The sequence below is a fragment of the Homalodisca vitripennis genome, chromosome 7 (assembly GCF_021130785.1).
Source record: "Homalodisca vitripennis isolate AUS2020 chromosome 7, UT_GWSS_2.1, whole genome shotgun sequence".
NCBI lineage: Eukaryota > Metazoa > Arthropoda > Insecta > Hemiptera > Cicadellidae > Homalodisca > Homalodisca vitripennis.
Genome location: NC_060213.1, coordinates 58,106,253 through 58,219,772, shown reverse-complemented (window position 1 = coordinate 58,219,772; position 113,520 = coordinate 58,106,253). Strand labels below are relative to the sequence as shown.

At 34.2% G+C, this 113,520-nt stretch overlaps 1 protein-coding gene across 2 annotated transcripts; it reads left to right on the top strand.

Moving 5' to 3' along the window:
* Nucleotides 1-17,216: 17,216 nt before the first annotated feature.
* Nucleotides 17,217-74,979, top strand: LOC124365851 (GATOR complex protein MIOS-B-like). Of its 2 annotated transcripts, none has more exons than XM_046821917.1 (15): nucleotides 17,217-17,449; nucleotides 24,577-24,707; nucleotides 30,823-31,020; nucleotides 33,233-33,514; nucleotides 34,095-34,287; nucleotides 36,507-36,694; nucleotides 39,515-39,699; nucleotides 40,396-40,532; nucleotides 42,732-42,833; nucleotides 45,375-45,604; nucleotides 46,027-46,157; nucleotides 60,916-61,196; nucleotides 63,941-64,151; nucleotides 69,870-70,084; nucleotides 74,668-74,979. In XM_046821917.1, exons 2-15 carry the CDS (start codon nucleotides 24,587-24,589, stop codon nucleotides 74,759-74,761), a joined length of 2,568 nt encoding a protein of 855 aa, XP_046677873.1. In that variant the 5' UTR covers nucleotides 17,217-17,449; nucleotides 24,577-24,586; the 3' UTR covers nucleotides 74,762-74,979. The 2 variants fall into 2 exon arrangements, with proteins under 2 accessions (XP_046677873.1, XP_046677874.1); XM_046821918.1 differs by lacking the exon at nucleotides 17,217-17,449 and adding an exon at nucleotides 21,031-22,606.
* Nucleotides 74,980-113,520: the final 38,541 nt, after the last annotated feature.

Sequence of the window (113,520 nt, the reverse complement as noted above, 5' to 3'; positions counted from 1 at the left end):
CATTGAGAAATGGATGCAATCACCTTGATGATTTTCTGTCATTGAAATTGCATTTAGTGTATTGCTTTGTGTGTGTAATTAAATTGGTTTGCCTACAGTGTTGAAGTAATAAGTGTTGTTACTTTCGTTATGATTTCACTCTATAAATGTAAACAAATTGAAAATTGTTAAAATAATTAAACATGTGGTCATGCTGTCATAATACAATGTTTACACGTAACAGTTGAATACATTTAACCGGCTCTTTGAATTCACATTACAAAACTTTAGAGACCAAGATGGGATTCTTTGCTGCCTTAAAGACCAGTAGGATATAGCCTGGAAGGATTTTCAAAATAAGATTAGGCCTATATTCAGCCCAGGAAGCCTAAGAATGCCCATGTCAAATTTTAGTGCAATTGTTTAAAATAATTTATACGTGAAAGCAAATCAAAGAAACAAAGGCTCTTTCTTTTATATTATTAGGATTTTAAGTGATATTATGTTTTGTAACAACATATTATTTTCAAAGTGCTATTTCTCATGTGAAACTGTAAAAAAAATTATTTACTGGAGTTGATATTTCTCTTTTTTTAATTTTTAAAAGTGCATTACATTTAAAAATAAGATTTGTTCTATAGTTTTTAAGAATGAAATTTATTTTTCTGTTGACAGGTAAAAAATTACGAAAATATATCAATATTTATAGTTTTAACAATTTTTCAGTAAAACACTGCAAACCAGCTGAAATAGGCGTTCAGTATTACTGGTTGGAAAATCCCTGGCTTTTTTGGAAATGACTTCATTTTTGGCCTGACACTGAAAGGGTTAACGTAATTTCCTTTTTATGCCGCATAAAATATACTAAATTATATTCTAATAACTGTGGAAAATATTTATTCTTACAATTATATTACTCTAATAATAATGTGCCTAAAATACTGTTTTAAAACATTTGTTGTCTTTGATTTATGAGGTATATAACAAAATTGTGAATACTTTTATACGATCACTTTATGCATGTGTGGAGTTAAAGAATTGAGTAAACATACCTTTGGTGGCTCATCCATGAAGGCTCTGGCAGAACCCTCCCCAGTAATACTAATAAAATAAACACTGTAAATAATATTATTTATATTATAAGTTAACTATGTGAAATTTTAAAAGTGTTTACAAAAATCATTTAAAAAAATGTTACTAGATTCTTGTACTAATGTGTGTGTATATATATATATATATTTATTTATTTATAGATTCAAACCTGCTATATTTTTATTTTTCAACCTCCCACTGTCCAAGAAAGGTGAAATTTGACACACGTCCTTGGGCTCAAATTAGACAAAGTAACAGGCCAAAGTAGATATGTATGTATATATTTTCTTTATCAAGGTAACAGAGCAAATGCTACTATAGGAAATAATTTAGACCAAACATAGATTACAGTGGCTGGAAACATAAGCTTTTTGACCAAAGTAGACTATTCAGACCTACATAAGTATATATTTTCTGGATCGGAGCAACAAGACAAATGGTACTAAGGCACCGAAAATAACTTTAACTGAAAGTAGGTTACAAGGACTGATTGTAGGCGAGTTTTTACTCAAGTTGAGTTTTCAGACACAATTTGTATACATATTTTTGATAGTTGCAACAATAAAAACTACTATTGCGTGAGAAATATAATTTATTTCAACCAGAAATGCTTTTCATGTTCTAAACCAAAAATAAAAGACAGTGGCAATGTTGTTTGACTTTTGAATCTCTTAACAATCACTGGCCTGAAATAGTTTGTGTTACTGAAATTGTTGACGCTATTCTATAAAATGCTAAGGAATGTTGCAGTGAAACTGTGGGTGAATGCTTGTACTGTGTATAGTTTAGTTTATAACTTTATTAGAAAAATCAATTCTTTGTGATTATTTTGGTATAGCGCAAATGTAAGTCTTTGTTTTATATTTTAAAACAATTAATTTGTCAACGTATTTTTAAACAATTAATTTGTGTGTGTGTGTGTGTATATATATACACACACACATATACAAGAGCGTCCACTTACCTTCATACGATTCCAAGTCCATTTATATAGACATTGACAAATTAATTGTTTTAAAATATAAAACATATGTGTATACATATACACAGACACACACACACATGTTGGGATTGGGTTAAGAAGAAGGATGCAAAGTTCACTTCTTTTCCTCTACATATGCTATGTGAAGAAGCTATTCATTGCATCATAAACAGGAATTGTTATTTGACCTATAAAAGTTATTGAATGTAAGTTTATATACTTGTACGTGGTACTTATATAAATTGTATACAAGGTAAAAATTGCATGTTCATAGGTGTTGTGGGAAGAAGAGTATTAGTTAATATTTATATAAAAGATGAACAATTTTATTTATTTAACATATAGAATGCCCATTTATTTTGTGATATATTTTTCATGTTATAAAAAAAGTAACGACAATTTTGTAACAAACTAAAGCATATCTAGCTGAATTTCAAGCAACATTTCCATTTTGTGTGTTATGTTTAATTCAATGTGCATACATGTTGACTGTGATGATTGATATTATGTATGTTGTAATTGTTATCTAATAAATAAATCAAGATTTATTTGAAATCCTGATTATTGTTGGTTTATTAACTAGTTATAACACCACTAATCATGTTATATTTTAATATTTTAAGTGGCACATGAATTTTAATTTGTGTTATTAAAAATTCAGTAACAGACACAGTTTGCCATTGTTTTATTCCGATAAATGTGAATAGGGAACATGAAACTGCTGTCCAGCTGCATGGATGTCGAATTGTGAGAGAGGTTACGATTGGGACATGTTATCTATTACTCAAATTTCATAAATCATTATATTTTTGCACTAACCTCTGGATGAGTCTTCAAAAAAAAAAAAAAAAAAAAAAAAAAACAAATAGAAAGGTAGTCTCGTAAGACTGGCCAACCAAAGTGACTACTTTTAGCGCTTACTTTTTCCGATTCAATTATTTTATTTTGTATTTGGCCATATCCGTCACATATGCGTTTAAATAAGCAAACTAACATATGATCGGAAGACCAAATACCTGTCAAACGACTTTTATTTACATTAAATTGTATAAATGGCAATAGCCTTATTTAATTTCAATAAACATTGAATCACAAAAAGTACTTGCTCCGCCGGGAGTCGAACCCGGATCTCTCACTTGTCGGGTGAATGTGCTACCATTACACCACAGAGCTTACTTTTTCCGATTCAATTAATTTGTATTTGACCGTATCTGTCACATATACATTTAAATAAGCAAACTAACATATGATCGGAAGACCAAATACCTGTCAAACGACTTTTATTTACATTAAATTGTATAAATGGCAATAGCCTTATTTAATTTCAATAAACATTGAATCACAAAAAGTACTTGCTCTGCCGGGAGTCGAACCCGGATCTCTCACTTGCCGGGTGAATGTGCTACCATTACACCACAGAGCGCTTACTTTTTCCGATTCAATTATTTTGTATTTGGCCGTATCTGTCACATATACGTTTCAATAAGCAAACTAAAATATGATCGGAAGACCAAATACCTGTCAAACGACTTTTATTTACATTAAATTGTATAAATGGCAGTAGCCTAATTTAATTTCAATAAACATTGAATCACAAAAAGTACTTGCTCCGCCGGGAGTCGAACCCGGATCTCTCACTTGCCGGGTGAATGTGCTACCATTACACCTCAGAGCGCTTACTTTTTCCGATTCAATTATTTTGTATTTGGCCGTATCTGTCACATATATATATATTATATTACAATAATCACTGACTTCTAAATATTAAAGTAATAAATATGTATACATTTTCATTATGATCGTTTTTATTAGTTTCTATAATTTGGTCAGTATTATTACAACTACAATTTTATATGTCCAAAATAATTACTTCATTTCCATTGTCATTATATTCTAAAAATGAAATTATGGGTTTATAATAAGAGAAATAAGAAATAAAAATTCTTCTTGCTAAATATATTGTTGTTCCATATCTCATTGTACTTGTGTTTTATCTTTTGACATTGTTAAATTTAATTTGTTTAAAAAATCAATGAATGGATCTGCCGTATCTTCAGCAAAATTTGTATTAAAATCTGTTTTACGTAATATAGTTTTTATGTGAATGTAAAGCAAGGCCAAATGTAAATGAGTAAAGGTTATAAATCAACAGATTGACTAATTTTCTTCCAGTATTAAATTACACTACGGCTTTGTTAAGAAGAGCTAGAAGAGATCTATCTAATCAATTTATTTTTGAACTTTTTTTAAATCTCATCAGGATGAAACTAGTAGTTAACTGGAATAGGAATTAATATTAACCGTGCTAAAATTCAATTTAGAATCCGATGTGCTTTAAAATAGCAGTAAGTTAATCAATTTTACGTTGGATTCATTAATATATAAATTATTAGTTTGTAGATTTATTCAAACCAGTATTTTACAATATATTTTAGTCTGTGTTTTATTTTATTCATAGCCCGTTATAAGTAGTCAATTCTGTTAGTCAGTGCCGTTACTGCCTTTCCATTCCCCCCCCCCACGTACAAAACATACATCCTTAGCCCGCCAAAAGAAGTAGTTACTTTAACAAGGAGCGACAGTAATCTCTCACTAACACACCTGGATAACTAACACACTGAACTAAATGGAGAAACGCCCTGACATTAAAATGGCCTCAAGAGTCCCATCTCTAGCGGTTACAGTTGTAGCTATAAGAATTCTGGGAAGTCTTCAATACAGGGAAACATGCAGGGATTCCTTCAAACAACTTAGAATACTAACTGTTGTAAATTTATACATCCTAGAAGCTGTGATGCATGTTCACATCAAAGCACCAGAGGCAGCAAGGACCTATGCACAAATGCATCAATATAATAAAAGACATGCATCTGATTACTGCCTGCCTCGCCATAGGCTCACAGCAACTGAAAAGAGTCCAAGCTATGCTGGCGCCAAGATGTGGAACACACTTCCTGAAGACTTTAAAAAGATAGACCGGAAACACTTCAGACAAACCCTCAAGAACTGGCTACTGGATCGACCATTTTACTCTCTAAACGAATTCTACGGAAGGAGGACCTAAGACCAACAAGGCAACCTAGACCTAAACCTTTATTTGTTAACACAATTAATTACTAAACTTAAAGTTTATGTAAATAAAGATGATTTGACTTTGACTTTGTTACAGACCTAACAAGCGTGACCTATTCCATGACACGAAACAAACGTTTTTCCCCATGCAAAACATACATCCATAGCCCGTCAAAAGAATCCATGACTTCAAAAAAACAGTCATGTGACCTTTCGGTGGTAAAAGATAGAATTAGACACTTAAAACTGGATAAAAACCATCGATATATCCCAAGGTGCGTTTGTTAAAATATTAAGATGGAATATCCATACTAGTTATTTACCCTATATGAAGATGAAATTAAGCTTGTCAATAGAGTAGTATGTAGTAATAACCCAGTTTACCAATTTATTCTTTTATTAATTCCGCCTGTGGTAAACATACCTTTCCTACTTCCCTAACAAGAATGTTGAGATTGTACTATAAAGTGTTACAACTGTTTTAAGTAAGTTTTGTAATTATCAGGTAAAGATGACTTCAGCTTTATAATCCATATAAAAATAATTTATTTTGGCAATAAGGTTTTTGGCAACATTGTTACTATAACTAGTAAATTCTTAAAATTAAATCATATGTCAATTGTTCTTGAAAAGCTCCCATCCCAGCCATGCCCAGAGGTCAAAGAAGAGCTTCACTGGGAGTATAAGCAGCAGTAGCAGCAAGTAGAACTCAACTACGGATACTTCATCCATACATCATCTGAAAAAGTTATGAAATATATGTACCTATGGTTAAAGTGCTATTCCTCAAGACACCTAAACATTACCTAGACCAAAAATTAAAAGTCTGGTACCTCTTGTGTAATTAAAATTATTTATTGACTATAACATGTTAATTTCATTATACTATGCTTTCATTCAAATTCATTTATGTCATGGTGCCAGATTATGCAGTACCTGAGCATCAGCTAAAAAAATATGGTACATTTAGCCAAAAATCACAATTGGATTAATTGCAATGTTATGAGAACAAAATCATGTAGACCAAACTTTTGTAAAGTGTTCAATAAATTGTTAAATTAATTGTAGTTTTATTAAACTAGAAAAAGTTGTGTTTTTATTAACATATAGTAATGTTAAATTAATGTTACCAAAATGCAGCCATGGTAAACCAACAAATTCTTTGTTATCAATCTTCTATAAGTAAAACCATGATGCATGGGTGGAATCATCCTTTTAACAGTTGGAGCAATTCCATTCATAATGAGGACTATAATTAGCTATGTTATCATTGTCATCACTATTAAACAAAAGATACAATGTTCCTGGATTTGAGTGCAGTAAGGAAAATGAGCTACAGTATAATAAGCGGCCACCAACACAATCGGATGATAACTATCGATACTATTGAATGCAACATTTTACCAATAGATATTCATAATTAATCATTGCCAGCTTTTTTTATTTAGATGTCATTACCATCTGTTGTTATTATGTTTATGTAAGAGAAGGCTAGTGACAACGACAAGAACAATAATGTGACGATTATGCAAATATTGGCTCAAAATGCTTTTATAAACACTCAGCAATGTTTTAAGTTTGTTTGTTTGTGAGGAAATGAAAACTATAATTAAAGGTGGAAATCAAATAGTGTTTCACTACAAGAAAAGTAAGAACAACTAGACGTTGCAAATAAAGCACTTAAAAAGACTTATTTGAACATTAAAAATTTGGTATTATGAATATACCAAAAATCGTGTGTTATTTTCATTGAAATAAAAAAAACTATGACATTTTAATTAATGAATGTAGTTTTGATGGCATCTGTACCTGAAGAAATACCATTTAAGATTGGCTAAAGTAATCTTAAGTACTGCACTGCTCAAACAGACTAAAAAAAGTTTAGTTATTTTTTTAAATCTGAAACAAATACATTTCTTTTACATATAAGAGTATAGCTTCTTTACATTATTTTAAAAGCCTAAAACGTAATTCAGCTCAAATCATCATTCAAATTTTATTTAAAGTAAAAACTAGTTTGGAAATAAATCCAAAATTTAAATCATGTGTTTTGTTATTGACTAATGGCGGCAAGAACAGTGACGTTCTTTGTTTCACAAGCAGTCACGTTTATCCTTGAAAATACATAATGTAAGTAAATGTTATTGTTTTGTTGTAATTATATTAATTATATATTTTATTTTAATTTGTAAATTATATTAATATTTATAAATTAATTTCTTAGATTGAAAATTAGCAAAACCATATTGCTCTTTGAAACATCTATTACGTTATTTGGTCTGACATTTTGCTTTTAGTCCTTCTGATGGACATGAATATCAATGATTCCATATCATTCGATTGTGTTGGTGGCCACTTATTATGCCTATACTGTAGCCGGGAAAATGCCCTATTTGACATACAAGTTTAAATAAATCTTTAAACAAGAGCAATACAACACATTGCTTCAACAAACAAGAAAACACCAGGCAAGATACCATTCAAGCCAGAACCATTAGTGACGTTGAGCTTGATGAGATGTTTGAAAATCATTGATAACAAGAAGTACAGTACACAAATATGACCACAAAATGACATTTTCATTCCAATTATTAAAAACCATACTTATTGCTTATTTCCCCCTCCTAAAAACCATCTATAGTTGTTCAGGACGAACAGAATACATTAATAACAGTGAAATTATGATTGACATATTTAGACCAAGAGAATTAATCGTTTATTCAACCAAAGTAACACACGCATTGGTCATGTCAGTTAACTTCTTACAACAGATTACAATCGTCAATAAAATAACTAAAACGACTTGAACTCACAAGATATTATAAAACTACAAGGTTATCCAAGTAGCCGTCAGTCAGGAATTTACAGACGCTGTAAAAAGATTTTTCAGAGAGAAATAACAAACATTTTTCTAAATTTTAAATTGTTTAACTCTGTTTTGAGGTGCATAAGGAGTTTGCTAAAGAGATTAATAGCATTATAACGGAGATTTTTTTGGAAGCAAGCTTTTTGATGTGTAGGGACTTGAAGATTGTTAGAAATTCTTAAATTATACTGATGGTTACGAGGAATTTTGAAATGTTCAATGTACTGAGTTAGAAAAGATAAAGTTACATAAATATAAAGACATGCAAAAGTAAAAATATTGGAAGACTTAAAATAGGTTTACAAGACACGCTTGTTAATTGAAAAAATTACTCTGATTGCTCTTTTTTGTAGGCGGAAGAGAAACAGTGTCCTTTTGTCCTCACTCCCCCATATGGGCAGAGCTTAGATGAGATGCGGGTCTGTAATATACAGAAAGAATATCAGAGTTAGGTGATTTTGCTAAGGTGCAAATGGAAAATATTCCTGAGCTGACTTTGTTGGATACATTTTGAATATGGTTATGAAATTTTAGTTTGTCGTCCAAGGTCAGTCCAAGAAATGTTATGTTGTTAATCAGGTGGATAGGAATTTCATCTGGATAGAAACTAAAATCAGGAGCGGATATTTCAGAAATGTGAAAGTTTAGAAACTGGATTTTGAATGAATTAATCGTCAAACCATTGTACTAAACCGTTGGCTTCAACAAAAGTCAGTTAGTTGTTCAAGAGTTTCCACAGTGGGGCTGGACAGCAAAAGAGATGTGTCATCGGAGTAAAGGACGGCCCTGGCCGATTCAGTACCTGCAGGAAGATCGTTGATAAAGATCAGGAAAAGAGTAGGATTGAGTATGGAGCCCTGGAGCACACCACTTCATGTAGGAAGTTCGTGTGAATTATACTGCAGCAGAAATTCACACTCATCAACTGCCGATACCCTTATATATTGCCTCCTTCCCTTCAAATAAGACTTGAACCAATCTAATGCCAAGCCTCTTGTCCCATTACTACTCATTTTTTCAAGTAGGAGATTGTGATTTACGGAATTGAACGCCTTACTCAAATAAAAAAATGGGCCTGTGGAGTAGTTTACCTCATCAATAGTGCAGACGATATCACCTATAAGAGCGAACATTGCGCTGGTTGTAGATCTATTTTTTACAAACCCATGTTGATTTTCACAAATTATTTCATGTTTTCCCAAAAATGTAGATAGACAGAGTGAAACTATTTTTTCAGAGACCTTAGAAATAGCTGTCAAAATTGAGATAGGGAGATAGTTTTTGTGGTCTTTTTGTCACCTTTCTTGTATATTGGTCTAACTATTGCAATTTTTAAGGAACTTGGAAAACATCCTGAAGCGAATGAGAAATGTATGAGGTGGCTGATAGGTTCTGCTATATCTTTTAACATTTTAACTGATATTTCATCTTTACAGGCATAGTTTTCATTTTTTAGGTTTGTAATGATATTAATTACTTCTTTACTTGATATAAGAAAAATTAAGTTTTAGGCTGTTCTGCTAAAATTGCGTTTGAAGATGAATTATTTATAAGTATTGCATTGTTTTCATTGGCATTAACAAAATAACCGTTTAATTTATTGGCAATGTGCAAAGGATCATAAGTCAGTTCACCATCAGTGTCTCTAATACACAACTCTTGGAGTCTTTTCCCTTTATTAATAGGCCTTCATTGTTTATGATTAGCCAAATCATTTTTCATTTACAATTGGACGATTCAATTTTAAGTAGCATTTCACTAGACTTTTCTCCTTTTATAGCTGCACGGTACTTGTACTTAAGCCATCTGTAGTATTCTCGTAAAAAGTGTGTAGATTCCAGATCCTTTGTTCGTTGGTAACGGTCATTCAATTCATCCTTAAGTTTTAGTGTATCTGGGCTGAGTTTGATTTTCTTAGCTTTCTTCTTTGCAGCCTTTTTGTAAATTCAAGAAAGGATAAGTTGAAATAGTATTTCACTTTGTCAATAACAAGTTATATTTTGAGTTCATATTATCAGAGTTTAAAAATCAAGCCATTTCTCTTTAGAGAGAAACATCTAAAACTCTCAAGTTAGCATCATCAAATCTTCTGCTATTCATAAATTTTAAATCAGGAATATCTTTAATGAGAAAAGTTTCAAAAATAATAGTGTTTGCATGATGATCTGATAAAGCGGTTGCTATAACAGAGCTATTTGCCTTAACATCATTGGTAAAAATGGGGTCTATTAATGTTCTGGAACACAAGACTTCTCTGGTGTAAGATTTTATAATGTTTTTCAAGTTGAAAGACGTCATCAAAGAAAGGTATTTTTGACATTTGAAAGAGTTTTTCTTGAGGTCTATATTAAAGTCTCCCATTACAACAGTCAAAGTGTTTCTATGTACATATATGTTTAAGTAATCTGAGATAGTTCAAAAAATTCTGAGAGAAGTTCAGAGTCATATGTTGGAGGTCTGTAGCCTGCAATTATCAGCAATTTGCTTTGGTTAGCCAATTCGCAAACTCCTTCCAGTACCTCACACTCCAGTGCTTGACATCTTATGTTAGGTCAACTCCAGATGCCAAATCTATCCCATCTTATATGAGACCTGCAGAAAGCAGCCCGATCCACATATTTTCTAAACAAAGAAAAAATTTTCTAAAAATTACCTAGTCATTTTCTCTCGGGAACACTAATGACCTCTAGGAACCATCCGGCTCCTCCTTAAACTCAATAAGCGCCTATTTACAAGGTTATTAGTACCTCCCATCAAAATAATAACATCATTTTTACTCATGGTGGAAGCTTTAATTTTAGCACTTTGAGTATTTCATCATACTTACCGTTAGGTTTTATCAAAGCAAATACATATACATTACCCTTAGTTCTCGTTTCTAACAAATTAGAAACAAAGCTACCATGGCCATCGCTAACTATTTTTACACTTTTTCTCTTATCGTTTACACTCTGATTTAATTGAGTACGTTCTTTGTTTATACTAGTGCATAGTGACCTTATAGAATTATTCACTTTATGTTTTTTCTTAACCCTTTTAACCACAGCCATTTTTCCATGGACTTGCCAGAAAGCCCATGGCAATAAGGGACCGTAGTGCAGAATTGAGGGAAAATACATCTAGTTTTCTTATTTTTGAAGATAATTTTTACGTTTTTGTTTTAAATTGTTCACAAATAAGTGTACTCTTAGATGTAATAGTTAAAAAGTACTTTTACAGAATGATTTTTTTTTTAGCGTATTTATACATAAAAAATTTTTTATTTTTTTAGTTTGGACATACATAAAGGGTAGAAAAAAAATTGTAGCCCCTGAAAAATGAAGCAATTTTGTTGTACACATATTTCTTACTACACACACAAAATTTGAAGAACTTTCCTTGATAAATGCAGGAGATATATCCAATTAATTGTATTGCTGCATAAGCACTTCTTCATATATTTCCACATACACGTCAGTAGAAGTATACATATATGTATTCTTGTTTTTGAACTTTTGAAATAGTAACAATTGTAAAATAACACAAACTAATTGAAATGGTTTGTAAGACTAAAACTTGTTTAATTTTTCAAAAAAGTAAAAGAAATAATATTTACAATATATACATTTTATATAAACAACTCAATTCATTGTCTTCAAAAATAGCACATTCACCACTAATAATAGGGTACTTTGGGATTATACCGACCACACCAGTATGAAGAACACAAAAATATAAATTTATAGAAACAAACATGATAGAACGAAAAAACAACTCTTTAATTACAAAATTACAAACTTACAAGCATTTCCAGGCATTGTGATCGGTATTGTTATCGCTGTTATCTTATCTTTCTCGAGAATCCCGATTACGACAGGCCACGCGGCATCACATGATTTGCACGGTACATAATTGCCTTTCCATTACAATTCAATTTATATTTCTGATCAGATCCTTCAGAATTTGATATTTTACTGATAGGTACGATCTCGAGGGATGCTTTTCTTTCGTTGACATCAGCGCGAAGGCATGGCACTCGCATTTTGGGTGGCGGAGTGTGATCAAGAATAAAAACAAGTTTTGAGTGTTTTTTCAATAAAGAGTTTAGTTTTAGTTTGATCATGTTTGTTTTTATTGAATTTTTGTGTTTGGAGAAATGTAGAGGTAAAACACGGAAGTACAACAAAGCGACGCACCAGCTGAGCGGGCAGCGAGACTCTGCAATCACGTTATCTACTAGACCGCTCGACTTTGACCTCTGTCTGAGGATGGGGAGGGGTTTGCGATAAGACAATTCCTGTTTTATATTGACGAAATATTGTTCTACGCTAATCTAGTAATCAGTAGAAGCAAAATGTCAAATAACGATTCATGTCTGGGTGTGGTCGGTATAATCCCAAAGTACCAATAATAGTGTTTATCAAAGTGTTTTCACTCACTGGTAACTTTTCTCTACGACGTTTACTCATGTTTTTTTACTAATAATATAATAAATCACACGAAAAACAACCGCTTTCAATCACGCAAACTAATTGAGGTTATAAGTCAGCATACAACAACAATGCAACTGAAGTCGTCTGACAGCTGACATCGACAAATAAACTACGCTCAACGACGACAAAATACGATGCCAATTGGAAGGTTTATTGTTTTTGCATGTAGCCCGTTTCTTCACCGACTACTATACCGAAACTGATGGCATTTGGACATATTATTAGCCAGCTACATGAAATTCTCGAGACGTCCGGTATATCGGACGTTGGGCATTTTAGCTAGACCACCTCTGTCCGATATATCGGACGCCGGGGCTAAAAGGGTTAAATCAACAGGTTTGCTACCAGGATTTGATGGAACATCTGGTGAGGACAAGGATTCTACAACTAAAAAGGTACTTTTCAAGGGTATAACAGTACATTGAGAATTTGATAAGGCTTTACTTCTCTTGCTTTTTTTACCTTTAAAGACTTCCCACTCTTTACTATTAACCTTTCTTAAATTAAGAGCTCAGAAACACTTTTTTTTTTTAATGAAAATTTGATTTTTTTTAGAAAAATCAGGAAATAGGCTAATTTTTCACTGCTAGGTTAATTTGTTTAGTTTTTGCAAGTTTACCTTACATCATTTTGATTTAACTTAAATCATTTTTAATACTAACATTAAGTTCAGAACATGAATATATGTTTACAGTTAGTTAAAATTCTATAAATTAATTAATCAGTTCCCGGTTGATCACACCAATGGGTAGAGCAATACTGTAGTTGTTAACATCGATAAAAAAAACCGAATGTTTTTACATAAATATTTTACCTTGTCTAAGTAACTTATAGGGTAGGGTACGATAAGCAGACCCGGTATTTTATATCGAAGAATGTAATCATTGATACCTAATATTCGTATCTCAAATCCTAGACCATCAATCGATATAAAAGTATAGTCCTCAATAACAATCATATGTTTTATATTAAAATATTAATTTAATATTTACAGTGATTAAACAAATTATTATAACAAAAATTAGGAAAACTGAAGACAACCATATTTGCTCCTCTCACAGTTACAGTTGTTTCTTTCCCACAAATTTCACATGGTGGGTTTTTCGGTACGAGTCCAACATGTTGAAACCATGTAAAATATGTCATCATTTTTCAAAGCAATGTCGTGTATTTTTCTAAAATTTACTGCCATTTTTATGATCAAATGTTACTTATGTAAAATTGAAATATTACCTTACGTGTATTATTTGAAAGTGTTTACAGCTGTTGATATGGATTATTTAAGTTAACTGTTCAAAATAATTAAACAGTATTGATTGATTATATCGATTGTTATGGTTAAGTAATATCGTTTCCAATTTCGATATAAAAAACCAGGTCCGCTTATCGTACCCTCTCCAACTTATGTTACATCAGATAATTTTTTTAATTTTCTTTAACTCAATAGGCCTAATGTCATTACTGTCATGGTCTGTTAATGCATTTTAGTTTAAAATGACATAGGTCTATAGTGGGGTTTATTTAGAATCCCTACAATGAGAGATTTTCACTCTTAAAGGAATCTGTCTAGTTCATTATTTAACATATACATCTCTAATAGGCCAACCTTGGTTTGTTTTACTGGGTTATATTATAACTTGTGTCTCTTCCAAGACTTAATTTGTTTATAAAGTAAAGCCTACCTGTCTAAGCCTATCAATATAAATTTATTTGGTATTAGGTGATTAATTTCTTGATGGTAACACAATTTACTACTATGGTACCCAAATTGAACAAATTCACAAAATCAAAATTAAATAAGACATAACCTTATTTTTAACCCCACATTTTTGTTAACTCGCCTCTCCAATTAATTGCCTGAGTAATGGACCAGATGTTTGTGACTATGTGTATATTTATTATGATTGTTTTTTTTTACATATTTTCAGTCCAGTTCTATAGCTAAAGTTACTATTAATACAGCCTACTGTTGCAAATTCGTTTATTTACAATATATTGTATAGTTGAACAAAAAAGTAAATAAAATGACAAATAATGGAAGAAAAGTAAACCACGAGTTGACTTGGATCAATCTACCATGTTTCAATGTACCATAATCACCAGTCTAAATTGAACTTCAACTCCATACACTTGGTAAGTGAGTGATGTAGTCATTATCGTCTTTGAGTGTACATATAATGGACAGTCAAAGCTGTTGTTCAATAAATTCACAGCCAGATAGTTAGGATGGTATTTAAGTCTTAACTGGGTGGTTAAGTTTTGGTGGTTCCTTCAGAAATGTTATTGCAGATCAAAAGAATTTGGTGTAATTAAGCAGAACGTGGTTAGACACATTCCAAGGTGCTTGAAATATGCTCCTCAGAACTTTGGACTGAAATCTCTGATTACTTTCCAGATTAAAGTTTGTTACTATTCCTAAAGTTTTAATCCGTAGGTACATATTGGCTTCAAGACTACTGTTTTTTTAGTTAAGAAGCTACACTGCATATCTATGTTTCAGGTCCAACTGAAGAAGTTTATTCCATACCGCGTTAACCAGCTGTATATACGCATCCTCAGGTATTTAACTTTGGTACCTATAAAAGTGAGATATTATTCAAAACAGACTGTGTGAAAATTTTGTTCATCGACGTACAAATAAAGTTTTTATGAAGCCTACCCAGACATGATTCATCTATTTGTAGTGCATGACATATTGTGATTAGAAGCCAAATATGTTTGAGTGATTAATTTAGTACAATTTAAAATTAATTTGCACATTTGGAATAGATGAGAGGTAAAAGTCTCCGAGATGAGCATCATAACAATTTTGTTTTGTTGAACGAAAAATTGAAAATTCTTTGGAATAATTAACTGAGCTGTTGACATACCAAAAACCTATGAGGAAAAGCTGAGGTCGAATCGAACCAAACCTATCTACTCTATGGTTATATATCTACGAATTCGGGAAACATTGGGAAAAGACTTGTAAGATATATGTAAGAATTTAGTGCAAAATAAATATCTGACTGTGCATGAGCTGGTAATGTGGGATGTCCAATATGCACTTAAAAGTCCCTTTTAACCATTAGAGTTATTACTGAAATAGAAAAGTATAAAAAAAAATCAAATACGTTTCTGAACCTTATTGTTATATTTATTTTATTAAATACAACAACGTATATTGTAGTTAGCTTTCTATATACTTAATTTAACTGAATGGTATGAGGAATTTGGACAATTGTAATCGTATAGGCAAAAAAACTCAAACATTACGGTATTCTAACATTACAATGGCAAATTAATATCCAAAATATTGTTATTTTTTTGTTAATGTGTCAATTTTCCTTCTTCTATCAATAATGATTTTTATCTTAGGAGGTCTATTTATACAAATATGATCTTGGGTTAGAATAAATGCAGATACGCCTCTCATTGGATTGAATTAAAATTAATCAAGACTTGTGCCAATGCATTGTTGGTTTTTCATATAGGTCACCCTTAACAAATCGTTGAGATAAATTTACAATACTTCTTACTGAAAACCCTTTTCACGGGTGTAATAATCGGTACTTTGGGATTATACCGACCACACCAGTATGAAGAACACAAAAATAGAAATTTATAGAAACAAACATGATAGAACGAAAAAACAACTCTTCAATTACAAAATTACAAACTTACAAGCATTTCCAGGTATTGTGATCGGTATTGTTGTCGCTGTTATCTTATCTTTCTCGAGAATCCTGATTACGGCAGGCCGCGCGGCATCACGTGATTTGCACGGTACATAATTGCCTTTCCATTTCAATTCAATTTATATTTCTGATTAGCCCCTCTAGAATTTGATATTTTACTGATAGGTACTATCTCGAGGGATGTTTTTCTTTCGTCGACATCAGCGCGGGGCAGCACCGTAGGTGCTGTCGAAGCCCGCGCTGATGGCCGGAGGCACTCGCATTTTGTGTGGCGGAATGTGATCAAGAATAAAAACAAGTTTTGAGTGTTTTTTTAATAAAGAGTTTAGTTTGGTAAATGTTTGTTTTTGTTAAATTTTTGTGTTTGGAGAAATGTAGAGGTAAAACACAACAACAAAGCGTACAACAAAGCGATGCACCAGCTGAACGGGCGGCGAGGCTCTGCAATCACGTTATCTACTAGACGCTCGACTTTGACCTCTGTCTGAGGATGGGGAGGGGTTTGCGATAAGACAATTCCTGTTTTATACTGACGAAATAGTCTTCTACGCTAATCTAGTAATCAGTAGAAGCAAAATGTTAAATAACGATTCATGTCTGGGTGTGGTCGGTATAATCCCAAAGTACCTAATAATCTTAGGAAAACTAATAGCTTTTGATTTTTTTTAAACAAATATAACAAAACAAATTCCATTGATCTGCATGAATATATTTGCATATAATAGCTATGGTTGATAAGTTATCATTCAGTCGAGTAGATAACAACACTGTAATATCTATGTTTGCACATTGTACAGTTTGTACTGTATTGCTTACATTATTGCAAATTAGAACTTAAATTTTACGTTGTATAACCAGATTGTCATATACTGTTTAATATTGCATTGAGCTGTATCCATGTTAAAATGGTAACGAATGATAACAATATTTAATTTAGACAACCACAAGAGTAAGTATATTAATATCTTAGCTATATAATTACAGCACTAGTTACGTTGAGGTTGCATACAAAGTTTAATAACCTGCCAAGTGGCAAATAAAAACAGTATAATGTGTTTGAGTCGTTTGAGAGGAGTTATTGTTATTTCACATTATTGTTATTTTGTAGGTTAGTTCCTGTCTGTATTTTGTTGTTCTCTGGATTTGTTTGTGGATGTGAAGAGTGGAATAATCAGTGTTGAACTCCAATTATAGGATTTAAATAAATGTTCGTTTAATTTTTATAAATATTTTCTAAATTAGCTCTGATTAGACTATATAGATTTGAATTACGTTTGGATGTAAATCTTCACTACTGAGGCATAGAAAGGTTAGTTTATATAACAAAAAGTTAAGTTTATCACAAAATATAATCATTCTTACAATTCAACTTAATTTTATAAAAAATGCCCCGAATCAGTAAGAAAAAAAGAATTGCTGCACTCAAAAGAAAGGCTAAAATGCAAAGTTTAAATGCAATGAAAACTTTAGTTAAAAGAGCAAAAGAAGAACAAGACTTGTTGAGGCCAATCTCCAGTCTTAAACTTTATCACTCCAACAGTACTGGCCATATCTTCAAAATTTCATGTGTTCCTTTCAAAAATTGTCCACAGGAACTGTTAGTATGGATGATGAGTTTATTGGAAGAGAATATGGCTGAATTATATAAGTCTTGTGAATGGGGATGGAATATAGAAACTAAAAGACGCGAAATGTCAGAAGAAAATGTTCGTTTTCTCATAGTAATTAATGAAAATCATAACAAACCAATTGGTTTTTCACATTTCCGGTTTGATATGGACAACGGTGTCAATGTTTTGTACTGTTACGAACTTCAGCTAGAACAATCAGCACGTAAACAAGGGGTTGCAAAACATATGATGAAGATTCTAGAAGCCTTATGTTGCCATTACAACATGGTTAAAGTTATTCTGACTGTTTTTAATCATAATTCAAATGCATTACAATTCTTTCTCTCTCAAGGATACAAAGTTGACATAACATCACCATCTGAAACATTCTACTCAATTTTAAGTAAAAATCGTGAAGAATGTTTGCCACTTAAGTGTGATTGAGCCAGGTTTAAAAGTGGAGGTATCTTGTCATACAGAAACGTAGAATAACCTGTTTAACCTAGATGTTGCCACTGATAACTAAACATAATGTAGACCACCTGATGATTAGTTTATCTCATTATATTACAATTTTTGTATAAATAATTTAGTATATTTTTTAAGATTATGCTTTCCTAAAAAGAAACAGCCAACGTTGTCGTCTACCTTCAACGTAATTGCTAGAAAGCATATAGGCCTATATTAGTCACTTTCAATAATGCATATGACACATTTCTGATGTTTCAGTCCATGACATTGGTCTCTAAATATGTAAAGTATATTTGTTCTAATCTCTATCCAAATTAGAAAAGACAAAATAATCTTATTTTATAAAGGTTCAACATATGCCTACTATAATACCCCCGGATTGTTTATTCCGTGAAAATGTATGCTTTCCAGGATACCTCTAGAGAACATGATTATCAATTTATTGTAAATATTTAGTACATTTTATCCATTATTCACTAGTTTATTTCCAAGAACATAGGTAGTACATAATTCAAGTAAGTTGTTACCACCATTTTATTCAGTATCACACTATTGTTAATATTTTTCCTTTTAAATAGATTACGTTCAGTTTTGTATTTTTGTAATCTAAGTTATCCTATGAATGGGTAGAGAACGACATGTAGACCCCAGTTTTATACGACTGACATTAGGTTTTTTAAAAATATGTTTTAAGCTTTTTATTGTATTATATTAAATTAACATGTACTTTGTTAATAATAGAGCTAATAGTTCTGTTACTTGATATATATATATATATACAGTGTATCAAATGTCAATGATTATTTAAAAAAAAAAAAAAAAAAAAAAAACTTGATCCATCTATTGTATTCTAAACTAACAAACTTGATTTGTTATAGTGTGTTTTATTAATAATTATAGTATTAATTTAAACATGAGAACATTATTTATGAAAATTGTGTTAGTTGTGTCTGCAAACCCTTGGGATATTAGTAATTTTGGCTTATTGTATTGTAATGACTATATAATTTAATGCTACTGGTAACATGTAAGTATATTAATGTTTCTCAACAACCAATATTTAAAGAATAATATTTGTTATTGTATAAATCTTACATATAGAAGAAACATATCCTACAACTCTGTGGGACAGAGTTTGGTAATGGATGCCCTTAAATAATCCATACCTAGATTCATTCAGTTAGCGGATGAATTTACATAATCAATTCTTTGACTATTAATCAATAACTTACCAAGTGTGTAATAAATATTTTACAACGTAAAGAAAATGAAACTAAATCAACAAGATGCCAATAATAATGTTGCCATCATTTTAACATTCTGGCTTCAAATCCTTGTCGATTGTTCTTATTAATTATGACATTGTAAAATTTTCTCATTAGAGATGTTCACTTGACATCTACACAGATGTTCACTTAGATGTTCTTATACATATAAATTTCAACAAGTCTTCTACTTTTCAGATTCTTTTAAATGCTCTCCAAGTACATTTCAGTGTCTTAAGTATAGTGCCTATGGTATGTTAGAGATCACATTTACAATGAGAAAACAATAAAAATATTGAACGGATTGATTGAAACGTTACATTAGCTTTCCACAGATATCTTGTATCCCTGGATTTACGTGCTTTAAGCCACATCTGCCCCTAGAGTATTGGACCATGATGACTAAAGACAATTAATACACAATACCAGGGTGTCAAATAGGTACTAGTAGGATAATTTAGGTTAAAATTAGTGGTAGGATGGAGCATCTTGTTGGTTGGACATATTAAAATCCTGATAATCTATGTTTACATTGTAAAACAAACACCTGTTTATTAATTAAAGTCATTTTCACCTGATAGCAGCTGATACTCTAATTATCGGTCAATAGCAATTTGTTAATCTCATTATTGAATTTACATTGATTATGTAAAGGCATCTGTTACCTAAGGTTGTCTCTGCATTTTAATATTTTTGATGTCTTTATTTTGACATATAAAGACCAAGAAGCCTACATTGAAATATAAGACATTCACATATTTTAGATGTAAATTTATTCTGTAATCGCTGATCTCTTTCATATACCAGTTTACATCCTCAGATCCCTTAAATTAAAACTGTTTATAATATATTTGAGCTTTCACGTCAAATGAAAGAAGAAATCAATTTGATTATTTCAGGTTATGAACAAACTATATTAATCAGAAGATTTTTTATATTAATGCCAATTAAAAAGACGGCTTTTGACTATCATCACAGTTTTCCGATTGAAACCATGTTGAAAAATTGCTATCACTGTTCAAATTTTTTAATATTTTGGTATATGAATGATTTTTAAACATATTTTAAAATCTATGCTTCAATCTAGATGGCATAACCCACAAAATATGTCATTATATATTAATTAAATATTGTACGTAAATCTTTAAAACATTATAATCTAACATAATATTAGATCTAAAAATCCTTAAAAATCTTTTATGGTGACTTATGATAAGAATTTTTATTTTTCTGTCAAAACTTGATTTTGTAACATTTTATATAAACTCTTTGTGTATGTTTATTTTTCACCCAATATCAATAAGTTTAATATTTACTTCTTTATTACATTATGATCTAACTTAATATTAGATCTAAAAGTCCCAAAAATGTTATTTTATTATTTATTTTATATTAAAGGTTATAACTTTTTTCAAGTTACAACTTTTATCACTCGGTTATTTTTTTAAGGATTTAAATTTTATTTTTATTTTCCTTTAGCAAATTTGTTGTTGATAGGGAATTATTATTAAAAAATAGTAGATAAATAAACAAGAACAAATTTTAGTTTGATTCACTAACTTTTTAGCAATAAAATACAATATATCTTTTTGAGTATACAAATTGCCATAAATACATTTCTACACCGTTTGGCTAGTTTTGATGTTGTTACAAATCTTTTTTTACTCCTTATGAGTGTTTTTCAAAAACTTTATGCCGCTTTCTTAACCTTTCAAATGATCCATAATAGTTCAAATGATTCAACCCTTACACCATTTTTCTTGATCTTGCTCGTATTTAATACCTTTATTGGAGTAATGAGTTGTTACGATGCGTGGGATATTATAGGATGAGACACATCATTGCAAGCCTGGCCATTTGGGTAGTTACCGCACCTTACTACCCCCTCCAACGTGCGGCATTGCCACATTGTCATATCAGCTGATTCTCAGTATGAGCTGATGCGACGACGGTGACTCTCAATGTTCTTGGGCGTTCGATTATTCTGCATGTTTTCATTTTATGATTACATTTTTCTTACGTTCTGTAGCATAGTGTAAACACGTGTTAATTTAAATCATGAAGATAAAGGATGCAGGAAGATAGATAAGAAGTAAAATCAAGCAGTAACGATGGCTCGATTATTGAATTCAATTGATTATCCCATTACTGGTTATTTTTTTGTTACAGCTGGCAATACCACACCACAAACCACGCTTGCATTGATATGTCTTTCCTTTGTGTTATTTAAATTAATTGTTATAAGAATATAGGTAGGGAGCATCCTCCACAGTAACTGTATTCAAACAATCTTCCAAAAACTAGAAATACCTGTATACAGTAACTATAATATGAATTTTAAACTAAAAAGCCAAAATTTGATACTTTATTGTGTGCAACAAGACCAAAAAGCGTTGGCAAAAATGCTTACAGGTTTTTAATTTTATAATTGAATTTTAACAGTCTTGAAAAATTTTAGACTATTTAGACCAGAAATTGAATTAAAATCGGAAGCAAAATAATTGTGGACAAACAACATGACTTACATAATAGACCTGATATATAGAGATATAACTACATAAGTCAATGAATTCCAAAGAATCAAATGCTCTAGAGGTTCAGAAACTAAAACGGCAAATTAACAGATGACTACTAAGGTTTTCAAAGTGGAATATTTGGTTGATTACTTGTTTGATTCAGAACTGATCTAGCATAATGGTCCAAAAAGCCCAAGAAACAAATGGTTATCCTGCAGTTGAAAAAGGAGTAAAATAAGTAATCAAATTCACAAAACCAAGAAATAATATCCCCAACGTATTGAAAGAGAATAGCATGGAAATAAAAATACAGAAGATCAATATTTTATACAGAAGTTCTACAATGATTTTAGAGTTAAGAGCCTGTTATGCTTCTAATACTGTACCTGATTCTCTCTGATTCATCTTATTTTAATAAATTAGTCTCTTAAGTATAAAAAATTTGTATCTCTCTAATAATATACAATTATTAATCTTACATGAGATTTTCAAAATATATGTCAGTATTGTGATTTAAGAACAAAAAAAATATATTAATGTGAAGTTAGTGAACTGTGGTGTTAAATCTTCAACAGTTTATAACTCAGGACACCTTAAATTAAAGGTATGTACTTTATTGTTTATTTAGTGTCTTAAAAAGTGATGTAATTAAGCCCTATCTGATTGTACCAATGCACTAGGGATGCGATTATCTGAAGCTATTTGTGTAAACTTTGTTATTGGCGATGGAAGATTTGAAAGGATAGTAGAATTTTGGACACTTGCCATCGTCATATTTTTTTTAATAGAGTAATTCGTTTTGAGGATTAAAAATACCCTCTTCAATCAAATTTCACTCAAAAGATTTTATTTCAAAACTTGTTAAAAAAGTGGTAGTTGGAGCAAGAGGTGACAGCTGTGTGAGTAATGAATGGATTGTCATTCAAAACTAGGTAGTGTACTTGGAAACATTGCTACAGCAAACAACACAGTTTGGCTTCTTGCAGCAGTCAATTATGATTTGTTTACTGCCATGAAAGACATAATATTCATGCAGTAGTAATGTATAAAACTATTAATATAGAGTTTGAGTGGATGACTTTTTGTTTTATAATGTAAACCAATAACAACTGGATTACACAAAAAGTGTAATTCGTATAATGTAGTCTGCTAACCCATAACTTCTGATAATCCTATTGCAGATAGTCACGTCTATAGTGGATAAGGATTATTAAGTCTAGTGTTGTCTTCTAATATTAGTAGTATGTAATAATATAATGAAGATTAGATTTTAAAAATATTTTGTACTAGTTTACAAAACCCACTTCAGACTTAAGGTTTTTCAAATTAAGTGCTTAATAATTGACTAGGATAGCAAAATTAATTATATAAAGGTAACGAAAGAAACTTTCTTTTGGTTAGGGTGGTAGGCTTTTAGATAAGGAAATAGGCTCTCAGTTAGGACAGTTAGTTCTTGGGTAGGGTAGCGGTAAACTCTCAGTTAAGCGGTAGGTTATGCGTAATATGGTATAACCTTGGGCAGGGTTTTAAGCTCTTATGTAGGTACTCTCTTAGGCAGGGTAGTAGACTCTCAGGTAAGAAAGTTAGCTCTAGGGTACGGTAATATATCATTGGATAGAGCTGTAGGTTCTTGGATAGGATCTTGAGTAAGCAGTACACTGTCGGGTAGGGTTGTGGGTTCTCGAGTAGAGTGGTAAGCCCTTGGGCAGAAGAGTAGACCCTCGAGTAGGGTCAGTCAAAGAATGTGCATGACAGTCAGGTAATTAGGTAAGTTTTTCTTAGTTTCTTCAATACAAAAATATTTTTTTATTGTTATGGTTAGATATGTTTCAGTAAATGTTTGTTTAAATTATTATAGATCTTTGATATAATGCATTATAATTTCCCTACATTGAGCGATTTTCTCCTTTTTTTTGGAAAATATTTATTTATTTGTTAGGTCTTTCCTTACTTTTATATTTTAATTGTTATCGCTGTCCTACTCACTTCTTAAGTACATTCATTCCATTTGAAAATCAACAAAATATGTGAAGTGGGGGACCTGTAAACACTTAAACTGGAAATTAATTAATTGAAAATATAATAATACTCAACCTAAAAGTAATTTTAAAATTCTGTATTTTAATACAAACCGTATAGATCAAAAACGTTATAATATAGAAATACTTATATAAAATACAGAAATAGACTATACCACAAAGTTACGATAGATATTTTATTTGTGATTGTATGACATTAAGTAAAAATATCTTTAAACCAATAATTAATTAAAATGTTAATACAAAATTTCATAAGGTTGTATATTGTGAGAATACGCCCAGTATAAGTACTAATTATTTCTGTAGAATGTAGCAATACATTTATTAAACCGAACTTTGTCCATGTGAATGAAAATATCTACAGATTCAAGTGTCTGTGATGATTTTTGGCTGTTCCCTCATATGTAGTGTTAAAATCCACACACAAAAAATGATGTGACCAATAATTTCAATTCTAACTATTGACCACTATATATTATTTCCACTTTACTTGTGTTTTTATTTTTACAAGTCAGTGTATACCATATGTTTCCAGTTTGGAGACGATGACAGGCGCAAGACTCGATGTTCAGTGGTCTCCAGTTCACCCCGACAAGTTCATCACCTGGGGCACAGAGATATACCTGTACGAGACACTGCCCAAGAAGGATGCACCTAAGACAGCATGTAAGTTGCCTCCAGTTCTCTGTGTCAACGTTACATAGGACCATAGTTTAAAATACAATTATAACAAGTTTACAGTCATTTGTTTGTTAACTTTCAACTTTTAACCCAGAAAATAAACTCAGAATGTTTTGAGATACAAGGGTTGTAGTATATTGTAAAAATTACACAGGTTTACAAAAAAATATTTTTTTTTTTCTGTAAAATTGATCAAAATAGGTGTTTTCTTATGTATTTTGCCTTGCTAAACACGAAAAATAACAATAAAAAGTATGTAGGACGTACGGATTTTTTGATACAAGACATCCTAAGAAACTTAAGAAAAGTATAGTTTAACAACTATGTGGAATAGGGATTTTCAATAAATTGTTGACAGAAAATGTTCCAACCAAACTTAAGTTTATTATTATATACATTAAAGTGAATGAATAAAGTGAACATTTTCACTTCAAGTTGACACTAAAGCGGCTGTTATTATTATTTTACTTCTTTCTCTTGTGGGGTGTGAAATCTTCCCGTTTCAGGAACCAACAATAGTCGCCCATCATGGAAGGATCCCAGCGGCCTTGATATCTGCTTTCATTGTTCTGATGTCCTGGTGGAACCTCTCGCCTTGTTCGTCACTTACGGGCTCCCCAGATTTTTTCCGGAAAAAAGTCCAAGTGAGAGTGGAGAAAGTGTAATTTTAAAGACATTCGACAACCATAGATTGGTACGCTTTCAAAAGATCTTGGACTAATTTTTTGTAGTTTTCCTCCTTGGTATTTCCTAGAAACCCTTTCACAACCTGGGACAAATGATTTCCCAAGCGGCCAACTCATTTTTTATTGAGTTTTGTTTCGAACTTAGGATCTTTAATCATTTTTCTGATATCTGTACCAGTAAAAACACCTTCTTTGATCTTAGCTTCGCTCAGCTGAGGAAACAAACTGGATAGGTATGGCAAAATCCTTCACCTTCTCTACTCATTGCCTTTTACAAAGTTTTTTATCAATCCAAGTTTGATGTGCAGTGGTGGTAGAATTATATTTTCAGGATCTACAAGAGGTATGTTGAGTATATTTCTATCACCAGGCGTGTAGTTAGACCTATTTTGGCCATTCTTTTTGCTGGTAGTGCCTTGTCTGACGCTCTACTATCCCATAAGCATATGAAGCAACAGTATTTTGTGTAGCCACCCTGAAGGCCCATAAGAATAGCAACTACTTTGAAATCTGCACATATTTGCCACTTGTACTCATCGTATTGAATTGCCTTTAGGATGGCTGCCATGTTGTCGTATGTTTCTTTCATTATAACAGAATAAGCAAACAGGTATCGATGGTTTCTTATTACCATTGTGTAATAGGGACAGCTTTTAGGCTATATTTGGACGAATCGATAAAAAGACGCCATTCATCCGGTGTATGATTAATGCCAAGTTCATCCATCAGCCCAGTCACATCAAAACAAACACACATTGAACCCTCAAGTTTAACCCTGGGATCACTCGCGTGTTTTAGACTAACACCGTTACTCGCGTGTTAGGTTGAATCTAACATTTTGGAAATATTGAATAAAAACTCATTTTCCATTAATCTTTTTGTTTTTATTGTACCTAATTGCATCTTAAACAGTACTTTATACATTATTATGAAACATTTTAAATGGTTTGTTATAAAAAAATATACATATTGATTATATGAGCAGTTTTGAAAAAAATGCCTCTCGAGTGCCAAAATAAAAAAAAAAACATTGTAATATTCTTAAAATGTAACATTTACATAAACATGTACAGTCTCTGATTATCACAAAGGTGTTCTTTGATCATTTACTCTGCATCTGAGGGTTTTCTGCAGGCTGCGCACTGGAAGCATGTCAGCACTTGTAGAAGAAATATGCTCTTTGCATACTGCGTGGTTACAACCACTACATCTGGCCTGTGTATACCTGTTTTTTTTCTAATAGGACAGTATACACATCGGGTTTTTTTGTCCGTCTTTTCTGGAGGTGGTGCTGGTGTGTTGCAGGTGTTCCCACAATGCTCTGATCTTTTGGCGAAGTGAAATTGATAAGTTCGTCAGTGATGACCGTCTTGTAATGTGGGGGATTGCAAGTGCTCTAGCCAACTCGGTTAAATACTTCCGTCTGGGCATTAGAATGTTTGTGTTACTCTTCAGAATTATCTGGCTGTTAATGGCTCCAATATTCAAACAAAGAACAAAATACAGTGAACGGCCATCTGTTACTAATCCTTGAAACACAATATTCTGTTTTCATTCTGTCAACCACATCTACACCTCCTTTTGTGAGGTTGTAAAATGTGATTAGTTCTGGTTTCAAAATTATCACCACTTTCTTCGTCAATCACTCCTTGTTTGTGCATGGTTGATCCGACTAAAACATTTTTATTTCTCTTTGGAATGTATGAGGCTAGCATACAGTTGTTTTGGGCTTTTGGAGAAGGCAAATATAGTACTCTTTACTGGACGTTCACGTAAATTGGTCGTGAGTTCTAAAGGCAATTGGCGCTTATTTTTTACGAACAGTTCCTACTACAGTAAGTCTGTGATTTGCATAGAGGTCATTAGCCAATGGGTCATGTCCATGAAAATAATTATCCATTGTAAACATTTCTTCCGGAGTTGTCAATGGGTTTTATCATACGTTTTACAACACTCACTAATCATTGCCTAAATCAAAACTCTCCTGGAGGCTGTTTTCCAGGATAAATCTCGAGGTTGTTTGTAAAAAAAGTCCTTGCATCAACCAGTGCGTAAATCTTTAATCCCGTATTTCGCGGGTTTGTTGGGCCAATATATTGCCTGAATTTGGCACTTGCCCCTAAACGCCTCCAAACATTTTCGTCTAGAGTTGTTAATGCACCTAGATTGTAAGTGTCTTGACATTTTTTTACAAAATGCCTCAAACACGTCCCGTATTGGTGCTAAGTTATCCTTAGTTGATCGGGCAGGTCTTGTGCTCTTCTTATCAAATCTTATGGCCTGAATGAGTGTTTGGAAACGCTTTTTAGACATCGTAGCCACAAAGAAATCAGGAGCAGTGCCATCATTTGCCCAAAGCTCATCAATATTCAAATGGTTACCTTTCTTGACACCAGCCAAATACAAAATACCAAAAAATGCGTGTAATTCGCAAAAATCTGTTTGAGGGCAGTCTTTTTCTCCTCTTGTGTACTTTTGGCTCATAACTAACAGCTGTTCATTTGTACAACGTACTATTTCATCAATTAACGTGTCGGGAAAAAAAAAAACAATTTCCACGTGTCATAAATTGTGTTAGGAATGACGTGCCATAGCCTTTACTCCAGGTATTGTTGTAATTATATTTTGCCTAGGTGTTCTTGAACTGGGAGGTTCATGTACATTCCATCCCGTGATTTGGTCTCTTCCTACATTAGTACGGTTAGTAAGTTAGAGACTAATGATAGATTAGGCCTACTTACAGTTGGTGTCGTAACACTGGGTTCACATGGACCAGCATTTTCAGTAACTTCATTAGGTTCATTCTCGAAGTCTGACTGCTCTGAGTTGGTGTCTTGATCATCAATTTCAGTTGTTGCATTCCAAATCTGACACGTCATCGTGCAACAAAATTCTCCTCTTCTTCTAAACCAACCCAAAATGTGTTCATGTTCATTTTTAAGTATCTGTTTATAAATGTCACTTAGTTCAAGCAAACAGATTAACTACACCACAATATTAAAATTAAATCAACAAAAAAACTAAAGTTGAACACAAAACAAAACACTAACGCGGTTACTCGCGTCGTTAGGTAGCACCTAACAAATGAGACAACATCGTTACTCGCGCGGGTAGGTTGGCACTAACAGCGCGCGTATGGCTACACTCCCCTCCCCACCAGTTACCCCCACCACACGGAACTTACTCTTTTCGCGCGAAAAAAACATGCTCACAGACACTTCAACGAGGAATAGACAAAAAAGACGAGAAAAAATATAGTAACTTTGACTAGTAATATTGTACTCCATTTACCAATGTTAGGTTCAACCCTAACAGCGCTGCGAGTGATCCCGGGTTAGAAAGAAGGCTGAAAACTGTACATTTACTTTTTCTAAAGCAAGACACTGTCGTGCCTTTTGCTAGAAGATTCCATTCTTGAAGTCGTGATCCTAACAGTTCTGCTTTCTGTTTAGAGAGGCCTAAATCACGAACAAGATCATTCAATTCGTTTTGTTTGATAAAATGTGGTTCATTTGACATCTGAGGCTCAAAGGTAGGATCGTTAGGGTTATCTGTTTGCTCAGTTACATCTTCATGTCCATTTGCTGGCAATCATCTTCACTAATATTGGGAATAAAAAAATTTTCCCAGTCAACTGGAGGGGTGGGAATTGGCAAATCGTCTCCATGTGGAAACTGGCTTGATTGCTGAGGGCACGTCTGGGTACTGGATTTTACATTTTTGCTTCTTTGAATATCCCTCAGGGTTTGACAAACAAAAATAACAAATCATTGAAATGGTTGCTAGGCTCACGCCAAACCATTGGAAACAGCAAAGGGCATTGACCTTCTGTTCCCTTTGGCCCATTGGATAAGGTTGACCGAACAGCTAATGCAGCAAAATATGTGGGGCCCAACTTTTTTCCTGGTCCCCCACCTTGCAGCCAAAATAAAGGAAGTATGCCTTTCTTACCTCTTCAGTTATAGGCCTTCCTTGTGATTTAATGATGTACCTTCCACACACGTAACAAAACATGTCTGGAGGATTTTTACAAAAACTCGACGTAAACTAGACATTACAAAAAAATTACTTAAGAAGTGTTGAAATTAAACTGAACACACAACCTCTCTCTTAAAATACCCTGCTCACTACTGCTGTGCTGCTGTGAGTCACCAGACACAAAGGAATGTTTTATCTTGCCCCCCACCACTGCTCTGCAGGGCTGCACAACCACTTTCAGCTTTTAAACACAAATTATGGTATATGACTATGACAGCGGTACTATAACATAAAACTGAGACGTGGTAGGCTATTTATGCTTTCAGTTTTGGATTTTGTAAACTTAAAAATAAACAAAAAAACCTTATTTAATGAATGTTACATTTTGTGTGTAAACCTGTGTTATTCATATAATGACGTTAACGAGATTTTCATTATGTCTGTAGTAGATTCAATTCACTATAATTCTTTTTGGGAATAAAAGAATTTCAAGTGTACATAAAATTCTTAACCGTACAACTGGCGGTCATTTCATCCTATAGGCTGTAGAGCTTCACACAAGGTTTTTTTTTTATTAAATATATACAGGGTGATTCACGAAGATATGCAGAAACTGTGGGAGTTCTTTCTACAAGTAAAAATAATGGAACTCAGTTGTTAGCTTTCAAAATTATATGAATTCTATAATTCAAATCATATCATTGTTGAACAGATGCTTATTGTATTGCCTAATTATAATAAAAATTTCCCATAAAACATCATTCCGTGCTTTTAAACCCAATTAAAGTACAGTATGCCAGTAGCACCTGAATGCACTGCTAAAATCAATCTACTCTATTAAATAAGTTTTGACTTAAAAAATTAAAATTACAATTTCTTATTAGGAATTTAATTTGTTTAATGGGTAATTAACAAAGTTATAGTCAGTAAAATATAAAAGGTGTGTTATACTGTTATAGATAAAACTTTCTTTAATCAAACATCTATTTTCTTTCTATGTACTTTATTTACTTAGTTTTGTTCAGAAAAAACGTTTCTATAAGTTTTATTAAAAATTATTATATGTTCCTTGGTAAAATATCAAAGTTATGAAACGATGGAAAAGATGAGAGAATAAGTTTTTCACTCTATTTGTTTGCATTTGACAGTGGTGTTCTCAAAAACTACGTAACTTACATTTCTGGAACCTGTTTCATTAAATTTATCGGGTCATAAAGAAATGATTGAATTTCCCCTTTAATTTACCTTACCAGAATTTCAGGAAGACCTCGTTTTACATCATGTGCTGAAATCCGGGCAAATCTTTTGCTAGCTGTAACTCACTAATGAAGCATTTCCGTACTCAAGTTTATATAAACTTTACATTTTTTTACATGTAGAATGAGCTCCCACAGTTTCTTGTCCTGTATTACATTCATGTATTGTCATTATCATAGGTGTGGACATAACGGAGAGCACAGTGGCGCACCTGTTGGCTATTATTGCCAACCACCATTATGTCAAATGTGTGGATATCTACCCACAGCCTGGGGCGGACGTGTTGCTTGCCGTCGGACAAGCCAACGGGAAAGTGGTTCTCACGTGTTTTGGCCCCTCCATGTATGACGGACTCGGACTCGCCGGTCTTGAGCTTGGTATGTATTTTGAAAAGATGATTGTCTTAAAAGTTTAAGTTTATCATATAATGTGCTTTTGTATCACCCAGCCATGTGTGAAAGTTAGCCAGAATGAAACAACAACGTTGCTTTCATGACTGGTATGAGTATGCCGATCGAAGTTACCAGTTAGTTGCACAAGAACATTGTCAGGAGGACATGGAGAAGGAAGAAGTGCAGTTGAAACACAGAACACACAAGCTGTGTCAAATAAACTTCTGTTTGTTTTTAATTATTAGAAATAAAATTGTATCACAACAAACAATAATATGAGTGCTTTTCATAGCTTATCATTTCATTATTTGTATATGTACAGCTTAAATGTACCACTGTTACCTATTTAATTTAAAATAACTCAACTGAGTCGAGTTGTGCCACTAACTCTTAAGCATTGGTAAAAGGCAACATGCGCAGAGAACTATAGATGAGGGGTGATCAAAAGTCCTACAGAACCTAGTGTCAGTTACAACAAATACAACTGATATTATGAGAGTGTATAATCTTAGTTTTCTGTAAGTTTTGCATGTGCACAAATCTTTTCTGAAGTGCCTCAAATGTGAAACACTATATTCTGACTTATCCTACATTTGATCTCTCAGGGAATATTGATGTGTTTTCATGAACTTAGTAATTCTCCGGATTGCTTAATCAGGAAAACTACCTACTAGGTATCAACAGGCCTTTACTTGATATGAATTCATTTCGCTGTTTTAATAATGTGAAATATTGTTTACAATGCTCCTGATGTGTAACATATACCATAAATTTGCACTTCTCCAGAAATATTGACTGACACTCCTCTCTCCAAAAGGCTTGGCAGCTAGAGTAACTCCAAGTATAGTCAGAAGAATGAGGAAGAGATACACAATGAAATCTTTTTTCATAAACTCTAGATAAGCAACTGGATGTTTTTCTGTCAACTATCTTCTAAAGCTGATTGCCCCCTTAGATAGTGATGTAGGAAATTTACTTGTGTTTACTTAATGCAAATTTCTCTTTCTAGAACACAAATTGAAGACCAACTTTTAATTCCATGGTCTATAGTGTAGCAACGTGAATGTTAGTTAAACTAGACAACCCAATTTTGATTTCTCTTTCTACTACTTGCTGTATCACAATGTACTCAAAAAGCTGTATAACCCAAGTTGATGCACTGTTTTCAACGCTGGTCGTAAAAGTTGAGATGAGTATTGCTCAATGACATATTTATCTCCATGTCTGAATTCAAAATAACATATGCAGCATCTTTCTCCTATTTCAAATGTAGTTTTTATTTGAAATGTAAAAAAATGTATCATTATTAAAATGTATCTGATGACAAGTAAAGTAGCTACTCTTACAGCAACATAATAAATCTGATGTAATTTCCTCATTACAAGTTTCCAAGGGCAACTTTTGGTATAAATAATTATTTTCCTTTATTTAGCCATGATAAGTCTATATCAGTGTGATGAAGACAAATATATGGACTTCCTTTGAACGGCAGAAGTGCTGAAAAACAAAACACATTGATAACTCTTTGTTTAAAGTTTGTTATTGACAATAGATGGTTTGAAAGGATAACAGAATTTTGGATATTTGCCATGGTTATGTGTTACAAAAGGTATAACACAACTGTTATGTGTTATGCCTTTTGTAACATATAACTTTATTGACATTTTAGCAAGAAGCTTCAACAAAGAAGATGTCTTACAACTGCAGATAAAGCTAATATTTCTTATCAGTTTAAATATAGTGGCTTTGAACTGTGCAAGTAAAGCACCCAACTCAAAACAGCTCTTCATTATATTCCTCAAAATCAACTGGAAATACATAAATTCTTGCATAGCTATCAATAACTACATTTTAATATTTTAGCTGAAATGAATGGTTTTAGTTCATAAATTATTTTTGAATGTCATTTGGCTTGTTCCATTTAATATAATGGATTTAAATTAATGTGTCTTCTTTTCCACATTTATTTAGTTATTTTTATTTTCAATTTCATTCATATAACCAGTGGCTAGTTTGTCTTTGTTTGGAAATTATTTACTACAGCTCAACCTGAGCAGCAAAGTTTAAATCATTGTGGAACAAATTTCATATTTTATATTCATTGTGTTTGGTACTATTTAATTCATATTTACATCTTATTGGGTTTGTGATGAGGATGAAAAAAGGATTAATGCTTGTGAATGCTTTGTGTCTTCAGCCCCAAAGCACGCACGCCAGTGCAACACTGTCGCTTGGAACCCGAGTCATACGAGTATGGTAGCTGCAGGGCTCGACAAGTACCGCACCGACCACTCGGTGCTGCTGTGGGACGTGCAGAAGTGTCTTGCGCGACCAACGCACAGTGGTGATGCTTACGTGCGGCCTGTTGCAGAACTGGGTCTGAGCGATACTGCCCATTCACTAGCGTGGTTGCTTCACCAGCCGCGGACTCTTGTCGTAGGCATGAATAACAAACACCTCAAGCTGGTCGACCTGCGTGGTAACATGTAGTCATTTTGTCTTTGTAGTTTTAAGAATCTGACACTGTGATAAAATAAAAACGTTAATTAGATTTAACTATATTATTTGTTCTCTTTTCTCTATTATTTTTCATTGAATAAAAAAACTATAGATATAATTTATAGAAAGTATACTTTGAGCTTTCATTATCGGCTTGTATTCTCTATTCAGTATTCTTGGATAAATTTCATGACAAAAATGAACATTACAGACATTTCCAGAAGATATTTAGAAAAGTCTGGATTAAATTTGGCTCTGGGAAATCAGTTGTTAAGGTAATTAGGGTTCTATGATTTCTTTTGACATCTGGAATCATTGTTAACAATAATTATCCTGGTTTTTGCAAACCCAAGAAGTTTGATCTTTTCAATAAATTTATCAAATTTTAATTAGGAACCTCCTTTACTAACAATATCAAGAACTTTATTACTCTTTAAATAAGGTTTTTAATGTAAGTTTTCTTTTTAAAGTATTATTTTTTAAATCTGTCTTCTTTTTAATAACAATTTCGTTTTAACAAATAATATTTATTCTTTCTGATGTTATACGTTGATGTATAGATCCAGCAAAAGCAGCTAATTCCGCTCCTACCAAGGCTGTTTATGGAGTCTGTATCCCACCCCATAATGACCATCAGTTGGCCTCATACTACGAGAATCAGATAGCTATCTGGGACCTTCGTGGCTTTGAAAAACCTGTCCTGACTCTTCCTCAGGCTAAGACTATTACCAAGATTGTCTGGTGTCCCACAAGGTACATGTTTCATCAGTTTTCTTTTGTAAACAATTAATTATTAATTGTTATTGTAATCATTTTTATTAATATTACTAACTATTGTTTTTTAGATAAAATTACATAGTTACAGTACATAAAGTAACAGTAGTTTTCTACAAGAAAATGTGCACTTCAAAGCTATAATTTAAGTGAGCTAAATGCATTTAACTGGAACAAGGCATGGAGCGTGAGATTTGTGCTAAATCCCACCAGTCTGCCAGACGAGCCGACTATACAGACAGCACCACTACTCACGGGTGGATCATGTCCACTCTCACCTAAGGGTTAAAACTCTGAAAAAATATTTATTTGCTTTACATATTTCTATTTATGTTTTAAAATTATTATAGGGTGGTATCATTTTATTGTGTTCACTAATAAATAGCTATATCTGGCCTTAAATCGTCAATAGCAACCATTTAAATCATAGGATTCGATCTAATATTGTAGAATTTTGCATAAAACTTTGAGTAGCCTGAGTAGTGCTTATAGGAATTATTTCACTCTCCAACTTTACTATCCGAATGTTTGAAAGTGGATCCAAAGATGGGAATAACTTCTAATAACCATCACTTTTCTCAGAAGTTATTGCTATGCTATTTAGAAAGGAAATGCGTGGGATACCTGTGTTATATTGCAGAGAATTTTGTGTGTGAAGCTGTGGAACCTGGTAGCATGTATAGCTTTAAAGTTTGTGATAAATATTTATTTGTAATGAAACATTGATGCCTTAACACATTCGCTGCTGAAAAATTATATCAAGTACCCTAGGTGCCAAAAAATGTTATGTTACTAAATCCTACCTTATGTGTTGAAATGTCTGGAAATGGCATTAGAATCACAAATCCGAACTCCTGATGTGCGTTCTGGCCCATCAGAGTCATCAGTCGCCAGCGGACCCCGCAGCACCTGGCGTTGTCACTCCTGTACTCCCGCGCACAAGCTGCACTGCCGAACGCGCTCAATAGCGTCAACCGCGAGCGCATTTTATCACTACGCACTTTTATTGTACATTGTATCCTAAATTTAAAAAAAATTAAACTATTTACATTATATACAATCCTCCCACTTATGTTCAAATTTATAATTTGTCGTGGAAGGTTTTGAAACAGGTCCCATTACTGAAGTTGTTATTGTCCATTGTGGAGCTGTAGTGTATATTTCGGGATCCTCATCAGCATCATTTACCGACGATGCATCATCTGATTCCTCATCCGATACGTCATCCACAGCGCGTTGAACAGGGTCATCTACGTCGACACGCGGGTAGCTTCTGAGGCGTTTCCAGACGGTCCAGGGATTGAATGATCCATTGTACTCATCGTACAACACTCGTACACACACAACAAAAACTATTGTACACACAAAAATAACAGTGAACACTCTAAAACTTAACAGACAGTAATAAAAACTAGGGGTCGCGGGCGGACCCCGTAGTGTGGCGGCGAGACGCGAACGAACCACGTTCCAAGATCGACACGAACCATTAACCAACTGCTGTAGCGTACCAACCTACTCCGGCGACTGGCTGAACCACACTGAGCCTATACACAATGCGATGCGCGGTAGTCCACCCGCGCACCCCACCGCTCCAAGGCCATGACGCGCGGGTGCCGCCTGTGGGCCAGCCGCACCGAATGGGTTACTTAATAAGTCCAAATACAGTTACTTGTGAAATAGTAATGGTAACGTTTAATTGTATAGGGTTGTATTAAAATCACAATTCCAATACTTTAACATATCACATGTACATTGTCATACACTATTCTATTTTTAATTTATCATAGAGATAACAAATTTAATACATTTATTGTAATACATTGTACAGATTTTGTAAAATATTTTCTGCATGTCTTAATGCCAGTTGATCACTTATTGCACACAGGGAATAGGGTTGTGTCTGCCAGCTGTTAGAATGTGTGGGTGTGTTTGCGGTCTATAATAGTTCAAGGACCACAGCCCCTCGGATAAAAGTATTTTTTAGGATTAATTTTTATTGAAATTGTATAAATATTATGTTTAACTATGTCATTTTTATGTTTATAGCAGAAATCAAGTGACATCATTGTATTAAAAAAGTTTAATCCATATAAAATGTGATATTCATTAATTTGAATGTTATATTGGCATTTTATTAATACCAATAAAACAAAATGACAACATGAGAACAACTTTCTATGATGTTTGTTTCCATTCAGACACAACCTGCTGGGCTCGCTGCAACGGGATAGTGCAGTGATACACCTCCATGATGTGCAACAGTCGATGGATGAGACGGAACCGTCAGTGTTGGAGCGCAGTGTACAGCCAAGGGGGGAGGAGACACTGACATCGTTCTCCTGGCACCCGACACATGACAACCGACTCATCACCACCACTCTGTCAGGTAATGACTAAATGTTTTTTCATCCAGTAGAAGTACATTAGAGGAAATGAGTATATGAGTAATGAGCTATATATCTTTGTGTTTTTTCCAGATATAACAAAGTTCTGCTATATTTTCATAACTCTCTCTACATTGTTTGAATTACAAACAAATTTCTTTATGTACTGTCTTTATGTAAATGTCTTTGTGACTCTATCGGTCTCAATAACCTCAATCACTCACAGTACTACTAATACCAATAATTCACACACACTACAAACTATTGATTTACTGAGCTGAGGCAAAGCATGCAATACTAAACAGTACTACTAATACCAATAATGCACACACACTATTAAATAATTTACTGAGGTAGTACAAATCACACAATACTACACAGTACTAATAACACCAATAATTCACACATACTATTAAATAATTCACTGAGCTGAGTTAACCCATTGCGGATCAACGACGTGAGGGTGACGCGGAGCGAGGCGTGGACCAAAAGTACAATGACGTGACCCTCACGCGGATGACGTGGTACGGATGACTCATTTGTTTTGAACGCTTATCGCTGTTATAAGCCTCGGAGATATTTATAGCCAGTTTTCCTGGACTGGCTTCCTATCTTATCTCTGATACTCGTCCACAAATACTCCCCTCGTTATCGGTCAATAACGTTATTATTTGCGACAAATTGTTTGTCTGAGGCGTACAGTCGTGGCGTTCTATTTTCCTTTGCCTCGTGTGCGTGTACTTAAATAAAATGGGTGACAATTTACGATCATCTGAATTAGATAGACTGTTATTAGAAAGTGGAAGTGATGAAAGTGATATCGATAGTGTTATTGAGGATGGAGACGGTTCTATCACGCGTATTTGTCCACGTTTTCATAATTACGCGGATACTAATGTTGACAGTGACGAGCGGGCTAGTGACCATGATTCAGATGTTCAGACTATTTCAGACATTGTTCCTGGGACACCACCGGATGTGGAAACTCTATTTCAACATCATTTCAATATCAATAAAAACGCTCAAAGTAGTGCTTCCGAGGATATTTATGAATATACTTGAATATACTTCTAGTATAATATACTTGTCTAATATGATCTATATAATGTTTATATAACATAAATAACAACATAAACAAACAAAACATGTATAATTAGCGAGCGCGCTAAGCAGGCAGGTAGGCGTGCAAACACTGCGGGTGCTGCGTTGCAATACGGATTAATTCGTACTCTAAGGCCCGCGCGCGCGCCTTTTCACGATCCGCAATGGGTTAACGCACACAATACATAAGTTACATGCTGCTGATTCACTAGTACTCTCACTTCCACTTCGTTCACTTACAGCTGTGTTGTTGCTACATTTCATGTCTCTATATCGTCCAAAATAATTATGCGTAACAGAAAAGTATAGCATTTATATTGGAAATTATGGAATCTTATCCATGGTCAACTGCTGAATAATTTACAATATAAATTAATTTTTATTTATTACACATGTTCAGGGTAACATATAGATAAGAAAGGTTGTTAGTTGGTACATAATGGGGCACAATATACAGTACACTCCTAAAATTATCACCTAGTTACTAATAAGGATGTTAAACAGTGAATATCACGTGGGAATATCAGTGGGAATATCACGTTACATAGAGTTTCTCGACAGCAAGCATTTCGCCACAGGATAATGAGACAATGAAAGCTGGCTATCCCTATATATGGCAGACTTCTATGACATTGACATATAAAAGCTTGTAGAATATTATTATAAATGTTGAAACAAAAATATAACTTTGTCGTGGTTCAACGTATTTTTGAAGTTCAGATTAGCAGCCGCATGTTGGTGTTGTCACATGTAGAAGGTCAGATGTCCGTGTTGAATTATGTCATGATGCAGAGTTTAATTATTTGCCTCACGTTGTCATATGACGTGGTTCCGGTTTTCAAAATTAGGTTATGTTAGACGCCCCATGTGGTTGCTGTGTTTGTCAAAGATCCAGTGTCGGTGAATTAAGTTAGAGTTTAGGTTAACAGCTTGTAGTTGTTTTGATTATGTATAAAAAAAATCTTAATGTGTGATAAGTGAATAACTCCACGTGGTTGTAAAGTGAGTTCAATGTAGGCCTAGCTGAGTCTGAAAAACATGACATACACACCACTTTGATGTTTTACAAGTTAATAAATTACGTATTTGAACATAAATTCCATGCACCAGCTTGATTCACTGACACATGTGCTTTATAATGATCCATGTAACGCTCTTTGTTTCAAATACAATAATTGAAATAGAATATATTTGAGTGTTAATCTCACTACACATTACATAATTTGAAATTGCCACTTCACAAATTTACTTATTAATCCAATTTAAAAAATTGCTCTCTCACAAGAGGACTACTAACACACAGCCTTTCTCTATTACCATTAAAGCCAGAAGGAGGATGGGCAATATTTTCAGCCCCTCAAATGATAGGCTTCAATAACGCTCAGCCAATTACCCCAGTATTAATGCATGTTTTTCACTTATCTACGAAAGATATTAAATTCCTAATCACATCATGATGAGTCTGTCATTACTAAAACAGTATTGAACTTTATCTTTAAAAATTAGTTAACTTATTAATATTAATAAAAGATATAACAATAAAAATTACATCACATTTTTCCTGTTCTCGAGTGGTAGGCTTCGCTAATGCTCATCCAATAAAGTATGGAAAGCAGGAGGACACTTTATTTTCACCATATGTAATGTTACTAGCACTAAAGTTTTATAGTTTGGGAATGTATGTTTTCATCCATTATAAAATACTGTGAAATTTGTTTCAGGCTCACTAGCTGACTACACCGTGTTTGAGCGGATGACTGTGAACTGGTCCCACGGCAGCCATCTGGTGTGGACGTTTGGCCGCAGGACGCTCAAACTGATCAGTGATCGAGACCCTATCTACAGTGGTCTTGAGGACATAGCCACGAAGATCAAACGCAGGGCATTGGCTGGATATGGACTCAAGGTGGGTTGTTAGTCCAGAACAGAAGGCACATAATCGTATTGTCATTTGTTAAGGGAGATGGATAGTGTTAATCTGAGATTACTTTCAAGTTAATAACAACAATAACTATTGTAGTATTATTCTAGAAACTTATCTTGTAACCATATATCAATAACTTAGTTGTAACAAAAAATGTATAAAATTAAGTAATAACTGCAAGTCAATTTAGATTAAAACTCGAATTCAGGGTGGAATTTAAATTTGGACTTTTGTTTTGTCTGGAATTTATTTATCCCCACAGAATTCCTTTATTCTTCTTTGTTCTTTCTTATTTCACCACTAGATGTTCATAAACTTAGTAGCATGTGATAGAGAAAACAAGCCTGGATAGAGACTGAACCAGTGCTTTCCTTCTTTTCTGAGCATGTCTGAAACCAAGAGTGCCTCTATATCCCCTTGTTCAATGGTGTTTCTTTCAAGTGATCTCAACAGAGGTTGCACCAATTTCCCTTTTGCCCAGCTTCAAAGTTTTGTTATTACTAAAACCATTCATAAGAAGTTTTAGGTTTGTTTGTATTAGAGCTTCTTGCCCTAAACGATAGAAATTATTTTTGATTTCTCTAGGTGCCAATAACACCCACTGCACACTACCTTAGGTCTACTTTCTCATATGTACATTAATTCTACGTAAGTCACAGTTTGTTATTGTTTTCCCAGGAAGAGATCTGGCAGAATGGGGATCTAGCAGAAGACCAAAATCTCAAGAACCTATGGCATTGGCTATACTGTAGCCGTAACCTTGTTCAGGATGGCTATATAGAAGCAAATGGTTCCACTAGGCATCCTGGAGTCAGGTAATGAATTTTTAACTGTCCAAGGGGAATTTTTCTGTAAGAAATAATGGGTTTTTTTCTTTCAAAATGTCTTTATTTTCTTGAATGGACTATGTACTTACAAATCTAAAAATATGTGTGTTAAGAGCACAACGATTTAATATAAAAAAGTTGTGCTGATCTTTTTGGACGTAATTAATAATCAATCTAATGACTGGGGGTGTGCTAATAGTGAAATTTGGATTAGAGTCAATACAAATTGCATAGTATTTCATCTAAATATTTTGAAAACTTGTAGTACGATTCATCCAAAAATAAATAATAGACTCAAAGTTCTAAAGCTGATAAGCAATAAAATATTTCAAATTACTAAAATACAATTAAACCCTGTTATATTGTTTTCCTGTCGATACAGCCCGTGCTGACTTATAAAGTGGCAAACACAGGTTATCGTAGGTGAACTCAGATTTTTAAATGTTTTTGTTCCTCAAATCTCCACTAAAGCCTATTTAGTAGTTGCGGAATACAGGAGAGTAGAGATATGTTGAAGCCAAATCTTGAATCCACTGAATCTTAAAAAAAAAATGGAATTCGAGAATCGATTGACAAGATTTGGCAATCAAATCATAAATCTACTGGGTTTTGCCTTGTCACTAATCATTTGGACACAAGTCATGTTTGTGCTCCACCACATCCAGCCCAGCAACAAAGCAGCAAGTGAAATCTTCCTTGTGCTAAATTCGTAAACAATTAATCATTTTGACAAGAAAATAGTATTGTGTCATATAAAAATATTTACAAAATGAATAAGCCATATTGAATAAAACAACAAACAGCTGATGCCTTTCAACTGATAAAATGTATGTTGCTCCCGGCTTCTACAAGAATACGTCTAATGTAATCATGCTTGCTTATGTGTAGGCAGATTTCATTGGAAGAGCACTGTTGGAATTTTTATAATTGCAAAATATTTGGTGTCTTTAAAATTTTTCTAGCTATACTGGTTTTTTATGTTATTTGACTTTAAAAAATCTCAATAGGCGCCATTTTCTTAATATTAAATCATATAACACAATTATTTTGTTGGGTTTTCCTCTAATTCATCATAACCTATGTGCAAAGTTTGGTATCTGTACCTTTACTAGTTCTAAAGATAATAATTTTTTTTTAATACAAAATGGCTGCTAGCAACTAAATAACACATTTCTCAACCTATGTTTATATGACATTTTTTGTATGAAATGATGAGTACTATCAGCTACAAAAGTTTGTGACACTTTTGTGAATAGCCTGTATATGTGAGAATAATAAAATTAGCTTTAATAAAATGAACTTAGGTTTTAAAAAAACCAATGAGTCACTTAAATTTGAGCAACCTAATCGATTTCTGGGAATGATATATCCCTAACTGCCAATGTAAAAATATTGGAGTGAAAAGCGTTGATCGATAGGTCTACTTTATTACAGAGATTGACTCTTGGAGTGGGGGAATCTCTATAATGTTAAAGGCTTTTAAAACCTAAATATGAGGGAATATTGCCTTCCCAGGTGTTTCCTTCCTGCTTTGACTGGAAGAGACTGGAACAGTTATCCTGCCCTTCCTCCAAGATGACATGACTGAGGACCCGTTATCCTTCATTAGGATCTTGACAGGAAACCCCCTACTCCCAAATAAATAACCTGTTTCTCCAGAAACTGTGCAATATCTTTTTAGGGCTAAGTGCAATGAGGGGTTTCCTTATCTTCTTGCCCCAAGCTAACAACAAAATATTTAGTAAGAAACATATTTGTAACATTTTGATCTAATAAGTAAACAGGTTTTCCTCTTTTTTTTCTAAACATGATTCCTTGTCACAAATTTCCCTCAATGACTATCTATCTCAATTTGGAGTGAAGTGGTTATCCACTTGAGAGTGTAAAATGTGCATTTTGCAGCTACAGAACATTTTTAACAATTAATTTACTATGAACCAACTGATGATTGTTACTGTAGACCAGTGTCATTGGTGCCTAAGCTCTATACTAGAATGTATCTAGAATTTTGTAATGTTTCTACTTATCTGTTTTGGAATTTTCTCTGAAAATCTCTCGTCAGTTTTTGTTTGGCATTGTTTTAGAGTGACCAATTTCGAACAAAAACTTAAGAGAGTATAACTTATAGTTTATACCATGAGTAGTTCAACAAAAAATTCATTTGTAAGTCGCAGAATTGATGTACAGATCGGTGTTGGGGATGGACATTGGCACAACGATTGCCAACAAGTCAGAGTTGGTGTTGACACCTTGGACAGAGAATTCTCAGACTTCAGTAAGACTCTATAGGTAAGTCATAATATTTTATTATATGCCTAAATTTATGAGAGATTATGGTCATGTATGGAGAAAATTAATAAATTTCAATGATTCTTGTATAATTTGTTGCAAGAGGTCACGCTATGAGCTCACATCTAACATTTTCTGTCATCTGAATGATTTTTTTGTTTCCCGTTTGTTAATCTTCTAATTGTTCTTTGGTATATTTAGCAACGTTTCTTCATAAAATGAGTGGTAAGCATGGTGATGTTGGGGGAAGTATGGCGGGTCGTAAAATGTTAGTTTGTGTCTAACATTAGACCTACCACGTGAGTGCAGTAGTAGGAGCAATCTAACGGTACCACCTACCGCGTAACTGTATGAATAATTCATGTGCGTACTTAATTTTAGTTTTTATTTGTGTTTGTGTGGGGGAATATTAAGTCTTTTAAAATAGTTTTATTCCTCAATGAACGTAAATGATGACAACATTCTTTAATGGTTGAAGGAACTTCTAGTGAAATGATTTTTTAAGCAAAGGAATGTGCTCGACACAGACGCTAATTCTGAGTTTCGTGAATAAAATATTGAGCAGTCCGATGACAAAGAACCTGTACATACTGTTCGGGAAGAAGCTATGAACAAGTACACATCCTTGGAAATTCTACAGGACGCTGACCCAATGTTGCCTGGAACTTCTCAGCAAAGGACCACATTCCAAGTACCTGTCTTATATTCTTCTCAAGACACAGGGATCAGTAGAAATATTCGTAGGCCGGTAAGAGGATCAACTGGGAAAACCCTTCCTGTTGAGAAATGGTTAACACTTCTGGGCACTGCTGTTGTACAGTCTTTCTGATATAGTCACAGGAGCTGCTCAGCCGATCTCTTCCAGCCCAGGCTCTTTGCAGATTGAGACATCTCAACAAAGGAAACGTACTTCAAATTTACGTGAAATGTCTTTTTTACGTCTAAAAATGGACTCTATTGGAATGTTCATAATGCTAAAGAAATGCAAACAAAATGTTGTGAAGAAATGGCCAAGTGATGTTTGAGAATTCAGAGACCACAAAATAGTAACTGATCAGTAAGATGTTTTACCTGATAATATAATATCAGTTATTGTTTGTTATACATTATATGAACCAACAACTTTAAGAGATGCGTTTAAACTTTGAACCCGAGAAGAACTGTAAATCCTTACTGACTTTATTAAGATAAATGCATTTTTTGGGCTTTTGTACGAAATATGAGTGAAAAAGGCAAGCCACTGAGCCACTGATGGTACTGCTCCTTTTGGAACAACTGTGTCACAAAAGCGGTTCAAAACCCTTGTACGAGCAATACGGTTTGTCAATATATCTGTTCAATTATGGGGACACTGCAAATTTCATTAATACATAGTCAACAATTCTTTATTTAAAGTTTGTTATTGGTGATAGAAATTTTGAAAGGATAGTAGAATTTCAGACATTTGCTATCATTATCTGTTACAAGATGTATACAATGTTACAATGTTTTGAGGATTGAATCTATTTTCTTCATCAGGTGGGGAGGCAATTAATGCATGAAAAAGTAGAGAATAGAAGAGAAAGAAAAGGTTTTAAACGTCCCGAGCACAGTTCTCTAGCAAGAGAAATCAAACTTCCATTTTACAGTATTCATAGATTAAACCTACTAAATATATCAAAATATTAGTTCCTTCTGTCTATGGTGACAATTCAATAAAGAGCACAATCACACAGGCAAAAGTAGGATACTAACAAAAAAACCAATGTCGGCACTTTCTTTGACGTCGCGACTTGGCTGAAACAATGAGACAGCAAGGCGATGGACTGGAGGGGAAGGCTTCGCCTGTGCTGATAAGTGTTACTTATCATTACAATTTATCTAGTCATATTCAATTACACAAATGTTAGATTTCTCCTATATTACGTGTGACCAGCCGCAGGAGTGCTAGGGGTGTGACCTCGTTATTTGATATATATTTTATTGAAATATAGCAATAATTACACACACTGAAAATAAATTTTTTATACAAGTTTTAATTTGTTACTTCTGCTTTCCTGCAAAATTGTTCTATCTTTTAAAACAATAAAATTATATTTTGTAAAAGTAGGATGTTCTTATTCTTTTACATAAAGAACCATTTTAGCACATTTTTTACATATTTTTATTTTAAGTGTAAACAATTTTTATTTTGAATTTTGTTATTTTAAGCGTACTTTTGTTTAATTAAGCGTAGTGTGTAAAATTTTGTTTTTGACTATTTTTTTTTATGTAATGCTCATATCAGTGAAATGAACGTTTGTTGTCATTATTCACAAATTTACAGTGCCTTAAAATTAAATGGTTAAGTAAGTGTGGAATCTCTTGTCAAACATAGGATACTGACAGTTTAGGTATCCTACACAAACACAAGAGAACAGTAACCAATATTATCAAAGTGTCCTGTTGAGTAATACTGGATCACTTGTTAAGCTGTTGGACATTATGTTGTAAATTTGAGATTGTTAACTAGTGGTCAGCAGTCGGCTGACAAATAATTTATCGTCTGCTCTGTGGATCCAGGAGTGAAGACAGAGACAAGGCGTTGCAGCTGTGTGGTTGGATGTTCGATCGGGACCTGGCTGCCCTGCCGACTTTCCTGGAGACTGTGGAGAGTGAGGGGGAAGAGGGAGTGTGCAGGGCGGCCGCCATTGCTGTGTTCAACCTGCGCCTGCGCCTAGCCATCGAGATCCTAACACGTGGTGCCCAAACTTACAACGACAGACTTACCATTGTCGCTATGGCTCTCTCAGGTACTCTCAACTGTTCAAGGGGTTAATAATTTGTTGTATAAAATATTTGAAACCACAGATTCAGTTTAGAAACCATTATCTGCTGAACACCTCAAGATGTATATAAATAAGAGTACCTTAAATTTTCAATGGAGCTTCGTTATTTCTAATCTACTTTAGATATTATGTTTTGTATGTGTATATGTATAAATTTTTTAACAGGCATATCAATATAAAAGATTTATGAAGAAGATAATAAAATTTAACTGTACTCATTTTTATAAGCCAGAGTTTCTCATATTACTGAATTCTAAATACTGTGTTACTATTATGATAGTGTCAGGAGTTTACTTTAAATACCGGTTTCCTTGTAGAAAGTAAGTCAGCTATTTTGAAATAAAATCATTATAAGTCTAAAGATATGAGATTACTGTGTTAACTAGGCTTCACTGACTCAAGGAGCAGCATGTGGCGAGAACTGTGCATGTCACAACGTGCCCAGATATCCAACCCATACCTGCGAGCAATGTTTGCCTTTCTCACACTTGAAGGAGACAACTACGACACAGTCCTTGTAAGTTTTACATTGCTTTAAAATTGTAAAACATTGGTGTGTTTATATCCTTAATTTTTATTATTCGAAATAACAGTTATAAAAATACTTAACCTTCTGAGTGCCAAGAGCCAATTTAGTCGGCCCACTAGTAATTCCGAGACGTGTTAAGGGTCGACTAGATTGGCTTTTGGAATATTTACTATTCTATTACTAAATGTTGAGGTATGGCATTGTACTTAGTCTCATTTTATACATAATAAATGAAATAAAAATAGATCTCTCTTAATTCGATTTGTTACAACTGCTAAACACCATTTGCTAAATATTAAAGTTAACTTATATACTCGTGCAGATTTTTAACAATTGCTAAAATATATTTAAAAAATCAGTACTCAGCTTTTTTTTTTTTTTTTTTGTTCCTTCTGAGGGAAGAGGACACTTTGTCCCCGCACTTAGTTCTAAAAGGACCTTTGCGCCTCCCTTACTTTTATTTGTGCCCTCAAAAACCGAGGCTTTTGCAAAAACCAATCAAATTTAAGGGCTCCTGTTCTCTGATGTCCTTGGGGCTGAGGAGATATGCTCCCAAGTATCTTTTCCTAGTCTCTACGATGGCAGGACAATCCAACCAAATGTGCTCTGCTGACTCCTCCTCCTCTCCACAGAGTCTACATTCGCTGCTCCTACTAAGGCCTACCTTCACAAGGTGCTTCCTCAGAGGGCCATGTCCTGTCAACATTCCTAATATCAGTCTTATATCCTCCTTATTCTGGTCTAGGAGAGCTGTCCACCCTTTTGCATAAGGAGAGATAAACATTTTCGATATTCTTAAACCCGAGGCTCTGCTCCTATTCTTGTATCTTGTCCTCTTTTCCCAATCTTTAACCAGAGCTTTAATGCTGGAGAAGGATATTCCACAACCTGGCTCAGGCCCCACCAATATGGATTCTGCTCCCTTTTTGGCGAGGATGTCCGCTTTTTCGTTTCCATGAATTCCTTCATGACCCGGCACCCATCCGAGTGTTACTCTGTTATTTGTTGCTAGCTCTGCTAGGGCCTTCCTGCATTCCCAGACCGCTTTCGAATTAATCGAACAGGTATCCAGTGCCTTCAGTGCAGCCTGACTATCAGAGAGTATAAGGTATGATAATCCTTTTGTCCCCAACTGTGTGAGTCTTCTAGAACATGAATCTATTGCCATGACCTCCGCCTGAAAAACTGAGGCATGTCTTCCTAGGGGCACAGCCATGTCAACTCCAGGTCCATGTATTCCATATCCTGCCCTTGAGTCTAGGAGTGAACCATCGGTGTAAAACTTCAGGACTCCTTTTTTAGGGTAGGCCTCCCTTTTAATCCATTCCTCCCTACTTCCGATAGAGACCGTGTATGGTTTTTCAAAGGAGTATTTCTTAACCATAGTATCAGATACTTTGGTTAGCATTTCAGCCTCAGGGAAATTTTCCAATATCTTCATGTGGCCTTCTAGGGAGGTAGCATTTATTACCTTTGTTCCTAGAAGCTTCATTGCGCTCATCGCAGCTGTTCTCATCACTTCCTGGCCAAGAGGAGTATAACCCAGAACCGCTTCCATTGCTAGTGTTGGGCAGGAGCTCATTGCTCCCGTGATGCTTAACACTTTGAATCCCAAGCCCGAGCTCAGGCCGGGCTATGTCAATATCGTCAATGACCCAAGCCCGAGCTCAGGCCGGGCAGTCTAATTTTAGTTCGTGGAGACTGGTAATTCGCATTACTGACGTTTTTAGAGGTTGTGTTATGTTTAGCAAGTCATATTAGACTAATTTTATTAGTCTTTGGTTATTTATAAACGGTTACAAGCAAAAAAATATTATAAAAGAAATTGTGTCACAAACAGCTGATACGACGCCGAGTCACCAACTACGCAGTTGTCAGCTGGTGCCGTGACGTCTGGACTGTTTACACTAGCTCTTTGTTTTACAGTGAATTATAAGTTATTTTAGCTACAGTTGTTTATAAAATTAGTATTTGGAGTTCTCAGTTATATTTTTTACTATGTTATTTATATTACATTAGTCAAGAACTACGTATTTGTCTGCTAGTGCCGTGCCGTGGCGTCTGTACTCTTTGTACGTCTACTCGTTTTGTGTTTTACAGTGAAATAAAAGTGGTTTTAGTTATAGTTATTTATACAATTAGGATTTTGTGTTGCTCAGTGTTGTTTTATTATGTTATTCAACTCACACGCGTAAAATGGGTGAATTTTTGGATCCCAAAACAACGAAGCTTATCGTTGATACATTGTATAATACAGATTCTGACGATGAGAATTCAGATTTTGACAATGCTGAACCTAATGGTGTCCTAAATAATAATATAAATGTGGTTTTTGAAAAGATAAGTGAGTTTATTGACGACTCTGGGTCTGAATGGGAGTTTGTGGATGATGAAGATGCCGATCCCGATTTTGAGGTAACTTGTACAACAGACAATCTAAGTTATGATTCTGATTCTGATAGTTCTGATAATTTATGCTTTGATCCATCTATCCCTTCTACTAGTGGCCTTCAACAAAGTACAAATAAGCCTAAGGTATCTAAAAAAAGAAAGAGGATTTCTACTAATAAGGGTGAAACTAGGCCTAGGCCTAATGAGTTAGTGGAATCTGACAGTAGGCCTAATGTTTTGGTGGAAATAGAAAATAGGCCTAGTGATGATAATATTCAGGTGGTAAATAATATTGTAACAAATAGGCCTAGGTCTCAACCAAATAGAAGGAGATCAAAACCTACTGATGAAGAACTTGGTTGGAAATCGGATGATGAACAACCAGAACTTCCTGTGTTCAATGAATACAGTGGCATCAAATGTGCTATTGATGAAAACTTCACCCCATTTGATGTTTTTTCAATTTTTTTCCCTGAAAGTTTGATAAAAATATTTAAATCTGAGACCAATAAATATGCTAAAAGCATTTTTGACAAACTGAGAAGAAGCAATAGAATAAAAAAGAACAGTATTTGGGCAACATGGACAACTGTAAAATTACATGAGGTGTATTTATTTTTCTCAATAATTCTTCACATGTGTGTTGTAAAAATGCCAAGATTGAGAGATTATTGGGCCAAGGACAATTTCATAAAAACTGGATTTGCTGGTTCATTGATGCCTAGGAATAGGTTTTTTGCATTATTGTCAAATTTCCATTTGAACGATAATGCCTCGTATATTCCATATAACAGAGATAGACATGATCCATGTCACAAACTCAGACCCTACATTGACCACTTGGTACATAAGTTTTCTGAATGTTTCTCTCCCTATGAAAATCTCACTGTTGATGAAGGGACCTGTGGATTTAGGGGCAGAATTAGATTTAGAGTGTACAACAAGAATAAGCCGGACAAATACGGTATAAAACTGTACATCGTATGTGATTCTTCCACTGGATATGTCTTGTCATTTGAGATTTTACACTGGTAAGAGTGATGATAGTAGCATAACCTCGCTGTTTCGCAGGCTACTTTCAAATTATTTAGACAAAGGACACACAGTATACATGGACAGGTTTTACACATCCCCCAAGTTATTCGACTTTTTGTGGGACAAATCAACAAAAGCCGTTGGTACATGTATGAGTAACAGGAAAGAGCTGCCAAAAACTGTTATACAAAAGAAGCTGGCAAAAAATGAGATTATCTCCAAAAGAAGAAATCACATTTTGTGCACAAAGTGGAAAGACACTAGAGATGTTCTAACTCTATCTTCTGTACATAAAAACACATCCTCTCAGGTGATAGTAAGGGGTAAACAGGGTCCAGTACAAAAAACAAAGCCTGATGTTATAATAGATTATAACAAAAATAAAACAGGTGTTGACAGAAATGATCAGCTTGTTGCATACTATCCATTTAAAAGGAAACAGATGAAATGGTGGAAAAAGTTATTTTTTCATCTGTTTATGGTTTCCATTTCAAACGCATTTATTCTGTACCGTTCTTCGAGGCCTGCACATCTCAGAAAAAAATGCCACCTACTAAAATTTATTATTTCTATTGGGAAAGCATTATCTGAAAAGGGAGGATCCCTTTATCAAGAAGAACAAGGGCAAGGGGACAGACCTAAAGCCAGCAGACTTACAGGCAGACATTTTCCCGAAAAAATTCCTCCGACTGATAAGAAGGTCCATCCAACAAGAGTGTGCAAAGTTTGTTCAGAGAAAAATAAGCAAACCACAGGCAAATCTGGAAGAAAAGAAACTGTGTGGTTTTGCCCAGAGTGTGACACTGCCCTCTGCCTTCCTGAATGTTTCAGATTGTTTCACACTAAAACTAACTACTTGTAAATAGAACAACATTTTCTCTATTCAACTTTTTATCTGTGTTATTTACCTTGATTATAAATAAATATATTTGAACTACAACTTCTTGGCTTTGTTGTGATGTGTAATATGTTATGGTTAGCTGAAAAGAATCATGAAGAAAAATGTATAAACAAACTTATGCTTTATGTTCCAATTTTTATTCTTCAGTATTTTACACACTTTTTATGGACTCAACATTTTCATTGATTTCAAAAAAATTTATATATTTACCTTGGATATATATACATATATTTGAACTACAACTTCTTGGCTTTATTTTGATGTGTAATATGTTATGTTTAGCAGAAAAAAGTCAAGAAGAAAAATGTGCAAATAAATTTATGCGCTATGTTCCAATTTTTTTTTCTTCAGTATTTTACACACTTTTTATGGACTCAAGATTTGTATTGACTTTAAAAAGGTAAGTAACATTTTTTATTGTTTCATTTATATTTTTCTGCTTTTTAATTTGATATATTGGTTGCTAAGAAACTATAACTTACAATTTTTTTACAATTTAACTAAAAAACCCTTGAAATGGCTGGGACAGCACATATAAATATTGCTAAGAACCCGGGACTCAAAGTGTTAAGCAAGCTAACCTCTGAAGACTCTGTAGCCTTTTTGCAGCTGTTGTTTGTTCGACCTTCGGCCACCACACTAAAGCAGCATATGTGACCATTGGTTTTATTATGGTTTCGTAAATCCAATATATCATTTTGGGTTTAAGTCCCCATTTAAATCCAAAGAGTCTCTTACAGGCCCCAAGGGCCATTATTGCTTTGGATGTCTTGTTTCTAATATGGGAGTTCCAAGTGAGCTTCTCATCCAGGATTAAACCCAGATACTTCACTTCTTTTGTTTGGTTAATGCTGATTCCCTCCAGGACCGGTTTAGCTAGCTGGAATTTCCTTTTCCTGGTAAAGGTAATCATATTAGTTTTTGATGGGTTGATCCGCAGACCTTCCCCATGACACCAGTTGCTTATGAAGTTCAGTTCTGTTTGTATTAGGCGTTCCAGCCTGCCAATGTTTTTCCCTTTAATCATAAGCACTAGGTCATCCGCATAACATAGTAGCCTTATCCCCCTCTTCTCTGCTTTTCTTAGGAGATCATCCACTACCATCGCCCACAGGAGAGGAGACAAGACTCCCCCCTGGGGGCAGCCTCTTTGGGCCGTGATCGCAGCCGATTCGTCCCCGTACTTGGCTTTCACCTGTCTACTTTTTAGGAGGGCTACTATCCATTTGACTACGTCTGGGGAAACTCCAAAACGCTCCATCGCAGTCTTCATGGATTGATATGCTACTCGGTCGAAAGCTCCTTCAATGTCCATGAAGACGCTGACTAGGGCTTCCTTTTTTTCGAAGGTATTCTCCACCTCTCTCACTAAACTGTGGAGAGCAGTGGTGGTTGATTTTCCTTCTATGTATGCGTGTTGTGTGGGACTAAGTGGGTGTACCAGTAATATTACGTCCCTTATGTGTCTATTTATTATTTTTTCCATAGTTTTCACCATGAAGGAGGTTAGGCTTATGGGTCTGTACGAACTGGGTTTTGTTGGATCCCTGTCATTTTTCCGCAAAAACACCACTAGTGCTATCCTCCAATTCTTTGGTATATATCCTAGGGCGAAACTGCTTCTAAATAGAATGCTAAGGGTATTTAATAGAATGTCCAGCCCCTCTTGAAGAAGGGCTGGAAAAACTCCATCCGCCCCAGGAGATTTAAATGGCTTGAACGATCTTATCGCCCATTTAATTCTTTCGTGTGTGAATAGTCTGTTAGACACCTGTCTGGCTTTTGCCACCTCCCGACTGGATCCCCCCCCATATAGAGAATAAGTATCCTCATTACGAGTTAGCTGACCCCCCGGGAAGTGTGTCTCCAGAAGTAGTTCTAAGGTCTCCTTCCTGTTCATTGTTAGGTCACCATTGTCCTTTACTAGAGTCCCCATAGGATTTGTATGCTCCGTTTGGAGAGTTTTTTGAAGCCTGGATGCCTCAGGAAGACTGTTAATATTTTTACAGAAATTCCTCCAGGTTCTTCTTTTGTTTGTTCTAAGTTCTTTCTTATATTCATTTTGGGCCTGTAGATAAGGGAGCCAGTCGTCTGTCCTTTTTGCCCATTTTAATAATTTCCTTGTTTTGTTTCTTAATGTTTCCAACCTCCCAGTCCACCACGGCACATCCCTCTTCAACCGGTTTTGCCTGGGAGGACAGTTTTTCTCGTAGGCCTTTATTATAGCTTGCTCTACTATTTGTGCAGACCTTTCTAATTCAAATTCATTTTTCTGAAAGGGTCCTATTTCTTCCAACTCTTCTGCCAGGGACTCTCTGTAACCTCTCCAGTTGGTCGATTTAGGAACCCTGTGGGTCACGTATCTTTCCCCTATCTCCTCTATGTCGAACCTAATTGGACAGTGGTCCGATAGTGAGGCCTCCTTGGAGACGTGCCACCTTACTATATTTATGTTTTTGAGTCCTGTAGATAGGGTTATGTCCAGGACTTCTTTCCTATTTCTAGTTATAAAGGTTGGGCTTGACCCTCTATTCTCTAACACTAGATCATTGCTGAACATAAACTGTAGAAGTTCCTCACCTCTCTTGTTTGTGTTCGTACTTCCCCAATACGTGTGGTGAGCATTGCAGTCGCAGCTGAGAATGAGGGCCGAGCCTCTGTCTCTGCAGCTCTGCAATAGTCTTTCTAGTTCTTTTGGTGGGCAGCTTGTTGACGGGTTGGGGAAGTAGGCTGAGGCTATAGTAACCTCTCTGTCCCCTTGCAGTGAAGCCACCTTCACTGTAGCCGCCACCAGATCCCTTGTTATTAGATCTGTAATCGGAAAGACTGTTATTAGTTTTGAAGTTAGAATACAAGTTCTTGGGTTTTCAATTGTTCGATCATAAATGAGATTACCTACCTGAGTTGTCAGTCCTCTGATGCAACCTCTATTGATCCAAGGCTCCTGGATTAGGGCGATATCCAGGCCTGTTGAGATAAACCTTCTTCCCAAGATGTCAGTTGCGCCCTTTGCATGGTGTAGGTTTATCTGTATTAGGCGCATACTTACGCCTTTTTCCCACCTCCCCCAGGTGGTCCATCCCCGTCTCTTCTTCTGGATTGCTTGGAGACTTTATCCCCTTTTCTTCCTCGAGCCGAGACGGATGGTCCTTTGAGCGAAGGTCCCTTCTTCAAGAAGAGAGAACAGGTGGGTCTTTCTTCTTCGACCGCTGCACTGGCTTGTGGAGTAGACCTTTTAGGTAAGGTATGTACAGATTGCTCTGACACCTTCGTGGCCTCCTCCACTTCCATCTCTTCAGCGGTCATTTTTTTCTGTGGTGACCGTCTCAGATTTCTCTGTAGTCCCCTCTTCCCTTGTGGGTTGTTCTATGTTTCCTTGTTGTTTTTTCTTCAGTCTAAGCTGAACTTTCCCAAACTTGTAGCCGATCCAAGGACCTTCCTTCTCAAGCTTGTTCGCTGTAGCGCAGTCGACTGCCAGGGTGAGTAGGACAGACTTCCCCTCGTCGCTTCTCCGCAGAACATTCCATTCTCCGACAGATAGCTCTTTGTTTTGTCCTTTTAAGAGCTTCATTATCTTTTCGGTTGTATCAAGTATACTGTCAGGAAGATAGACAGTCGCAATTCTCGCACGAGGGATTTCTTCCTCTGGTACTATCCTTAGACTGGCCTCTTCCCAAGGCTTTAGGGAGTCTTGCTTTCCTTTAAGCCATTCTGCTGTTTCCATGTTTTCGCAGGTGAAGATTAGAACCCCTTGTCTCCTGTTGATACCGTAGAATCTTGGAGAGTAGGGACCCTCCTGTTCCTCCACGATAGCTTCCAGGATGAAGCTCTGGATCTTCTCCATCTGTTCGGTTGTGAGTAGGGTCTCGGGAAAATTGGAGTGCAAGACCCCTACCCTTATACCAGCTACCGCTTGTTTGTAGGAAGGTTTCTGGGGTTGTCCAGATTGCTCCTTGCGTTCCCCTTGATTTCCTTCGTTCTTTGTTTTCTTCCTCTGGTGGGCCTCCGGAGTGGATCCATCAGAGTGAGGTCTTTTCGGTTTCTTTCCCTCTTTTTGTTTGTTCAATTTTTTATTTTACTACTCTCAGTACTCAGCTTACAAATACAACTTTCTAAAACTTGATATATTTGTTTCTATTTACCCAGGGATCAAATAATTAATCCAATAAAAAAGTGGATAAAAATAAATAGATCATAGAATTACAATTTTTGTATCTCAGTACTTAAAACATTGTAATACGTTATTACAGTGAAATCCCACTAATCCGAACTAATTGGGACCGAATCCCATTCAGATTAGGCAATTGTTCGGATTAGCCAGAATTAGATAAATATTAAGTATGAGTCTATTTTGATGTAAAATTATCAAAATATTGTTTATTAAAACACGTTTTCTGGTTATTGCACTGTATTTCATGCAACAAATGTGTTGGACTGCGAATACTAATCACAGTTAGTAAGTTACAGTACACCATTGTTCACTTTAGTAGTGCATATTGGACATGTCCATGCGCTACAGACCAGACAGTACAACCCCTTCCTAGGCGTGCGAAAAAAACAGCTGCACATTGTTCTGTAGTCTGCAGTGTGTCGCCTGTTGTCTCAGTGCAAACATCGATCCCACTGTTGTGATTTTTTTGCGTTATAAAAGTGTGAGCTGATTGTCATGGCAAGTAAGCGAAAGCATATCACTATTACTCTTAAAGACAGGCTAGACGACCTTCGCACAGTCACTCAAGAATCGATGGAGGAGTGTGAGGAGGAAGGAAGTGGCGACGAGAACCTGATTGATAGAGTTGGTGCCACACATAGACGGTGCAGTAGCCCTTAATCTTGCACTAGGATACCTAGAGCAACAGGCTACTGTTACACCTGCCAATATCATGTTTATGACACGATGGGAAAACTACACACTATCCAATAGACTCTCTTCATTGCAATAAAAGACAATTACTGAATTCGTGTATTTTAAACCATTAATATTGTACTCAACAATAATATCAGTACTATACGTCCAGTTTATGTTTGATTTAACTTCTTAATTTAACTCATACTTAAATTATATGTTTAAATTTGGTACTGTATTTAAGCTTTGTTATTTATGTACTGTACTGTACCATATGCAATTTGTCCTAATAAAATACTGTACGCTTATTTAATAAAGTTTTTTACGATATGATGCATCCACTTTCAATTATTTGTTAGGTAATTAGTTGCTATAACTGTGCATTATCGCTATAAATAAATATAAGAATTTCCTCCTGAATCTGTTCTGATGAGCAGGACTCTACTGTACTATATTTTTTATTTTATTTAAACGTTTCTTCAGGTTTTATCATTAAAATAAATATTATAAGTTATAGCCTACCTTTTCTCGTACATAATAAAACAAAAATCCCCCATGTAATATTAGTTTTTGAAAAAGTTGTCAATTATTTGTTGGAATTCTACACTAATATCAACAGAGGTTTGACTTTGGCCCAATAAGCACTTGGCACTTAAAGTGTTAAAAGCTATTGGGTCATTGAAAGTGTACTCTGAAAAGAATCATACAAAAAAAAATGAGTTGAGGTATCATTATCTTTTTTTTGTAAAGTCGTCTGATCCGAGCTACAGTAACCAAGTAATGTGATTACTTCAGTAAACACACTTTCAAGCTTATTTATTATTCTCGTAAACTTAGTTTTCTGTCTTTCAAGCTTTATTCCATGTCACTACTGTTCATTGGAATGTGTTGCTTACTCTAGATTGTTTCATTCCTAAATAAATCATAGAAACTGAAATGGTGCTAACAAAAACTTTCTGATTTGGTTGTTCATTAATTATACCTGTTAACCCAAACAATTGTCAGCTTACTTTGATATTTTGCTTACTTTGCAGGTGTATTTGCTGCAAGCTCTATGTTTGTTTACTTGTAATTGTTTTTCTCAATTTTGTTGCTACCTATGACTTAAGAGACTTATATGCTCGCCTTTGGGTTGTGTTAGGGACTGCCTGCCTCCTGATCTTTTTATTCACAAGTTTGTTGAATTTCGTCTGACAACCAATGCACAAGTTTTTGTTATCACTCATAATGAACAACCATATGGGGTGCTGCGAAACGGACTATCACATAAGAAGTTTGTGAGTTGTTTACGCCAGCTAATTTTATCTTCTTTAAGTCAAGAGCTAAAACCTCCACCGTCAACACCTGACCTAAACAGCTGTTTGTCTCTCTCACAACCTTCAACGTCTTTTAATGAGAGGAAAGATGGCCCAACAGATGTTCCTGACATGATGGAGATGAGGTCTTTTCCACCACTGCCTGCATCTGCCGCTGTAAACCTCAGCAGTGACCAGCAAGTTATGGATGTGGAAACTGGTGACAGCTTGAATATGGAGGATGATGCCCTGAATATGCCTCATGAGTCAAGTGAAAGTGTTGTTGGTTTCAGGAAGTCAGTGCTCAATATTTCAAGTGAGGTTGGTGAATTGAGTGATATTGACCCTTTACTTGGCTCTTCTACACCTGAAGCAGCGATGTCAAGTGTACATCGGAAAAATTTTTTAGAAAAGGAATTGAACAAAAACAATGTAGGTTAAAACTTGGTAAATTAGAAAAATGTAAAAAAATTACCACCTTCCATCAAAATGTACAATACCTACCTACGAGAATTGACCTTTTAGAAATTGCTCTTGATGAATTGAATCCCGATGTTGTAGCTCTTAGTGAGCACAGTTTGAACGAAAATGAAATTTCTCGGCTTAATGTATGTAATTACTCAGTAAGTTCTTTTTTTTGCCGTTCTAAAACTACACGAGGAGGGGTTATGGTGTTAACTAAAAATGGGATCAAAAGTAAAAATATAAGTAAATTTTCAATTGACAAATTAATAACTGAAAAGGAATTTGAATGTTGTGTTTCAGAAATTACCATTGCAAATGTTGATGTTGTAATTGTTTGCCTATACAGATCTTCAAATAATAGTCTAATCAATAACTTTTTTGAAAAACTGGACCAACTTCTGAATGTTCTCTGCAATAACTTTAGTAACATTATTATCGCTGGGGACATCAATATAAATATTTTAAATAATAATCTGACTTTAAAAAATTTTTAGAAATATATTAACTGAACATGGAGTGTATTAAGCAGTTAATTTTCCTACTAGATTTAGTAAAGAAACTGCAACATCAATTGACAACTTTATAACCAATATTGATAAAAAATATATAAAAGTGGAGGGGATTATCACAGCAGTATCTGATCATGACGGGCAATTGATGGAAGTTGGTAATTTTTATGATACAGATAGCAATAAACATAAGAAATATAGAGAATTAACAAGAAAATTTAGCGAAAGTAATATTGAAACTTTCTTAAAACTTTTAGGATCAGAAAGTTGGATAGATGTTTATATGTCTGGTGTCAATGACAAGTTTCATACTTTCCATTCTATTTTTTTGCACTATTTTAACATTTGTTTCCCTAAAGTATCTAGTCTAAGACCTAATTGCATATCCAAAAACAATTGGGTGACAGAAGAGATTAAAAACGAAAGAACAGATTTAATTGAGCAAGAAAAGATATATAGAAAGAACAAACAAAATAATAACTTAAAGCAGCTAAATATTAAAAAACGTGATCTTAAACTAAAAATTATTCAAGCTAAAAAAAGATTTTTTGATAAGAAAATAAAATGTTCAAGTAACGTTAACAAAACAACCTGGAAGTTAATTAACATGCAAACTGGTAAAAATAAGAATTTAAAAGAAAAAATTATGTTGCTTGATAAAGAAAAACTGTTGTTGGATCCAGGTAGAGTTTGCAATGTTTTTAATAACTTCTTCATCAATGTTGTGGATCAGCAGATATCCCATGGTGATGAAGATGTGCCTAAATCCTCAAATTATTGTACTAGAGATTGGAATCCAAATTTAAAAGTGTTTCGATTCAGTCAAGTTACACAAAAGCAAGTTAAAAAATTGTCAGTTCATTTAATAATAAATATTCTACTGGTTTTGATGAAGTACCAATTGTAATAATAAAAAAAGCAATAAGGCATTTATTAAGACCATTAACACACACAATAAACTCTTCTCTAATATCTGGTAAATTCCCAGATGAACTGAAAACGGCTAAAGTAATTCCTATTTACAAAAAGGGAGATCCTCAGGTGCCGGAGAGCTACAGGCCAGTATCATTATTATCGACGTTTTCTAAAATATTTGAGAAAGTTGTTAATGAACAACTGTTAAATTATCTGTCGGGATAATCAACAACATGGTTTTCGTCCAGGCAGGTCAACAATTACTGCATCAGTAGAATTTGTGCAAAATTTAATAGAGGAATTAGATAAAGGTAATAGACCTTTATGAATTTTTATGGATTTGACTAGAGCGTTTGACAGGGTAATTCATGATGAACTTATAAATGTTCTGGAAGATTTAGGCTTAAAAAATAAAGAAATAAATTGGTTTCACTCTTACATCAGTAACCGTAATCAATACGTTGAATTATCATACTTAATAAATAAAGACAAAATAAATTTTGTATCCGAAAAAAAGCTCATAAAGTATGGCGTACCACAAGGTTCAATTTTGGGTCCCTTACTATTTATTTGCTATATAACAGGACTTTCTACAGTAGCAGAGGAAAACAAAATGTGTTTATACGCTGATGATGCAAGCGTAATTGTCAAAGGAAAGGATCCTAAGGTAATTGAAACATCATCTCTTAATTGTTTGAATAAAATTAACTCTTTTTTAACTAAAAAAAAATTTGTTACTTAACCCCGGCAAAACAGATTTTATACCCTTTAAAACACACCAATCGAAGTTTAATTTTCAATATGACATTAAGATAAATAACCAAAATATAATGGAGGTAGAGGAAACTTGTTTCCTAGGTCTAATAATAGATCAAAATTTAAGCTGGAATCAACATGTACAAACCATAATAAAAAAAGCATCATCTGGCCTGTACGCCCTTAGGCAAATGGCAAATCTTTGTAACCAGGATACTTTAAAACAAATTTATTTTTCTTTAATACATTCCCATATAAGCTACGGGATCAGTGTATATGGAGCTACTTCAAATAAAAACCTTGAAAAAATTCTTATACTAAAAAAAAAAATCAATACAGTTAATTCTAAATTTACCATGGCAAGCAACCGTTAAACATTTATTTGCACAATTAAGAATTTTAACTGTTTACAGTCAATACATATACGATACAATAACTTACACAAAATTTAAAAATATACCTAACTATACCACTCATAGATATAATTAATACTAGGAGTGGTATAATTTTTGAAAATCATAAATTAGATCTGTTTAAAAAGAAAACTGAATACGCTGGTACACGATTTATTCAATACATTCCTATTGACATAAAAAAAATTGAAGGAATCAATCCGTTTAGAAATAAATTAAAAAATTATCTCATATCACGATCATTTTATTCTTTTGAAGAATTTTTGAGGGCTTGGGCCATTAAACAAAAATAAAAATTGAGTTGATTTTAGTTGCTAAAATTAACAATATTTATGTTAAGTTAACATAAGATTTTAGATAGGTTAACCTGTATCTGTGATGATATTAGTCTATCTGTATTTGTGACACTATTCTGACTGTATTTATAATATTACAGCTTTGAATAAAGATCTATGACTATGACTATGACTATTTATTTTATCCCTCTTTTAGCAGTGATTGATTGTTAATGAATACAATGCATAGCACCAATGAATAGTAAATGTGCCAATAAAACATATTACTTAATGTTTCTAATTATAATATACTGTTTGAAGTTTGAAAAAATGACTTTTACTACATTTTTTAACCTAGATAATGTCCCTAAATGACAAAATTAAGTCCTTAATGTGTCTATCCAAACTCACAAAATATTTGATGTAGCGTTATTTTTTTTCCTGTGAATAGTTTTGTAAAAAAATGTGTTAAACAAAAATCACTTGAAAAAGTTTACTTTTATTCTTATTTTAGTTTGAAATAAGTCAAGAGTTTTTGTTGAAGTTTTTTATACACTTTTATAAAGTTACTTAAATTCAGTAACAAATAATGTTAAAGGTATACTTTGTAATAAAAATGTTTACTTACACTCAATCTCTTCATTAGTTTTGTATCCATAAAAGAAACCACAAACCTTATAGAAATGGAACCCATGAAGAAATACATTTGTATGCAGTAAACAGGCAAAATATGCATTATTACCTTCAAATTAAGCGTATCTCACATGGACAACAGGTCACAGATCATTGGAGTGGAATGATTAATGTATTGGTCATAATTCTGATTTTAAATGTTAAATAGAAATAAGGGACAATTTAACAGTTGCATTAAGGAATTAAACAAAATAATGTTCTGTAAATATTGATATTGGAGTAAGAAATGTAATAAATGTATTGATGTTGCAGAATGAGCCAGGATTGGCAGTGGAGGATCGGGTGGCTCTGGCGTGTCTGTACTTGTCCAATGCACGGCTGTACGAGTACTTGAGCCAGCTGACGGAGACACTGATTTCGAGTGGTGACCTGGGTGGTGTGTTGCTGACCGGGGCAGGGAGCGAATGTGTGTCGCTGCTACAACACTACCTGGACCGCAGTGGAGACGTGCAGAGCGCTTGTCTCATCGCTGCTTGCACATTTCCCTCGCAGCTGCTCGATAAGGACAGTCAGGTCCAGGAGTGGATTGCAAGGTGTGGTCAGATATTCCTTTTATATGATAGTCTCACCATATTGTATTGTAACCAAAAAGCTGACTTCCAAACAATATTCATTTGCAATATTATCTCTTGGACCAAAGTTATCAAATGCACTGCCAAATAATTTAAGATCACTGTCATATAGTATATTCAAAAGACAAATTAGGTTTTTTCCTCTTGGATCATCCATTCTGTACATTAGATAATACTTTTGGGATGACTTTTGAATTAAAAAATTGTTGTTAATCTTAAAAAATTCTTTTATCATGATTTCCAAAGGGGTTTTTATTTATTTAATTTTAATTTATTGCTTCTTTTTGAAAATTTAGGAGAACTGGAGGATTATTACTCTGTTCTTAACATTGAATTGTACAACAAGATGTTTTCAATGTGACAATGTATGGCAAATTATCATGTTATCTTTACCAGTAATAAATGAGTAGCATTGCCTGATTGATCATTTAAAAAATGTGTAACTTTTGCTACTTGGCTGTATTTAACACATTGGGTGCGGCGCGGTCCACCGGTGACCGCCATGTGGCGCCACTGGGGTAGCGGCACGGTCCATCGGGGACCGCGCGCTCTACCGCTTGTTTACTGTTTCAGTGTGGTGTAGCCACTTGCTAGAGCGGGGTGAAACTACGCAGCAGTCAATGTGTTAAAGTAGAACTAAGCTATCAATTTGATTTAGGAGTACTGAACCTAAGTACTACATTATTCCATTCTGTATGATTTAGCTACTTTCTTTCCTTTTATTGAGAAAACAAAAAGAAAGCACTCTTTAACACGTTAATTACCAAATATAGTTTTTTACTTTTCTCTGAATTGCCATTTAAGCCATATCTGATTGGCAACTGTAAAATAGACAAATATTTTATGTAATGTTTGTCAGGAATGTGCTGCAACCTCTGGTGGTTCTTAAGATCTACCAGTAATAATTTTTATACACAATTTCTATTGTTGTCCTCATGGTTAAATGGCAGAAAAGTACTGCTGGTAAAGCGCGTCGTTTAATGCTAGGCTTGGTAGATGATATGGTTGCGTAAACCAGATGGCAGAAGACAGCTGGTTGTTGATGATGTCTATATCATTTAACAAAACAATGTTTTATTTCATCAGATAAAATACTAGCGGTAGAGTAAAATAAATGACAGCCAGATGTGTTCAGCATCTTTATTTTTCAATACAACATTGAAAAAAAATTGTGGTGATGACCAGATCTGACCTACATTCTAATGACATTTTTTTGTTTGTGCTGAGGGAAAAGGACAGTTTGTCCTTGCACTTAGTCCTAAAAGGACCTTTGCGCCTCCCTTACTTAAATTTTGTGTCCTCAAAGTCTGAGATTTTTGCAAAAACCGATCAGATTCAAATGACATTAAATCAAACTAATTTCAATGGAGCTTACCTTAAAAGGCTTTTATTCAACGTAAAGTAAAGATTAACCCTCCGGCTGGCGCGCATTTGAGCCTTGACTGGCACACTGTTTTGAAGCTTCGTGCAGAGTTTTTAATTTTTTATCCTGTACAATTAATTATTGGAGAAAACAAAAAATCTTTATACATCAAATTACTCTGCAGAATATGTTGTACAATATAAACATAATTATAATTTGACTTTGCCTAAATAATGGTGGATGTTTGATGGTCAGAACTCAAAACTTTTTTTTTCAAAAAACATTTTTTATATTAAGCCATTAAAAAAAAAACTCAAAATTAATTTTATTTAAAAATCTAAAATATGCATAATGTTCACTTAATTATGCACAAAAAGAAAATACATAGTTATAAACACTTTTATTTAACAAATGAAATTACAATTGAAAAAAACAAGACTATATACAAGCACTAACAGTTGCCGAGTCGCGTCACGCGGAAGTAGTCGGGAGCTTTTAGCGGCCAGTAAAATAACAAATATTCATATATATATATATATAAAAGTGAATACATTATTAGAAGGCTTGGGATCTTGTGATTAAAGTGATATAACTTTTATGCGATTCGAGCGGTAATTATCGGAACTATGACGTAATTAGTAGACGATGTTTAATGAGTCGTATATTACGACTCTGCCAGTTCACGGCAGGAAAAAATGAGTCGTAATTTACGACGTTGCCAGCCGGAGGGTTAAGTCAATTATTCCCTTTAAAATTTGTTAGCATTAATTTAAAAATTAACCTCTGAGTGTTTTCTGTTGGTCAGATCTAACAGCCAAGTTAGTTGGTGTTAACTAAATCAGTGGGTGTTGAAACTTCCTCTTAGTCAGTCAACTCACACTGACACCAGTTTTCCTTTTTTTTGTCTCATAATTATCCCATTTATTGAAATGGTAAGCAATAAACTCGTGTATCGGCTGCTGTTAGGGTATACTCCGCAACTGTTTGAAATATACGCTAGAGATGCAATTATCAGTTTATTTAGAACTTAAAAATCGAGAATAATGCAAAATAGACCGTGATTGTGTTTGTGGGAGAATATTCTAAAATTTTGATCTGAAGAGTACAAGTTGCTGTTAATCCTTATACGGCCAGCAGCAATGTTGTTCTGGTCTGACATCCTGTCCAGTAAGATTGGTATTGACAGCCAGAATGTTAAATGTTAGTGCCTTTTAAACATTACACTCAGAACCTATTTTCTTTACCCGTAGTGTACCATAACCAAGTGAAGTAATTAACTCATATTCATTAAGAAACAGCTGGGTAAATTATCAGTAAACAAACCATGTGTGGTTATTGACAGTTATCGCAACCTGCTGAACAGCTGGCACATGTGGAACCACCGGGCGAGAGTGGACATCGCACTCAGCACACGAAACCCTGGCACCAAGCCTGTGCAGCAGGTGTTTGTGTCGTGTAACTTCTGCGGTAAAAGTGTATCGGCATATATGCAGGCTTCTTCACTAAGCCGAGGCCAGCTCGCTAGGCTCGGTGCCACCAGCAATCGACTTAAGGTTAGTAATAACCTACACTTCATTATACATCTGTTTTATCATTGAACTAGTTATACCCATACCCATAAACACTATATTACTATAAATATCATGAGCGCTACTTTCCCTAGCCTTTGAGCCTATGAGTAACACTGAATCTGTGTTTCATCTTTAATGATTCTTCTTATATATAACAGATGCGTGTTTTTATTATTAACCTAGCAGACAAAGGATACAACCAGATCAGTCTTATCTATTTAATTTCTGCAGATTTCTATGATGTTCATGTTGAAATGCTTATAATTACAAAATATGGGTTTCAGACCAGACCAAATAATTAATTGTACAGTTCTAAATTACAACTATAGGCCTACTCAGCTTCCAAGTATTGCAATACGAATGCTCGCTGGAAGTTAGTGATAAGCAAATTCTGAATTTTCAAATCTCTTTAATCCGATTCCAAATCTTAAAAAAAAATTGATTCCTGATTCTTGAATTTTGAATCCTAATAGTTTGTTTTAAACCTAACTATGATTTAAACAAAATCGCCAATAAATCCAATTTCTTTCATTCTTAACACTTTAGAGACTGATAATATAAAAAGCAATCTATGGATACCACTCTGTTGTAAAGGGATTTGCAGAGATTCAAAGAAACAGCTATATTCTAAAATTAAGAGAACAAAGTCATAAGGGCAAAGGGCTTCTAGAATACATGCATTTAATCTGCAAGAAATATGGACTTAAATTTGAATCACTTATTAAACACATTTTAAACCACATCTAGTCATTATAAAAAATATAAACATAATATATGTTATAGAGGAAATATTTATACAACTACAAAAATTGTGAAGAGAACAAAAATTTGCTGCTGACATCCATGCATACATACAGCAGACATGTGACATTGCTCAACCATAAGCAGAAAATAGAAAAAGCAAATGATATACAAGGTCTCCAGTAAATATGTGAACTGAGGTCATAAAAACTTTATTGTAAGATTTAGTCTACATTGATTTTGTCTCCTTCAAAGTACTCTCCATTTCTTGCTATACTCTTATTCTATTTTCTTTTCCACAGTTTAAACTACCCTTGGAAGTTATTGGCAGTTACACTTTTTAGTTTTCTTGTTGTTTCCTGCTTTATTGTGTCCAAATCTTCCCAGTGATACCCCCTTATCGCATTTTTGTATTTTGAGAAAAGGAAAATATCGCAGTGGGTGAGATCTGTTGAATAAGGAGGATGATTCAATTAATTGATTGGATGGATGATGATGATTGAATTTTTAGCAAAAAACTGGTGATCAATCGATGCTGAATGTGCCGGTGAATTGTCATGGTGAAGGATCCATCCATCGCCTTGAATCAAATTTTTTTTGGTGTTAGAATTTAAGCTTTTTATTGATGATACTGTTATGATATTCTTTATTGAACATATTCTTAGAGAACAGTACAATCGTCAGATTTTATTTTGTTTCAGCAGGTTAGAAAGTTCTGTTTAAAAATTCATTTATTGTGTAGAATGGATGGTCTTGAAGCCAGAGTTTTAGTTTGTGTCCAAACTGCAGTCGGTCTCTCCTCTAAAGTTCTAGTGGGAGGGCGTTCCACAGCTTTGCTCCGACATACGTTGGCTCCTTCTCCGTGGACGCTAGGCGGTGAGCTGGAAGATGGTAGTTTGCAGCATGCCGAGTGTTGTAGTCATGTTGCTGTGCTCCAGTCATCACTTCATCAGGTGATTTCAGGTGTACGTAGGTCACAGCTTCCAGGATGTATAGGTTAACCACAGTGAGAATCTTCAGTTCTTGAAAGGCTTGCCTGTATGATTCTCTTGGGCGTAGGCTTGCAAGGATCCGAATTGCTCTTTTGGTGTATTAGGACCCGTTGTAGGTTGCCTAGTGTGGTACCTCCCCAGACTGCTATACCGTATCGAAGATGTGATTCGTAGAGAGCATAGTATGCAGTTTTAGCTGTTCCCAGGTCGCTGATATGTTTCATCCTGCGGATCACGTACATTCCTGCGCTAAGCCTTTTACAGAGGTTGTCAATGTGGTGTGTCCACGTCAGAGAGTCATCTATTGTCACTCCGAGATACTTTGAAGTGCTGATTTCCTCCAGTTCAGGCAGTCCTCCTACAGTATCTTTGTGTCTTCCAAAGAATAGCTGTTTTGTTTTTGTCTCGTTTACAACAAGATCATTGCCATAGCAATATTGCACTGCCATATTAACAGCCCTGTAAGCAGCTATCTCTACCTCGTCTTGATTCTTTTTCCCGAGCAGAAGCACAGTATCATCAGCATACATCAGTGTACTGCTGAAATCCTCCATGTACTGAGGAAAATCGTTTGTGTAGAGGATAAAGAGGACTGGTCCAAGATCAGAGCCTTGCGGCACTCCTCGAGTGATGGCTTGTAGTCCTGAGCATATTTGGCGTGTAACTCCTTCGGTGGTGTATTTCACTTCTGTCATCTGGCTTCAAATTTGGTTGCACACGATTTTTCATACACTTGAGAACTGTGAGGAAGAACTCTGCATTTACCGTTCATCCTCCAGGAAGAAATTGATGAACAACACCTTAAAACTACATAAAAACCCAGAAGTATGACTTTGATTATAAATTGGCTTTTTCTCGGTTTTTTTGTTGTGTTAGATTCATATTTTGTTTTCACTCCTTGTTTTACGAATTCAGTTCAATGTCATACTCGTAAAACCACAATTCGTCACTCTATTGACAAATATATTTGTCAGTTTGGTGATTACCCTATTGACAAATCCAGCATTGTTTTCAAGTGAATTTTTTCCAGTTAGTAACACAGTCAACTCATTCAACTTATGATCTGGTGTCAGCACCTTGGGCTCTAATGTTGAAACCCAAATGTTTGGTTAAAATAGTGTGCACTGATTCTCCTAGATTCAGTTTGTCAGCTATCATTTGGACAGTTTTACGACGATTTGTAGGGACAAGGGACCGCTCACAATCAATGACAATAGACAATATGCTTTATTAACAATATCATCAAGACATGTTACAGAGTCAAACAGTTTTTAAAAGTGAATTGTATTATTAAATGAGAGGTCTATTTAAAATTCATCATTCCATGAGAAGAACTCATCGAGCGTGTAGTATGCGTGGTCTTGCCGCCAACACCATAAGGTTCTCTTTATAGCTCTTGGGTTGTCTTTCAGATGATCTGGTAGCTTGTTGAACAGTTTCATTCCAGCATATGATGGTTTTTTCTTGAACAATGCTGTTCTATGGACTGGTAGAGTGTAATCCCCTGCTTGTCTAGTGTAGTGGCCTTGGAGATCTCTTTGTTTTGGATGATTCTTAGTTATGCAATAAAGTATGGTTTCTATGATGTAAATGGATGTTACTGTCAATATTTTCCAGTTTTTGAAGATGTTTCTGCAGCTCTCTCTAGGTCCTATTCCAGCCTTATTGCTTTTTTCTGCATCACCAGAACTCTGTGGAGATTGCCAGCTGAAGAAGCACCCCCGACTGCTATTCCATAACGCAGGTGGCTTTCGAATAACGCATGATATGCTGTTCTCGTGGCTTCATGAGTACTAGTTGTCTTGGTTATCTTTAATCCAAACAATGCTGAGTTAAGCTTTAGGCAGGGGCTGTCTATATGGTTTTTCCAGCGCATGTTCTCGTCAAGTATTATGCCAAGATGTTTAACTTCATCAGCTGCTTAGATATTTGGTAGTTCAGTTACAAGGGCCTTTTTAATGCCTAGAGTCATTTATTTTGTTTTTTCTCATTGAGAACGAGGTCGTTTCTCATTGTATATTCTTGAGCCATGTTGAAAGCTATGTATGTGTTAATTTCCAGTTGTTCAGTATTTCTATTTGCTGCAAGCAGAACTGTGTCGTTTGCGTACATGATCATTTGACAATATTCTCTCAAGTGTTCTGGAAAGTCATTTATAAATAAAATAAAAACAAAACTGGTCCAAGGACCGAGCCTTGTGGAATTCCTCTTCTCACTGGTAGGGGGTGAGATTGTAGTGATTGTGTGAGTCCCTTGGTTGCTTCCTTTAGTTCCACTATTTGCTTTCGTCCTTTGAGATAGCTTTCAAACCAACTGAGTGCTGTTTGTCTAATACCAACATTTTGAAGTTTAGTCAATATGAGTTCATGTCCAAGGCAATCAAAGGCTTTACTGAGATCAAGGTATAGCTGGTGATAGTGTTGCTGATCTCCATATTGTCAATTATATATTCAGCTTCAATAATAGCAGTTGTGGTAGATTTTCCAGAGATGAATCCATGCTGCTTGTCAGTTAGTATTTGGTTCTCTCTTAGATACTTTAGGAGTCTAATAAGAGTTACTTTTTCAATGTAGTCTTCAACACAGGTGGTTGAAGATCGTTCTGCCCTTGAATCATCCGTGGCGTCTTGTCGGCCATTTTCAAAACATTTAATCCACTAGAAAACGGATGTTTTCTTCAGAGCATAATCACCATAAACAGCTATCAACATTTCAGTAAATATTTGATAACTTTTACCGCACTTCACCAAAAACTTGATATTGATTAATTACTCCATGATTTCGTCAATTTCCATTTTTGACAATCAGTAAAAACAAGAACAGAAACTAACATAACTAGCACCATATGCACAGTCTGACGATCCACCAAACACTGACAGATTATTGGGTCTCATGAAACTAGTCCGCATCACGGCTGCTAGATTGAACAAGTCAGTGTATTTATTGGACAGACCTCGTATTATTCACAAAAGCACAATAGTTTTTTATTATAAATACAACAAGAACCCTTTCTACTGATCCGTAATTTACGTAATGTTGATCAACCAGTAATTAATGGTATAGCCAAATTCAGATATTCCCATTGATCGATTCACAAATCCCTTATTAATGGTTCAGGATTCGGCTTTGAGCTGTCACTATTGGAAATTACTGATACAAATTGATCAAATACGAAGGTTTTGCATATTTGATTTAACATGACGGTTTAAGGTGAAGGAGCTGGCCCTTCAACTAAGTGGGTGACTACTGGGTAGTAGGAGTTTATGAAAGTTTTTTTTTTACTAAAAACCAACACAACGAGATAGTTGCTTGAGTAGATGCATCGTCATAATCAAATTTGAAGGCATACATCTCCCCCATTTAAATATTTTTCCAAGCAATTTGGTTAGTCTTGCAGTAAAATACAAATAAGAACCTGAAAATAAATACTGTTGTGATGTGATTTGCAATTATCTACAAATACGTAAGGGAAATCAGTTTCATTAGTTTAAAACTAAATAATCCTAGTTTGAAACACTAAAAAATTGGTTACGAAAAATAAAATTTGGCATAATATGTGAAAAATATAGTGTAAGCGATTTAAATTGTTAAGAATAATTATTTGAATGTGAGGTATATTCTTAAAATGTTATTAATTGTTTCAACTACAAGATTTAATTGTTTACAAAAATTATTAATATATAAATCTAATTTTTGAATTGCAATTTCCATTTAAAAAACTCCAAATATTAAAGTCCAATACTGATAATACACTTTATTTTCCCATTGTTTCTCACATGCTCCTTGTTAGTATACTAATTGTCTGTAAGTCATCACCTAACATATCCTGAAATTAAGTTGTTAAGCAGTCAATGTAATTAAGTTAAGTCACAAAGTGGGTAAAGATCCTTATATCCATATTGTAGTCTTAAATGTATATTTGATGTTTCAGTCACTGCGATTGACTAAGTAACGTTGTCATGTTATAGATGACATCATGCCCCAACTGTCGCAAACCCCAACCACGCTGTGCAGTCTGTTTGGTGAACATGGGAACCCCGGCTTATTATGACGGGAACCCTTCACCTTCTCCCTCCCGTCCTTCGACCACACCCCTCCGTCTCTCCCCCTTCAACTCCTGGTACACCTGGTGCCAGACCTGCAGACACGGTGGACACGCCTCTCACATCACCCAGTGGTTCAGGTCAGTAGATCATCTCGTCATTGGTTTTGGACTACACTGGTGATAATATTTTATGTGATTACAGGATTCTCATGGATATTTGTTGTTATACTGTGTTACACAAAAGAGGAAACAAGCATTCGTGATCTGGTATTAGATCATCATCTTAGGTGGGAAACCTATGTATGTAGTTAAATATGCAGAAACAAATTGGAACCACAATGCCGATCAGACCAAAATGAATTCTGAATGCCAATATTAGATCAACAAAAAGCTGTACTCTAATATGTCCGTGAAATCCTTTCGTAGTGGTAATTTTGTTAAGTCTTTTGGGAGTACTGGTGGCTGAGCGGTCTAAGACATGAGACATCGAATCTGAGTTAGAGTGGGTTTAAATCCTGTCTGTGACCGTACCCCTTTTTTCAGTACTAGCTACTACTGAGTAGACTGCTCCTCCTTAATCTGTTTGATAAGATCTTGCACAGGCCAACGGGCAACAAGGATGGGCAGAAAAAGGCTTACATATAATAGGCCTCGTCTTTAAAAATATTTTGTATTTTTCCTTATTTTTTCTTAAAAACTTATCTGAAAATCATGGTAAAAAATCACACACTCACACATCTGTCATATAATATACCTAAAAATTGTATGTCCCCAAGTATCTGTAACCCATAATTTTCAATATAGTGACACAGTATTGATGTTGCAGACTTACAAAGAATGTTAAGTAACAGATAGATATTGTTATGTAATAGTCAGGTCACTTATGAAGATGGGGATAAATACTCATTATATTTACCATCCAGCCAAACTAGGTTCAGAAAATTATGGGCTTCAAATAGTAAGTCATTGGGGACATTTATTTGGATGGTTGGAAGTCCTGATAAATTAGTGTTTATTTAGAGAAATCCCCAATCCTGCAACCAATTTTGTCCCATTACATTGTGTTGGAACATCAACTGGTATATCATCAGGTACTATTTTCTATGTTATATTACCCACAGCTGTGCCTGCAGTCATACATGGTTGTTGGGAGAAATGTCCATTTCATGTGGCATAGACGCACTAAAACACTCACTGTATGGACAGTTTTTTTGTTTATTTGCTTCAAATGGTATATACCAATTTTACAATGCATACCAGTCAATTACAAAAATTAACTCATTTTTATGTAAAGAAACTGTAATCTTAGAATACATTAATTAAAATTAAAATTTTTGTAATATAATACAAAAACACATTCCTTACAATAGTGAAAAAGGCATACCAGATAGGCAAGCCTATGTGTGGGTACGAGTCGTAGAAAAAGGGTTGGTTGGCCTGATTTATGGATTAGATTTACAAAATGTATACATACATAAACTTTGCTTTTTGTTTAGTTAAGTAAAGGCCCTAGGTTGGTACAACAGATAAAAGCCTGAGGTGAAAACTCCTATTTATAACTGGATGCGCTAACGTTCTCTGTTGTCTCCCTTCCCAAATCTGCCAGTTAACTAGCTACAAACTCGAATTAGGTATAAGTTACAATAAATGACCGTAATAAAGAGCAAATTATATTTATTGCTGGGCAATCTCCCTCCATAAAGATGGTAATGTCTCATGAAAAAATCCGTGCTACCAGGAAATACATTTCCAGTTCTCTGCGACCATTCAACTTCACTGTAACATGCATAACTGGGACCTTTGGCCAGCTTGTATAAAAAGAGCAGATCAGAGGTTGTGTGTCGAAGATGGAGAGACTCTAGGTGGAAATGGTGCTCCAACTCGATTATGGTAAAACCCTATAAAGCAGTAACCCAGTTTGACCAAAGGATTCGTAGTAGACGGACTTGGACACCATCCAGTAATCCGATATGGATATCATTCAATAAATTGTTGACAAGAATTTATAGACTCATATAAAGTGATGGGGAATGTTGTATGAAATGAGAAATAAGTGTGTGAATGCAAGAAGAGCGTACAAGGTATAAGAAAAGAATAAAAGTTGAAGAAAAATAAGGTAAAATAATATACTTATTTTCAATATTTTTTAACAGACCCATTCCAGGAATTTTTGGATTGTATCTCATTTAATACGTAAGTCATTATCATGACTGATCACTAGATCTGTTCAGTGCAGCGACACACTTCCAGTCTCCGTATAGTCCTTTTTTAAGCACTCTCATCCAGTTATCTCCTATTTTCTCACATTTATCTTTATAACCCTTCAATCAGTTGTCTTAAGGTTTCCTCTTTGTATCTTTCCTTAATTCTTCTTTCATGTAATCTTCTTTGGCATTCTGTGTCATCATGTTCTGTAAATTCTAAATCACCTCAGCCTCTACCCTTCACCACCTATCAACCCCTTCCAACGCTGGTTCTTCCTTGACTCTTCTTCTAGAGAATTAAATTTTCATTCTGTATCTTTTAGTGAGTCCATAGCTATTCCTCTTTAACTCCATCTTACAACTTGTACAATCTGCTCCTATCCCCTAGTCCAGTGTTTCCCAAACTATTCAGACTCTTGGCTCCCTTTAGGTTTATACTATTTTCCATGGTGCCCTATCCCCTCTTAACCATCTTTTACTTAAACCTTTCCTCCCTACCCCCTCACATCACCTTAATAGAGATGATAAAAAAACATTGTTGTGTGACTTTATAATTCATAATTAATTCACCCTGGTAACATATTTGCCTGTATGCATATTATTTAAAAAATACCCGTTATAAAAATCTTAAATTAACCCTTTTAGTGCCAACAGCCTATATAAAGGCCGAATCTGTCAAAAGTCATAAAACGCCAAGAGCATTTATTTAGGCTCAAGCTAGGTTGTTGGTGAAACCCCAAGAGCCCATATATAGGCTTCGCCAGGGTCGGACGTCGAGCACTAAAAGCCTTTATTTAGGTACAGTACATATCCATTTATTGACTAATATCAATAAATTTAGTACTGATTTATGCAGAACTGTATTTTCTTAAAGAATATAACATAATTTGTTATGTTATTGCAATTTTTATAGTAATTTTAATGTTTAATAATGTTGCGTTATCCATAAAAGAGTAGCATTTGAGGTTAGATGATAGCCACCTGCAGCCATTAGTATTATCATTATAATTTTATCTTAATCACATAAGTTTTAAAGCTTCTAAAAACTGTCATTTACTGTAGACTTTCCTTTAATTTAAGAGAAAATACTTAGGTATTGTATTTGCTACTTAAGTTGAACATTTATAACTTCAAATTTGTATTTTATTTTGATTTTGATCAATGAAAAAAATTAAGTTTATTTTTCTGATTTATATAAAATGTATTATAGCAAGTAGCATTGTATTTATATCACATTATATTCAAACAAAATAATAATATATTCTAAAATGTTTTATCCAACGACATTTGCATTTTTATGGTTAAAGTCTGTTTTGTACTTTTTAAACAAATAAATACATAAATCTGTAAATTGTTATTATTGTTTTACCAAATGCTTGCATGTCTTTCTCAATTAAATATATTACAATGTGATACAGAGGTTTGTCGAGTAAAAATTTGTCAGGAATTTATGGAGCTTTAAATTTACAAAACAAAAATAAAATTTTAAAATGTATCAATTTTAAGAGTATACAATTTTTAAAGATCAACCTATCACAAATTCTCCTATTAACAAATAAAAATTGAAACCAAAATCATTATTTCATCATAAAAGTCAGACTTGTTACACAAAGTCTAGGTATTTGAAACTGTCTCTCTTTTCATCTCTTCCTACAACATCAATTTCCTCTTCCTGCAGTTTATGATTGTGTACTTCCAACTTACCAATACTCGCTCTTCCACTTTACAGTCAACCTTTATCAATGAACCTCATCCCATAATGTGTGTCATGTCTTCTATCCATGTATCCAGCCATTCCTGTACTTTTTTCCTCTTCATTCGCTCAACACAACAAGGTTGTTCCCAAGTTCTATCACCGATTGTGCAATAATTTTAACTGCCCAATAAAATAATCCTGTTTTAAAAAACCAACATGTTTTTAATTTAGGAGGTGTGAACAGATACAGATAATTTTATTCATGAGTCTCAAGCACAGAATGGTGTCAAACAATTGATAATTACAATTCATTTGTATGCAACTTAATATGGAGGAGTGGCGTTGTCGAGATGAGGGCTTGCATGAGTAGTGAATTTCGTCCAGACTGTACAATGGAGTGTCTGCAAGTCACTGCTGGAGCTTCTTCTTCAATGCGGAGGGTGGATTTTCCTTTATTGACTGTGGAAGCATATTAAATAGCTTTGCTCCAGCATACCTGTATGAGGGCTTTTTTGAGAAGATGGAAGTTCTGTGGGTAAGAAGATTAAAGTTGATGTTGTGCCTTGTGAAGTAGCTATGGATACTGATGTGTCTTGAAAAGGAAGATCTTAGAGCGAAATAAATTATCTCCAAGATGTATAATAAGACTGCAGTTACAATTGTCCTAAAGTCTTTCTATTGTTCAATTATATATTCCATTACCTTTGTTTCCCCATCTTCCATTATCTTCAAATTGCCAACCCTCTTCTGCTTTTCCTATTTCAATCTCCCAATTCTTCCCATTTATAAAGATCAATCCTGTTATATGATGTTGTTTACAGGGAACATTCGGAGTGCCCAGTGACGGCTTGCTCCTGTCGCTGCCTGAGCCTGGACACTTCTAGCAAGATGTCATCCCTTGCGTCTGTTGCATAGAGATAACAACTTCCACAACAGTTGTTCTGAACTCTTCTTTTACTCTGTGGTTTACAATAGTACCAAAGGAAATAATTTTTCGTTTTCAGATCTTGGCAAGTTAGGTAATTTGGTAAGTTTGATTTCATTGTTGTTTTATTTTAATTAGTTAAGTTAATCTTTATACAGTATCATTAAGTTCCTAGTTAAGTTATTAATGTTAATTAATGTTGTTCTTGTTTTAAAAAAAAACGGCGCCTGCTTTCTTTAAATGTTTTTCTGTATACCATTTAAGTTATTTAGCTGCGATTTTCAACAAATGTGAGTGAATCTTAAATATAAGGAAGAATGATACTGTTCAATGTTTTGTTTACTCTATTTCTTTACAATATTTGAATAGAATAATATAGGTTTTGTTACATTTTTTTTGTTGTATTACAACTTTCTCTTTTGAACAGGACTTAAGTGGAGATTGCTACTTGTGAAGTCAATTATTGTTGGGATTTTTAATTTTATGTTTGTCTACTGGTATTTAAATTCAGTTACACACGATTATTTTTTAGACATTATTAAATCGTTAAAGTTACTTATATATTTTTTTTACATTGATAAATACATTTTTATATTCTTTATATTAGTTTTCAATATGTTTGTTAGTTTTATCCACTTTAATATCTTAAATTTAGTGACAAAGTTTGTAACAGTGTTTAATTGAACGTGTAGAATTTTGTAATTAAGAATTTTAAATCTTTTAATTTTTAAATTGAAGTTTTTACTGATATTGTTTATGTATGCCCTCATTTGTTAGGCAGTTTTATTGGCATATTAATACTATAAATATTTTTGATGTGTAATGTGTACTGTACTTTATAATATAAGTTTTTGTACTGAATTTTAAATGAAATAAATTTTAATTCAATTATTTATACAAGATTATTGTAAAGCTATATTACCTGTCTTTGTGAGATGATTTTATATTGTTTGAAAGTTTTATAGATTTATGTCAAATTAAGATAATTTAATGAAATTGTTTAAAATTTATCAACTGATAGACTTATTAAAAACTAATATTATTTGCTAGTATTAAATGTAATGAATTTAACTTTCAGGTTTTCAATTCCATCCTAATAATTAAGACATTTTTGTCATTGAGCTATGTGTTCTTGAACATTCAGCATTTAGAGTTTTGCTTTTATGAAATTTCATGAAACATTTAGAATTTATTATAATACATTAATTTTAATTATAAAACTGTTTTATTTATTCATCTATGAAGTTAAGATTTTTGAACTAGGTACGTAGTATAAATAAAAAAGTTAACGCATTCAATTTTAACTGATGCTACCTTTTAATTCAGACCCTACATTAAATATCTCAGACTTCTTACCTGTGACTATACTGTCTATTTATTTTTCATAATCATTTCCTCATTAGGTCTAAAAGATATGTATTTATAATAAATGTATTTTAGCAAATATTTGTTTGTCAAAATAGAGATTTATTCATTGTCTTTTAGTTACTGTATATCATTTATTTTAAGCCAAACAAGATTTCACCTAGTGTAAATAGTCTGTATATAAATGTATCAAACTTAACAATATTCGTTTTTTGGAAATAAATGTTTATTTTTGAAGAATTTGTGAACTATTTTCTAAACTTTTGAAATGTTGTCTCAATTGAAATGATACAATTCTTATATTCGCTTTCTTTTAATTGCTTACTAAATTGAAATTAATGGAATTAATCTTGAAATTAATATTTCTGATATTACAGTATAGAATTGAACAATGGAGGTCAGAGTGACTCATGTTATTTCCCTTTCTAACGTGTAATAATTTCTAGATTAGTTTTTTCATCTTCAAATTTGTGTAGTTTTATTTTAATTTTTTGGAGCTTGTTGGAACCTGAAAGTGAAATGTTTTAGTGATTCAAAAATCTTGTTAATACAAGAGGTGCAGGTTTTACCTGCCCATTCTTGCCCGTTTGAGAGAAAAAAGTTAAATTCCTAGATTTACCAACAATTTAATATAAATTGTGTTTTTATACAGCGGTTTTAAAGTAGGAAAAAACTAATGCCTCGTAGTAGTAATTGCTGCTTTTTGCTCAATGTTCCTTAATACTCTTACATGAATTTGTGGACTATACATTTTAATTAAACAGAACACTAAAATCAATAAATAATGATATATGCAATGTTTACATAACCTTTTGTTAGAATGATGGAATTAATAGTTTACAGTTCAAATGTAATTTCATTTACAATTTTCTACGCTTATCCAGTTCTTTGTAACACTTTAGTGATACATAAATTTAGTAATCAGTCTTGTTTATCAAATTGTAATATAGCTTTTTGTATAATGCACTGTTCACATGGGCTCTCCGTGTACTAAAAGTCACTGTACATTATATAGTAGGTATCATCTGTTTTATACGACGTATTAAAGAGTGATTTATGAGTGGGAATATTAAGACATAGTTTTACATCTTTTTCTTTATTATAATAATTATTAAATAATTTCCTTCTCTATTAATTAGTTATTTTGTTAATAATCAAGTTCTAAAATAAAAATATTTATTGGTGTGACTGGAGGTTTCCATGTTTGCCGATTTAAATTAACATGTCCCTTAAAATCACGTATCTGTGTGTTGAAAATATAAAAATACTCTTACTCAAACTCAGGCATTAAATAAAACACTGACATCAATAAACAATAATATAGCCTACATTATCTTCTTCTGGTATATTTCAGATTATTAATAAAACCACTGTGGTGATGCAAAAATTACTTCGAATATGTAAAGCAAGTTCTGGACTGAAATTACCATGACAAATGTATTGTATTAAGTGACACCATTTTCAATCTTGAAGATTGTAAAATAAAGATATTCTCTCTCTCTCTCTATGTGAAATTCAGACAAAATTTATTCACGAATGCATTTCTGATTGAGATTTCTTTGACTATAGAGGCCTCTTAGGCAGAGCCCAGGTAATTTTTTCCATATCTGAGATGTTTTCCACTGTCCTTGGCACTCAAGCTGTATAATAAATCTCAAAAAGCTACTATCTCGTTTTCTTCATTCGATACGTTTCCCTGGGACCGAATTTATTACGGAACTAAATATATAGATACTTATTCTTACCAGGTAAATTAGACTTTAACCCTTTAAGGACGTGGCTCTTTAACCTTTTGAAGAATTTTTTTATCAAGTTGCATTGGGCATAAGCGAAAAGACCGTACCCAAAATGATCAATTTCCTGAGATCTACAAACTAATTAAACACTTCAGTTACAAAAGGAATATATTTTATAATTCTTTTAATAAAATGTTTAAAAAAATTTTGTATTTTAGTATTTAAGTATATCTGAATAAATATTGGTTTTTTGAGAGAGATTGAATACCTATACAAAACAATCTTCTCGGTTTAATTTCGAAGTTTGCTTCTTTACAGCACCAGAACCTAAAATATTTCTCATGTGAGAAGATATTTTTTTATAGTACTCTAAAAGAACAGTAAACATGCCAAATTATACTTAAATTAAATAAAAATGTAACAAAATTATAAGACAAATAAATTATTTTACATTTTTTAACAGTACTATATCTTTAGCAAACAGAGTGTAACTATTGTAACCATATCAGTCATTCTTGTTTATTCCCATTTCGTGGTAGAAAAAAAATAAGGATTAGAACACACTCAAAGACATTCAATCGAAGTTTCCAAGGCAAAAATCAGAAAAATACATCATGTTTTTTTCGACTCCGGAAAAAATGTATATAAACATTTTTTCTGACATATTTCGAAATAAAAGTTAGTGTGTTATAGTAAATTAGCACTAAATAATTGTGTTGACAGTATTATACCTAAAAAAGGCATGCTGTAAGACTGCAGTGTTGTCAATGCATAAAACTGTTTCCTTAAAAATAATCATTAAATTCTTGTTTCGGAAGTTTTTATTTATATTTTGATAAATTGTGTCTGATAATTATGGTTTTAATTTAAAGCATTAATTGGTATGGTTTTGCTCTGATTTTACGGATACTTCTACAAACTTTCTATGAATGATATATCCCCAAACTATCCACTGCAAATACGGTATTTAGCGAATATATCTGCATACGTCCGTAAAGCGTCTAGGATTTGTAAAATATCTAATTGTATAGATCTAAAATTGTTAGAACCCTAACATTAACGGTATTGAAGATTTCTAGATCATCATATGAGTGATGTGAATAAAATTAGTAAACTAGTTTGAAAGAATAATAGTAATAGGATTTCAGACATATTCCATCGTTACATACTACAAAATGTATAACACAGTTTTGAGAATTGAAATCTATCCTCTTCATCATATAAACAATATTTAGTCCATTTAAAAAAAGACATAAAAAGGAGAAAGAAAATGGGTTAGCATACCCGAAAACTGCTGGAGTCCAGATAGGAGAAATGAGCCCAGGCGTTGTCACTGCACAAGATTCAAGTCACAAGCATGAGAATTCAAGAACACTATCACATGTCACACCATTCATATCTTGTACAGTGGAAGGGAATTGAATCTAGTTGTCTGATTTTTTTTACTTTCTTGTGAATTACACAGTGGGTAGTTTTTGTAACAGTACTGCTGTAGACTGCCTCATAACTTACCTTTTCTGGAAGCCTGCAACAAAAAAGTGTGTATATGTGTTTTGATAAAAGCAACAGTATTTTATTATAACATAGTTACGATTATCAAAAAGTGGTATATCAAACTAAAATGTCAAGGTTTAAACTTACCTGGATCATCAAAGTAGAATTTCCATTTGCTGAGGAGGGTCTGATCTTGTCTCCTCATGTACAGACTAAACCTCAGATGCCAAAAATTAAACACAACAATCCTTGAATCTAAGAAGTTCTTTACAATTAACTATTCTTTGGAGGTGTATCTTTCTTTGACGAACTTGCATGACAACGCCATATTTGCAACTGAATCCAAATCTGTCCTACCTAACCTTAAAGAATTTTTAAGAGTATCCTAACTCTGACAAGTACAAACTAATTCTTATTCACAAAAAAAAACTTTTGAATATACTTATTATCCAGTAGAAATTAGAAAATACTATCTTAGAGGTAGTATATTTTTTAAGTTTTATTGATGTAACAGAATGAGATGATGCTGCAGAAATGAGATTTTTAAGAGGGATAGAGAAGACTACAAGAAGAGATAGAATAAGGAACGAAATAACCAGAGAGAGATTGAAGGTAGTTTCACTGCAAGAGACAATGGAAAGAAGAAGAATACAGTGGATGGGGCATGTGAAAAGGATGGGAGATAATAGAATGCCTAGAATAGCACTGGAGAAGGAGGAAAGAGGAAGAAGACCGAGAGGAAGATGGGAGGACAAAGAGTGGAAAGACATAGAGAGAAGGGGACTACAGAAGATGCAGGTGGAGGAAGAGGAGACCTGGAATGACAGACAAAAGTGGAGGAGGCTGTGTACGACGACCCGTGATAACGGAAACGTCAGATGATGATGATGATGATGATGATTGATGTAACATATACGTAGAATATGGCCTACTTAACAATTGCCTAGTTTGAGAATTTACTACCTTTTATTCACTTTGCCCAATGATGTTTGTATATCAGTGGTACCTGCCCATTCTTCCCCATTGAATTAAGACGAATTTTACTGTTTGAGCGTCGTTTAGTAAAATTCTGTTACTTAACTTTATAGGTACAAGGAGATTCAAATTAAACTTATTATCACCACATAACATACTTGTAACTAAATCGTAAATAATCTCAAAATATTTCTACATTATTTGTATTTATCTTATTTTACCAAATATGTTTTTTAAAACATATTTAGCATATAAAAAATTGTTGCATGGTCTTTGAATATATTTCAATGACTTATAAAATTTACCATATGAATTATTGACAGTAAAAATATGGATTTACTTTGTAATTCCACTTTAAAATTATAGAGTACATAGCCTCACAATAGTGGAACTCTTTCTTAGTCCAATTGGATAACTGTAAGAGGGAGGATTTATAAGAAACCAGACAAAAAGATTTGAAATGATTTTGAGAAGCTACTCAAGAAAATGATCTAGACCAATTGTAGATATTTTGAACAATCTATTCGTTTTATCTGGGCTCTTACATAACAAGGTTGATAAACAACATACAGAGAAGATCAAATTCACAGATGCTTAAACTTCTCATTTTACCTAAATAATATGAAAATGTAAGCGGTTATGCAGATAATAAAGAAAGAGTGATGACACTGTTGAAGATGTTGATGGTTTATATTTATGATGAATAGTATTGAAGTCTTCAAAGGTAAGAATTTAATTTATTTAAATGAAATATACAACTTAACACTTCTACCGGGTAGTAACTTATTTTGAGTTTCTCTAAGTTCATATTGAGTCACTGTGTCATCTCCGCTTCTATGATGTATTTAACTCCCACAAATATAATATTTATGTATTGACAACAAACTAAACTATTCCAAATAGTGACTGAAATTCCCGATAAACCTCTTTAATTCACTTTAGTAACTTATGACGTAGTTGCATGTTTAGTGCCAGCTGCAAAGTTGCGAAAATGGTAAAAAATTACCTATTTTCAAAGTATTATACTGAAGGGAATTTTCGTTTTGTGTTATGTATCAATAAAAAGCTTAAGCTTTTGACTATTTGTTGGGTGTCCTCTGTAGAATGGTTCTTGCTCTTTGGTAAGTTGATGGATGCTCCACTCTTCCACAGCTTTAAGTTTGACCCCCTCCTAAGCTGTCCATTGGGCTTTAGTCTCTGTGCCACAGGGAGAGGATGACAAATCCCTTTTTGAAGAAACAGATATAAATTGACTCTCAATGTTAACTAGATGGCAAAATATAATGAAGGGAATCTTGAATGTTCGAACAATTTTGTTTTATCATAGATTGTAAATAAACAAATGCAACACAATTTCCTTGTAAAAACCAGAAAGAACACTCAAGTTTTGTTATATAAGCCATCTGAGGGTTTACTATTTAGCCCTTTGAGCATTAAACTCAAACTATCAAAGTTGTTTTCTTAGGATAAGATGCTGAAAAATTCCACTTAGTCCTAAAAGACCTTTGTGCTGCTTTCGGAGTGAGGATATTCTAGATGGGTAAGGTTTGGGGGTAGGGGCCTTCTCCTATCAAGATTATGAGGAAGGATTCCGGGCATTAATCTCAGTTATGTCCCCTCGGATGAAGGGGAAGCTAGCTCTGTACCTGCTACTCCAGTTAAAGTAGGCAGGGGGTTGTGGTCCTTTTTTTATAGACTAGCAACAGCCCTTAACAATTAGGGAGCCCCTCCAACTCCAACAGTCATCACCCGCAGTAGATTAGACCTGTCGATCTACCTTTGTACTCCAATATATTGACATTTGCGTTAGTGATTTGCCACTCCTGGACATCCATAAGGTTTCCCATATTTATTTGGTTTTTCCTGCACTCAGTGTAGGTTTAACTGGAAGGTATAAATCAGCCACAAGTGAACCCTCCTGGGGAGGACTCCTCTTGTCAGAAGTTACATTTCACAGAGAAAAGAGCTAAAATCTCATCGATTTCGAAAAATTTCTCTAAATCATTTACCAAGCAATTTTCATTGAAATTTTCTATTTTGTTCTCCAAAAAGATGGTAAATGATTTTGTTACTTATTCCATGCTAAAAGTTTCACCAACTAAATACTGTAAAATTAATTAATTTTGTCATATCCTCTAAATGATTATTAGTAGTATGGAAAAAATATAAACCAAATTTATGATATGTGCAGAAGCCTAACTAGGCTAACTAACTCGGTTGGGGGGAGGGAGTGAATCTGATTGAAGAGCACACCACACCGGGTAGTACAGAACAAACCGAATTGAAATAAATTAAGAGACCTACCATACATCAAAGTAAAACAGTTAACTGCTGTATATTTGTGGGGGGGTGGCTTCTATTCTCCTTAGTTACGCTACTGAATATTTGCTTGCTTCCATGTCATCAAGAATTTAAAATCAACAAATTTGGAAATTTTTTCAAATATGGAACTGAACACGTTTGTACAGTACTTTCCTCCTTATGCATGTAGTATGGAAAAAATGTGTTATGGCTATCAAAATATTTAATTTTCGTTTTTAGTAGAACTATTTTATTTTAGGTCTGACCGAATAAAAAAGTGGGCTTTACAAAATGTTCATCATCTGTATGTGTGTTTATATAAGTATCACCGAGATCATTACGAGCAGATCAATTTTGATCTAACTTAGTATGCAGATTATTTGATTACACTAAATATTTAATAAGACTTAATATTTGATAGTGTACAATTGAAATCATGATGAAATCTTTACATATTTATATGTGATAAATTGTGATTTTCACCCAATGAAAAATAATTATGTTTTGCTGTATAAAGAACGCTAAAGCTTGAAGTGCAGTGTTATACTTTTAAAAACAATATTTGCAACAGAAACACTTTTACATAAACATTCAAATTTGATATCTTTTAAAAAAAATACCACTAAACCATGGGAGTAAAGGCTAGATTTTTGTAATTTTGTCTCTTGTGTAGGCCTATACTATTTAATTTTAATTAAAGGTATCTTTCTTGAACATTAAATTCTATTTTACTTAATTAGTTTCTTATTTTCATTATGAACTTTGGCTACTGCAACAGTTCTTTTTGATTTTGAGAAACTTGAAAAACTTTGATGCCCCACAATTCAATTCTGGTAATGTTATAGTAGAAGATTTCATTCAAAATTATTTTGGAAAGCAAAACTACTAAATAAGTAACCAATTTGAGCTGTCCTGTCCTTCGTTCCGCTATTAAAATTAAAACAATAGACAGACATACAGTATACAAGGAGAGGCAAATAGGGAGGGTCGCGGACTCGACTGCGGTGTGGCAGTGAGTCAGTCTGGCTGACGTCATCGTATGACGTCATGGGATGACGTAACGCTACTGCCAGCTGGATAGCAGACTTGTTGCTCGCCGTAGCTGCCGCGATCACATTGTTGTCCATGCCACTGCCACCGATCCGCTACGGTGAACTCAACGAGTTTATTGAATTGTCACGCTTTGATGAAGTCACCAGTTGTTTGATGGTTATAAAACCTGAATATACGGTGGTGGTGGTTTAACGGCGTATAATTTTTGTAGTCAATTTACTCTTTGGAACTTTCAGATTACACAGTTGTATGAGATTTCTTGTAATAGATCCAAAACAATTTGATATGTAGCCTACTTCGTTTTTGTTTTCTTTTATTATTACTTTATTTCTAAGGCATTATTTACATTTTTCGTTTATATAGATCCGTTGTAAACTCAACATAAGTAAGTTAATCCAGAGTTGGATAATGTTCAGTTGTTGTACTTTCATGCAGAGGACGGTTTTAAAGTGGAATCTATAGATAAACGGAAAACAAGGTTGCCCCAAATCTCATTATTTCAATTTATAAAATCAATTTTATACATTATTATTTGAGTGTTCAAGACTATAGAATGGTATTTTATGCTTAGTATACAGTTTTCTCAACCTTTTTGTATGATTATCGACTAACTGCGTTCATCTCGTAAAATGGGTATTTTTATAGTTTTTCAAATATAAAAACACACTATCCAAGATATCGAACTACAGTTCACGACGTATTGCTACAATGAAAATTAATTAAATGAAAAGTAGTACTGATGTAGTAATACTTAGTTTACAAAGTAATAACATTATAAGCAAGGTTCGAACATAAGCATTTTTTGCTTCTGCTTTGTACGCGATTTCTTACTTAACAACAGGTAGCCTACGCCCATAATAATGAGGTAATAAACACCCCTGAGAATCATTGATTGTCACTGAAATACATTCTACTCTTGTGATTAATTTCAGAATAACTCAAATTTAAGTTTAAAGAGCAATTGTTTTAAAACCATGAACGTCGGAGAGTGAAACAATGTTTGTGAATACCAGTGAAATACACACATTCCTCTGCAACATTCTATAATATTTGAAAGACTAGCTTCAACAATTTTAATAAAACTTGACACTTTTAAGGCCAGAAAAAAATATGACAATCGTAGTACAATTTGTAAGTCCGTATTAATCTTAATGCAAGCACGTCGTGTGGAGCTCTATAATGATTTGAAATCGGAAGTAGACATGTTTATTTCACGTATTAATTCAGTGTTCATTGTCAAGAGGTTAAATGGTAAGCAGAATGTCCACTGGCTCTTATTTGAGGTTTAGCGTGTGAAGAAGCATTTCTGGTTCGGATCAATTAGATTACACGCACGCTATGGTAGAGTTTTCCTTGCTTTCGCGATTAAAACATATACACACACTCGGTCTGAGAAGCCTAATTCAATTTGTTTTTAGTGTCTACTTTCGGTCCTGCTAATCTTCTCTCGGTCTAAGTTATTCCTGGTGACTTAATAACATTTATATTGCTGCCCCGATCAAGAATATATTCGGTCTTGAAAAGTCTACTTCGGTTTCTAGGCTTCTACTTTCAGGCATTATAACCAACTTCCAGTCTAAAGTATTTTTGGTGCCGTAGTAGAGTTTGCATTCTTTCCCCGACCAAGAAAATATATACTTATAATATACATAGTTCTGAAAAGTCTTATGTGATCAAAAAGCGTCTACATCAGGTCATTTAGTTTACATCCGGTGTCGTAGTAGCGTTTGCATTGTTGCTCTGACTAAAAAAAACTATATCTGGTAATTATAATTTATTTTCGGTTTAAGATGTTTTTGATGTGTTGTGGCCTCGATCAAGAATATACACGGTGAGTCAGAAATATGGTAAAATATTTTAATATGTGATTGTAGAGCTAAAAACAAGAAAAAAAATGTTATATAAAGGTAGGTCCGGAAACGCTCCATTACTGAGTAATGGCTGGCGAAAGATTTTGCTTTGTTTTCAGTTCACCTGGTGAAATTAAGTGATTCTTAAAGGTTTTGTTCTTACTTTTTAAGTCAAATAAGATGGATTTATAAGGAAAATCACCTGAAAAATCAAATAAAAAACCACTATAGAGGTTTTAGAGTGAACAGCTTTTGAGAAAAAGTATAAAATTTGCCAAAAATCTAATAACACAAATATCGTCTTAAATGTTTGATGTCGAATAACATTGTTAAATGACCAATAAAAAAATTGTTTTTCCTAATACAGATTGTAGAGAACTTAATTCTGAAAGCAACAATAGTAAGCAAAGTTAGCTAAATGTGTAAAAAAGTTATGAAATTGCCTCCTCACGCATTACACTACACAGCAAATCTTTGCTGTTTTTACAAAAAGGAATGAGTATCTGATTGGTAACAGCTGGTAATAATTAATCATTTAAATAAAAACTGATTAAACATTTTTAAATAATAAATAATCAGCTGGGCCTTTATTATTAGATGACATATGTCACCTCGTTGTTGAACAAAACAACAAACTGTAAAGATACTATGTGCTTGAGTTAAGTATTTAACCAGTTATTTCCATCCATTTTATTAGTGATTTTGTGTTTTGTGTTTCATTTATTAAAAATGGAAGGTAATATTCATGTGAATTCAAACTCTGAATTAGCAGACATGCATTTTAATGTATGGTTTGGGACGCTGCAATAGTACTTCAGCAAGACGTCTGTATCAAGAGAACTTTCCTAACCGCAGGTGTACAAGCGCAAGATTTTTGCCACTATTCATCAACGCCTGTCCGAAACAGGTTCTTTGAAGTCTTCGGAGCATTGTGCTCCATCCAAAATTTTAGGGACATCACCCGATCATGTAGGACTGTTGAATTAGAAGAGTTGGTGCTTAATGAAATTTCTGATTATCCTGAAAATAGCACTAGAGAATTGTCACTACAGTTCAATGTCAGCCAATCTAGTATTCGGAGAATACTACACGAGTACCAGTTACACCCATACCACTTCCTGCATGTCCAATCTCTTTTGCCACAAGACTACGCTCCCCATGTTGTTTTTGTCGATGGCTTCTGTTAAAATGTACTGATCCAAACTTTTTAAATACAATTTTACCAATGAGGCTCACTTTACAAGAACAGCTATCATTAACTTCCATAACAACCACATTTGGGTAGACAGAAATCTTCATGCTATCAAACCTAATCGCCCACAACATCAGTTTTCAGTAAATGTTTGGGCTGGAATCTTATCAGATCATTTAGTCGTATTCGTGCTTCCTCCCAGGCTTAATGGCGTGGTGTACTTGAACTTTTTAAGAGACGAGCTACCTATCCTTCTTGATGATGTAGGCTACCTCTCTACATTTGCGCCAAAACATGTGGCGTATGCATGACGGGGCACCTGCTCACTACTCTCTAGCTATTCGTGGACACCTAAATGAGAGCTTCACAAATCAATCGATAGGCCGAGGTGGACCAGTTTCATGGCCAGCAAGATCACCGGACTTAAATCCTTTGGACTTTTACCTTTGGGACATTTAAAAACATTAGTTTACTCCTCCCCAATAGATAGCATTGAAGAACACCGATTAAACATTTCTAACGGAATAGAAACCATTAAGCAGACACCTAGGGTTTTTGAACGTGTCCGAAACTTGATGAGAAGACGACTGAACGCGTGCATTTTGAACAATGGAGGCCATTTAGAGCATCATTTTTAATCTTCCGGTGAGACTTAAAGCAATTGTAGATATTTATTGTATTTAAAAATAAAATTTTGAACTAAAAATATGTTTCTTTTTCATCAGCTGTTACCAATCAGATACTCATTCCTTATTATAAAACAGCAAAAAATTGCTGTGTTGTATAATATGTAAGGAGTAAATTTCATAACTTTTTTACACATTTATTTAGTTAACGTTGCTTATTATGGTTGTTTTCAGAATTAAATTCTCTACAATCTGTATTAGGAAAAACAATTTGTTTATTGGTCATTTAACAATGTTATTCGACATCAAACACTTAAGATGGTATTTTTGTTATTAGATTTTTTGGCAAATTTCATACTTTTTCTCAAAAACTGTTCACACTAAAACCTCTATAGTGGTTTTATTTGATTTTTTTAGATGATTTTCCTTATAAATCCATCTTATTTGAGTTAAAACGTAAGAACAAAACCTTTAAGAATCACTTAATTTCACCAGGTGAACTGAAAACAAAGCAAAATCTTTCGCCAGCCATTACTCAGTAATGGAGCGTTTCCGGACCTACCTTTATCACATTTTTTTCTTATTTTTAGCTCTACAATCACGTATTAAAATATTTTTACCATATTTCTGACTCAAACTGTATACACATGCATACGTCTAAAAATCTTCACTCAAAAAGAGTACATCTACATTTCAAATCTTCTTCCGGTCTAAGGTATTTCCCGCACTATATAAACGTTTAAAAAGTCTACTTCGGTCAAAAAGTGACAATTTACGAGTACTATGGTTGGAATCTACTCCCGGTGCCGTGTAGCAGTGTTTGCATTGTTGCGATTAAGAAAATATATATTTCTACTTATATATACCTACTTCTGGTTTAAGGTTTTTTTATACCGGTTGTCTGTTAATAGCGTGTACCGGGCATGATACACATGTGTGTCAAATTTCACCTTCCTATGATTGCTAGATGTTTAAAAACAAAATATAGTTCTTCTAGGGGTTTTAAAGCGGGTGGTTGTTCTTCATGAAAATGATTTTATTTTTCTACATAGATGACGAGAAGAGTGTGTGTGTCAAATTTAATTTTTGTAGGGCATTATAAAGTTGTAAAAACATAAAGTATAAGTCTTATAGGGGTTGCAATGCCATTTATCCCCTAAGGGTTGATCTCTGTGACAATTATTTGTTCTATTTAGGTGATGAGGATCGTGTGTGTGTCATATTACATCTGCTTAAGACATTGGAAAATTTTAAAAACAAAAATGACTTCTACGTGTTGCAACCCCATTTCAATTCATAGGGACGTTTGATCTTTATGGAAATACCTCAGTTTTTCTATTTATGTCATGACGTATACGATTGGCAAATTTAAACTTGTTGGGTTATAGGGAAGTTATTAAGGAATGAGTTAGTCAGGGATTTGCCTTTTATATATTCGTATATATCGGTATAAAATACACTTAGTGGTAGCTGGAAATCACCTAAAATATTGTTCCGAAAAGGTATACATTGTTATTAATTAGTTACTTTTTCATTTTAAATGTGAGTTCAAGTATATGTTTGTTAAAACTGAGAACTAGTTAAGCAAGTGTTAAAATAATGTTAACTTAACATTTGGTCTTGTTACAAACTCCATTGGTTAAGCCAGTTATCCATATCTGCTGTTGGTTATTCGATGAACGGTCAAACATGCAGAATTTATTATTAATCTTTACTACAGTAACAAGTCAATACCATGACATCTCCTGAAAAGCTAATATATTATTTGTAACACTACCAATAGCTTAAAACCCAATGTTTGTATAAAAGTACGGTACACAGGGCATTACGGGAGTAAAACTTATCTGTATCTGTACACGTAGTGACTAAAGTAGATGGGTAGTAAAATTGCACTTATTCCGTTATTTGTTATCTGTTAGTAACAAATAAAGTATTCATTTTTGTACTTTTTAAAACAATTTTATGTGTTTTTACAATTTGTTTTCTTCTCGACGGTTTCCATGAAATTTAACGTTACAATATTTATATGACCGCAATTATTTTGAAATTATTAAAGTTAATGTTTGTCTTTTACCAGAATGTAACATCCTTTATAAGACAAAAACGTGAAAAATTGTGAGGCAGTAATTTAATCCATTGTATTTGAATCATTCAGGCAGACACTAAAGAAAGCAAAATAAACCATAATTTTAGATGGGCATTTTCCGTGTATTTTTACTTATTTAATTATAATCCAAAAAGCTTCACCGCATTTTTAATACGCTGAATACAAACGTAGTTGAATTCATTGTTTAAAGTTTATTTTTGTAGTAATTGAATTATCTTTCTTATAATCTCTATTTTATACTTTTGTTACATACTATTTTATACTCATATTTTTATATACTCTCTGTTACATATTCTCTTATTCAGAATAAAATAAAGTTTATTTGCAATGATTAAAAGCCGATTTATATCCACAGAAACTTGTGATCTGCATCTAATGTTAGAACTGGGTTTTTATTATTTTTAATATTCGAAGAAATGTTTAGGATGGGGACAAACAAATTTTTAACATGTCTTTAGAGCGAGCTCTGTGCGTACTCTTCAGTACAGTATCAAATCAAAGGTTGTAAATTGGGGTTTCGCCCAAGAAAACTAAATTATTTTGATTTTTAAAATACAGATTTTTTTACAACCAGTTCATTTGAACTAAATTCTGTTATACACGTAACGTAGCTATAGTAGGAAGGGTTGATTCAATTTGAATGTTGAGTTTAGCTCCAGTACACTTTCCTCCTATTGCACCCTCTGGTATCTGACGTTGTCTCAGAGGTGACTCCTTGAATCTGAAGTCATATTCATCTGGAAGTCCAAACAATGTTTACGGCGTCGAAGCTTAAAACGAACCTTTACATGGTTTCGGCATCAGAGATACCTAAACTACAAAATACAATAATATAGTAAATAAAGGTCAAGTGGCAGTCCCACTGTCTCATCAAGCGTCTCTTAATGGAGCGTCAGATTTCAGACGCTGCATTAAGTGGAAGGTGAACTCGAGTTAAACTCTACATTCAAATTAAATCAACCCTTCCTACTATGGCTACGTTATGAGTAAAAAACTCGTCGCTCCACCTTGCTTAGAGATCGTGTTAAAAACATCATATCATACTAATTTGTGCACCTGATGAGACAATGAGACTACCGCTTCACTTAGATTACACTATATTATTGTGTTTTGTAGTCTAGGTCACTGGTGTCAAAACGATGTAAAGGTTCGTTTTAATCTTCTTCATCGCCGAAATGTTTCGGATCTCTTCAGACTAAAATTCTGAGACAGCGTCAGTTATGAGACGCTGCAATAGTAGGAAGGTGAACTGGAGCTAAACTCAACATTCAAATTGAATTCTGTTATTAAACTATTAATGGACTTTGTGGTAGTAGGTTCTGTGAAAAGTAAATTCCGAAAATACGATTATCATATAATTTTCAACGAAACAGAAATAGGTTCAATGACATTTATCTTTGAATAATAAGTAAGCTACCTTAGATTAAATCACAATAAAACTCGAATAAAAATATAATGTTTCAAAGATGATGCTTAAGAATTACGGTATATATTGAACTAGCGCGCCTTCAACTTTGGAGATGCAATATTGGATATAATCTGAAATTATGGAGAAAATTAGGATGAACAATGAGATTTAAAGACAATGTTGTCACTCAAAATGCAGTTAGACGGCGAGTTATTCTATTTGTATTAATTCTCGTTTTATTGGAGCATTATCGAAGCCTTTTACTTGAGTGGCTGTAAAGTTGCATTTCTGTACGTCTGTCAGTCCGCATGAATTATCGGAAACAAACAGACCTGTACACTTAACATGCATGAAACCTCATTTAAATATAGGCAACATCTATGAAGGTGATTTCACGATGGTATTCGGCTGAATGTTAGCGAACCTTTTTACATTGGTATTATCGGTAACCATGAAGGCAACGAGAAAATCGTAGAATAAACAATTTTTTTGTAACAAACTAAGTACAATCGTATAAAATTTTAAACGTGAGATAGCAACACGTGTAGCCTAACTATTCCCAAGATATCTTGAGAAAAATATCGCCAGCAGACTTTTAATTTTGCATGAAATTCCTTTTTACATAGACAATCATGAGTTCTGTGATGGCGCACGTCTATCCATGGGATATTGCTGAGCATCACTGATAATTTCTTTTTTGTCTGCAAGAGGGTGTAAAAATTCATTTTCTGTATGATTGTGTGCTGTCTATCTATGCGCAGAATATCTTGTGAATGAAATCAGCACTTAAAATTATGCAACCTCAGCGAAGCCTGTTGCGACACATGGTGTGGTGCACATTCTACATTTATTTATTAAAAAATAAATCAAATAAATAAACATTGTACATGTGCAGTATTTTATTATTATTATTATTGTATTTAAAGGTACTTGGTACCCAGAGGCGGCTCCAGGCTCGTGCAGTCCGTGTTTGAGAAGTGCACCAAAGCAAGAGAAATATAACAAATGTGCAATAATTAATTTCACTTTACAAGTACATCTATAATGAGAATTGATATCGTTCCTGAGTAATTGATTCCGGGAAGCTCCTGCGTTGCAGGTACTACTTTCCTCCACCAATCAATTTCAAGAAAATCAGGTCGTGCTATTGTACAGTGCAAATTAGCTATCGGCTCCTAGACTATAACCTTAACGTAGGCCAGTTATAACAAACAATTAGCTAACGAATAATGCCAGATTAAAAATTTATGTCTTATTGTATTTCTAGACGTTTTCATGAAATTCAAAAACTCGTTTATACCAAAAATAAATAGAGTACGGTACTTTGGCATTGTCCGGAGGGCACTCAGTTCCTATCTAATATTTGTCATCATGCTATATAAATAGGCAAATATATACGTACGTATGTAAAAGTTAAAGTTAATCTGAGGTTCAATTTGGGTACTCTCGAGGGATGTTTTCCTTTTTCCGCCAGAAATGCGGGTGACGGCCAGGGGAAATTACGATCATTACTTTTCGGACCTCAGATCACGTCCCCGATCGTTAAACTTTTCACGTGGTCTGAAATCGGAATTCACCGATCGGAAATGCTATCGCCCGCTTTCTGGCGAAGGAAGAAAAACACTCCTCGAGATAGTACCCAATTTCAAGTTCAGTTCACGTGAGCGCTCTTCAAGGTTAACTTTGACTTGTACTACTAGTAACGTTTTTATGATAATCTAATCTAAACCCACTTATATTGAGTAATAACAAGTAGTAGATAGGGACAGAGTGACCTCCGGATAACACCAAAGTACCTAGAGTTCTAATCAAATAATTATATGCGAGAGTCCAAATCACCACTGAATGCCCAAGTTAAGCTTCCAAGTACCGCGGATAAGAAGCACGAGGCTGGTCCACCCGCCCTGCAGCATCAGCAGCACTGCCGAAGTGACAGACTTCTGTTAGGTCTAGTAGTGAGTTCGGGAACTGCCGGAAATACTCCTCTCTTGGTTTGTCTGTCCGTATGTCTTTTTCCGCGGGATATCTGAGGAACGAATTGAACTGTGACGAAATTTTGCATGGTACTTCATTTTTATATAAATAAAATGGGGTTTGATGAATGTGCACTTTCCTCAATAGGATTTGGTTGAGCGTCAGCGAAGCTTATTACTCACAGAGCTGGAAAATTACTCTTAAGTCTATTTACCTGTATGTCTATGTTTGTCAGGGGATAGGCCATATTGCTCTGCTATATGTTATTCTGCCTGTATTTGGATCTCTGTCTTGAGAAAGAACTGAGCGTGCAGATTTGAGATTGCATGAAACTTCAGTGGAAAAACCTTGTACAAGATCCAGGAAGTAAATTTGTTCGTCAGTTCACATTGTCCAGCACTACATGGTAGGTGGATACATTGATAGATTCATGCGCTTTTTCTAATCGCGTACAATGTTTGTAATGGCTGAAGAAACTGTTTTGTTTCATACCATTAATGAAATCCGTTTACATATTCGTTGTATTCAACATATTCCTAGCATTATTCATTTTCAATCCCTAAATTTATATACATCACACAAAGTCGGGTTAGTTTCACCATTTACAATTCAAGAATGGTTTTACCGATTATAACAATTTCTGAGTTGTTGGATTTATGTCCGCCCGAATAGCTGAGTAATTATTAAAATATCGCAAAGTTCACGGAAAAGGTTAGGTGAGTATAAAAAGAAAAAGTTTTTCATGAAGTATAGATTGAAAGTGCATGTTAAATGTAATTAACAGTTCTGCACAAACATATATGGCAGCAAACCAAATGTTTAATTAATTTAATTACTATGTAATTTGTTTAAATTTGCAGTGTTGAAAGCTTGATAGTAACAACGCTTCTTTTCAACCTCTTCTGCAACCGCTGTTGATCACAGAGAGAAAAATAAAATATCCAGGTAAGAAAATAAAAGGCTTTAGTTAAAATATACTTACTTTTAACGGTACATTTTAGTAAATATTAAGTATACAGTGCTTGGACAGTACTGTAATGCAGTATGACTATTATAATACTAATCTTAGTTGTCTTTTGACAGAAGTTGGCTTCTCAGCCCTGTGTATGTGGATATATATCCAAGGCAAAACAGCCATGGAACAAACAATACTAAAACAGGTATAAGTTACAATCCCCATACATATACCTTTATACATACTTTCTTGATCGTGGCATAAGTAAAACTCAATATTGGAGTCGGAAATATAATTCACTCGAACCAGAAGTGCTCATACCCGTGCAAAGCCTGCGAAATTGCCTACGAAGCCACAAAGTTATTAGTATATCAACTTCTGAAAACACATGAGTTAAACATATGATTATGACCTCAACTTAAATCCTGCTGTGTATTTTCATATGCTATCAACTCCCTCCCCACTTTGCACCATAGCTTGCACTAAAACTATGTACATTTGTGAGAAAGTTTGGATGCGTAGTCTTTGCAGTGTTGACAGTTATCACAAGTATATATATATATATATATATATATATATATATATATATATATATATATATATATATTCAAAGAAATAACCGATATTAAAGGGCTATACGAATTGAAGAGGTGGGTAGAGTATTTGGGGAAGGCGGCAAAATGAGGTCTTGCACTGACTAGGTTTCTATCCGGGCCACCCCTGTTTGTACCGTTGACTAAAAATCGTTGGCTACAAAAAGGTTAAACTTCCACTATAGATGATATTTCTGTTTTTATTTAATATTGGGGCATCATGCATAGGCGTTCCCAGAATTAAATTGGAGAGGGGCAAGCAAAAAAAAAAAACATACAATTTTAGTAAATAATAAGATGGATGAAAGCAAATTTTACCAATCCAGTGAGGTAAACTATTTGGCAATTTGCCGTCACGCCACCTAATTTAGTTTCTTATCATCATTTTATAACAAAATATTTAACGATTTTTATCCTTCTGGGGGGAAGGGGAGGCAGCTGTTTCCCTGGTGCTCGCCGGATATGCTCACGGTATCATGCATATTGTCTAAATACCAGCGTTGTGGGGTTCTTTGGAATGGGTGATCCTTATTTGGCATATTAGGAAATTTTCCTATATTTTTTAAAATAACAAATATATTAATTGTACAAACACAATGATGGATATAGTATTATAGTATTTAGAGCCTTGACTACACGTCCTCCTCCTCCTTCCTTTATCCAAAGTGCGGAAGCTTCATCAGTTCAGCAAAGATCACATTTGACTATTTCGAGTTATTAACCGTCACTTGCCTATTCGACGCTATGTCAAGTCTCTTAAGTTTTCAGCAATAAAATGCAGGCTTAGTAAGAAAAATGTTTAAAACTGCCTTATTACAAATTCTTGTTTGTTTGTCCTCTGTGAACAATGCAAGTGTTATCCAGAACTTAAGACAGATGAAAGTAGTACACTTCAGATAGTATGACAAGTACTATAGATGCAACAACAACGCTAGATAATCTCCTGAATGGGAGATAATGTTCACTGTTAATTTAACAGTTGATGCGATAATATAAACTCCACACCGTAAAAACAGTCTATTGCGCTGAACAATGCATGGAGAAGATTAAGTTTTGCTAGTTATTTGGAGAACACATCCTAATCCTAATAGTAATATAAATGCGAAAGTGCCTTTGTTTGTTTGTTTTGCTTTCTCGGAAAAAACGATTCAACCAATTGTACTGAAATTTTACATGGACATTCTTAGGGCCTCTGGGATAGATAAAGGCCTATCCTTATTTCAAAAATCCCTCCGGGCTTCGCCCCAGTGGCCTCTATAGCACAAAAAATCCCATCTTGGTCTCTAAAGTTGTGTAATATAAATTGAAAGAGCCTATCAAATCAAATGTGCTGTGTAAACATTGTATTATGACAGCAACATCATATGTGTAGGCTAACCAATGTTTTTTTTTTTACATTTGTTTACATTTATATAGTGAAAGCATATCAAAAAATAACACTTCTTATATCATCATCGTGGTAACATGGCAAACCAATTCATTTAATCTGAATTTTAATTAACGAACTAAATTGGGAATGTGTACATGTAAGGTATTGAATTAGGTTTTCTCAGACATTTTGGGACGGCATGTATATACAGTAGCTGAAGGACCAAAAACGGATGGACTGGCTTGATTTTTTATTCAAAAAACCATTCGCTCCGTGACTACAATTTAAGGAACCAAAAAAAGCGCAGTGAGTCCGTGACTATAGCAAGTGGAATCACAGACCAATAGACACTAAACACAATGTTTATGTCATAAAACCGTCAAGGGTACATCGCATCCATTTTATCACTGATGAGGTATAGGCTTACCATACTGATTAAGAATATAAATACTGATATAACTTCTACACTGGATCGAAAAAATAGTAAGATAGTGCGAACAATTATATGAACAATGGTATCATGTTGGGAAGAAACAACATGTTCTTTACTGTATAATGTATCATCCTTACATATGGATGACATCTGTCGTAATATAAGAATTGAAATGTGTTAGTATTATTGATTTTGAATTTAGTTTTGTATTTTTCCTTAATAATATTTATATCCATACAATTTAGAAAACTGTGCTTTTTTAAATCCAATCTTATTACAAAAGATTGGATACTGATTGTGCAGATACAGATGTAATTGGATAAGCTCTTATTACAAAAGATCTTATATAATCCCATACAGGGTTTATATTAAGTCCTGATACGCGTGGATATATTCCAAAGGGATTGAGATATCGATGAACAATCTTCACCATATTTATGAAAAAATACTTTTTTTGGAGGATAAACAAATTCCTCCTCCCACCTTTCAAAGGGGGGGTAGAAGGGTATAATTTTAAATTTTCAAATTGCAGGCCCTGTCTTTTGACATCTAATTTTAAAGGTCTATTCAATGCGCACACAATTACATGAATAACGCGTCCATCACTACAACGTTCCTGGCAAAAGTTATGATAGGATGTTATTATAATCATCGATAAAATTATGTGTGTGTGTGTGTGTTTACATTGTTTCTCGAGAGAAAACAGCAAACTCCAACTTTGCGTTGGAAATATAACTATTTTGAACCAGTAATGAAAATCTTGAAATAAGAATTATTTCAGTTCGCAATTTTGCTTAACTTACAAAACTGAAAACGGGTATCTGTTGCATGGTAATTAAATTTTTAAAATGTCACAGACCCCTATCGTATTAGATTCACAAGTGCTTTCGCTAAAAAAAGCTATGAACTTCGACTGTGTAGTTCCTCCTCTATATTACATAAAGTAGTTCATGTATTACGAAAACTATCGGAGCTGTTCAATCAAATAAATAAATGTTGCATAGAAATCGCGGGCGAAGGTGCGGGTATGTACTAGTTGCGTATGAAAATGGTATATCATTATTTAATAAGAGAAGCTTTGTTTTAGAGAAATTTTCAACACACTGTAATTGTTCCTATGGCACCAGAAGCATTAAATATTATAATTACTCTCGGAGTGATAAATCCAGAAGTAACTATTTCGTCCAAGCTAAAGTGGGGAATCTGGGGGATGAATATATGTATTCCCCCATTAATTCTAAAATTAAATTTATAAATAATCAGATCTAATCCTAGAATTTAGGTTTATTATACACATTTGTTGGTGTATAGTTTTGATATGCAACAATAAGTAGGTACCAATATATATGTAATTTATTACATAATATAATACAAAATATATGAATGTTTATACTGTTATGATCCCCCTGAAATAAAACTCTGGTTACGCCTCTGAGAACAAAGTACTCATGGTTGTATTGGAAAATTAATCTTGCAGTATTTTAGTAAGTTAATATTTTGGTTGAGGTTTTTCATTATTAGATCTAATGAGTAAATGCAGAGTTGATACATACTCTGCTACAGAATATAATTTGAATTAAATGAAATCGAATATTTTCTTGCATATAACAGACACTGACATTATTTTTAATTAAATCACGTGTACTTGCGTAACAGAGAATATACGGGGGATGGTTGGCGGTGGGAGTGATGATTGTGGGGGAGGGAGGGGGTTGAAGCCTTGTCAACACTTTCCATTTCCAACAAACAGAACAATCGAAGAAGCCCTTCCTATGGGGCAGTATTACCACGCTGGCTGGTAACAGAGGCGACAGAAATGTACAATGAGGCCGTGACATCATTCTTTGTTTGCGATTGCGGCCGAGGCTATATACAAATTTTACTTTGTTGAAATCACAAGTTAGACCGAAATAAAAACTGTTTAAAAATATCTCCTTTTTATTCTATGTTTAATTCTGTAAATTATATATTTAAAAATGTGTACTGACTTACTGGACTTCATTAATAAATTAAATCCATATTTTTATTTCTAACTTTTTTAAACTTGCCTGTTGTTTAGTTTTAACAATTTGTTGAAAAGCTAAGTTTTTACCCTACCGTTACTTTTCTACTGCCTTTTGGAAAATCCAAGTCTTAGTAAAATTATTTTACCTATATTCTAAACTTCATTCAAAAACGGGTAAGCATAATAATTTGTAATGTGATTCCAATTTATCATTGTTTTTACAAACGTACATGAACCAATATATTTAAATCAACCAGAATATTGAACCTATTGAATAGACCTTTAAAGTGACATGTCACAAGGTAGGGGTTGCAATTTGAAAATGTAAAGTTACCCCCTTCTACCCCCCTTTGAAAGGGGTGGAGGGGGAATTTGTTTATCCTCCAAAAATGTATTTGATTAAATATGGTGAATATTGTACATCGTGCTATATCTCTATGCATTTGGAATACTGTAGATCCAGGTGTATCAGGACTTAATTTACGCACTGTATATGTGTGTATGTATGGGCTTGTGCAATAAAGATAGCTGCCGTATTAAAAAAAATAGATTCAGATTCAGACTACACTGAGATAGTAACGGCACGCAGCTTACATAAATTCGTTAACCAGTCTCAACTTTCGACTGGTATTCGCATTTGTGAAATATTTTTATCTCAATATTATTTTTTTACACAGAACCAAAATAGCACAAACAAGTTTTACTCTAGCAGAATCTTATATCTTTTGAGATATCGAACAAAGTTGCTATTCAAGATATTTAAATATTCAAGATGGCGGTTGTTCAATGTTTGCAATAGAAATTGTAAAATCAACCTTACAGGCGTCATAGAGGGAATCAGTTGTTTTAGAATGCTAAGATCGTTTAAAACAATGTTTGCTATAAATGTTTTTGTTTTCTTGTAAGGTTTGAAGATAACGACCGTACAAACATTGATAAGAATACAATAACATAGCGGAAATACAAAACCGTGTGCATAGGTAGGTCTGTAGTTTACAAACATAATTTCTAACTATTTGAAACCATACAAACTCCAAGTTGTAAAAAAGTGTTTATATATTTATAACTATTTATATATGCTATTAATATATTAAAATCTATTGGTGCCATTCTCTCTCTCTCTGTGTTAATCACGTAAAAACTACTGGAAAGATTATACTGATATTTAAGTGGACATTCTTAGGGTTCTTGGTTGACGTAGGGTCTATTCCTATTTCGAAAATCTCTTCGGGCTACGCCGCACTGCTCTGTAAAGTTGGGAAATATTATTTGAAAGAGCCTGTTAAATGTAATCAACTGTTCTGTGTAAACACTGTTTTATAACAGCAAACCCTTTGTTTTAATTAATATAACGACTATTTTCAATTTGTTTACATTTATAGTCTTGAACGTATAAAGTAAACTTGATCGTAACACTTCTTTTCAACCTTTACTGCAACCATTGTTAGACAACAGAGTAGGACAATATCAAGACAAAAAATAAACTTTTATCTGTACCTTTTAGCAAATATTAAGTATGCAGTGCTTGGTCAGTACTGTAATGCATATGTCAAAGACAAAGTTACTATCTAACTCTTAATATAAATTTAAAGACTTTTATAAAATCAATTATAGTTGTCTTTTGACAGAAGTAAGCTTCCCAGAGCTGCTTATATACTCCCCTTGATGAGGGCAACAAAAAAACAAACCCAATTACGGCACCAAAAATATTTTAGTCTGGAAATACATTATAATGGCCGAAAGTAGACGCTTATTGATCGAAGTAGCAGACTTGTGTATGAGTATATATTTTCCTGGTCGGTGAAGGCAAAATGAACTATTGCACAAAAAAAGACTGGAGTAAATTGCAATTTACACAAATTTATATTTTTGACATATTTTCTCGATCGTTGCAACAAAGTTAATTGAATATTGGCGTTGAAAATATGTGTTCGTACACGTGTAACGGCGGGTAACTGCTAGTATCTTATAAGATTTCTACAATTTTGAAAATTCTGAGAGTATATCATCATAGGTACTAACCATTACAGAGTCGTAATACCATTACCTCTTTGCATAACGTTTGTTTCTAAACCTATGTCACTTGCTTAGTAGGTTGTAAAAGCCTATGGTGTTGTAAAAATTAACGGTAGTTATGTGGTTAATTTTTACAACACTGATGGTATTAAACTATTAGTATAATGTACATTCCGTTAGATAATTCGAGATGACAGCCACATACGTAATCTACCTTTTACCGTTTGCGCTGGAAGTAATATTTAAATGAACAGTAAATATAAATTTTGCTATTTTCTGCTATAAAAGCAAAATTACTCCAATTTTTCAAAACTTCGTCACTTAAAATAAGAGATCTGAACTAACCATTATTTCTATGTTTAAAAATTGTCGTTGACGATGGATTGCGGATATTTGCCATTGTTTTATGTTACAAAATGTGTAACACTGCGTTGATATGTAATCTCTCCGCCATGTATTCCCATCTGACAAAAAGGACAGATTTAACCCTCGGAACGTATAGTTATATAATTTGTAACATTTAACGATGGCAAATGTCCGAAACCCTATTACCCTTTCAAATTATCATTGTCATTTTTCCAAGTTTCTTTAAAACTTGAAAATCTGTGGTGTTGAACGAATGTTTAAAAACCATTATACCGGGAGTATAAAATGTCTGGAAACACATTATTATTTTTAAAGCTTACCGTATAAAATGTATACGGTTATATTAACTACTTGTTGTATGCAATAACAATAAAATTCCTACATGTGGGGGGGGGGGGCATGTTAACACAAGTACGAGTATATCGATATGCATATCATTTTAACGGTATTTACTACTAGAACACAACCACACTTCAAAAGTTTTATTTATTTCGAAATGTTGGTTGTTAAAGTAATATCAACATTGAACCTTAAACGACCGCCACTTTGTACAGGATAAATGTTTTAGGAACATGGTGGCACTCTAAGATTAAATATTTTTCAGTTTTTCATTCATTTCAGTTCTCTACGCTTTGTTAGAGTAACTATTAGGTCACAACCGAAGAATAGACGAATAAAAAAACATAGCGGGTTGTCACGCAAGTTTGACTTTCATAACAATTTTGAGTTTGTTTATAAAAACTTATTCAAGAGTTGTTTACACTCTCGTTCACCTTTTTGAAAACTGTGGAAGGTTTTATAACAAGATACAAAAGAGTGGGAAAATTAATAACTAGTCGAAAATAACAAGCCGTATTGAAAGCATATATATATGAGATATTAGAATATACCAGTGGCGTAGCGAAGGGGGGCGTCCAGGGGGTCCGGACCCCCCCCCCGAAATTTTAAGACATATTAAAAAATAAAGCATGGGGCAGGAAAAAAAGGACAGTTATCATTACTCTTGTCTACAAACATTAAATTGATTAATTTCACTGATTGAAGTGACCGTTGTTAAAAATATTATTGTCCTTTCGTTTAAATCATAAAGTATCAAACGATACTTTTGGGCTCGGCCTTTCGAATAGTGTAGTGTAATCACGGTATTTCTATAGGGCGCGGTCACGTGACGTCGCAAAGTAACCTGAACCGTAACATGGCGAACAATTTAAATTAGCGACCACTTCGTTCAAATTCGTCGTGGGGACGTAAAGTGACTGCTTAGAATTAAGTTACGACGTTGATTTTAGGTGTCATTAAACTGTAAACGTGTATATAATTATCGAAAAAAATCACTTTCGGTCGGATAATACACTTGAAAAACTCTACTGATTAGAACTTCAACTAATTTGGACTTCAATGATTGAGGTAAACGTGGGGTTTTCGATTGAGTTAGGACGACGATTTTTGTTATCATTAAACTGTACACGGTACCTATATAATTATCGAGAAAAAAAAAATCACTTCCGGTCGTTAAAAATACCGAAGAAAAGCTCTCTACAGATTCAAGTTTTGACGATTTTGGATTTCATTGGTTGAGTGGTTGAGATAAAAGTGGTACTTAGGATTATGTTAGGACGGTGATTTTAGGTATTAATTCAAACGCCGACTAATACATATATAATTATCGAGAAAAAAAAAACAATTAAATTACTTTAAATTAGCGACTTTTTTCCTATGGAGTCCCACAGGGATCTATACTTGGACCAGTCTTGTTCCTTGTGTACGTCAGCAGGCTGAACTCATCGCTCCTGAGAGGGAAAATGGTCCAGTATGTTGACGCTGCATTAAAGCTCCAACAAAACATGAATTAGAAATCATTTTCTTTTTAGAACTGAATTCATGTATTCAGTTTTTTTTTTATTAAATCTGAGGACCAATAACTCCAAATCGAAAGCACTAAATTTCTGTTTGCGGTAAAGAGAGATTGAGGATCGCGCTGCTGTGATGGCGGACGATGTCCTCATAGAGGAAACTGATTCCACCTAGTTCCTCGGAATGTACCTTGATCGAAGTCTGACTTGAGACAATCACATTGAAAGTACCTGCTCAAAGGTTTCTTGAGGCATTTATGCTATACGGAACCTTTCAAAATTTTGCTCCCGGGATGTACTAAAAATGGCCTACTTCGGCCTTGTACACCCCCATCTAACGTACGAGTTGAGGCTATGGGGCAGCTGTTCTAAATACAAATTTGAGCGAGTATTTAGAAGTCAAAAGAAAGCTGTCCGCATCATTTCAAAATTGAAATCCCGAAATTCATGCAGAGATGCCTTTAGGGAGCTGGGATTGCTAACTTTGCCCTGTCTCTACATCGTCGATGTCGCCCTGTACTGCCGATTTAAGTGCGAGTTGGTCCGGGGCAGGGACGTCCATCAATACGGGACAAGAGGCAGGGACAACCTTCGGTTACATCCGCACAGAACAGCCGCATTCAAACGTTTGCCATTCGAGGTTGGTGTTAAGTTGATCAACAAACTCCCTGATAAAAATCAAAAATTTGAATGAACCAACAGAATTTAAAGCTCGATTGAGACACTTTTTGGTGTTGAGGGTGTTTTATTCGGTGGAAGAGTTTATGATGAGCCGCTGGGATGAAATTTAAAGTAATTCGATCATCCTCTATTTCTGGTGGTAAATTTTAGAAGAGTTTTAAACGTATGGCTGTAAGTATGTATGAGTCTTAGGAATGAGTGTGGACTGTGTATGAACGGGTATGAATGGGGGCAATTTAAAATAGATATACATATTTCTAAATAATTTAATTTGACGATTGTATGCAATTTTTATAATTGTTGACACAATAAAAAGTATTATTATTACCTCCGGTCGGAATATACAGAGGAAAAGCTCTACTGATTTAGATTTTGACGATTTTGGATTTCACTGGTTGAGTCGTTGAGATAAAAGTGGTACTTAGAATTATGTTAGAACATTGATTTTAGGTATCAATTGAACGCCGACTAATACCTATATAATTATCAAAGAAAAATTTAAAAAATCGCTAATACACCGGAAAAACTCTACTGATAAGAAGTTCCGACTACTTTGGATTTCACTGACTGAGGTATTATTTCATTTTCCTTAGTATATTCCGATCGGAAGTGATTTTTTTTCTCGATAATTATATATTTATTAATCGGCGTTGAATTAATCTCTAAAATCAATGTCCTAACATGATTATAAGTACTACTTTTACCTCAACCACTGACATCCAAAATCGTCAAAACGAATCAGTAGAGAGCTTTTCTTCGGTATTTACCGACCGGAAGTGATTTTTTCTCGATAATTATATAGGTAGTCGAGTACAGTTTAATGATAACAAAAAATCGTCGTCCTAACTCAATCAAAAATACCACGTTTACCTCAATAACCGAAGTCCGAAGTAGTTGAAGTTCTAATCATTAGAGGTTTTCAGGTGTATTTTATTTCCAACCGAAAGTGATTTTTTCCGATAATTATATGCTCGTCTACAGTGTAATGATACAAAAAATCGTCATTATAAATCGTTCATAAATACCTCAATCAATGAAATCCAAAGTGCCCGAACTTCTACTCAGTAGAGTTTTTCCGGTGCATTTTCCGACCGTTAGTTTGATCTGTACCCGAGCAACGCTCGAAAATCGCCCTTCTTTTCTAAAGGGGTTTTCGGCCGTCAGTGGCCCAATATCCCCGAAGGGGTATTTCATTTTCTTCACAAAATATATTTGAGTCAATTATACGCTTGAGTGAAGCTCTGTTTTGTTCTTTTTCTTTCTTATCCAGTGAATCCAACATCACTTTGGTGCCTTCTACTCGGCCAGAATCGAACTTCGTAAAGTTTCTGTAGCTATACAAGAAAATTTGTGGTACTAGAGTTGCTGTGAGAGTTTAATTTGCCTATTACATCTTTCCACTTTCTATAAGGCGTAGTTACTAAAGCTCCATATTTTTGGTATTTACCTTTTACCAGTGAATTCATTGGCAAATAACACACAAAACGTCCACCGGATACCCCGGTTTCGGACCCCCCCCCCGAACGAAATTTCTGGCTACGCTACTGGAATATACTGTATTAGAATAACGTATTCCAAAATATAAATTGATACTTAATTTTTACTCTATTTTTAAGCCTTAGCGTTCACCTTCGAAGTACACCGCATGTCAGCATATCATATCCATTCATGACCTCTCCGGGATTTGAATCCGTGATCACTCAATTAGAGATCCATATCCATTAATCTACGGAGGATTACGATCTGTCACTTAGTGCCCAGTTACAGTAGACAATACATATAATTGCAGTTAAGGGTTCGCTCGTTGTAACATGTGATGATCGAGGCATTAAACTCCATAAACAGTTCATTATACTGAATTATGTATGTAGCCTACGTAGTGAACTTATTTTATTATTATTCTAGTGGAAAATCGTGTTATGGATAATTTACTCACGGTATAAACCGGGGTTTAGTCCTATTAATTGTTGTTACGTCATCGGGATGTGAGAGTATTGTTACACAGAGGTATAATGTTATATCATACTCCCCGTGTTTTTCCCCAAGCGATACTCCGGGGATCTTAGTGATAAACATTTATAAATGTTCCTACTGGGTCAGAAACAACAGCTGGTTTAAAGAGTATTTAGAATTTCCCGGAATCTAGCACGGCTGTAAAAAATATCAAAATAAAATTACATACTTTTATAAACTAAATGTTTGATTCCGGTACCCCATTTTAGAATCAGCGTTCTTCTATTAAGTCAATCCGCATTAAATTTATGCTTAGCCCATTTTATAACAAACAAAAACTCCTATTGTAGCTATGGTGCGACGGGAAGGGTTTATTTATTACGAATGTTGAGTTAAACTCCATTTTACCTTCCGCTTAGTGCAGCGTACTCCAGGGATTTGTGATTTGGGAATCGTGTCTGAAGTTCGTAGTACACTCAATTGGGTAGTGCACTCAATTGGTCTGAAACATCGTAGTGCACTCAGTTGTGTCTGAAACATCGTAGTGCACACAATTGTGTCTGAAACATCGTAGTGCACTCAATTGTGTCTGAAACATCGTAGTGCACACAATTGGGTCTGAAACATCGTAGTGCACTCAATTGTGTCTGAAACATCGTAGTGCACTCAATTGTGTCTGAAACATCGTAGTGCACTCAATCTGTGTCTGAAACATCGTAGTGCACACAATTGGGTCTGAAACATCGTAGTGCACTCAATTGTGTCTGAAACATCGTAGTGCACACAATTGGGTCTGAAACATCGTAGTGCACTCAATTGTGTCTGAAACATCGTAGTGCACACAATTGTGGGTCTGAAAACATCGTAGTGCACTCAATTGTGTCTGAAACATCGTAGTGCACACAATTGTGTCTGAAACATCGTAGTGCACTCAATTGTGTCTGAAACATCGTAGTGCACTCAACTGTGTCTGAAGTTCGTAGTGCACTCAATTGTGTCTGAAACATCGCAGTGCACTCAATTGTGTCTGAAACATCGTAGTGCACTCAATTGAATTGTGTACCTGATGAGACAATGAGAACATCTTCATATAGATTACATTTGTTGTAGTCTAGTTGTCTCTGGTGTCGAAACTATGTGAAAAAGTTGGTTTTGAGCTTCTTCGTTATTATGAAATACATTCAAATTTGAACCAACCATAAATGTTTTTACTCAACTTTAAAAACAAAGCTGCATTTAGATACATGGATTTACAGAAAGTAAACACAATTATTGAGAATTAATAAAACAGCTGTTTTAAGACTTTTTCAAGATTGATCAAATTGGAAATTCCTCTTGCCGATTATTACTCAATTCTCGGCTACTCGATCGTCTTGTTTGAGGTGAGTTACATTCATGATTTGTGTTTGTGGATGTAAACATCAGAGTCTGAAGATAAATCCCTCATTTCAGCGGAAGGTAAATTGGAGCTAAACTCAACGTTTGCAAGAAAAAGTCGTCTTTTCAGTTACTTTCCGACCCTAACAGATTAAGTTTTATGATTATTTTACATCTATACTGCTATTTTAGTTTTGTAAAATAACTTAAACGTTATTGAGATGAGTACTATATTGAAACTGGAGGGGGGGGGTTTAAAACTTTTAGCTGCAAGAAAGATAGATGTTAAATGAAATAAGTAATGAGTCCCTAATGTCCGTGTATTCATTATATCGACCACGCCTCTTTATGTTCTGTGCGATTAAACACGGGGAAAATTTGTACGTTTTTTGGTAGGAAAGTTAAGGAAAAATATTAACAATAATAACTATGTTTTATGACACCAATTACAAATTATAACCACTTAATAGACTCCCAGAAATATCGGCAAGCAGTATTTGTTGTATATAGAAACGAAATTAGTAGTAGGAAGTTATGGTTGGATTAGTTTTGTTCATTTGTCATATTAATGAGATTTGAGGTTATTTTTCAGTGTAGACTTTTTAGTACCCAAAAATCTAGAGGATAGTGTTATTAATGCCTCCAACCATCGGGAAAAACAATTTGATAGAGCAAAGTAAACCTACCTAACCATAACGTTCTACACATAACTGTAACTCTCATTAATGTAATAAACGAGCTATAACTAAACAAAACATAACTTCCTGTTTATCTCGTATCTACAAATTACCTTTGACTATCTAGAGAATAGGCCTTGCATGCGTATAGGGATTGTGTTGAAGTTCTGTTCTACATATAGGCTAAGCATATATAACGCTAGTATACTAAATCTGTTGTTAGTTATAATCAATTTTAATCCTATGTAATTACCTCATGTTTATGAATAAAATTTAAAATTTTGATTATTTTTTCAATAATGTTAGATTTAACTCAATATATACCATGTGTTTGAGTCCAGACATGAAATATGTTATATAAATTATATTAAATATTTTGTGTGTGTGTGTGTGTGTGTGTGTGTGTGTGTGTGTGTGTGTGTGTGTGTGTGTGTGTGTGTGTGTGTGTGTGTGTAACCCTCCAGTAAATACTTGTATATGAATACGAATACAGTTCTTGAATACTTTATTTAAACACTATTAGTCCAAATACCGTATGTTTGAATTCAATTCTTCCAGAGAAATTATATTCCTTTTTTTAAGTGTTTGAATTCGTTTTGAGTTACCCGGGCTGTATACGAATACTATTCGATCCTCTCATCACATATATCCCATTACATATAATTTTCTGCCATATATTTATAATCAAATCTCCTTAGTTTGCCGCTGGAAAAGCGAACAACGTTACGTTTCTAAGTGGTAACAGATTTTAAACATTTGATGCAAATACCTCTCGTAGGCTGGTAATACTCACAGATAGTACCAGGTAAGTGCTGTCTGTACAGTACATTGTATGCTGCAGCATTAGAGGAAATGTCGATCCAAATAAACCAATCCAGTAAACCTTCAATTTTTTTCTAATCAAATCCATGTAAGTAGTAGTAGTGTTGTTAGTTACCGAGTATTTCTAAGTGCTGCGGTCGTTCGTATTGTATGATCTAATACAGTTATAACAGCGTTAGAAGATGACTTGAGCAATTTGAACTTGCAAAGTTCGGTAGTCACCGCAGCGCGCAGTCAGCAAGAAGATTTAAACTGCGTGACCTTGGAAGAGAAGGGAGTGAGTGAGCGTGTCGTCGTGGTAGGAGGGGAGGGGGGAGATGACGTCAATCGATGACGTAAGATGTGGCTGGCGCTGTGCTCAGCGCCTCTCAAGAGCTCTGCCTTTTTGAAAACGACTCAAGACAAGCCACTCTTGTCCTTGTGTTGTGTATTGGGGTGGGGTGGGTTGAGCTGTGTCGAAGACCGGGGGATATAACAAATTTGGAGTGTGTTGACCCCAATCTCGTTTAGTCGAATAATAAAACTTAGACATAGGTATTTATGTCGAAAACATAAATAACACAGATATAAACATAAGTACTTCTACAACAATATTAGTAAACTATTAATAACTTGAAATTTAAACTGACTGTACAATTTTCGTGTTTTGTACGGGGTTCTAAATTTCCTTGAAATATTAATCAAGAAAATTAAAGGGAAAACATAGATAGACTCCTCATAATTATGTTGTATGTATTTCACAAACACAAGAACATTAAATATTACGTTGACGAAAACACTTTTAATACAATTGGAGACACTTAAACACTGTACGTCATATGCTGTTTATACTGAGCGTCATTTAAACAAGTCGACGTAACTCTATTTAGACTTACAGTACGTGACAATAGCTCTGCTACTTTGTCTACCATATATGACAAAACAAACAGAATTATGCGATGTCCAAAAAGTGCTGTTTTAACTTTCAAACTTAGTTCACGTTTTTGAGACTTTCAACTGACGCGTTATAAATAGGGTTATCATTATAATAAGGAAGTTATTACCATAGTTATGAAATATAACAGGTATCCTAACTAATATTATAAATGCGAAAACGAGTTTGTTTTTGTTTGTGACGCTTTCACGCGTAAACTATTCAACCGATTGTACTGCAATTTTACATGGACGTATCTTAGGGACCGTGGTTAACACATAGGCCTAATTTAAATTCGTTTTACTTTTATCGTGTGAAAACATACTATTTACAACACGTTTTATGTAAACCTTTCAAAATCTAGCAACCGCTGTCGAGTAAGGGGTAGTAACATCTATCCAGATAATAACATTAAAAAGATTTGGTAAAAATATACTTTGAGCTGTTTTAACGTTTTGGGGGGGGTGGGGGGGGGGGGGGGTGGGGGGGGGGGGGGGTGGGGGGGGGGGGGGGTGGGGGGGGGGGGGGGTGGGGGGGGGGGGGGGTGGGGGGGGGGAAAAACTTTTTAAAAATTTTTAATTTTAATTACATTACGGATGTATTATTTGAAAGTATTTACAGCTGTTGATATAGATTATTTAGATTAATTGTTTCAAAATAATTAATCAGTATCGATTGGTTATATCGATGGTTTATGATTAAGTAATTACCGTTTGCCAATTTCGATATATCAAACCGGGTCCGCTTATCGTACCCTACCCATGTTAAAAACAACCGAAAAACAAATGTATGCCCCTTATTACAGTCTACCCGGTTTCTGACATCAAAGTCTAGGCCATAGTTGGTTTTGTTATCTTAGTGTAAAATTTGTGTACTTAGAATTGTAATGTACGAGATTCTTCTTGCTACGGTAATTTATTATAACTCTTATTGTGTACGATTTTTTCATACATCGAAGTTGGATAATATATTGATTTGTTCGATAATAGCAATCGAATAAAAAGTTGTAAGCCTGTGTAAAGACTCCCACAGGCTTTTGTACTTAGACAACCCAGAATATTGAACCTGTTATTTAGGTACTAGGCTATATTGAGGGAAGGTTTTTAGTTTGTTGCCATGAGGGTGGGGCAGAAAATTAAGTTGCTGTTGCAAAAAAATTGTTTTATATTGACTTTCTAGGTACTTACCATTTGAAATAATAATAATAACATTAATTGAATTGGGTAAAGTAAAATATTCAGGATAAGGAATCTAGTAGGCCCAACCCATGAGTAACTGGCTCTGGCAAAAGATTTGTTATGAAGTATTCTGAGAAAAAACTATTCTAAGTCTACAAATAAAATACAGTGAATCATTAACAAAATATTAAATTACAGCAGTTTTGGGCAGTGGATTTGGAAACTAGTGAAGGAGAAGGGTGAAGCCTCGCCCATCAGACTCAACATCCTTCTGTAAAATTACACACATCTATTTCATAATACAATTGTTACTTACTCTTCTTCGCTTCAGCAACTTTCTCTGCAGCCCTTTTCTCAGCAGCTAAAAGTTGTTGAATTCCTTGAGTTTGGCTTGCCATTCTTGATTTAGTATAAAACTTCTTCAACACAAACTGGCAACTGCACAGAGCGCAGAAGAAAAGCAAGTTATCATATGACTACAGTCATATGACTGCCACATCGTACAGCATTCTAGATATAGTCGATCCCTTTTCTTCTAAACATATATGATAGTGTCACTGTTAAAGACGTTAACGTTTATAAATCTTACCTCCTTAAGGAGGTAGATTTATAAACAAGAAAAGGACAACTAAATTTAGTGCATATAAAAGACGTTAGATATGTTGTATGCTAAAGTTACAAATAATGTTGGTTACTTGTGCCACTTAAAGATTGTTGACAATATTAATCAAGTTTTATAATTTAGGTATTGTTGGGGGATTGACTAAGAATTGTCGGTAATAATCCTTACGCATTTTGACTATAGCCTAAGAGCTTGATTAAAATGAACGGTTTAATTATTTTTACAGTTCATGATTTCCTATACCCCTGGATTGTGCTTATAATTCATGGAATCTTTTTTATTTTTTTTTAGTTCAAGCTTTTATAAAAAGACTTGTATACCTATTTTGATTCCTAAAATATTTATTTTAGAACTTAAATTACTAGAGTGTGGTGTGATTCTGTAATATTTAGCTGTTTAGCTATTTCATTTTGAGGATAGCACCCTTTATTACTGCTTATGGTGTTCCTCGGAACTCTACAGGATTCAGTACTATTCAATATATTTTTTAAATAATTCCATGACACATCTTGAGTTATCAATTCTTGCTACCTGCTTATAATTTCCAACTTGACAAAACACCACCATTCCCATCACAGATATCTGACGTGATCTTCAAGATAGTAAGGTTTGTTGGGGGGGTTTGAAGAGCTGTAAACTTATGGAAACAAAACCGATGATTGTTTATTATCTTACAAGCATGGCGATAACAATCGATTTTCATTTTATCAACAATGCAACCACAGGAAATCTCACGAGATGAGAGGCCTTAATATAAACATTTATTCAATCCCCTTATTAAGATCGTCAAAACCAACAACAAAGCACTCTCTGTATAGGTCTTACCCATGCCCGTATTTATTTATTTGTATGCCTCTGTGCCATCAATCCTTCACCCTCCCCCCATTACTACCCACCTCATTCCCATCATCCACCAGTCAGTCCCTTACAGTTACATACACATTAATTTACACCTTCCCATAATGGACCAGGCTATGATTTAACATAAATATAGCGTATGTTTTACCTTTCAGGTTTCTCTAAATTAAAATGTCGTTACACTAACAGCCTCCTAATGGACGGTGACACTTCCTTTGATGAAGATCGAGTGTATACGGCCAAGTTGTTCTTAATGCGCCTCTTCCGGAAGCATTGCCTCTTTGTCTAGGCGTCTCACGAACCTGACAATGATGGCCATCGGCTGGTCACCGGGATCCTGATCTTTCCAATCGGTGACATGCTGTCAGTGATAGGCATGTCCAACCATTTCTTCAACCACACCCACCACGTCTTCTGTCCTCTCTTGTGTGATGCCGTGGATCTCGATGAAGTTACTCCTTGAGTACTGTTCCATTTCCTCCAGCCGATGCTCAAACAAAGACACAGCCTTCTTCTATTAAACATTTTTCCAGTGTTAGGTTTTGTATGCATATAAATGCATATATTTGTATATGCATATAAATCTTTGAGATTTTGTTTACCAGTTAGTGTTCTCGTCAATCTTCTCGTCCGATCTTGTTTACCACTGCCTCAGGTCCTCGTAAGTAATGCCCGCTGAACATCGAGTCCTGTACTTTTCATTCTTGTCGCCCAAAACGAGAGCCCATCGGCGGACAACGCACTCGATATCGGCTCTGCTTATTTGACCTGAGCCGGGAAATTCAACTTTGCAATTTTATTTATTTTTTTTATTTATTTTTTTTATTTATTTATTACAAACTGTGTACATTATCATAGAGAAAAGTACATGAGTCATATTCATATGTGTCTTCCTTCCTTGAAGTTGGGCTTGTTGTCCCGTCCCCCGTCATGGTGCGTAGATCTCATTGTCTTGTAGGGGTTTCTCTTCTCCAGTTCTCAAATTCTTCTATGGAGTAGAAGGGTCTTTCTAGGAGCCATTTGACTAGCAAGTTCCGCATCTCCTTGGTACAGTTAGTGTTTTTTATTTTTTTCGGGCAGGATGTTCAAGAATTTGGTCCCTTTATAAGTTGGCTGCCTTTCAAAGAGCGCCAGTCTGTGTTGTGGTAGGGTATAGTGGCTGGCTGTTCTTGTGTTGTGAGTGTGCACATTGTAACCTCTTTCAAGTTCTTGCTTGATGGCATACATTACTGTTTCTATTATGTATAAGAGAAATGACATTTAGTATTTTATTTTGCTTGAAAGCTCTGCGACAGTGGTCTCTTTGGATTGAGTCCAGCCAGTATAACGGACTGCTTTCTTTTGTAGAATTAAGACTCTTTTGCATGTTTGATTTTGAGGTGGCACCCCCCCATACTGCTATCCCATATCTTAAGTGTGCTTCGAGGAGTGCGAAGTAGGCTGTCCTGACTGTGTCATCACCACTTATTTGTTTCAACCTTCCTTAGTACGTATAGAGCTGAGCTCAGCTTTTCACATAGCTCGTTTACGTGAGGTGTCCATGATAATTTGTTGTCAATGGTTATACCTAGGTACTTAGCCTCTGCAGCCCTCAAGAGTTCTGGCAGTGGGACTACTTCATTCTTTTCTTCGTCCAAAGATAATCTGTTGGCTTTTCTTCCTGTTGAGGACAAGATCATTTTGTTGACAGTAATTTTTCTGTTTTGTTAAATACATCAAAAGACTCAGCTTCCAGACGGTCAGGTTCACTGTTTCTGTTCAAGAGCACAGTGTCATCTGCATACATCAGTGTTTTATAGAGTTCGTCTAAGAAGGAAGGGAAGTCACTGACAAATACAATATACAGGATAGGTCCTAAGACCGAATCCTTGCGGGACTCCTTTTTGTACGCTTTGGTGGTTTGAAATTATTGTTTGGATTGTTCCATTACAGGTTGTTCTGATTGCTACAGCTTGGGTTCTGTGTTTTTAGGTAGCTTGCAAACCACGTCAGTGATG

Bases quoted from the DNA above. Each gene is read 5' to 3' on its own strand.
- LOC124365851 (XM_046821917.1), top strand. From the start codon at position 24,587: ATGACAGGCGCAAGACTCGATGTTCAGTGGTCTCCAGTTCACCCCGAC. The intron at 34,288-36,506 runs GTACATGTTTCA...GTTTCCATTCAG, and splicing joins ATTGTCTGGTGTCCCACAAG to ACACAACCTGCTGGGCTCGC. The intron at 45,605-46,026 runs GTACTCTCAACT...TGTGTTAACTAG, and splicing joins TGTCGCTATGGCTCTCTCAG to GCTTCACTGACTCAAGGAGC.